This window comes from Rosa chinensis, chromosome 1 (genome assembly GCF_002994745.2).
Source record: "Rosa chinensis cultivar Old Blush chromosome 1, RchiOBHm-V2, whole genome shotgun sequence".
In the NCBI taxonomy this organism is placed as follows: Eukaryota; Viridiplantae; Streptophyta; class Magnoliopsida; order Rosales; family Rosaceae; genus Rosa; species Rosa chinensis.
In genome coordinates, this window is record NC_037088.1 from 3,644,305 (window position 1) to 3,754,751 (window position 110,447).

At 38.0% G+C, this 110,447-nt stretch overlaps 2 protein-coding genes, 1 long non-coding RNA gene and 1 pseudogene across 5 annotated transcripts; 1 reads left to right on the plus strand and 3 right to left on the minus strand.

Moving 5' to 3' along the window:
• Nucleotides 1–23,736: 23,736 nt before the first annotated feature.
• LOC112198606 lies at nucleotides 23,737–24,849 on the minus strand. The gene has a single exon (XM_024339755.1). It carries the CDS (start codon nucleotides 24,847–24,849, stop codon nucleotides 23,737–23,739), a length of 1,113 nt encoding a protein of 370 aa, XP_024195523.1.
• Nucleotides 24,850–40,531: 15,682 nt separating this feature from the next.
• On the plus strand, nucleotides 40,532–61,043 carry LOC112192726. 3 transcript variants are annotated; one of them, XM_024332587.2, is made up of 6 exons: nucleotides 40,532–40,584; nucleotides 44,603–44,722; nucleotides 44,825–45,301; nucleotides 45,504–45,650; nucleotides 58,913–59,349; nucleotides 59,607–61,043. In XM_024332587.2, exons 1-6 carry the CDS (start codon nucleotides 40,569–40,571, stop codon nucleotides 60,204–60,206), a joined length of 1,797 nt encoding a protein of 598 aa, XP_024188355.1. In that variant the 5' UTR covers nucleotides 40,532–40,568; the 3' UTR covers nucleotides 60,207–61,043. The 3 variants fall into 3 exon arrangements, with proteins under 3 accessions (XP_024188355.1, XP_024188390.1, XP_024188385.1); XM_024332622.2 differs by lacking the exon at nucleotides 40,532–40,584 and adding an exon at nucleotides 40,883–40,986; XM_024332617.2 differs by lacking the exon at nucleotides 40,532–40,584 and adding an exon at nucleotides 42,802–43,121.
• A 3,091-nt stretch (nucleotides 61,044–64,134) lies between these two features.
• On the minus strand, nucleotides 64,135–67,248 carry LOC121051696. Its single transcript, XR_005806511.1, has 4 exons — nucleotides 67,057–67,248; nucleotides 66,664–66,731; nucleotides 65,475–65,504; nucleotides 64,135–64,354 (listed from the first exon to the last, which is right to left on the minus strand). It is a non-coding gene; the product is annotated as an uncharacterized LOC121051696 (long non-coding RNA).
• A 9,648-nt stretch (nucleotides 67,249–76,896) lies between these two features.
• LOC112198616 lies at nucleotides 76,897–78,461 on the minus strand (annotated as a pseudogene).
• Between the last annotated feature and the right edge of the window lie 31,986 nt (nucleotides 78,462–110,447).

The following is a 110,447-nucleotide window of genomic DNA, read 5'->3' on the forward strand; positions in this document are numbered from 1 at the left end:
GGTTGAGCTGAAGAATATTGGCCTGGCACGGCCCAATCATGACGTATTGTGGGCCGGCCCGTTACAAACACAAAATTTCATTTGTTTTTATAAATATTAAAAAATTCCAAAGATGAGATTTGAATATTAGATCTCTTTATTTAAAATCTTATTACAATTCCACAAATGTTATTTTATTAATGTTGTCAAAGTAGTGAAATAAAACATCATATCCTTATTTCAACATAAATTTTTTTTCTTCTAAATATTGAATATATGTTTATTAATAAAGACTAATCTCACCGTAATACAACTATAGAATGAAGGAAAAAAAATATGATCGATACTAAATCTTCATTTTGTTAATAAAGATTAATTTCACAATGATATACTAAAATGTAATATAATTTTCTTTCTTTCTTTCTTATAGTGGAATATAAAAAATTATTAGAAAACTAATCTTAAAAAGCTAAGATGAAGAAAAATGTTGTAGAATTTTATTTATTTTAATTATCTAAATAATTAAATAAAATTTAATTTTTATTTACTCAAATTAAAATTTTAAAATTGTGCCTTATAATGGGATGCCACAAGCACGGCACGACATGATATGGGCTCGGACCATGGGCCGGACCGAGCTTAAAATTTAAGTAAATGGGCCGGCACGAGCCTGATACAATAATAAATGGGATCCTAATAAATGAGCCAGCTGGAGCACAGCACGAAATACGAATAACCTCACTTAAAATAGGCCGTGTCAGCCCATTTGTCACCTCTATTTGTAACCTTCTTTAAGCCCAAGCTCAAGAAAAAGAAAGAAAAAAAAAAAGAATGAAACGGAATATTAGTTGACTTTTTTCTTTCTTTCTTTTTTTCTAAAAGAGAATCAAAGGATTTCACTCCTACTATTCTGATGAACCGTCCATGTATTTCATATAAATGAATAATTAAAAGGTCATCAATTTGATTGATTTTTTACAGAGCTAATTTTTGTATCACGTTATACAATATGAATGATTGGATTAGAAAATGATAAAGTTATTATGCGTTAATTGCAACTCATTCACCCAATGGAGTAAACCTAAGAATTCTCCGACTCAAAAACAATGATGGTAGAAGATGACGAAAATAGTGTTGACTTGACAAAGAAAGATGGGTCCCCAATAGAATGATGAGCTAAATAGCAGACAAACTTTTATTCTATTCAATCTGATGTCGTGCTGGTATTTTATTTTTTTCTTCGAGAAAACAACAAAAACACTTATCCGATTGAAAAAAACAACAAAAACAGTTAACCTATCGAAAAAAAAAAAAAAAAAAAAAAAAAAAAACACCTATTCTAAAAAATAAAAAAATAATAAAAAACAAACAAACAAACTTTTATTCTATTAAATCCGAGGTGATGCCGTATTTTATTTTTTTCTTTGAGACAACAACGAAAACACTTATCCTATCGAAAAAACACAACAAAAACAGCTATTCACATAAAAAAAAAAAAAGCAGTAACAAAAAGTTGTAAAAATACCTTTCTTCCCCGTAAATTGATCCTAGTTAATGTCGGTACGAAAACTCTAATCAAAAGAATCTGGATCCAGCCATGAACGCTCCAAGTTTTGCTACTCCCACTATTAGTGAAGTGTTTGTGCCCGATCCACCTACAAGCACTTCTGGATCAGCTCCGATGAAGTTCTGGACACCACCGGATTCTCCCGAGAGACCTGTGCGGGAGGAGACCGTGCGATCGGAAAGGTAAGACGTAGATTAATTTTATCTTGTGTATATTGATTGAAACTGGTGATGAAACAGCACCCATTTGGGTTCCCACCACAACTGCCCCTTCCTACCCATTGGGTTTGTTTTCGCCAACCCAGCCTCTGCAAATCAATATTAGGTATTGATCAACTTTCTCGGTTATGGAGATTAATAGATTCGTTGCACTCTTGCAGGTTTGGTCTCATAAGGAAGTGGCTTAACTGCTTTGCCTTTGTGGGTATGTATTCTACAGTATTATTTTGCTCGGATATTGGTCTCATGCATGCATAAAATAATAGCCTATATGCAGACTTATCCATTTCACCTTTTCACTTATTTTTCGGTTTCAATCACAAATATGTGCCCTAAAATTCACTAGATAGCTTCAATATGCCCACTTCTGTTGACAATGCAAATCAAACGATTCAAGAACTGTTGGATTGGTGGCCTTCTAGATCACCTTCACGTTTTACTATTCTTTTTTTTTTTTTTTTTTTTTCAGACGAAAGGAGGAACACTATTAGAATTCAGAATTGATTACATCCATAGCTAAGGTTTCAACAACCCCATCAGGGGCAGCAACATCCCACATTACATCTAACTGCATGAGTAGCAATTGAATGAGCTACTTGATTATTCCTACGAGGGATATAAGAAAACATGACCAAATCAAATTCAGATGACAAGACTTTGATATCAAACAGAACAGCCTCAATAGAGGCATCAGGTTCTAGTTTGCCTTGTAAGTATTCAATTACAAGCTTTGCATCTGTTTCCAGTAGTACCCTCTTCTATCCTCCCATGATACACCCTTCTAATTCTTCACGAACGGCCAATGCCTCCACCATAAATTCACTCCTTAAGCACCCACTACAGCCACCACGAAGGAAGCGGCTTCATGATCCCGCACCACCCAACCTACCCCACCCTGTCTAGTTTCACTCCTCCAAGCACCATCCGAATTGCATTTAACCCATCCCATGTCAGGTCTCCTCCATCCCACGCATTAATTTAACCCATCCCATGTCAGGTCTCCGCCATCCCACTTCAGAGCACGAGTCATCACTCACCTCCCGTACCTGGGGGCTGCAAGTTACTTTGTTTAGCATCTAAATATTCTAGTCTCTGTTTTCAGAGCACTTCCAGTGCAACTTGGGGTTCAATAATCTTCCCTCCAAATTGCACATGGTTTCGGCACTTCCACAAACGCCACACTGCCATAGCCGCCCAGGCTACTGCATCACCTCCATCACTTCGCTTGCCCAACAACTTACACAAACATTGCCAGCATGAAATAAAATCCTCCCCTCCAATCACTCTAACATCCAACTGCAGTGGATTCCCAAACCAAAAACATCTCGCATAATCGCACCTAAAAAATAAGTGAACAAGAGTTTCCTCCTCTGTATCACAGTGATTACACCCATCTCTCACTTTCATGCCACGCCTAGCTAAATTATGTTTTACTGCAACGAAATTCAGACAACACTTCCAGAAAAAATGTCTGATCTTATTTGGCACATTTACTTCCCACACTTGCCGCCAGCAATTATTCCCTACCCCATATGTACTAGGCTCAGCATCTCCCTTCCTACCCAACAAACCACTCCTGTCCAGCTCTTGTGCAACTTCATAGCCTGATTTCACCGAATACATCCCGTGATTCGTGAAATGCCAAATTAACCAGTCTTGGCACCCAAACTTACTCACAGGGATTGAAAGAATAGTATTAGCTACTTCCGCGTCAAACAAACTCAAAATTAAATCAAATCTGATACTCTTTCCAATGGAATTGTAGTCGGGCCAATACTTGAAACCAATATTGTTTTAAAATGCTGAGGCGTAGGCCGAGGCGTTTTCCTGTAAGCCTCAGTAAGGCGTTCGCCTTGAGCCGTAAGGTGTAAACCTTACGTATGAATGACCTATATTGATATAATTATTACTCTTATATGACTAGGGATGGCAATGGGGCGGGTTGGGGATGGGGATCACAATACCATCCTCATCCCCGAGATAATTCCCCGAGATTTTTGTCATCCCTATATATGACCTATAAATGACCAAGAATTAAAATATAACAATTTGGGCTACATATCAGTTAAATATACCAATGTTTGACAATTTAGGCAACATACCAACATATCAATATACATAAAAGTAGCCATCAATTGAAATCAGCACAACAATCAGCAGCCTATATATATATATATAATTATATATATAAGTAGCTACTAGCTATCAACCGAAACCAGCACAACAATCACCAGCCCATACCTTTTCAGAAGTATAACAATCTGAAAACAAGTCTATGCATTCAGTCAATGATACAATCATACAAAGCAAGTCTATGCATTCAGTGAATGATGTTGGCAAGGAGTCAATTGAAATTTGGGCAGCGAATTTGAAGAACACCAAACAACATATATATATGCATTCAGTTAATGATACAAAGCAATTCCGAATGAGTTGTAAATCACCTTAATACAACAGTTCAACCCCAGTCTTTTCAACTGCCTGATTCAAATATGCATCACGTTTGGCCTTATGATGATCACTAATCTTCAGATGAATGGGTTCTAAGATTTAGTATTTCCTGCAACAAATTGTGATGGCACATGTTAACCACTCTAGGCTATCAGTCTATCACTATCCTATCCTTAATTGTAACAATCAACAATCTTATATTCATAAAGCAAAGCCTAAACATTCAGAGTGTGAAAATCAATTGGAATCATACCTTCAAATCTTCAAACATTCCTGCGAATCGAACTACAAATCTCCAACAATCGAACTACAAGTCTGCAACTCGAACTCCAAGTGCGAAAGTACTCTCCGTTAAAGCCAAATCATTCAGAAAACTAATGGGTTCGAAGAGATTTGTATGATCTTGCTGCCTTCTGGAAGTTCGGGTACTGAAATGGAGAGCCCAGCTCTTTTCTGCTGCAAGTCGCAACCTAGGAGGGCTTTAAACCTCAAACAACCTAAAACGAAGTCGTTTCAAAAAACAAAACAAACAAAAAAAATTTCCTGCGTGTGTGCCTTGGACGTCTTGGTCACCTCCTCAGAAGCCTCGTCGCCTTATCAACGAAACTCACTCAATTTAAGGGCTGATTTCGTCTTTTTAAGCCTCAGGCGAGCCTTAAGGCGCATTTTTTTAATTCATTGCTTGAAACGAGAAGGGTTGAGGAAACCACGGGTCACCATTGATCTGAATACTTCTTCCATTACCCACTCTCCATCGTAATCCAGCCTTTAGATATTGTAGGTTATGATATGGGTATAATCCTGAGTTTCTTTGCATTATCTCTATTAATAAAGTGAAGAGGACTTTACTGTTCATCTTGGGGAAACTTTCAAACTTCCAATTTTGCCCATGGTTTGGTTGAGGGGGAAGATAGCAAGGAGGGTTAGAAACGTAAATGCAGAAAGCATGGTGAGGTAGTAGATCATGGAGAGAGAAAGAGAGGAGACGGACATGAGGCTTCTGCCGACACTGAGAGAGAAGAGTATAGGGGAGAAAGGAAAGAGGAAGAAACAGGAGCCTAAGTTTCATTAACCGATAATTAAGAGATTGTCTGATAACTTAAGGAGAGTAGTGAATTCCACTATCTCTGAGGATTTCTCCGACATAGAGAAAACAAGGAGGCGGAAAACAAAAACAAAGAGAGAAGAGAACGTACTACAGAAGAGGAAAGAAAGGAAAGATGAGTCTAGAGGAGACGAAGATATCAAGGCTAGGTTTTTTTTTCTTCCTTTTGATTTCTATTTCTTTTCATTCCTGCATGGTTCTTTGTTCTAGAATTTCGGAGTTGGATTTGAGTGGGCTCTGGAATTGATTTTGGTCCTGCGTGGTTCTTTGTTCTAGAGTTTCAGAGTTGGATTTGAGTGGGCTCTGGAATTAATTTTGGTGTAGGATTATAGAGATATGAAGAAGTAGGGAATTGGTTTTGGTTTTGATTTTGATCGAGATTAAGATTTTATTGATTTGGATAGGTCATTGAAAGGGTTTTCATGATTTTGTTTTTACAGGCAGTGGAAGAGGAGAGTTTTGCAGTAGAATCTCAACCAAAATAGGTTAGATTTCTAATCCCTAATGTTGTTTCTGTGATCTGTTTATGTGATGTGATGTGATGTGTGAGGTACAAGTTTATTTGTGATTGGTCTTTCAAAGACCTTGAGAATTTAAGATGATCGATGTAGTACTATTTTGGCTTTGAAGAATCCAGTCTTTTTATGAACAAAAGAAATTGTTGCTAAGATGATTGTTGTTTTCATATAGTACTTTATTTGTTTTGTGGCTTCATTAGATGAGAAAAAGTTTTGGCCAAGGAAAGGGATTTGAGCCATTTTCAGATTTTCTGGAATTTCGACCCAGTCACTTACTTTTGCAAAAATGTACTGATCTACTGGGATTTTGAGGTCGGTTCCTTCTAAACAGTTTTAGTAGACATCTTAAAGAGTCATATAGAACTAGAATCACCCAAAATGGAATTTTCTGAAATTAGTTATGAATTTTCAAATGGTATACGATGGTGTGTAAAAATGGATAATTTGAGCAGAAAAGCATAAAACATTGAGCTACGCATCCAATGCTACACACAGACAGTCATTAGAGTTTGCTGACATGGTTCTTTAAGTTATTGAATTTGAGCAAATAAGCATTACTAATTAAAGAGGATGGTGATTATGTGACTGTAGTTACTGTTTTGGAACATAATATGTAAAATTTGATGGGGTTTAGTTAAGGCAGTGTTTTCCATTTTGAATGCTTGATATTGTCAATTGTGTGTTTTGCAGGAAGTTCATAATAGGAAGTTGCGATACAAAGCTCCTAGAACTGCTGGATTGTAGAAATTGTTGAACATCGATGCTCTTTCAAATAAAGTTCATGTATGACGTTATTGATTTTAAAAAAATTGTATTAGTACAAGCATATTGTGCTTCATTACATATATATATATATATATATATATATATATGGAACAACTGCAAGTTCATTCAACCATTTGTCAAAAATCAGAATGAAGAGGTGTGCGAGCACCGCGCGTGTGCAGGAAGGCTAGTAGGTATAATGCATTCACATATGCATAAGTGAATGTGTGTGTGTAATTAAATTTTACCATAGACAAAACTTTTAATGCTTGTCTGACTATGCCTATATAAAGCATTTGTTTGTAACCAATATTTAATAATCAACTCATTGTAGAGTTTATCAATAAAGCAGTGGCTGTGTCTTCCAATTTCTATGCTTTTAATGCTTGTCTGACTATGCCTATATAAAGCATTTGTTCGTAGCCAATATTTGAATCCCAATTAACTCATTGTAGAGTTCATCAATAAAGCATTGGCTTTGTCTTCCTATTTCTATCATCGTTTGCTTTGGTATCTTGCTTATTTGAATGTGAGCCAGAGTATTGAGTGATATTGTTTGTAAACTTATCACCGTTGTCTTTGCGATTATTTTGTAAGATTAATACCAACAATATCAATCATGCACAACTCACTGTAATTAATTGCCTGGCTCCTTTCCGCAACCAAAGCTGCTGCTGCAGAGAATAGCCACCAAAAACCTGTAAAAAAGTATGTAGCTCACTTCACAACCTAGTCATTGATGAGAATCTTTGTTCTCTTTGATTTATCAAGTTTTACTCCATTGACCTCTTGATTTATCAAACTTACCAATTCAGATAGCATGCTAGATATAGACAACTTTCATTTCATTTAGCATTTGCTAATCTCTTTTGCAGTAGAGTTGTAACTCAAACAAACACAATAGATGCACCTTCTTGCTCTACGTACTTTCTTCACCCCTGCTGTTTCTTAAAATAGACAAAAGTTAAACTGCCTACATAAATGGTTTCTTTCTTTAAAGAAAGAAAAAAAGCAGGGAGAGATTAACCTTTCTATTACGTATCTTGAAGTATTTGATCACTCAGTCTTAAGACTAGCACCCCACCGCAGTTAATGCATATTTGTAATTGCTCTATCTTCTGGATTGATGTTCAGTAGCTATTAGGTATTGATCAACTTGCTCTGTTAGGGTGGTTAATAGATTCGTTGCCTTCTTGTTTGGTAGACTCATAAGGAAGTGCATGTTTTAACTGCTTTACCTTTGGGGTATGTATTCTACATTATTTGCTTCTGATATTGGTCTAATGCATAAAAAAATAATCTATAAGCAAACTTATCCATTTCACATTTTCACTTATTTTTCAGTTTCAATCACAAATATGTACCCTGAAGTTCACTAGGTAGCTTCAATATGCGGACTTCGGTTGAAAATGCAAATCAAATAATTCAAGAACTGTTGGATTGGTGACCTTCTAGATCACCATCACGTTTTAGTATTTAGATATTGTAGGCTATGATTTAGGTTTAATCCTGAGTTTCTTTCCATTGTAGGTTTAATGCATTCACATATGCATAAGTCAATGTGTGTGTAAATTTTACCATAGACAAAGCTTTTAATGCTTGTCTGACCATGCATTGCTTGCTGCCTATATAAAGCATTTGTTTGTAACCAATATTTGAAGAGTAATGCTAGATGAATCACCTTTCAGGGAACCACCAAGAGCCCACCTTAGGTGGAAGCTTATGTGGGGTATCCATATCATTAAAGCATAATTTCTTATTTTTATATTTCTGTGTTTTATAATTACAAAAATTCCTTTTTTTTTCTTTCTTTTTTACTTTCTTGATTTTATCTTTTAAACCCTTTTTTTTTTCTTTGTGATATTATTTGGGCAATGTCTTCCCTATTAGACGTTGTTTTCTTTTCTCCTCCTCTCACCTCTAGCTTCTTCAATTGATCAACGCCTTTTTAATTTGATCTTGGTTTCCTCGCAAGTATCATCAACAAACGCTCTGCCTAAATGTGGTTAGTTCTTTTTTTTCTCCTTCTCAGGAAGAAGAAGAAGGAAAAAAAACTAACTACAATGCAGAGCGTTTGTTGAAAATACTTGCGAGGAAACCGAGATCAAATTGAGAAAGCGTTGATCAATTGAAGAAGATGTGAGAGGGTTGAGGAGGGGTGAGAGGAGGAGAAAAGAAAACACAGTTTGATAGAGAAGACGTTGCCCAGATAATATCACAAAGGAAAAAAAAAGGTTTAAAAGATAAAATCAAGAAAGTAAAAAAGAAAAAAGAAAAAAAGAAATTTTGTAATTAAGAAAACATAGAAATATAAAAATACGAAATTATGTTTTAATGATATGGATACGCCATAGAAGCTGTCACCTAAGGTGGACTCTAGGTGGTTCCCCAAAAGGTGGTTCACCTAGCATTTTTCATATTTGAATCCCAATTAACTCATTGTAGGGTTCATCTATAAAGTAGTGGCTTTCTCTTCCAATTTCTATCGTCGTTTGCTTTGTTATCTTGCTTATTTTAGTGTGATATTGTTTGTAACCTTATCACCCATTGTAAACATAAAATAATAGCCTATAAGCACACTTGTTCATTTCACCTTTTCACTTATATTTCGGTTTCAATCACAAATTTGTACCCGAAAGTTCACTAGGTAGCTTCAATATGCTGACATCTGTTGAACATGCAAATCAAATAATTCAAGAAGTGTAGGATTGGTGGCCTTCTAGATCACCATTACCTTTTACTATTTAGATATTGTAAGCTATGATTTAGGCATGATCCTGAGTGTCTTTTCGACCTTAAAATCCAAGCCGAAAAGCCCAGAACTGGACTGTTTGGGTGGGTTTCATGTGTTAATGCCTTCGGGCTGGGCCGGGTTATGCATTTTTAGTCAGTGGGTCAGGCCGGTTTCGGTCCATTGATCGATCATAATGACTGATAGACCGATGGGGACCAAGATCCCTCCTATACACCTTTTTATTGATGAAATTTCATTTTCAGTTCCTATTTTATTTCTATCAATTTTCTGAGCTGAGTTTCATTTGTGTATATCAATCTTGTTGCAGAATATGCTGAGAAACGTGTCACTGATGCATTGGTAGCAGAACAGGCTTCAAAGCCTTCAAAGGCTAAAAAGTCTTCAAATCATGGGGATGCTGCAACTAGTTCAAAGGCAGGTTAGGCGATGGATAGAGGTTGTTTTTCAATGTGCTGGATTGCTAACAGTAGCTTGTTTTGTGGTTGTTGCACAGTTTCTTGTTTTTTGGTAGCTCAAGCATACTTCATGTTCTTTCTGGTTGTTGTACAGTTTCTTGGTATCAATAGAACTGCCTAATCTTATGTTAGTTTAGTACTTTAGTTTGGTCATTGTTCTATTTTGGTGTTAATACCTATCGTGTCCAATTTCTGAGCTTTGTTCAAGTCTCCAAACATGAAATTGTATTGAATTACTAAGCGTTATCCAATTTCTATCTGTCCTATTGGTTTGGTTGTTGGAAATAAGAGTGAAAATGTAAAATTTTGGGAAAATAGTTACCTCGTGTTTGAGAATTTGAGTTAGGAAAAGAAGAGAAATAGGGTAAAGAAATGTAGAAAGAATAGAAGAGAAGAGAAGAGAATTTATGTTCTATAATTTGTCTTTTTTTCTCTAGTGTAGTGTCTAGTCTTGAAGTTGGAAATTTAACGTTTTCACCATATTCAGTTATTCACTCTAATGCTAAAGAGGGAAAGATGTAATTGGTTTTATGCTTTTGAGTGAGAAAAAGTTAGAGGAAAGGTAAAAAGTGTTCATCTTCTCAGTCCTCATTGGTTTTACTTTTGGTATTAAAACTGCACTTTTGGTGTTACTAATATTGAATATGTTGCTAAAATCTGTATACTTAGATGGCACCAGATAGATTTGGTATGAGAACATGTTTTCTACAAGCTGCTAAAAGAATATGTGATTTGCACTTAATATTGGATTTAACTAGTTAAAATATGCACAAAGGGACACTACTACACAAAGTGAATCACACGACATGTAACAGACGACATACGACATTTTGGTGTCGTCTGAGTTAGTCAGACGACATACTAGTTATACTTGTCGTTTCTTCTCAAACTCAGCCAACACATTGTAATCAATTGGAGTTTGGTGAAATTGATAACTGTAAGACAACAGTTATTAGGACATGTGTTGTCTGAGAAATCAGAAAAAACAAAAAAGTTTAATTTATATTTATTTTTGTAGCCAAAAGCCCAAAACACAAATCAGTCAAATCCTTATCTGCTAGCTCAATTCCTTCCTTGGTCGTATCGAAGCCAAAAACTTTCCTCCGTTTCTTGAAAGAAATTAGGTCATTCTCCCTCCTTTTTGCTCTCACCATCTCACCATCTCAGCAGCCTATCGAAACCAGAAACCGATACACTCTCTCGCTCTCGCCTCACTCTCTCTCTCTCCGCCTCTCACTCTCACTCTCTCTCCGCTCGAAGTCGCTACCTGGTCGAGCTCGAAGTCGCCGAAGCTTAGTCGCTACCCAGGTGGTTTACTCTCTCCGCTGCCTGAGCTCGAAGTCGCCGAAGCTTACGGCCGCATCAACTCTGGTCGAGCTAGAGAATTGATTAGTCTAGATTAGTCTACATGTACTATATCCCTCTTTAATTTGGCCTTTGTTTGATTAGGGTTTGGAAATTTTCAATCTGGGTTTGTTGGGTATGATTGGGTTTGGGTTTTATTTGAGTTTGAGATTTTGAGATGTTGATGTCATTGCTTGTTCTAGTTATTGATAGAGTATTCACAATCTGCATAAATAGTTGGAAGAGCATTCACAATCTGCTCTTCTTATGCTTTTTTTTCTATCGATTTGATATCAACTTTTACTTTAAATTTGAAGGCATACATGTTTCTTCGGTTAGGTTGTTTATTCAGATTCAGGTGCCTTAAAATGCTTGGTTTCGGGTTGTTCGCATCCAATTCCACATTGTGTCAAAATTTGTAAAATAGTTACCCATTACCTGCTCTGGATAATAGTTTACATTGTCATTTCCTGCTTTGGATAATATGAAATTGTGTGGGAATTGAAATTGTATCTGATATACAATTGTGGACAATAGCATAGTGGAAACTAATTGTATCTGATATGGACATATGGTATGTAAATGCATACTAATTGGTTACTGCATACTAACTGCCTTGGTTACTGAATACAAATTGTCTTGGCAACCAATACATGAGTATGAAATTGCATCTGTTTTGGTATGCCCTGTTATGAGTTAACGACTTATCCTCAGCTTTGGTTACTGGTTAGTCAAGGATATTCAATTGAATTATTCTGGGTTTGTAGCACATTGTTCAAATCTTTCAACCTTCAAATTAATTATAAACTTTGTAGGAAACTTATGGCAAACATCTTTTTGTCATAAAAAGCTTTTCCAGGACATTCATTTTTCTACCTTAAAGATAGCAACCAAAACAAATGTATTAGCCTGACGCAGCACAAGTGTTTCGTTGTGTGCCTTTTCATAAGCTTTTACTTGCAGCTACAGTTAACACAGAAACTGAAGAAAAACAAATGCTACCAGAAGGAAAAAGATGTTTCATTTGATTTTGTTGACATGGTGCTTTTAACTTATTGAATTTCAGTAGATAAGCATTACTAGGTAAAAAGGGCAATGATCATAAAATCATGCTCACTGTTTTGGAACACAATATGTAAAATTGGATGACATTTCTTTAAAACAATGTATTTTCATTTTGAATGCTTTATTTTAAGTATTTCCATTTTGAATGCTTTATATAATCAATTCTACGCTTTGCAGGAAGTTCATAATAAAATATACTGATACAAAGCTCCTACAACTGGTGGATTATAAAAATCTGCCCAACTTCTTGCTGTTTTACTATTTATGTGAGGTAATTTTCTCTCTCTCTCTCCAATTACGTATGAACTATCAAAATCACATCAAGTTTTGCTATTATGTACAAATCATGAATAGATAAATCAAAAGCTAAAGCTATAAAAAAAAAATTGAATCAGTTTTCGTAGCTTATGATAACTTAGCAGGTCTGACCATATCTTATGATAAGTCAGCAGGTCTTTAGCTACTTCAGATTTGTTTGTTACTCTTTTGTTAATTTATCTTGGTTTTGTCAATTCATAGATTGTAAACCAATATGATAGATGGTATTGGAAATAATAAATTTAGTACTGCTCATGAGCTCTTTTTGTTCTCTCTTTAACAAACTACTCATGATCTAAAAACAGAAACCAAAGATTGTGTGTAAATAACAAAATACTACTAAACTATTTATCTCTACTGGCTTACTTGCATCTTCCTGCATAACATTACAATAAACAGAGATTCATTTTTAAAATGTTCAAACAATTCTTTCTACTGTTAAAGAAGTGCCCATCAACTCTTGGTTTTCATTCTGATAATTTCAGTGTTTTGTATCTGCTTGCATTTTCAACAAACAGAGAACTTCACTTAAGAATACTGGTCTGGTTTCTGAGCTCTCGATTACCGCCTTTTGCCTACTTGTTAAGTATCACCATTAACCTCACTAATTCTCATTAGCTGAATGACCTATTGACAAGTAGTCCAAACTTTAATTATTTCATTTCAATGGTCTGATTTTCAATATAAATTTGGAATTTTGATTTGTCACGTTTGCTTTTGGTCTTGGTTTCCAACCTTGAAATAAATTACACTGTAGAAAGTTTATAATTTCATTTAGCACAAGCTCATGTCCATGGTTAATTTGAAGGTAACTGTTCTTGCTAGCATCTAATAGATTAAATATGAAAACTGAAAAATTATTAATGCACCTAACATTGTATACCTCTACAATTTGGAATATAAGTTAGATATTCTCTGCTAAAAATATAATTCCTTTTGTTGGATTATTGTATGGAATTGATCAAAGGTCTTTTGCTGTTATTACCCGAGTTGATTGAATGAGTTGCGAGGAAAAGATTGGTAGAATAAGATTAGTGTTTCTCTCTTATTTCGATGAGGACGTCAACTTAGATATTCTCTGCTAAAAAGATAATTCCTTTTGTTTTTCTTTATTTTGGGTTATGGTTCCAGGTCCTAAGAATGAGGGATTGTTCTGTATACAGCTTGAAATTAATTATCAAATTTTCTTACCCAAATTTGATCTTTTTGTGTGATAATATTGCATTCTTCGAAATGTTTTTTAAATTGAATTAACCTTTGTTACGAAAATCAGCGATCACATTTGATTGTTTTATTGTTTTGAGAAATTGTTAACGGGTTCAATAAGGTAAAATTTATAATAAGCCTTAATTTCATTGATTTTCTAAGTTATCTTCAAAATGAAAGAATTAACTCATTTTTCTTTTAAATATTGTTTACTGTATTCAGCGTCATCGCTGATTAGGAACTTACAGTGCATATAAGAGTTCATATTTTGGTTGCAAAAAGTTTATTGTTTTCAAGACCAAATCATAAGTCAAATTGTATAAAAATAAGTTTGAAAGTGGATAATCTGTTTACTGACACTTTTTAATGTAAGTACACAGTATCTCATACACAGAATAATTCATATTCCAGTTGATTGTTTTTTTTTCTTTTCGATTTTTGGTGAGTGGTTTCTTATATATGTTTTCTTATGTTTTAGGTTCCAGGATCAGTGACACTTGAAAGAAGTTAGAGAGAAGTTCGTTATATTCGATTTTTGGTGAGTGGTTTTTTATATATGTTTTCTTATGTTTTAGGTTCCAGGATCAGTGACACTTGAAAGAAGTTAGAGAGAAGTTCGTTATAGGCTTTCTTAAATTGTATTCATTTGTCTGCAATATTTTATTTGTTATTTTGGAATCTTTGTTGCTACAAGTTTTCTGTAGGCAGTTATTCATTTAACCATTGATGGTAATTATCTACTGTTTTATTGAACGTGTTGAATTACCAGGTAATTGGAACAATTAGTTGATATATGTAAGATTGCAAAATCCTAAAAACATAAGGGAAATGATCTCCTTGGATGGATTTTCAAGCATTCAAATCTTTCAAAGGAGCAAATCAAATCCTTGACTGGATATTGAGGTTGCTCTTCTCTGGTCCCGAAACTTCATCAGTATCCATAGCTTTAGTCATATACTTCTTGCCTGACTGTCTTAATGCAATTGAACAATAACATATAACGATTCTTCCGCAGCAAAGCGCGGACACATTTTCTAGTTATGAGCTATTTGTGAAGCAATCTCTCAATATGGAGATGGCTATTGTTATGGCAAGGGTATGAAAGATGTTATCTCATATAATTTTTCCCCTCTTGTTATTCTTACTATTCTTACTTTCTGATACGAGCTCGTGTTGATTTTTTTCTTTTTGTCTTCTTGGAATTTTCTCTTGCATACAAAAACAATAGGATGCTGGAATGGACTGGATTATTCATCTTGATACTGATGAGTTACTACACCCAGCTGGTGCCAAGGAGTATTCTTTAAGGCAGTTGCTGCTTGATGTGCCTGGGAATGTGGATATGGTTATTTTTTCGAACTATGTAAGTGAATTTGTAGTGGTACTTTTAAACATTGTGGTAGGCAGGTGGTTAAACTTAATTGCACATGCTAGTTTTGTACTTTTACATGTCTCTTGTTTCAACCCTGATGCTTGTTATTCGGTAAATGTAATTAACGTTGATATTTTGTTGAGTAGGAGAGTAGTGTTGAACGAGATGATATTAAGGAACCTTTTACCGAGGTAAATTTCTCTATTGTCCATTATTCTTGCTTTTTACGTGGTTCAGTAGATTCGTTTTAATTTTGTTCTAGTCTTATAGATAGCAGTAAATTATTATACTTGTCATGTCATGCTGCCTGTCTGATTGGAGACATCTTTTATTATGTGTACTGTTATTGTTAATCAGCGATGAGCTTGTATCATCGTCTTAGTTGTAGGTTTAAGTTGAAATGCTGAAAGACAGAATTCTATTGTTGCTTAATCGAAATCTGCAACAATAAATTTTATAGACACATGATTATCTTTTCTATACCCTACTAAATGGATTAAACCAGCCATTCAATCCAAGTTTTTACTGAAGAACAGAACATGTCCATTACTAACTACAAACTAATTTATTTCAGTGGGAGAGAAGAGGCAAAGCAACATATACCCAGGAAGATATTGATGTGGTCAGAAATGAGTGGGCAAAGTTTATGGTGAAGACATATATGTAAGCATTGCGCTTGGTACTTATGGAGTTATATCTTCTTTTTTAGTTCAGTTGAAACTTTGTTCTATGGATTTGGTTGGACATGAGTTGATGCTTGTACTTTGAATTGATAATGTAAGATTTGCGAGAATGATGTATGAGAATGATGAAGTAAATGACAACTTTGAATTTCATATCTGCCTATTTCCAGATCAATTGTGCAAACTCAAGTCCAACAACATATATATGAATGTAACTGTTGTAGTGCAAACTATCACACAACACAAAAGAAAGATCCAAATAAAGCTTATTGTCTGAGGAGAATTCAGACAACACCTTTATATACCAACTTGTTATCTTAAAGGAACACCGACAACAAGCAGGAAAGAATATTGTGGTCTGAGGTTCATTCAAGACAACAAATTCATCAACATTAATGTTATCTTAAATTACATTTAGACAACATCAGTATCATCAAACTTGTTATATAACTGTTAATTCAGACAACAAGAAAAAAAAAATGTGTTGTCTGAAATTCTTCCGGTACAACACATGCTTAATTAATATTGTTATATTAATTGAATTTTAGACAACATTGGAATCTAGATAATTGTTATCTTAGAGATATTCAGACAACATACGGTTATTGAAGATGTAGTCTGAGGTTCACCCGAGACAACACCATATCGAGCAAACTGATATTTGTAATACATTTCACACAACATTTGGTAATCAAAAATGCTTGTGTGATGTTTACTTCACACATCAGGTCTCATACAATATTGTCGTTGAAAATATATAGCAGACAACAAAGTCTTGGAAAGATTGTTGTGCTTGGTGAATTTCACTCAACACCCCGACAATAAGCTGTTGTCTGAGTTCATACCCGACAACAGACTACGGTCATGAATCAAAAATTGGTAAATTTAGACAACACATATTTAGGTACACATGTTGTGTGAATGACCAGAGAGACAATTAAAAAAGAATGTTGTCTGATGGGGGAGATCAGACAACACGCCAGTTTACAACATCTCCATTTTCATTCAGACAACAGGCTTTTGACTGTTGTCTGATTCACTTTGTGTAGTAGTGGGAATGGTTTGTATGGAATGAATTCATGACTGATCTGGAAATGTTGTTGTCATTAGCATGTTATGCATTCTGTCTTGTATGGTTAAGCTGTTAATTCCTGCTCGCCTGGTAGAAGTTTTACACTAACATCTGTATTATGTTCGTTCACATCTAGGAGCTTCTGAAAATGTTGTTGGCAGAGGACATCAATGATTAAATGGAGAAGCAGGTTGGAGGGCTGCTGGACTGCTCTAATGAACTGGTCATTTTTTTAGTTAAAGTTTGCATTTGACTTTTTGAGTGTTTGGTTGCAATGGCTGTGTGTTTGAACCATTTTGGGTTGTAAAGAACTAAACGAACCATTATTTTTTCTTCTGTACAGCTTCTCCACTTCTACACTTCTTCAGTTCACTTCTTTTTAGGTTGCAATTAATGGCTCTATGTTTGGTTGCTTATGATTTGTGATGTAGCAGGACTTTTATTGTTATGGCTTCACTTGAGAGCAAACCTGTATTGTTATGAACTTATGATCTTCAGATATTCAGTTCTCAATTTTTAGCTTTGTTAGATTCAAGTGTTTTTGTTTTGGTGTGGTGCTTGGCGTCCTTACTGGCTCTCTCAGATAAGAGGGACAAATAAAGGAGCAGATCTCCCAATTTTTATAATAAGCAATTTTCATAACTTAGCCATATGGGCCTGAGAGCTCGGAAAACCAGCCCGGATCCCATACTTCAAAACAAAATATTTGGGTGTAGCTTGGAAATCACAGTCCTGGTTCGGGCCCTTCAAATTTTACAAGTGGCCCGGCCGTGCCCAGTCTCTTTCTTTGATTAGACATTTAGGGGTGTATTGTATTTGGATTTGTGCAGATTTTTTTTTAAATGACATATTTTTTGAAAAATGCACAAATTCTTTTAAAAGTTGATAGATTATTATTGATTTCTTAAAACCATTGATTTTAGCTATAGACTCTTTATTGATTCATGAAAATCTATATATTTATTATGAATGACTTCTACAGATTTCCTAGCATGTACAAAAAAAAAAAAAAAAAACAATGCAACTTAAAGGCAAAACAAGTTAATAACTTGTTGTCTTTTTAATAGTCAAGTATCTTCTAGTAGAAATTGACTTAAATGAATGATTATTACTATGTGTAGTTAGTTTGCTCTCGTTCCTAATCTCCCAACTAACATAAAAATACAATATAGATTACTTGATGTTTATGGTTTGATCAATTTTGTTAGATTATTCTCATCAATTTTGTTTTCGCCGATTAACATATATTATAACAATATTGGTCAATGTCTTGATCTATAATCAATCAATTGAAATTCAATTGTTCAAGCTTTCTTTTAACCGTAATATAAATTCAAATCGATGAGAATAATTAATAAGACACAATCCAGTATTTCATAGCAACACTATTTAAGATTTTAGGGGTAGACTACAATATTTGGGTTTTAGGGTTTCATAAATCATTTTTATTGCTATCAGGATTCCAAGTATCACAATTGAAAAATAAAAAACAAAAAATCACATTTAACAACTACAATGGACATGTTGGGTATTAAAAAACGTTGATATCATAAAAAATTGGAGAAAAATACAAAAAAAAAACCAAGAAGGAGAGATGATGGAATATCAATCTCTTTGCGCGCAGAGAGAAGAACTTTGATAGACTTAAACAAATCTTTGGGCTAGAAAATTATTAAAGGTTGGTGTGTATAGTTAACACTACAAAGTCCATAATTATCTATGATTTTCTAATTTCATAAGTATGAATGATATTTTGAATACCTCTGTACTTTCATTTATTTTTAGGAAAAATCATCTGCACCATACCTGATGTTTCGGCCATTCAAAACTTTCGTATCTCACATTTGAAAAATGTTTTCGTCTTTTCATGTCTCAATCCATTATTTTTTTTGTCTAAGCATTTTTTTCTCTCTCCTTACTATTCCTCTCTCTCTCTCTCTCTCACTCTACCTCTCTCTCCCTCCCTCCCTCCCCCCCCCCTCCCTCTAATAAAGCTGGTTGCTGCTACTTAATGGAGTTAATCTTCGTTGTAATAAAATTTGTAGGTGGACACCTTGAGACTGCTTCGTCTTGTGAATTTTGGAGGATTTTGCTTGATTATTCTTTTGTCTCACTTCCTAGCACAAAGGGTCAACTTGGGTTAAAATTCTTGGATGGGTTTGTGTAGCTTTCTCTGTCAATGTCTTTGCAGCATCTTTAAGCATCATGGTGATTAATTAACCTAATCATATATGAATTGAGGATCCCCTAGCCTTGATTCTTGTATAGAATTGAAGACTAATGACGCTTCCATATAATAGACCCTCTGCCTCCCCCCTCCCCCAATTCAAACCCAGAAACGTGCTCCTCCCTTCTTTGTTGCTTTACACCAAGCCGCTCTGGTTTTTCTTATTATTGATTTCAAATTCCGAGAAGTCGAATCTCATTTTTGCTTTCTATATGAGTCCGACACTTTCACTCTCACTTACATCATCATCACGCCAGTAGCAAAATCTGTTAAGAACTAAAACACTAAGAACAAGTACTCAACGATTTTATGGGAATGACATACCTCTTATTGAACAGGCTTATAAATAGCCTTTTACAATCTTAACAGAATGAGAAAACCTAGCTCACGTTTACAACTAAACAACGTGATAAATGCAACTCAAACAAAGTCAAAGCATTAACCACATACCCTAAAGACTAGGGCTTATTCAAACTGAATGCAAAACCCTAACTGAAGATTTTAACATAAACCTAAACTTTCTCTTCATTCCCTCCCTTTATAGTTCCCAACTACAACTAGTTTAAGGCCCAGTTTGGGATTGCTTCGCTTTTAAAAAAAATCAGCTTTTGTTCAAAATTTTAGATTTTATTGTGTTTGGTAATTATTAAAAACAGCTTTAATTTAAAGTTATAGGTCACTGACAGCAGATTTTAGAAGCAGCCCAGAGGTTGCTTTTAGAAGCTGTTGTAGATCAAAACACGCTCTACAGTTATTTTATGTACTGACATCACTTTTAAAAATATTATTTACCAAACACGAAACTGTTTTAATTCACAGTTGATTATTCTCACAACACAGCAGCAGCAATTTTTTTATATTTTTAAAGTCACAGTAATCCCAAACTAGCCCTACTAGCCCTAACTCAAGAAATCGACAAACTCCCAACTGACTCTGAAACTTCTTAAACGCATAAAATGCGAGGGCCTTTGTCATCACATCTGCTAGCTGATCTTGTGTTCCACAGTAAACTAACTCAACTACTCCTTCTCGTGTGAGATCACAAAGAAAATGGAAGCGCACATCAATGTGCTTGCTTCGACCACGCAACACAGGGTTTCTTGATAGTTTGATTATGGAACCATTATCACAAAGCATGATAGTGCACTTACTTTGCTCTAGACTCAGCTTCTCAAGTATCCTCTTCATCCAAACAGCTTGACTAGCACAGGCAACCGCAGCCACGAACTCTGCTTTTGTGGTCAAGAGTGTGACTATAGCTTGTTTCCTTGAAGACCAGGCAACAGCTCCAGATCCCATCACAAAGACATAGCCTAATGTGCTCTTGCGGTCATCTAAATCTCCAACATAGTTGTTATCTGCATAACCAACTAGGCCTTCACACCCTCCCTTCTTGTAAAAAATCTCAAGCTCAGTGGTTCCTTTCAAGTACCTCAATATCCTCTTGGCTGCCAGCAAGTGAAACTTAGTTGGTTTAGCCATGTACCTGCTGATCAAACTAATTGCATACATTAGGTCTGGCCTTGTAGCCGTTAAGTACATGAGACATCCCACCATTTGTTTGAATAAGGTCTCATCAACTCGAACCCCATTCTTATCTTTACAAAGTTTACAACCTGAAACAATGGGATTATGAACCGAGTTGTTTTTCTCCATTCTAAACCTCCTCAACACCTCCAATAAATACTTCCTTTGACACATGTAAATCCCATCTGAACCCTGCAACACTTCTATGCCAAGAAAGAATCTTATTCTCCCCAAATCAGTCATGTCAAACTCCCTCAACATGGAATTTTTAAACTCAGCAAACATTAATTTTTCATTGCAGGTAAATATTAAATCATCTACATATAAACTGACAATGAGAATTTTACCTCCCTTATTTGTTTTAATGAACAAAGTACGTTCACTATAACACTTCTTGAACCCTTGACTCATGAAATGTGCTTCAATGCGACTAAACTAAGCTCGTGGAGTTTGTTTCAGACCATAGAGGGCTTTCTTCAAGCTTTATACTTTCTGAGGATAGTTCTTCACATCATAACATCTAGGCTACTCCACGTACACTTCTTCAGTGAGTTCCCCATGCAAGAAGGCAGATTTGACATCTAGTTGATAGAGAATCCATCCTTTTTGAGCTGCTAAAGCCACAATCATTCTCACTGTATCCATTTTTGCAACCGGTGCAAATACTTCTGTGTAGTCTATCCCTTGTGGTTGCACATATCCCTTTGCCACCAATCGAGCTTTGAACTTGTCAACTTCCCTATTTTCTTTGAGTTTGGTCTTATAGACCCACTTCACTCCTATCTTGTTCGCACCTATAGGCAAGTCAGTGAGTTCCCAAGTGTTGTTCCTCTCTATGGCTTTTATCTCCATGTCCATAGCCATTCTCCATTTGTTGTGCTTCACTGCCTCCTCAAAATGTATCGGATCTAAAGAAGAGAATAAAGCCAAGTTCACATTTATATCTTCTTCCTTAGAGAGCCCCTCCCCAGTTACATAATCTCTCATCCACACTGGAAGTCCTCTGACTCTTCCTTCTTCTGAACTTGGTGATTCTCCTCCATTCTCACCATTTTGAGAACTATCAGCTAGTCCCTTAATAGCTTCTTCTTCTTCCCCACTCACTGCTCCATCATTTTCTTCGTTCACTGCCTCATTGTCTTCTTCATCGTTCCATTCCAAATCAGCCATCACATATTCTTCATAACTCCTATATATCCCATCTCCAAGACTTGTCTTCTTAGAACACTACATCCCTGCTAATTACCACCATCTTTGCAATTGGATCGTAGAGCCTATATGCCTTGGACTCTTCACCTACTCCTAATAACACATAAGTGAACTCTTTGCATCTAATTTTGTTCTTCTCACATCAGAAACATGCACATGTGCCACGCAACCGAAAACCCTAAAGTGCTCCACTGAGGGGTTGCTTCCACTCAAAGCTTTCTTGGGTGTTTGATTCTTTACAACCAATGTAGGACTCCGATTTAGGACATATGTCGTCCAATTTACTGCCTCTGGCCAAAAGGTTTTTGGGATCTCCTTTTCAGCTAGTACTATACATCGAACCATGTTCATAACTGTTTGATTTTTCCGTTCAGCTACTCCATTCTGCTGTGGAGTGTACGCTGCAGTCAATTGCTGTTTGATACCATGCTCGGTGTAGAACTTACTGAATTCAAAGGATGTGAACTCTCCTCCTCGATCTGTTCTCAAACATTTAATATACCTTCCTACTTCTTTCTCAACACAATTTTTAAAACGTTTGAACATACTCAATGCTTCTGATTTCTCTACTAAAAAATAAGTCCATGCTTTTCTCGTAAAGTCATCAATAAAGCATATAAGATACCTCTTTTTACCATTAGATATTGAGATATTGGTCCGCAAAGGTCTGCATGAACAAGCTAAAGCTCCTCTGTGGCCCTCCAATTACTCTTCTTTGGGATTGGATCCCTATGTTGCTTCCCAATCAAACAATTTCTACACACTGTTGATGGAGGCTTGAACTGAGGCATACCAAGCACCATCTTTTTGAATTGGAGAGTCCTCAATCCTTTATAGCTCAAATGTCCATAGCAACAATGCCATAATTGTACCAAGTCCTGTGTAGATGTGTAGAGACAAGATGGCTTTTGACGCAGCGTGTTTGCTAGTAGAACAAACATTCAATTTGTTGTCATCTCAGTCTGGATTATGAGGCCTTTCTATGGATGATAGATCTTGAGCTTTCCATGTTGAATGAGGATTACCAACCCTCTTTCTTGTAGTTGCCCAATACTCAGAAGATTATTCCTCAACTCTGGTACGTAATAGACTTCACTGATAACATGAGTAAAGCCACTTACTTTCAATCTCACGTTGCCTCTTCCCAACACCTCCATTCTTGTGTTGTTTCCCAACTTCACTTTGTGCCTGAATTCTCTTGTCACCATACATGTGGTTACTACACCCAGAATACCATACGTGTGGTTGTGGAGGTGGTCATGAGGTTGTCAAAATTTTTTTTATTTTGCTTTATTTTTAGGGTTTTTGTCCATTTATCTAATTCTAGGGATTTTTTTCCCATTTATCCCATTAAGTTTTTTTAATTCCCCCTTACCTATGAAGACTTTAATAAGGTCTTCTCTAATACCTAATTATGTTTTTTTTTTTAGACTATTTTACCGTCACCCCTTTGTTACATAGAGAGAGAGAGAGAGAGAGAGAGAGAGAGAGAGAGAATGGAAGAAAGAGAAGCTATAGGAGACTTCGCCGGATTCCGGTCACTGACCGCCACCCACCAGACTTCTCTAAAAACCTCGTCGGAGGTCCCCAAAAATGTCATTGGAGATCTCATTGGTCGTCGGAGTCCTACTTGTTATTTGTAAAGGAACGAAGTCTGAACTCATTCAAGCCTCCATTGTGAAATCAACATTTTGGCACAGATAAAGATATTGAGACTGCTACTAAAAATGAGATCCATAAATGATCGCCAATTTGCAGACTTTCTACTTCATGTTGGTGATGGGAGTGAAGAAGTCATCAATGAAGAAATGATAAGATTACCAAAATGCATGGTGGTTTCATGGGAAAGCGACCAATCTAGCAATCAAATTATTGATGAAGTTTTTTCCAATTTGGGGGATCATGTAAACGATGCAACATACATGGTGGACAAAGCATTAATCACCGAGCTAGTGCATGCACCACTAGTAGAACCACCGGCAGAGGACTGACCAACAGTCTTAGTGGGGGTAGATGTGGCTCCCTGAGTCAAAAGAGGGCAGTCCCTCCTGAAGTGATCCTGCTGACCACACTCGAAACACCCCATTGACTGATACTGCCCAAACTGAGCTGACTGGCTAGCAGAAGCCCCACTTGAACCACCATGATAACTCTTGGACCTCTCAAACTGTCCAGACTGTCGTCCACTAAACTGACTGAGAGAGAATCTCCTATCACGTCCCCTGAATCTAGTACGGGACCTCGAACTGGAACCACTACTCTTTCCACTGCCTACTGAGGATCTAGAACCGGATGTAGAAGCAGTCCTCTTAGATGGACCCTGGCTAGGGCCAACAGGGTCCCTAGGGTGAAAGCCAACAGGTGAGTCCGACTCGATGTCCATGGCATAAGATACTGCCTCTCCAAAACTCCGGTACGATGTGCCTAGCATTTTATCCTTAAACTTTCCTCCAAGTCTGAGGACAAATCTACGAATCTTACTTTGCTTAGTACGAACCAAATCTGGCACATGGTAAGCCAAGAATAGAAACTCCTGCTTAAACTCCAACACTGACTGATCATCCCTCTTTGCCAAACTCAAGAACTGGTCCTGCATCCTATTAAGGTGGGCATCACTAAAGTACTGTCCATAGAAATGAGCCTTGAACATAGCCCACGTCATCTGACCGACATTTGTAGTGTCACTAACAATATCATTCCACCAATGCCAGGCGGAATCCTCAAGAAACTGAACCGCCAAACTCACTTTCATATCCTCTGGAAGCTCCATCTGGGAGAAAACTCTCTCCATCCTATCAAGCCATCGCTGAGCATCCATAGGTGTGGTGGCGGAAGCAAAAGTCTGGGCCCCGTGCTTCCTAGCACTCTCTATAGAATAGTCGGTGCGTGAACAGGGGAGTGCTGCAGCAAACTGCCGAAAGAACTGCCCGAATGTATCAACAAATCTCCTAGGCACAGGATCATCATCCTCAACCGGAGGAGATTCCCCACGTGTTCGACGATTACGAGTCATAGTACCTGAAGAAGGAATATCAAGAAGTTCAAGGATCAGTATAATAACATATCTACCTTACATTTATAATAACACACTAGTACCGAAGAGCACACGATGGGGATCCGCCGCGGTCGGGCAATCACTCAAAAGGTACTAGGCGTCATTAGGCATATAAAGTAGCAAGAAAGCAAGGAAGTCTACAGAACCTAGCAACTTAATGCTTTGATACCAACTGACAGGGCTGGCCCCAAATTTCACGAAATCCTAAGTGGCCATGCGGGACCCACTTTTAAAGAAGATTTTACCTAAAAATTCGGTAGAACCTCCCCTAAATGTAGTCAACCCAAACCTGTAAGAATCAAAAACACTTCTAATAACCCAACCGTAAACTCCTGGAGCCACCCTTCTCCCATATTCCACACCACCTCACAATCAAAAAATAACAATAATACTTCAAATACTCAAAGTCCAACAAAACTCCATAATTAAATACAACAATTCATCAAAGTTAGGTCATGATCCCCAAACATAATTTACTACAAGTCTGGGTCACAATTCCCATAGTAATTAGAGCAATCTAAAAACAGAAATTGATATAAAGTTCAGTAGGTTAAACAAGTAACCTACGATATGAGATCACGGAAGCAGATGCGGTCACTATGGCTCACTCCTAATGCGCCGAGCAGCAACGCTGTGAACTGGGCATTTGAAACCGAAGGGCCTAGGGGGAAAGCATTTGAAAACGTTAGCGTGAGTGGATAAAAAATTAATAATTATAACATAACGAAAAAGGAAAGAGTTTTATACTTTCCCACAGTTTAACTTTGGAAAATAAATTTCCGATGCATGCAAGATTTAGAAACTTTATTCCTTAACTTCGAAAAGAACGTAAGAAAGAAAAATAATCCAGCCCTGCTCGTTAAAATAAACAATTAATATGGGGAAGGCGAACATCACCATACTGTAAAGGAGCCTCCCAGGCCCTATCCTCAACTTCGACCCACAAACACAAAGTAAGTGAGGAGGAGCCTCGACTGCAACTCACATGAGGAGGAGAACAAGAAAATAAAGTAACCCGAGTATGGTGGAAGATAAAAATCGAAAACCAGTAAATCCATAAAGCTTCCCCAAAAATCTCACAAAATAAAAATATGAGTAGATTCCCAATTGTACTTGGAAAATCTCGTAATAATTCCGAATAAAGCAACGACGTGTCCCACATGTCAAATTAATTTCAAACGGTAACAATTCGTAAGATTAAATTATAAATCATAATTATTCTTCCCTCGAAATCCCATTTCGAAAAAGTAATTATAGGAAATTCAAGTCAACAAAAGAAATTAACTTAATTTCCGGAAATTACCTCGGAAAATGATTTGCCAAAATTCAAATAATAACCACGTTATTCAAAGCGAGCATAGAAAATTTAAACTCAAAAATCATGCTAGAAGCATTAAGCAATGAATAATGGGATAATCCAAAATTAAAATAATATGCTCGATAAATTTCATGCTAATTAGCAAAGCATTAATTTGATAAAGTAAATGCATGCATCATTTCTTAAAATAAAAGTCCACTCACAGTATTTGGCTAATCCTGTTGTCGATCGGTATTCTCCTCGTATGGAGACTCCTCTCGTCCTGTACGAATAGCACTCGTAAAAAAATAATTACATGATGGGAATTTAAATTTACAATAATTGGAAATCGAAATTCTAAACGTCTCCTTCAAACCCAATTCCTTCAATCCACATCAGATTCTATCCAACTACAATAATAATGTCGATTCGCCGATTTACAATTTCTAGGCAAATTCGAGAGAAATTCAACAATCGAATTCTCGAAATTCGGTAACCGAAATTCTAAATTTTTGAAAATTCATAATCGATTCAAAACTTCTCCAATCTTCACCAAAATCACATTTACAGCTTCTACAACTCATGTACAATTTAATTAGCTAAAAACATAAATGAAAACTTCGCCATACGCACCACCACGCGCCACCCACAGTGGCGGAGCGTGGTGCGTCGCCGGTAACTCCACCACAAGCCACCAAATTTAACCAACAAACACATCTCAACAATTCAAACATCTTTCTCAAATGCACCTAAGCCTAATTATACCTGGAATTGCCGGAATCGGAGCAAAATCCGAAGAACACCGAAATGAACAGTAAAGTCTTCAATTTGTTGATTCTTCTTCCACACCTCAAATTGGAGCATGAAACTTGAGGGGACTCATCTATGAGAAGTGGGCTTTCTAGAATGGCTGGTTTTGTAGCAGGAGGTGGCCGGAATTGATAGAAATCGACTCTTGAAGCCGATTGCTATAGTAAAGTTTGGGAGCTTGATTTGAAAAATTCAGGCCAAATTGGCGTGAGCCACCACCGTAGACATGTCAAGGAGGAGGAGGAGCCTTTTTCAACACTCAGAGTTCGTCATTGGGTAGCTGGAAGGAGGAGATTGGCCGGAAAACGAAGGGAGGCAGAAGGGAGGGGAAGAGGAGAGAGAAAGTTGCTGAGAGGGGGCGGGGTAGGTTTCCGGAAATGGAAACCTACCACAGTTACTTTCTATATATACTCATTTACCATAAATAGTAACTTTCATATTTTAGCCCATAACTTTTGCATACGAACTCCGATTTAAGCGTACCACATGTCCACAGACTCGGTTTAACGTCCCTACAACTTTCGTGAAGAAAATTTCTTCAAATTGTTATCCCATAAAAAGTCAACTTCTAGCACCCCCCCCCCCCCCCCCAAATGATAAATACTGAAATCGAGGACTGTAAAATGTATAATTATTCACTTATACACGGTAAAAGGGTAAATCAGATACGGGGTGTATCAATACATGTATATAGGCATGTATAAAACTTTATTTTTAAAAAGTATGTTTTCATTTTGTGGTAGTTAACCAATTCCAATAATAAGTAGACTTAAAGATGGGATGAGCTATCCTCCTATTGGATTCCAGTCATTAAAATTGTATATATCTGTATATACCAGTGCATATTTTTGTACAAACTTTTATGTTTTTTACTAGATTGCTAAAGGCATATATAGTATTTTATAGAGTTAATTACTGTTTACTCCATATACTTATAGGGTTTCATCGTTTTAGTTCCTGACCTTCGAATTTCACCTAAAAAGTCCCTGAACTCTCAATTTCCTTCCAATTCGTCCCTTGCGTCAATCCTCCGTCCAAATTGTCTGTTAAGATGCTGATGTGGCAACTTGAGTTGACACCCGGAGCCACGTGGATCCACGTGGGTTGTAAAATGACGAAAATAGCCCTGCCTCTATTATGGTGCGTTCGATCTGATATACTCAAAATCATGTTCCTAAACTCCCAAAAAAACCCTAAAAATTGAATTTGTGAGAACGGAGCAATCTCTTCCTTGTTCCTAAACTCCCAAAAAACCCAGAATCCGGCAACATTGCAAATTGAAAACCCTAAATCATAATCAGATTACCTATCATCTGTTACTAGGAGCGAGGAAGGCAACCTGAGTCGAAGAAGAGATCGACGTTTTATGGTGGCGCCATGGTCGCGAACGAAGCTGATTTGTGGGTTCCTCGAGCTGTAGACGGGGAGAACGAGAAGGAAGAAATCCCTATCTATGGTAAGCTTTGAAGGGGTCCTATTCATCTCCGATATGAATGGATTGAAGATCGCGAAATCTAGGGTTTTGAAATACAAAATTGGGGGTTTTAAAATTGGTTAGGCCTTCTGTTTCTGGGTTATTGCTATGGGATTGCTGGTAGCTAAAAATGGTTTTTCTTAGAGTGGTGATGGTTTCGATTGCTAGGGTTTGATTAAAATTTGGGGTTTTTCTTAGAGTGGTGATAGTTTTGATGGTATGCTTTATGAGTTTCTGGGTTTCGAGAAAGATGGCTTGTTGTATTGAGTGGTAATACAGATTGTGCCTAGTTTAGTTAATTGAGATTTGCATTCGGTGGTTGTTGAATTTGCTACGTTGGCTTTTAATACTGTCGAAATTGTGGTTGGATGTATAGGTTTGGCTTTTAATATTGTTGTTTCTGTGTGGTTTTTGATTGTGGTCCCAGTTTTTAGTAAAGTAAAGAATTGTGCTTGTCTTTGTCTCCCATGTGTGAAGAATATTGGCCCTGTGAGGTTTTTTATTTGGTTCCTTTTTGTTTTCAGCTATTCATGGAGGCAGTTTGGTTAAGTATTTTTTGCATTGACTAAGTGTTTTTGGTTGACCATTTTCATTGACTAACTGTTTTTAATTGACCAATCATTTTCATATTTTACGGTTAAAGTTTATCATGGAGGGTGCTTCAGCAGGGCACATACGTTGCTAGAAAGGTGGATTACTTTGATAACGTAGACAAGGACAAGATGTCCCTTGTAGAGGTAGAGAACATGGCTAAGCAACTTAATCCGGGATATGAACACCAAAGAATCAATTACTGGTATAGGTGTGGGGATGAAACTGATGAGTTGATGAAATTGGAAACAGATGCAGACGTGATGATTATGTGTACAGCTGTACCCCATTGGTGGTTGGTCATACTTTATTTAGACCACATGGAGCTTAAAGGAGTGTTGAGGACTGCTTCATATTTGAAGATTTCTTTTTCAATCAAAAAGGTAGCTGTGGGGTGGTCATAGAAGAACTACTGGATGAACCAAGAAAGAAGCCAGGTGTGGTGATTAAAGAGATACCAAATGAACCAAGACCAGGAAGAAGCAAAGGAATTGAGATCAGAGAGGTTGACCAAGACCATGTACCTACTCAAGCAAGCACAGCTTGTGGTCTTAATCCAAAGGACAAGGCAAAACATAAGCGCTTAGAGTATACTTCAAGTGGCAAGCAAGGCTCAAGTGGAGGGAAAGTCATAAATGGTGGAGGGCAGTCTAGTGGTGTAGAGAATGAAAATTCCATCTTTCATGATGTAAATATCGATTATTTAGATGCTATTCAGACCTTTGGTGGCTTGGAAGGGGTTTCTGATGATGGGGGCAGTGAGGAAGGGGACAATGAGGAAGTCAGTTCTGGTGAAGATGGCAGTGAGGATGAGGACTATGACCCCCAGGCCAATGATGAGGAGTATGAACAGTATGGTGATGAGGGGGATGAGGATTGGATGGAGGGAGTTGTGCTTGAAGAAGCTACACAAAAAAACACCTAAGGCTGGAGTAGGGCTTTCTAGTAGTCAAAGGGAAAGTGAGCAAGAAAATGTGGCTGAGTTTTTTGATAATGAGGCCATGTTTGGTTTTCAAGATTCTGATGATGAGAATTTGGGTTTTACCATAAATTCTGATGGGGAGCTTGAAGATGAAGGATTGGAATTCAATCCCAAATCTGACATGAACAAACCAGAATTTAAACTAAATTAGAAGTTTTCCACAGTTCAAGTATTGAGAGATGCATTGAGGGAGCATGCCATTCAAGGTGGATAGGAGTACATCTTCATCAAGAATGATAAGACAAGGTTGCGGGTTGTATGCAAGGAGGACAATTGTCCCTTCTTTATGTTTGCTTCCAAAATGCAGCATGAGAGCACTCTCATGATCAAGGTATATGATGGTACACACAAGTGCACAAGAAAATTTAACAATAGCATGGTGAAGCTTAGATATTTGATAGCAAATTTTAAGGATAAGATTGTGGTCAGTAAGAGCGTGAAGCCAGGTATGAAAGTTCAAAGTCTAAATGTGTTGTCCATTTGTGTTGCTTACTTATGTTTGTAGTTGTGTTATATTAAAGTGTGAACTGTTTGTTTTTTTCAGAATCTCTTGCAAAGACAATGTCATCAACCATTCGAGCAAGTGTTTCCAAGTCAATGGCATATAAAGCTAAAAGGGCAGCTCTGTTGGAATATGAGGGAAGCATCCGAGAGCAATATGCAAGGCTTTGTAATTATGGCAGGGAGCTTCAGAGGGTTGATCCAGCAACCTCTATTGATATTAAGTGCAGTTTTCCTAAGGGTAGCAAGAGACCAGTTTTTAAACGGATGTATATTTGCTTGAGAGCTCTTAAAATGGCTTCAAGGCTGGATGCAGATCTGTCATTGGACTAGATGGGGCACACCTGAAGGGACCTTTTGGAGGGCAACTGTTAATAGCTGTAGCAGTTGATGCAAATAACACATCATGAGTGGTGGCATATGCGATGGTGGAGCTGGAAACCAAGGATGCATGGATCTGGTTTCTAGAGTTATTGGTGAAGGATCTGGACATTGAACATGAAGGAAGGGGTTGGGTGTTTATAAGTGATAAACAGAAAGGTTTAATACCTACATTTGAAGAGGTAGTCACAAGGGCTCACATTAGATTTTGTGTGAGGCATATGTGGACAAACTTCACCAAGCTCTTTCCGGGAAAGGTCATGAAGGATCAAATGTGGGCTTGTGCCAAGGCAACCACTTGCCTTATTTTCAAAAAGAAATGAATGAGATGAAGAGCCTAGATAATAATGCCTACAAGTGGATGATAGGTACTTTTTTTGGGCTTTTACTTGCAATGTTCCATTTTTTCCATTTTATTTGCAATATGATGTTTTTCATCACAACCTAATTAATTATGTTTGCAGCACCCGAGAGACCAGCTATACATTGGTGTCGGGCTTTCTTCAACACGGATGTGGACTGTGACATCATGATTAACAACATCTGTGAGAGTTTCAATGCGTGGATATTAGATGCTAGGGGTAAGCCCCCTGTGACTATGTTGGAAGAATTAAGGGTGAAGCTAATGATACGGATTGCAGTGAAGAAGGAAAAAATGGAAGGGTACCATCAGAATATCTGCCCCAAGCCAAGGGATATTATAGAGAGCAACAAGGAAAAGGCTGATGTGGACTGTATTGCAACATTCAATGGTGGAGACATTGCTGAGGTTGACAATATTGAGGGATCAAAGAATGTAGTGAACCTTGCAATGAGGACATGCACTTGCAGGAGGTGGGACTTGACTAGAATCCCCTGCAAGCATGTTATTTCTGCCATATACATGAAGAGGGAAGACCCGGATGATTATGTAGCAGCATGCTATCTCAAGAATACCTATATGAGTATCTATAACAACCTGGTCCAGCATGTTAAGAGCATGAATTTATGGTTTAGAGATGAGGATCCACCTATCTTACCCCCCTTCCAATATACAAGACAACCTGGAAGACCAAAAACAAAAAGATTCAAGCATGCTTCAGAAAAGGTGACAGATGCTGGTGTTAAACTAGGAAGGGTACAAAGATCACTGAGGTATCGCAATTGTCGCCAAGTTGGTCACAACATCAAAAGTTGTCAAAGACATTTACCCCAAAAAGAAAAGAAGACTGCAACATTGAATAGGAAGAGGAAGAATTCCAATGAGGAGGGACAAACTTCTGAAAATTAAGTAAAATGGGAGTATGAAGTACTTATATGACTCAAGTAATTGTCATTTGAAGTGTGGTTGTCAATTAACATGGTTATCACTTGTTCCTTATTTGTTGTAGTCCAAGAAAGCCAAGAAACAGTCCATGACCAATAATGAATTGAGGCAGAAAGCCAAAGAAAGGGCAGAGTACCAAAGGGTAACCTAATTGATTATCTTCTCTATATCTCCATGTATGTAATTTTCAACCTTTTTAAAACTCTGCTCATGTACTTCTATTGGGTTTTGTGTATGTTTCTAGAAAAAAAAATGGCTGCCTTGAAGGCATCAAGGTTGGAAGCAAATAGGTCAGCTCCAAAACCATCAAGGCCTCAACAAGCTACAACATCTGCTGAGAAAACTTCGAGGCCTATTCAAGCTGCATCTGCCCCGAAAACTTCAAGGCGCCAACAAGCTGCATCTGCCCCAACAGCTACAAGGTCCTCTCAAAGAATCAAGCAATACTCAGGTAAAGGAGATGAAAAATAGTTGTCGAAAGGGAACAGACATTAGCAAGCACATGATTAATTTTTAGGCATCCTTTTTTTGGGCAACCTTGTGTTGTGACACTTGGTTGCTAGCTCTAATCTTTTGATAAGATGATTAGAGCTATCTTCAATTCCAGCATAATTCGTACTTGAACAATTATAGAGGATGTAATGCTAAGATTTTTCTTATTTTGGGTAAATTAGATCTCTGTTTTGTGGCTTGCTATTGCTGAAAATACCATGTGTTTTGGGTTTATTATGAATGTAGGTGAATGGTTGTCTTGAACCTTCATAGTTGATGAACCCTAATTGCTCAATTTATGCTTCCAGCTTACTCTGATTGTTTGGGTTATTATGCCACAGAAAATTAGCAGCAATCATTTTTTGGTTTATGATCTATGTGATTAATTTGGGGATTTGGAGCAACAAAATTGACCAAGTTAGGAATGAAAAAATGGAAAAATTGAAGCACAGGGTAAGTTGGACATTTTCCCTTTCAAATTTAATGCACCCAGTTGACTTGGCATGGAAATGACTGCCACATCAGTGAGATAACGGAGTGTTGGACGGAGGGTTGACAGCAGGGACGAATTGGGAGGAAATTGAGAGTTCAGAGATTTTTTAGGTGAAATTCAAATGTCAGGGACTGAAACGATGAAACCCTATAAGTATAGGGAGTAAGCAGTATTTAATCCTATTTTATAATATTTGCATGTGGTAAAAGTTGGGTAATATGCAGCACAAAAATTATTTTGCACTCATGAATGACATTTCAAAATGCATGGCAAGAGAGGAAGAACAATATCCATATGCAAAATATATTTTTCCAAAAAAAAATACGGAACGCACGCACATCGCTCGTGCAGGAAGGTCAGTAAAAATATAAAACGAATTTTTCCTTTACCAGTTAACAGTGTCAAAAAAAATAACACGTGGCACCATTTTAATGGAAGACAAGAGAGGAGACAGGGATTTAAGGACAAAGAATTTGAAGGCATTTCAGAATTCAACATTTCTACTTGTACTAATTTGTTGCTCAGACAGCGCCCCAAGTAAATTAGGTTAATTAAGAGGTGATCTCTCTCTCTCTCTCTCTCAGTTCATACAGTCATAATTTCTGTATGTCTAGGAATAGATGTCCTATGATCGAGTTCCAAAAGGAGAAGGTAGCAGAGTATATCAGCAGTAATAAAATATCAATGAAATTCTTGACGAAGTTTTATTTCTCTCAGGTTCTGAACAACATCTAAACTGAGTTTAGATATTGGCGGTGAAACCACGAACCTTCTTCCACCCACCCAAGTGAGCACTCCCACCTGGGTCAGTAACAGGTGCGATGTTTCCTTCATCTCTTACTAATATGAAGATCTATGGCAACCAAAGATAGAACCTGCATAAAATCATATAAAGAATTTAGCTACTGGACACATTTCATTTCAACAACATAAGCACACAAATACACAGTTGCACACCATTGCCACATCTTCATGAAAGTTGGGAGTCTTCTTCTTCCTTTTCTCTCTCTCTCAACCCAACCAGAAAACCACAAACATCACTTAAACATTCAAATTTCAACTGTAACTATGTAAAAACAACAGTACCAGTATTTTCTTACCATGTATCGAAGAAGCAAATGTCGGCGAATGGTTCGGAGTGGAGAAGGAGGGCCGGAGGCCGAGTGTTTGGCTGTGAGGTTTGGAGATGGCGGCGATCTTCAGCTAGACTATGGCTGTCAGTGGCTTGACCCCTTCTTGCTCGTACATGAATATAGTCCTCGAGCGGCTCCGGTGGCTTTGAACCAGTCTTGCCTAGTTTCTCATTGGAAATATCACTAGCTTCAGCTGGAGAAGGTGACATCGACGCTGAAGGAGGCGGAGGCGGAAGAGGCATCGATGCTGGAGACCGAGACCACATCGATGATGGAGGCGGAGATGACATAGAAGATGGAGAAGACAGAGGCTGGAGGAGGCGGAGACTGGAGAAGACTGAGCATAGAGTTTTGAGAAGAAGAGAGCGGCGGCCTCAGTTCGACAAACTATCGAAGAGAGTCAAGAGATGAAGACGTGGAGTTGTTGCCCTAGAGTCCTAGACACGCCTAGGTTTTAAGCCTTGGACTTGGATTGACTTGGGAAGAAATGGGCCATTGGGCCTCAGACATTAATAGGTTATTTGTGTAACGTCCCGTATCTTAAATTAATCGTTTACTAGTCATTTGGACGGTAAACGACAATTACTTCAACTTTTACTCTGTTTTGATACTTTTAGTGGTCTTAAAAGTTGACTTTTTGTTCGGGTCAAAATTTGAGAAAATTTCCTTCATGAAAGTTGTAGAAGACGTTAAACCGAGCGCGTGCATATGTGGTACATAACAATCGGAATTCGTATGTGAAAGATATGGCTTAAAATGTGAAACATACTGTTCATGGTAATTATATATATATATGGAAATTACTGTTGGTAGATTTCCATTTTCGGAAATCCACCCCAACTCGGTAACTCTCTCTTCTTCTTCCCCGAGCTCTCTCTTCCCTTCGGCCTCCCTTTGATTTCCGGCCAATCTCCTCCTTCCGGCCACCCAAACGACGAACCCAAGGCATAGGACGACGCTCCTCCTCCCCCTTGACACGCCTACGGTGGTGATTCACAATGATTTGGCCGGAATTTCGCAAATCGGGCTTCCAAACTTTACTGTAGCAGTCGTCTTCGATCGTTGATTTCTTCAAATTCTGGCCATCTCCGGCTGCAAAACCAGGCATAGTAGAAGCGCCTCGAGCCATTTGTCATTTCCCATCAAGCTTCTAGCTTCAATTAGTGGTGTAGAGAGCGAATCGAAGAAATTTCAAATCCTAGGGTTCTTGAATTTTCTGGAAATTTTTCACCGGCCAAATTAGAGCTCTTCCATGTAAAATTGGAACTTGTTGTAGTTGAGAAAGAGGTTGGATTTGTTGAGTAGGTGGTGCTGCCAAATTTTGGTGGTCATCGGAGGTGGTTGCCGGTGGCGCGTGAACCCCACGCGCCACCACTGTAGGTTGCGCATGGAGGCACATAGGGCTGCCTTTTAAATTCAATTTTTAGCCTATTAAATCCTATAAATGTTGTAGAGCTTATATATGAAGTTTGGTGAAGATTGGAGAAGTTTTCAATCGATTATAAATTTCTGAAATTTAGAATTACCGTCGGATTTCTTTCGAACTTGCTTTAGAAATTGTAAATCGATGAATATAAATTATTGGTGAAGTTTGGATGGATATCAAGGAGAATTGAAAGAGTTAAGATTTAAGGAGACATTTAGGAATTCGATTTTAATTATCGTAAAATAAATTTCCACCCTATACTTATTCGTTTACGGATTATTAATTGTACAGGGTGATGTATTGAATTACTACATAGTGAAGGAGCCCTAATGCTTGGTCGCCTAAATAGTACTGTGAGTGGACATTTGTTTTTAAATAATGATGCATGCATTTATTTCTTAAAGTAATACTCTAGTTATTTATCATATTACTTTTCGAGCATGTAATTGTTTTCGGATTTTGATTTTGATTTATCTCGAGGAATTACATTCATTGATGTGTTTCATGAAGTGATTATGAATTATTCCGGTTGTAATTTTCAGATATTAATTTTGTTATGCCCGGATTCGAAATTATGATTTATGTTGTTTTTCAACAAAGTATTTTTCATGATATTTTCTAAAATGGAATATTAGTTCATTATTAAATTTCCTTGCTTATTCATCATTGACCCGAGAATATTTTTGGCGTGTGGGACACGCAGTTGATTTATTGATATTTCATATTTATTTATCGACTTTCGGTTTTGGCATTGGGAATGTCTTGATGATGATTTTGGAATTGGTTTTGTTTCAGTTTACGGAGATCATGTTTATTATTATTTCTCGCCTTTCTGCTATTGATTTGAGATACTTTTGGCGTGTGGGACACATCGATGATATTTTCGGCTTACTATGAGAATTTGGGGGAAGCTTTATGGATTTATGTGGTTTTCGGATTTTCTTTTTGCCATACTTCGGGTGATTATTTATCATGCTAGCATTGATATGTCCGCCTTTGTGGCGAGGTGATGGAATCACCGAAGCCCGTCCGCCTTTGTGATGCTGGTTACTGTCATTGTGACAGTAATGCTGAAACCCAGTATCCTAATCGCTACACTTAGTGGCGTGTGGGTATATAACGGGAGTTTATGGGAGTACTTTAGCCTGGGAGGCTATCACCCGAGCCTGGGAGGTTCATTCGTATGGCTATCTTCTTCCTCTATTTTTATATTATTTCTGGGCTAGCGGGGTCTAGTCCGATGATATGATACTCAGCGGGTTTGAATTACAGTTTCCAGTCTCCAGTTTCCTGATTTTAAGAAATAAAATTTTACAAACGTTGCATGCATCGAGATTTTATAAATTTAAATAAGTGGGAAAGTATCAAAGCTTTTTTAATTTAAACTATCCTGATTATTTATTTTGTCCACTCACACTAACGTGTTTTTAATTACTTTCCCCTGGGCCCTTCGGTTTCAAATGCCCAGTTTGCAGGCTAGGTTAGTTCAAGTCGGGCGTACATGGAGTCGAGGCATAGCCAACAGCATTGCTTTCGCGTACTCATTCTATTTTTGTTTTCTTTGTTACCTAGTGGATTAGTATTGCTCTGATAACCTGTGGGATTAATATTGTTTTTGGGATTAGACTGATATTTGTGAAATTGGAGTTGTGATTTGGGGAGCAGGGTGGCTCCAGGAGAATAAGGATGGATTGCTTAGAAGTGTAAATGTTTTTTTACAGGTTTTGGGTAGTCCATTTTTAGGGGAAGTTCCGCCAAATTTTTGGTATAATTTATTCTAAGGTGGGCCCCGCAGGGCCACTTTGGATTTCAGGATGAAATTCGGAGCGGGTCCTGTCAATTTGGGTAAATTGGGTTTATACCAATTTTCTAATATAACACATATACAGATTTTAAATTGGATTAATTTCAGTTTACCCACCTGAGGTTTGGGGGTGAAATGATTTCACCCCCTCTACTTTCAATTTTGAATTTTTACCCCCTAAACTTTTCAATTTCAATCAGCAGTGTCCAATTTTTACTGTTCCGTCCAAATTAGACGTTAAGTTTGACTTTTGAGGGTTAAAATGGTCATTTCAACATTAAAAAAAAATTCTGCTTTTTAGTTTTTTTTTTTTGTTCTGTTTCTTCTTTTTTTTTTTTTTTTTTGTCTCCAACCTATACACCACAAGTTATAATAAAAATACTCTAGGTAGTTGAAAGTCACTCGCTGGTCTACGATATTTGTGACATATCTCCGATAAAGTGAAGAATTTAGGATATATCCCAAATAAAGTGAAGAAATATTTGTAAAAAATAATTTTACACTTTATCTGTAAATAAATATCTGTATATCCCCAATAAAGTGAAGAAATATCTGTGTAAAATCATTTTTGGTCTACGATATTTGTGATATATATCCAAAAATTGAAGAATTTTAGGATATATCCCCAATAAAGTGAAGAAATATCTGTGTAAAATCATTTTTTGTCTGCGATATTTGTGATATATATCCAATATTTATCTGTAAATAAATATCTGTAAAAAATGATTTTACACAGATATTTCTTCACTTTATTGGGGATATACAGATATTTATTTACAGATAAAGTGTAAAATTATTTTTTACAGATATTTCTTCACTTTATTGGGGATATATTCTAAAATTCTTCACTTTATCGGAGATATATTACAAATATCGTAGACCAGTTAGCGGCTTTCAACCACCTAGAATATTTTTTTGTTTTTATAAACCTATTATAATTTGTGGTGTATAGGTTGAAGATAAAAAAAAACTAAAAAACTAAAAAACAGAAGAAAAAAAATTATTTTTTAATTTTTTATGTTGAAATGACCATTTTAGCCCTCAAAAGTCAAACTTAACGTCCAATTTGGACGGAACAGTAAAAATTGGACAAGACTGATTGAAATTGAAAAGTTTAGGGGGTAAAAATTCAAAATTGAAAGTAGAGGGGGTGAAATGATGACACCCCCAAACCTCAGGGGGGTAAACTGAAATTAATCATTTTAAATTTTATTTCTATGTAATAGAAAATAATCAAAATATTATTTAAATTTTAGGGCCGGGCTGGGCTTGGCCCTTACGGGCTCAATAGGGCAGGGTTGTAGGGTAGGGTCGGGTTTCATTTGCATGACCCTTACCCTACCCTATTTGAGAAAGGGTAGGACCGGCCCGCCCTAATGCAGGGGCCGGATCAGGCTTCCGCCCTACGGGCCGGAGGGTTATTTGATGAGGCTTAGCCTCAGCTATATAGATCTGTTGACACGTCCTCAGGGTGACCCCCCACCTGCGTAGGTAAAAGAATTTTCGGTGAAACCATAGGAAATGTGAAATTGCAGAGGGAGGGTTGTGTTACAATTGCCGACTATTTTTTGGATGTATTAACAGATTTTATATTTTGTTTTGTTTTGTTGTTTTTAGCACCTGAATTTCCTCTCCTCTGTCATTTGAACTTTACTTAACAATCATATGTTCCAGAGTTCATGATTCCTTCAAATAGATTATTCAATACATGATTTGGCATATTTCAAGAGGTGTACTATTTTAAGCTGTGTCCTTCACACTTCAATTCTTAGATATTTTTGAAATTTGTCATTCAGTATCGTTTACTAAGTTTGAGCTCGATGTTTGTGTTTCAGGCACTGCTTTCTATTTAGTTTTCAGGATAATTCCTACTCTTTTTAAGATGCTCTCATCCCGTCTGCTAAACTTTTCAATTGCGTTTTTTAACCAGCTGCGGCCTTACCCCGAAAATAGGACGCATAGATCACTTGTTTTTTTTTTTTCTTTCTGGTCAGCGTGTTTTAGGTACAGCATGTATGAATGTGATGCGTGTATGTGAAACCTTTTTATAGTGCTTATGACCAAGCTGTTAAGAGGTCTTCTGTCTAGAAGTACACTGTACAGCATATATAAACCTACTCTTTAGATATGAGTTTTATCAAGAGAATGCGCTGCCTCTAATTGCATCTGCTCACTTTCTGCCTTTCTGGGTAGATGCTTTAATCTTATTTAATTTTGCTCTAAATAAAGTAGATGAAAGGCCGCCCACTCCGTTTGTACTTGTCTTCATACGATCTCTGCAGCTATGAAGGAGTCAAATAATGTCACGATTCGCAAAAAGCTGCTATCCAACCCGTGCGCAGATAAATTACCCAGCGGTCTATAGAAATCAAAATTGACCTTAAGCAGTCGAGAAAAACAGACACCAGAACATTTTGGAGAAACGATTATTTGACTGCGCATACTCGAAAATCCTCCAATATACGGATCAAGCCATGTTATATTAATGTCCTTCTCCGGCGTGACCCATATGCACGTCAGTGCCTCTGGTGGCCGGGTGCAGGAATGACTGCAGTTTATAGAAAATCAAGGTGCTTGCTGTGAAGATGCATGCCTTTTATTTTGGTAGCTGGGTCAGCTGCATGGGAAGATTCATGCCGGTTGTTTTGAATTATAAGTACCTTGATCTCTGACTTTTCGTTTTATCGTGGATTACGCAAGAGTTCTTTGCTTATTTTTATTGGTTTGTCAATTTACCTGATGAATGATTAAAGAAAATTATACTCCACTATATGAATAAGAATATTACAGATATTCAAGTTGGAATTGGACGGGGAGAAGAATACGGGAGCCTTCCTCAATTATTTTTCAGAAAACGCGTGGCCCCCTAGTTACGTGAGATGAAATGACGTGATTAGCTTATAATACTCAAGTCACACTCGATGGGCCTTTATTTAAGGGATCGCTCTCCGCTTTAACTAACTCACTCTACTTCTCCGCATTCCGCAATGGCGCAAAAAATAGGTACGCGTTGTTCAAGTTCTTTTCGTGAGCAGATCTGCTATCCCAACATATCCAGCAGTTCAGCACTTGGTGCCGATTCTGTCTCGTCCTTAATACGTGTCCTCATACTTGTTTTTTATTGAAACGTGTGTCCCCATACTTAACAGTTATTACCCAGGTAAACTTCAATTAAATAAATAAATAAAATAATTATGTTTTATAATTGCTTTTTCCCTGCAGAACCTAACCCACCCAGTTATACTATCCATGAAAATCGATCAAATTTTAATTACACATATACCTTGTTTTGAAGGATGTATCTTGCATTCAATATATGTATAGAAAGAAACCTTCCATTTGAAAGTATATCAAAATAGGATGGCTTATTCTTCTGGAGTTCTGAGTGAAGCCAATGAAACCATGGTAAGGACGGAACATAATGGCACTGGGTATGTTGGGACACCCCAGATCACCTCTCATTTTTTCCATAGCTGCAGTTATCTAATATTTAATGTTTTTTTTAGCATTAAAATTAGATAACTGCCGTTATCTAATTTTCAGCAATTATCAAAGATCATTGAAGTTCTGAGTTATATATTGTCTATCACGCCAAAATAAAGTGTGCGCTAAAGTAGCTTTTAGGAGCCTTTTGAGATGTTTCTAGATGTCATTTATTTGGCTAAACAATGAAAGTAACTCTATTATATCGATATTCTTTCAATTTAATCACTTGTTAGGTATTAAGTTTTGACTCAAGAAGTTAGAGTAATTTAGAGTTTCTATAGCCACTTAACTTATATTTTATCACTTTTTAATGTGAAATCACTTAATCCTCAACACGACCTTTTAATGTGCAACGAATGCCAACATCGAAACCTTTGATCAATATGTACTTCGTCCAGTTGAGGCAACGTATCTTTCTAAAACCATGTCATTTGTTCAGTACAAGTGGTGGACTTTCTTTTAAGGCCTAGTCAATTCTTGCCTAGGATATGATTGAAAATATTACCTGCCCTAATAGGCTAATACCATATTAAACAATGACAAATGTAATTGCACTGATATATTGTCCCAACTTAATTACTTATTAAGTGTTGGGTTTTAACTAGCTCGATTACATAAAAGCTTATTCTTAATGAAAACGTATTACGCACGCCTACAGTATTTTGGTTTCGTTAGTTGATTGGTGGCTCTTTGTCCAACGGGCCACCTACTTTGACAGTGGCAACCTACCTTGTCATTGAGTGGTGGGTGTGGTAGGACGATTTTATGGTTCCTTGTGTCCTCTTAATTTTTTTTCCGTGGTATCAGCTATTATGCAAGAATTTGTATTTTTAAATGGCAACTTAAGTATTTGTAATAGGCTTCCGATGATTGACATGGCCAGATTGTGGCCATCGGGCACAGATTAGATGGCGCTAGCTAGTTTCGGGTCTAAGGTGAAGGTTGAGGCAATAGGATTTGGGTCTCAAGTACCTTTCATGCTGAAATGGGTTTGGCTAGTATTTGACAGTGATTCCATGAATCCATTCGATATAATCTTTTGATAATGAAATGAAGTTACCTAAGAAAAGGGAGTTATAAGCCACACCTCTACGTTATATTTTCTTTTAGTACTTTTTTTAATATGTAGGTTGAAATAGGGTACATCGAAAGCTAGTATCTACTTCTATATAATATAATCTTTGGAGGTCCATCTTTGGGAGGTACTCTCAGAATTGATCCTTTGCGATTATTCCTATGTCATATTTTGTAATACACGCCCGGTCGTTGTTTATATTGACAAAAAGCTATATTATTCTTATCGCTCATGTCAGTCAAAAGCTATATTATTCTTATTATTCTTATCGCTCATGTCAGTCAAAAACTATATTATTCTTATCGCTCATGTCATGACTGGCATAAAATTATCAGGATAAGCAGCCGAGGCAGATGTGCCTTGACATGTATGCCGTTGGCATATTTTACGATTTAGCCATTGTCGTGCTGTAATCATTTTGATGTTTCCATTATTCTTTTGAAGGTTGTGTATCTGTCGGTCATGCTGTTTTCAAAAAAAAAAAAAGACTTTTAATTGATTACACGACATTTCGAAATATATATAATGTACGTGTATGAAAAGCTGGGTTACCAGCTTTCTTTGTGCTAATCTATTTGAAATCTTTCATCAAACGGAACCTTAATTACTATAGTTTAGATATTTTTATTTTATTTTGGGGTCGTTGTCTCTCACCAAGTCCTCATTTGTAGGCTCTTAGCTTTACTACGAAAGACCTGGCTGATGTATCATATATGGCCTAATTAATCAGTTTAATACATGGTTAGTTGCGTTATGTTTGGCGGTACTATTTGGTCGATGCAAATATCTAGTGTAGATTCTTTCATCCTTAATATTTTAATGCAGGGCAGGCCGTGAAGGCTGCCGCCTGAGCCGGCCGTGAACGGGTGGCCTCGGATGATTTAATTATATACCGTATATATATTGTGTGCGCCATAGACATAAAAGTTACGTCTTCCGCTCGCAGTAGAGCTGTTCGTCTCTTTTCAAACCAACTGAGGTTAGAGCTTTGTATTTGTATCTCGTTTTTTTTTCTTTTCTTTTTCCTTTTAGGAACTGATATTTTTGTTCCTTTTCCATAAAAAAAAAAAACAATTAAGTAATTGTCTTTTCCTTTTTCATATAAATAGCTCATTCATTTCCTTCTCCATATAAAAATTTTGACCAAAAATCATAAAGTTTGCTCTCCAAAACTGAATTTTTTTACCAATTTAACCCTATATATCAAAAAACTCAAAAATATAATTAATCAATAGGCATAATAAATTACACATTAGAAAACAAAAGAATAAAACTACAAGAAATGGTAGCAAATATGGTAGTTGTATGAAAATCTTCCCCACTACATTTATATTCTCTCTACACATAGTGGGTGGGTCCTGATATCATTTTGGGACATACTTTAGATGCTTAATAAAAAGGTTTAGGCTCTGTTAATGTTTAAGATTGAGCGGTAGCTTAATCTTGGTTAACTCAGGTCCGATGGGCGGACCACCACTCGCAATGTTCTCAGAGCATCCGCTACCTGTCAAGTAAAATATAGAGGGCGTTAGAGGGAGACTGCGTTGGGTAGTCTTCTCTTCTCCAATGCCAAAGTCAGTCAATGTATTTAAGTTGACAAAGTAACAGTAAGTAAGTAGCAAATGCATAATTAATGAGGATAGAGGAGAAAACCTTTATACTTGGGGAAGAAGTTGGTCTCTTCCATGTTTTTCGATGTGGGACTGATGTGCTTTACTTCCCAGCTTCTGATGCTATACTAACGCGGCGTGTGGTGGTTCGTCGACTGTGATCTGGGGGGGGGGGGGGGGGGGGAGGGGTTGAGCCGGGGCTCGGATGGTAGCCTGTTTGGCTGTGTTTCCCACTGCACTAGTGGGAGTTGGTACCGCTGGCGGTAGTATGAGCGTGGCTCATTATGGCTAATTATGCTTGGTAAATGCTCATGCAAGTACAAACTCAATGTCTCTCCCTTATATTCAGCAGTTTCATTAATTAAGGCTTGAGTGCACCTGCTCCAACCCTTTATTCAAATAAAAATTCATATATTTTTTCTTTATTATTAACCCCTACATAGGATATTGTATTATTTTTTGGCAATATATATATATATATATATATATTAACTCTATACAGGATTTGGTACTACTTTTGGCACGATATATATATATATATCATATCCAAAGCGAAGCTTCGCTTTGAAATTAAAATGCGCATTTAAAGTTTAGAGTCACTTTTTGCTCCCATATCCACATCTCGACCGTTCAGTTTTTAGATACTAATGTATAGATCATCTCTGCAAACTTTCAGCCAAATTGATCATCTTTAAAGTATTTAACTTGCTTAAACTAATAGACGAACTAAATCTGTCTAACTTGAACCGTACTGAATTAATTTATTCTTAAAATTGAATGGCTTGTTTCGTGTTTTTATTCTTTCCATTGGCATTTGTATTGCATATTTACGTATCGAAAGAAATGGCAGGAAACGATGTAGTCTCAGCAAAAGATATGTTCCAACCCTGCAACGTGGAGGAAGAAACACATGATGAGACAATAATCTCAATCTCTATCCCTGAAATAGACGACGAACATGAGGACTGGGGTAAAGATTTTTTCTTTAATGTAGGAACGTAGAACATTTGGTCTATCGATCTATACTGTTTGATTCAATGTTCAAATATCTTTGTCGATGTTTCATATACAGTGGACGAAAGACGAAGGTATATCAAAAGATCTGTGCCTCTATACAATTCGTGTCTGAAAGGTGACTGGAAAGAGGCTAAGAGAATTATAGGCGAAGATCCCAATATTATACGTGCCAGTATCACACACGGGTGCCAGAAACCTCTTCATGTTGCGGCAGGAGCAGGACATGTTCTTTTTGTGGAGCAGTTGATGAAATATATAACCGAAGAAGATTTACTCTCTAAAGATGCAAAGGGCAATACAGCCTTTTGCTTTGCTGTTGCAGTTGGGTCTGTACCCATCGCTAAGCTTATGATCAGAAAGAACCCACAACTGCCTCAAATTCGCGGTGGGGAAGGAATGACAACGCTTTATATGGCCACTTTGTTTGGACACGAAGAGATGGCGTGGTTTCTGTATCCTAAGCTTATAGAAGATATTGATGTACGGGACCGACTCGGGATATTTTTCAGTTGCATCCACAATGATTTATATGGTAATTAATCTTTTCTTTTTGTTTGGTTACTTTATGAGAACAAATGATTTATATGGTACTTAGGTATATCAAGGTCTGTTTTGTTAACAAAAAAAAAAAGGAGTAGAACTTGTTTTTTCTTTCCTGTTGGATCCTATGCGAAGTTTAAAGAGTGATGAAATTGGTTTCCTGTTGTTGCATGTTATCGTTCTTTGCTGTACAGAAATAGCCTTGAAAATGCTTCATGACTACCGAGAGCTTGCTGTGGCTCGTGATATGAATGGTGAAACAGCGGTACATTTGTTGGCACGCAAGCCTTCAATATTTTCCAACAAAAGACCTGGAATATGGAAATGCTTCGTTCAGTCTCGTAAGTTTCTTTGCTTAGTCAAGCTTCATTTATTTAGTCTTTCTCATAGATGCATATAAAGTACGAAAATCAAATTCCAGAATACACTTTTTTTCTTAGTTACCATATGGTAATCTAATTGATGACATTAGAGTGTGGCTTGAAGGCAGGCCTAGAGTTTCTGTCTCTCATACCCCTAGAAGTACTGCTAATGCAGTGGCACATAGGCTTGTAAGTGAAGCCCATGAATCCGCTGATCAGGTAGAATGGTATGATGTTGTTCCTTATTTGCTAAGAGATGTGACTTGATACATATTTTACGCAAGCGCACGTATCATTGTCAAGTAAGAGAAGTATTTGAACCTTAATTATCGTACCTCGGGGATTGAGCATCAAACCTAACCGGCTTTAGGACTATTAAAAGCACACAATAAAAATATTAAATAAATAAAAACTATAAATAATCAAGGCTCCCAGTCTTAGCAATGTGAACTAAGCCTAATCAAAGTCACTAACTTGTAGCCTCAAGGTGGATATGCACAAATGAGTCAAAAATTATAGGAAAGTTTGAATTGGGAATTAACTAAATTGACCGCAAACAAAAATGAAAATTAAACTAACTAATAAACCAGAAAATTAAATTGGGTTTTCAAATGATGGGAACATGGGAGTGTCGGGTATTCACACTAATTATCTTGCAAATATCGATGCCAATTTCACAAATGCATGCATTTCCTATATGTATTAAGTCCCATATCTAGTACCGGTCAAGTCTACTAAACTAATTATCTTTTCGGTGTATTGATTATGCCTGTTAGGGGCACAATCAACTCTCTAACTTAGGCATTACGCCAGTTAAGGCCGCAATATCTAAAATTAGAGGCCTAGAGAGCAAGATAATGGAGACTCAAGCAAGCTTAGCTACAATTAAGCTAACTAATAGTTATCACACTTAAATCCTAGATGCCATAGACTAATAAGTTGTCAATTTATCAATCTAATCATCACAATCCCACAACATAATTTCAAAGGGCGACAAAGCCTAGAAAAGTGTTTCTAAGGACCAATGAATTCAGATTCAAAGCATTTACAAAGAAAATTTCATTTATTAAAAGTAAAGCATCAATATTTATACAAGATGAGTTAGACCTTCACAACCCTAACTCCCAATTTGAACTTCTCACAACCCATCATCAAATACATAAGAAATAAAGAGAAATGATAGAGGAGAGAGGGAACACAAGCTATGCTTACAATTTGCTATAGGCAAATATGAACCAACTTGAAATGCCAAAATCCTTTTGTGGTGATGAAACCTTGATGATATGAAGTGAAATCCCCTTAATTACTCCTTCAAATTTTGAGAGAAAATGATAGGAGATCTGAAAATGGAGGAGAGAGAGTGGGGAGGTGGGTAGGTTTAGGTGTGTTGCGGCTGTCACCGAGAGAGTGCCGAGAATGGAATTTCCCTATATATCCATATGGGGTCTATTTTGTGGTCTTCGTGTAAGGAAAGAGTGAGAGGATGAGACTGCCATGTGTTAGCACCACAATGGATACAAGAGACAAAGCATAAATATTCAATGTGCTAGCGCATAAGATAGAGAAATAATGGTGATGGTATAATTATCTAATGGGCTCAAGTTAATTAAACAATTGAATGTTTAATTGCTGCCTGCATGTGATGATGCTTCTGAAGACTAACTTTAATGCTTAATTAATCATTTGATTAATTAATGACATCAAAGATTAATTAATAGAAATTCTTCTTTACTTCATTTCTTGATTATCCGTTCTGATTTTGGGCCATTTCCTTCCGAACTCCACAATTCTACTTATAACCTAGAAATAAATAAAATTATATTAATTACATAATATTTAGTTTGAAGATTAGCTTAACTATAGTGTTTAGAATATAATTACGTGCATAAAAATGTAAATAATCACACCCCCACACTTGAACTTTGCTTGTCCCCAAGCAAACTAAATGTAAAATAATATCCGAAAATCTATTAACTCAAACACATATGCTTAACTTAAAGAAAATGAGGTATTAACCTTTCCAACCAAAACTCTCGGAGAACTAATTATGTATATGACCATGAGATTGAGAAAGCACAACATAGGATGTATGAATTTCTAAGGCAATTAAGATGCACAGGTGAGAAATGCTTAAGTATTTGCATATGTTGACCATGTGTCAAATCAATCCACCATAATCAAATAGACATGTAGAAGATCCGACATAAACCACTAAATTCACATAGATTCAATAAATATTACCGCTCAAGTGTTTAGGGGTTATATATGTTTCACTCAAAAACAATTTCACGCCGCCATATGCTTGCTATTCGATATCATCTCCGCTAGATAGCTCACAACATTTAAGATTAAGAGGTCTTTTATTTAGTTGTAATGGAGCTAAGGGCGAGTGGCTAATAGAAATAAACGATAGGAAAAGACAAAATCCACGTGAGCCCGTGAAGCGACTCTCTCTTGTAGAGATATATGACTTTTACTTCCGAATGCTAGGTCACTCACTCTAAAATCTAATGTACAACCCACTAACTAAACTATGTAATAAACAATACTATTTTTTTTTTCTCTTTGTCTTTTTGTTTGGTAGAACTTTCTTTTCTATACAAATCACTCATCCCCACACTTTCAACATTTCTTTTCTTTTGAAGCACTCAAACATAAAATCATTATCTCGAATCGCTTCACAAACTACCATGGAAGGGTAGGATAAAAGTGTATAGGCTAGGTAGGAATTTGTGGTGCTAATGAACGAAAAGCCTAAATATACAAATAGGCTCAAAGCAGCAATCTAGTGATAAATGTATTTGGACACATGCTTCTTTGGTGATGGTGGTATAACCTCAATCCTTTTCATTCTGTTGTGAGCTAACAAGTAGCCTCGAGAGGTCTCAAACAAGTTCTAGATACGCAATGTCATGAAATTGTACACACGTTAAAGAATAAGTGAATGAACGATACATACACTATAGATATAGGCACAAAAGCTCACAAATAAGAGCATGCAAGTCAATCAAATCATCTATATGCTTCTTTAATTATGATGAACCAACCTAACCATAGGCTATGTGCACACATATATTCAAGCATAGATCACATATACACTTATCGCAAAACAAATTCAAAGTCCTAGATCATGCTTAATCTATCCACAATCACAACAAGCTAAGTTCATGGTTCTGATAACGCTGAAAGCAAGCGCGCAATTTAACCCTGAAAATGTCATCGTTAGTATATGGTAAATAGGGATCGTTCTAACCGGGGATTGAGGGTACACTTGTAATTGCAAAAACAAATAAATAATTAATAAGAGTAAAAAGTATTATTTACAAAAATAAAACAAAGAATAAAAATATATACAAGTAAATACAAATAAGGGGGTTTTAGAATTATAAATTATAAATTATAAATTAAAATAAATAAAATAAAAAAAGGTAAAAACATATATACAAGGGTGGAACGCAAGAAACAAAGAACAAAACCACATTCATATGAAAGAAATCCAATCACAATTCCTATAGTTGATTTTCTATGTCATGAGAAAGAAGTTGACCATGTGAAACGTTAGAAAGCAAACGATTTCCCATATTTTACTTTCCTTGAATAATTAATCTAAGTGAAAGCACCTAAATCAATCCTATTGAACATGCAATCATAGTTTAGAAAGCTAGCTAATTAAGAACACATTCAATGCATTAAGAACAAAGAAAGGATGTCAACCAAAGTGCACAACCTAGTTATGAATAAGTTCACCTATTTGCAATCCTCCTTAATTAATTTCGACTTTTGTTCAAAGCCTTCACTACTTAAATTAGCTCCAATTACATGCATATATCCTAAGTTTGCCACCAAAGAACATAAACATGAAAAAAATTTCTATAATCCAAAATCAATCAAGCAATCTCACATAAGCAACATTTAAATCAATATATAAAAATCACAACTTTATTTCAAAACATAAAAATAGGCTGTAAACTTTGCCCTCAACGTCATGTTAACTAGAATTCATAACTCTACGAATCAAACAAAGGAAAACAAAAGAAAGTATGAAATACACCATGAAAGATGGATGACATGGCCTTGAGACGAAGAATTCGAAGATCCTTGAAAGCAAGCAATCTTCTAGGGATGACACAAGGGTGGATGACGGATAGGATCTTGATGTATTGCATGACTTCTTCTCTTCCTTGGTTGAGACGCAGAGTTTCTGAAGACTAGAGAATGGAGAGAATTTTCTAAATGAAGAGGTCTGTTGTGTTGTGATGTTGTTGGTCAAGGATTGCTGCTATTTATAGTGGAATTCTCCTCTCTTGTGATGCAATCATGGCCAATCATCTAGAGGTGATTTCTCCTCCAAATTTCCTTGATCTTCTCTTGACAGAGTCTTGAATTTTCTGATCTCTTTTCCCCTTAATGACTCATGGTATATTGCTTGAATAGTGACCAGATACATCCCTTATTCCTCTCCTTTGAATTGCACTAGTTTCTTGCAAGATTTGTGCTCACAATAAACTCCTAAAATCAAGAAAAATCAGAAATTAATTAGAATTATAATCAATAGGAAATAAGATAATTAGGATAAATATTGAAATAAAACTCCCTTTTTATCTCCACGAAATAAGAAGAATTTATGTGAATGAAAACTCCTTGATTTCCTCCTTATTTTCACATTATCTCCATCATTTCCCATGCAAAAATCAGATTTAATCTCCCATAATATCTTCAAGCCATGTGGTCTCCTAATGCCTTCAGGTTTCCTAGCCTCATCAGGATTCATGCATTGACTGAGATTCCTAGTCGGACCAGGAAAACTCCATTTCTTCATTTATGCATCCCTTTTGCCTTTAAGCTTATTTCTTCTCCATTTATTCAATGTACCTAGAAAATAGAAACTAAATTAAAAATTGATTTATTTAAGGAAATAACTAAGTAAAATATGAGGAGTTAACTATTAAAAAGTCGCATAAAAATGCTCATATCAGGTTCGTCATTAGGGTTGAAAAAAGGCATTAACCACTATAATCTAATTACAAAAAGCTTTTATTTTTTTATTTTTTTAGTGAAGAAAATAAGGCACTCGAGCCCTCACTAGTCACCCGAACACTTAAAACTAACATTGTCCTCAATGTTGTCAAGTGAGCTCAAAAGCTAAATCCACGTTGGATTTAGGCATGAGAGTGAAGTCTGGGCAAAGACACAAGATTTAACTATGAAAATGAAAATCTAAATGAGGAGAAAAGTTACGGAGAACCCCCTTTGTTGACCCTACATTGCTGACGACCCTTGGAGAAGACCAATAGACACCAACCTCAAGGCATAAACCTTGACTTCCTTAATGTATGCTCCAAGCTAGCTCTAGGTGCTCATTAAAGATTCCATTGAGAAATAGTGTCCAAAGAGCAATGCGTCGAAAATAGCCTACCAAATAGTGAAGACAAAAGTCCTCCATTAAGATCATAGGCTTTGCCATCTCTAACACACCTCATGACTACACATAGATTACCTTCCAAAGATGAAATGAAGTGCAAAGAAGTCCAACCAACCCAAGTGAGCAAAACTAGTGAGTGCAAAAAACTTCCAGCAATGACCTCTCTGCATTCAATTATCCATATCTCAGACTTTGAGAGTAATAAGCATGTACAACTCCTTGTATTGGAAAGTAGACTCAGAGAGCTTTCTATCCATATAAAGTAGGCCACCTATCTCCAAAGGAGATAAAAACTAAAGTTGGTCAAATTTGACTGTCTATCATGAAGTTTGCTGCTGATCCTCAGTCACAAAAACTGCAATATCTGGGGCTGCAGAGTTGAAAACAGGGTGACACCAACTGGATATAAAAGTAGACTCATATAAAAACTATGGTAAGATTTCATTGAAAAATCATTTATGAGTCAAAAACGGTTGGCCTCCAAACTCACTGATATCTTCTGTAGTTTCTGTTGTGCCCTGTTTCTGACCCCTGTCACTTGGAACAATAATTCTGAAGCTAGGAAGGTGCAAAGTAAAAAAATGTTGTACCAGAATATAGAAGACATGTGAAGATACATCTATGAAAAATTTTGGCTCCAAATATCTTGATATGTAGAAGGTGTAGCTTCCCAAATTCACTATACAAAAGCTGCCTCTGTTCTAACCTCTATTCAATGACCATTAAATAACTAGAGTTCTAGTGACTCAAAGAGGCTGAAATTTTGGCAGCTGATAATAGAGATATAGGAGAATATAGGAAATGTTAGCCCAAAATAGCACGTAGATTGGAAGATATAGTCACCCAAAGTCAACTAAATTTTTTGGACAGAAACTGCTCACTACTACATTCAATGTTTCTTCACACCTCCCATCCTCCTAAAAGGATGGCTAAATAGCCTTATTGATGCAAAGTGAACAAGTTAATTTCAAAACCACCTAGGAAAAACCCCAAGCCGGTCTTCTTCACTTTTCTTCCTCAAGGTGGCTCAAAGGATGTCTTCTTACCACTCACAACATGATTTGTGCTAGCCTCACTATCATTTCTAAAACATCTAGTAATTGAAGAAGCGAGCTTGTAGCTTGGAGGTGGAGGCCAATCATACCTCTTTGGCGTTTCCTTCTTCTTTACAACTCCACAAGTCTCTCTTAACTTCTTGATGGACTCTTTTTGTGTCTCACTCAACTGCACAAATCTCGCCTAGTGATGAGTAGACCAAACCACTCCTATCCCTAGAGCTATCATGAATATGTGTATCTTCCTCCTTATTCCTCCCCTCTTTTTTGATCGAAATAGATGGCTCAAACTCAAGAGAAGTATGTCTAATGTCGTCACTAACCTTCCTAGAGGTGTCAACAGCCTTAGATGGGTCCCTAACCTTCATGGCCTCATCATCTAATCTAAGATCCAAGACATCCTCATCACTAGAAGTGTTCTTTCTTAACATGGCCATTTCCTTGACACTATCAATCAAACCATATTTGCTTCCATCATTTTCAAAGGACAAGAAACCATAACTTTTACCACGAATAGCTCCTCCGGAAGGTACATTTTCTTCCTCTCCGACTACCTTATCCACCCCGTTGTTTCTTCCTTTGGTATTCAAAGTCGCATCACCCACTCCATATTTACCAGAAGGTACATTTTCTGCCGGTCCGATCCCATTCTCCTTGTGGTAAAAAGAATCATGATGCGTATGCAATTGATCATCAACAGAATGGCCAAGGGGTACATTTTCTTCCCTCTTGGCCCCATATGAATGCAAATCAACATAGTCATCAAATAAAGGATTTGAATGAAAAGTAGAATATGAAGGCATGTAAACATGGTTATCATATACCTTTCCCGAATGTAGAGTGGTGACGGCATTGCATTCGTGGAGTTTTCCTCTTGGGTTTGGCTCCGCTTGTGAAGGTAGGGCTCCTTGTTGAAGTGTGCTAAGCTCTTTTGCCATTTGATCCATTTGCACTTCCAATAGTCCCATTTGTTTTGCATGGTGGCTTGACCTTGGGATAATATAGTAATACATTGAGACATAGTAGCAAGAATATCCTTATTTATACTTTTCTTCTCCTCCAGTTGTGATGCAATGGAAACACATTGAAACTTGTTAGGATCATAGCCACCACCTTGAGTGAACCCGGGGGGAGCATTTTGAGCATGAAATCCTTAAGTTGAGGTGAATTGGCATTGAGAATTAGGCCCATATGCTTGCTGTCCATGTTGACGATATTGTGAAGAATGAGTGTTTCTTTGGTGTATATTGCCATAATGAGCAAAATTTGATGAGTCTTGACCTTGGCCATCTCTAAACCTTTGCTTTCCACCTTGAAACCCACTAGACAAACCTCCTTGGTCTCTCTAAGAAAAATTTGGGTGATTCCTCCAACCCGGATTGTATGTAGGTGAGTAAGGATCATTTCCAGGGTGGCCACCATAAGAATTCATGGCCTTTACTTGCTCCTGAACAAAATCTAGATAGTTACGTGCAAGATGACACTCACTAGTAGCATATGTAGGTGACTCACATAGAAGACATAAAGATAAAGATAACGAGGCGGCCATGACATGATGTGTAGATGAACCATGCTCTTGAGCTTGAAGAAGTAGATCAAGCTTCCTCTTACGGTTATATAATCGGCACTAGAGCTCTCTTGGGCAACCCTTGTCTCAGGAGTGTTGTTGGTGTCATAATATGGATCTTTCCTCAATCTTTCCCTCCTAGAGTCATGATCATCCCATTGCCTCGATTATCAACCCAAGTGCTCAAGTATATCCCATGCCTCGGTCTCACCATGGCCATGAAGTGAACCTTGTGAAGCAACATCAACCCTCCTCCTTTCATGTGATAACAAATCACCATAGAAACCTTCAATTATCATTGACATAGTCAAGCCATGATGAGGACATGCATTGCACATATCTTGTACCTATCAGATGGCTCCCAAAAGGTCTCATGATCGCGTTGAGTAAAGAGTAAGAGCTCATGTCTCATGCTAGTGGTCTTGTGTGGTGGGTTGTAAGTGTCACGCCCCTGATTTTACACACAAGAAAATCGATATATATAACCCCATAATTATATATGCGTGAACGTCCAGTCATCAATACAAAATACCTGGAATCTTTTTCCCTTTAACTTACACAGATATTGATGCCCTGAACCCTCAAAGTTAATATACACTCGCTCCATAGAGTTATATATTACACAAGCTTACGAATTAAATTGTCAACAACAAGATAAAACGTAAATACAGCTCAGAGTTAACTATACAACTGAAGTCTTTATCGACGGTAAAGTTACAAAAAAAACGCTTCCTACCGTAAAGCTGCAAAGGCGCTACCTCAGCTTCAGCCCCGATTATCCTAACCTGCAGGATTAACCGCTACACCGTTTGAATAGTGTACCGGGTTGCCACACAACAAACCCGGTAAGCTTTTGCAAGCCCGTATGAGTAACTCAAACCACACACAACTCACGCCAAAAATAAGGAAAACAACTCACGCTTTGATTCCTTAAAACACGAAATAAAGGAGAATAACTCACACTTTAATTTCCTTTCAAATCGAAATAAAAGAAAGCAACTCACACCTTGTTTCCTTTTAAAACGAAACATAGAAAACAACCCACACTTGAATTCTATCAATAAAACATAGAAAGCAACTCACTCCTTGATTTCTATCAGTAAAACATAGAAAACAACTCACACCTTGTTTCCTATCAAATGTACCATAATCGTACCATAGAAAGCAACTCACACCTTGATTTCTATCAAAACGTTAATAAGGAAAACAACTCATACCTTGTCCCCTTAAAAACCATTAATAAGGAAGCAACTCACACCTTGTTCCCTAAAAATACGTAATGTCATGAGTTGTAAATAACCAATTCCCGTTACCCCATGAATTACCTATATGGCAGACAGATTAGAGCTCTAACTGAAAACGTAACCACTCGTCCGGCCAAAGACGTGGTCACCTGATATTCTGCCCAAGGTCTCAGACCTTCGATCCTCGGGCCGCAATGTCCCTTGGAGCAAAACATTAAAGGAGTCGCATTGGACCCAAAATGTTACACAAATCACAACGCTTTTGAAAACAATCGAAATCAACATTTCCATAATTATTGTTTTCCGAAAAAGCCATAACACAAAACAATAAAAAGCATCAATTCATGCCTATTGTTTTCATACCCAAATCTCAACACTTTTCTCAAATCTCAACGCTTTTCAAAACAAATCGAAATCAATCATTTCCACAAATCATTTGTTTTCCAAAAGCCACACCCCAAAACAATAAAAAGCATCATTTCATGCATATTGTTTTCATAAATCCACAAACCACCAAAACATATATATTTCACGTAAACATATATCTACTAATACATGAATACGTATGTATATATATACATCCCATAATATATATATACACACATGTAATCATCTACTCTAAAGTGCCACTAATACCATCTATAGTTTGCAGTTAACTAAATAACTCTCAAAATAATAAGGGTATTCCCGTTCGTGAAATGAACTTCGTGAGATTACTCACCTCGAAACTCCCGCTGCGTCTTCTATACAGAACCGAACTAACACTATCACCAACAACTCGTCCAATTCACCTTTAGAAGTACCTAATCACCAATGATCAAAATCAGTAACGATTCACATTTGATTTAAGTACGAAACCCTTGTTTTGAACTAAAATCCCCAAAGTGGCACCAATCGAGGCAAAACCACATCCGAGACCTTCCAAAGTCTCTGGAATACGTCCACGATCGATGTGACCAAACCACAAGTCGATCGGACGCTCAAATCCTCACGGATAGAATAAATCGATCGGTATGAAACTGCAAAAATCATAACAATTCCATACGAACTCCAAAATTTGCATATTATATATCGAAACGCTCGTATCAACGAGTAGAACATATATAATAACAGAAACAGTTCCTTAAGTGGCCGGAACGCCGCCACAGACGGAGGCGCACCGCCGCCGGCCAAAACTCAATATTTCACAAAACTCCCAACATCAAAGTTCTTCATCTAAGCATGCTTGTGGATACTCATAACTAGCTCGAAGTCAGAAAACAAGCATAAAGGCTCGAAAACTACCTCACAAGCCGTGAACAGTAATCCCAACTGAGTTGAACCGATTTCCACGTCAACCGATCAAAATAAACACCATGGATCGATCAGCGAGCTTGTTCTGAACTCAACTAAGGAAGCCTGAAGCCATGAAGTCGCCGGAGTTGTGTTTTCCGGCCGGGTCCGAAAACACAAGGCTGCACCACCTTGCAGCGCCGCCGTGGAGATGAATAGGCGATAGAGGGCACCACAGGGACGACCAGACGGAGGAGGCGAACCTGCTGACCAAGTTTCACGGCCGGAGACCACCGCAGTCGGCCGGAAAAGCCGGGTCGGGTCGGCCGGGTTCGGGTCGGGTCAGTCGAAAATCTTCGACTCTGAGGGCGCGGACGAGAGAGAAGAGAGAGAGAGAGTGTGGTTTCCGGAAAAGGAAAGTGGAAAATGAAAATATTTTCTGATTTTTCCTATTTATACTAAAATGGAAACTTCTTCCAATAGCCATAACTTCCTCATACGAACTCTGATTCTCGCGTTCCACATGTTCACGAACTCATATCGACGCGCTCTACAACTTTCGTGAAGGAAGTTTTCGGAGAATCCCAACGAATAAAAAGTCAACCTTTGGCAACCCCCCTAAAACCATATTCTTCAATTAATTATTCGCCCGAAACACTTCCGCTCTATCCACGAGCCACGAAACCGTCCAATAGTTATAAAACTAATTCCGGAAAATCCTCGGAAAATAAATACGAATTTCTGGGGCATCACAGTAAGCATCCAAGAAAGTGCCCGTTAACTCATCCCATGATCATATACTCCTCAATTGTAGCTTCAAAAACCATCCCTTTGCATCATCTCTAAGTGAGAAAGGAAATAACCTCATCTTGAACTCACCCTCCGGAAGTCCACCCTTTGACATAGTGCTTATAATTGCCTCAAAGTCTTGCATGCGGTTGATAGCCTTCTCGGAAGGTCCCACAAAAAATAGGCAAGATGCTCAATTGTTGAGGCTTTATCTCAAAGTCTACCTCTCTACCAGGAAGCACTAAGCATGATACTGTGTTGACCATGAAATTTCGCAGAAACGATAGAAGATAAGATATTAACCCCCTAAGATATATCGGTCCCTCCAAAAAGGGAGATATTAAGGGATATATCAGAAATATCACAGATATTCCTATTCTTTGGTAGGTTTAGCCGTTTAGGTGTGTGTGGCTGTCGCCAAAAGAGAGCTGAGTATGGATATATATGGGCTCTGTTTTGTGGTCTTTGTGCAAAAAAGGAGTGAGGATGAGGCTGCCACATGTTAGCACCACAATGGATACAAGAGACAAAGCAGAAATATTCAGTGTGCTAGCGCGTGAGATAGAGAAATAATGGTGATGGTGTAATTATCTAATGGGCTAAGGTTAATTAAACAATTGAATTTTTAATTGCTGCCTACAAGTGATGATGCTTCTGATGACTAACTTTAATGCTCAATTAATTTATCATCCAATAATTAATTAATGACATAAAAGATTAATTAACAGAAATATTTTTTTTTGTTTTAAACTAAACGACGACAACCTTTTATTAGAAGAACTAGTTGTTACAAGAAGTACCAAAGAGCCCATCAAGAATCGGAGGGACACTCCCACTCCATGAAACTTGTAGCCCTGAAACTAAGGCATTTTTAGCAAGATTATGAGCAATCCTATTTGATTCTCTATAAACATGTGTAAAAAAAGAACCTGCCAAGAAGGTCAAAGATGAAGAGATGTCGTCGACGACTCTACCTAGCTCTGAGGTATCCTACCCTTCAGCTTGTACTGCTTGCACCAAACGAAAACAATCTGATTCGAACATTATAGGTGTTAAGTGATAGTCCTCTGCTAGTTTACATGCAAGACGGCCAGTGAAGGCTTCTACCATAATTGGAGACGTGATATGATCAAATCTGTAGCATGCTCCAGCCACGACCAAACCTGTTTCATAGCGTACTACCACTCCAACACCACCTCTATGTCTGTTTTCATCATAAGCCCCATCCAAGTTAGCCTTAAGCCAACCAACTAGTGGAGGGCACCAAGGTTTAACCCGGTGGCTAGCTTTGATAGTTTGTTTAGCTCGCATAGCTTTGAACGAATGAAACAAGGATACAGCTTGGAAGTACACTTGAGTAACAGAATGAATCTTACCTGACCAGAGACTTTGGTTGCATTCCTTCCATATACCCCAAATCAAGATTAGCAGTAGTCGAACTCCAGACTCTTTGATTTCTTTTTTTCTTCATTTCTTGATTATTCGCTCCAATTTTGGGCCATTTCCTTCCGAACTCCACAACTCCGCTTACAACCTACAAATAAATTAAATTAGATTAATGACATAATGATTAGTTTGGAGATTAGCTTAATTCTAGTGTTGAGAATGTAATTACGCGCATAAAAATGCAAGTAATCAAGATGTTCTAAGCTATGATTGTAACCATATTACAAAAGATCAATAATAAACCAGTCTCTCTTTGATTAAAAAAAAAAAGTGGTAAAACATTACATAAAATAAAGTATGTAACCCATCATATTCTTAATCATGAAAATAAGAATTCTGTAATATCTATTGTGAGGATGCATATTCTTAAAAGAGTTTAGCTCACTATATTGTTGTTTTCAATTTTTCCAATATGGCTCTAACTCAAGCTCCAATGTAATGTTTAGTTGTTGGAGGAACAAATAGCAGAAAATACTTGGGAACTCCTGGCATTCAATTACTTAAGTTTCTTTGGGAAATCGTTGTCTGGCAACATGATTGGATGGTTCTGGACGTTATAAGAAGGCCATCACATGCTTTATTTATCGCAACAAAAATGGGAAATTTTGAGTTTGTGGCCGAGCTTCTGCGCTCATATCCTGACTTGATATGGGAAACAGATGAAAAACACCGGAGTGTATTTCACATTGCAGTTATGTTCCATGACACAAGTTTCTTCAATCTGCTAAATCAGTTGGGTGTATACAAGGATTTTATAGTCTCCTTCAAGGACGATGAGAACAATAACATACTACATTTAGCGGCAAAAATGGCTCCACCAAATCATTTGGGTACCGTGCCAGGACCTGCCTTTCAAATGCAACGGGAGTTACTGTGGTTCCAGGTACTTAATGATTCCCTTTTTCTCCTCCTTTGTACTTATTTTCTCTCTGCGGTGAACTGTCTAGTGCTTCTGTATTATTGGTTTGGTTTTTTTTGTTAATATATATATATATCGTTAGTTGTGTTTTGGTTCGTAAATGTCATTTCCCATTATCAAAATTAAAACAAATTAAAAATTTCAATTATGCTCACTAGAAAAAGAACAAAAGGAGTCCAACTAATCCATGCAATAATGCCTCATACTAATAATGTGCGCAGGGGCTGGAAAAGATTCTCCAACCTTCCTATCTAGAGATGAAAAATGCAGAAGGTAAAACACCTAAAGATTTATTTACCGAAGAGCATAAAGGTTTAATGGTAAAGGGAGAATCGTGGATGAAAAGTTTGGCCAGCTCATGCACGCTTGCTTCAACACTTATCGCCATTTCTGTTTTTACTTCACTCACCAGTGTCATTGATGACAGAATCACTTATAATGGAGGAGGAACACAAACGACACCGCCAGTTTGTGTCTTATCAAATATTTTTGCATTATTTTTCTCTTTGCTTGGAATAATAATATTCGTGTCCATCCTGTCATCACGCTTCGCAAAGGATGATTTCCTCATATCACTGCCCTTGAAGCTCATAGTTGGACTCGGATCACTCTACATCTCTACTATAGCCATGATGGTTTCTTTTGGCACCGCCTTATACACAACATATCACCATAGACTAAACTGGCTTCCTGTTCTTGTTTTCATACTAGCATCTCTGCTACTTAGTTGTCTTTATCATCTACACAGTCCTCTCGTTTCCTATGTATTACACACAATGTACCATTCTTGGGTGAGATTACCAACTACACATAACTTGTAACTTTTTAAAGTTAAATTTGTTAAACCAACATGTTACTCTCTCTTGAGAGGTGGGGGCTGTGGCGTCCAGGTGGGGGCTGTGGCGTCCAGGTGACGACCTGATATTGGTTCGCAAGGATGGGGGTTTCCTTTCCTCAAAGGGCAAGGAGATGGAGGGCGGCGGGTTTCTCTGTCGTCGATCTCTCAAAAACTTTCAAGGTGAAGATGATGGCGGCGTATGGTATCGATCTGACCGTATCAGGATCAGAACTCGGGTTCTACATCTTGGGTGGACGTCCGGCATCGACGTTGTTGAATGGGTGGCTGCTGGTTTTCGGGCTGCCAGGATAGAAGGCTGGAGGAGCGAGTTTGATGGGCTTGGCCATCGTCTGATGCAGCTGAGGATTGTAGCTGGTTGTAGGGATGTGATGGCTCTTAACCCGGCGGCGATTGGGGCTGGCTCAGTTAATGTTGGCGGTGGCGAGATGCTTGTCAGCGGTGGTGTAGATGGTGTGGAGATGTTGACTACTGGCCTGTGGCCTAGGATTTTCTCTAGGTTCATGGGTTGGGGGGTCAATGTATTTGGGCTTGGACTATTGTCTTCCTTTTTCTAGTTTATTTTATAGCAATTCTTCTAGTTTTGTGGGAGGAATCCATAGTTTCTCTTTGAAATTTATCACCAAAAATATCTGGGATGTGTTGGCCTCTTGATTTTCTAGGACATTGTAGGGTAGATTTTGGCTGAACTTCATGATCTTTAAAATTGTTGAATTACCTAGGTAATGACTCTTTTGACAACCCTATAGTAGTGGGTTGTTATGTGTAATTTAGCTGATCAATTCAATGAGTTGACATTTCTCTCAAAAAAAGAAAAAAAAAATTGTAGTATTTTCTTTTCTCTTTTCTTTTTGCAGTGGAAGCACAATTTATAAGTTTGTAATTACGCGAAAACTTGAGCAAACTAGTCACAAATCCAGTGCGATGCTGTGTGTTTGTTTCTTCCTGAATTTTATGCGTAATAAAGTGGCAATTCTAAAGGAGAGACTCTAACAAAGACCTTTAAAATAAGGACTAGTTCAAGACTTTTCTAATCCATAGTTTAGGAGACTCACTTTTTGATTTCATTTTGGCAAATCAACCATTATATGTTTAGGTATGCATGAGTAGATCATTTCTGAAAATTTTCTTTCAAATTGCTAATCGTTAATGTACTTAACTAGATCAAATCAAAGGATGAACTAAATTTGTCAAACCTAAACTGTTCATTTTATAAAGGATTAATTTCAGTTTACCCCCCTGAGGTTTGGGGGTGAAATCATTTCACCCCCTAAACTTTCAATTTTGAATTTTTACCCCCTAAACTTTTCAATTTCAATCAGCCGTGTCCAATTTTTACTGTTCCGTCCAAATTGGAAGTTAAGTTTGACTTTTGAGGGTTAAAATGGTCATTTCAACATAAAAAAATAAAAAAAATAAAAAAATAAAAAAAAATTCTGTTTTTTATTATTATTTTTTTTCTGCTTTTTAGTTTTTTTTTTTTTATTTTTTTTTTTTTATAATTTTGTCTCCAACCTATATACCACAAGTTATAATAGGTTTATAAAAACAAAAAAAATACTCTAGGTAGTTGAAAGCCGCTCGCTGGTCTACGATATTTGTGACATATCTCCGATAAAGTGAAGAATTTAGGATATATCCCAAATAAAGTGAAGAAATATTTATAAAAATTTTTTTTACACTTTATCTGTAAATAAATATCTGTATATTCCCAATAAAGTGAAGAAATATCTGTGTAAAATCATTTTTGGTCTGCGATATTTGTGATATATATCCAATATTTATCTGTAAATAAATATCTGTAAAAAATGATTTTACACAGATATTTCTTCACTTTATTGGGGATATACAGATATTTACAGATAAAGTGTAAAATCATTTTTTACAGATATTTCTTCACTTTATTAGGGATATATCCTAAAATTCTTCAATTTATTGGACATATATCACAAATATCGTAGACCAAAAATGATTTTACACAGATATTTCTTCACTTTATTGGGAATATACAGATATTTATTTACAGATAAAGTGTAAAATTATTTTTTACAAATATTTCTTCACTTTATTTGGGATATATCCTAAATTCTTCACTTTATTGGAGATATGTCACAAATATCGTAGACCAGCGAGCGGCTTTCAACTACCTAGAGTATTTTTTTTGTTTTTATAAACCTATTATAACTTGTGGTATATAGGTTGGAGACAAAATTATTTAAAAAAAAAAAAAAAAACAGAATTTTTTTTATATTTTATTTTTTTAATATTTTTTTATGTTGAAATGACCATTTTAACCCTCAAAAGTCAAACTTAACGTCCAATTTGGACGGAACAGTAAAAATTGGACACGGCTGATTGAAATTGAAAAGTTTAGGGGGTAAAAATTCAAAATTGAAAGTTTAGGGGGTGAAATCATTTCACCCCCAAACCTCAGGGGGGTAAAGTGAAATTAATCCTTTTATAAATAATAAATTAGGATTATGAATGCCTTAATAGTTTTCAGTTTGGTAGAAAATTTGCAAAAATGATTTACTCATGAATTTCTAAACATCTAACGGTTGATTTGACGAAATGTGATCGAAAAATGGGTCACACAACTGTTGATTAGAAAGTCCTCAACTAGTCCTCATTTTAAAAATCCTCATTAAAGCCTGTCTTGCAATTATAATTCAAAAAATGTTGGCTTACTTTCATGCTGGATATGTAATATAACTAAATCTATTATTATTTTACAAAATGCAGAAGTTGGTGTTCTAACCATAATTGTGTATTTACATATTACAAATTGACGAAGATTAAACATTTGGTACTTGTTGAAGGAGATTCATAGCCCAAACAGGTTTTCTTATCCTAATTGTAATAGGGGTAGATTATTCTAGACATCCTAGTCTTCATGAAAATATGATTCTTCGTACTAAGATATTGTGCTTGTTATTCTCTATAAATAGAGGCTCCTATTATCAATAGATTACACATCTACTTTGTCATAAATCTCTTTTTCCTACAACTCTTGGAGCACCAAAAACCTAAAACCCTTCTTTCCTCACCAGCACCCCCGTGAGCATTTCTTCTTGCGTCCTACACACCCTTACACCACCTCCCACACTTTGCTCCTGCTAGCTTGAAGCTTCAAGAACTCCTAACGCAAGATCGAGAACACACCAAGTATGATTTACTCAAAGTTGCTGCTTTCTTTAAATTCTTGTTTTCTGTATTAGGATAGTCTTATACCTCTTCTTCTACCTCTCACCTTTCTTGTAACATGATATTCTAAGCCAAACTGTGGGGATTCGTGCTATTCCGAACATTGGTTCATTAAGGATTTGAACAAGTTTAATTTGTTTCTAACCATTATTGCAAAATGCATTGTTTCAGTCTAATCCAAAACCCTTAGAAATTAATTTTTTGGTGGCTGTTTGTGCTTAGAAATTTATTTTATTTTTATGGAAGCATTTAAGGCTCTGAAATAATAGCTCGACTTCACTCCATTCACTACAAGAAAAATGGCCTTTTACAAGGATTTTTTTCCTTGTAAAAAACTGGAAATTCCTTGCATTAGCCCAAATGCAAGGAATATTCCTTGCATTTGAGTCCTTGCAAAAGAGCAAATACAAGAACCTAAAAATTCCTTGCATTTGAGTTCACAAATGCAAGGAATTTAACACCTGAGGTTAACTATGGTTAACTGATATATAAGGATAATTCCTTGCATATCATTCCTTGCATTTGGTATTAGAAAACATTTATAAAAAAAATTAAAACTGAATAAAAGAAATTACCACAAATGTCATTTTGAATTTTGTTTATTCCTTGAATTAAATACAATTAGTTCAAGTGTACATACAGACCAAAAAAAAGTGTACATAAAAAACTAATGCTACCCTTTCAAAAAAAAAAAATGATGCTACTAAGCTATAACAAGCTAGATTAGCAAAATCAAGATACATGTACACAAGTAGAGACACCAGAGCAAAAATTAGCAAAAATGCAAATCACTGAAGCTTGGGGTGAGTGTATTTTGGTGTGGGGAGAGTCATCCATACTCATCTACTCCCGAGATCACCTCAAAAGCTTTCTGTTTGAGCCTTCAAGTGGCCATGTCCTTGCTTCATTCTGAGAATATTGGAAGAAAACCAGTCATTAGAGTTTAGCGCTTATGTAACTTAGAATTGCAAACTGTTTAATACAGATCAAGCCATAAAGAAAACTCCAACTTGATGATCATATAATCTAATTAAGAAAGATGCTTAGTCATGTGAAAAGAGTCAATTTCATATAAACTAACAAATCATCAAACACTGAAATCCAATCATGTAAATAAAATTAAGTGGCTTCTTGAAGGAACACCTATTTAGGTACTTTACAGATATATTTAAGCCAAAATATTAAGTACAATTACAATGTTTCATTTAGGCGCAGCCAGAGTACCTTAGCATACAACTTAAGGAACCAACCCATACATACCAACCTCAGTTAATTACAATAAAACAACTAATTTCATAACAATCAATGTAAAAGTGCAGCAATAACAACCACAAATTGATGTAAAGTAAAGAACCAAGTTAATCTATATTTTATCCAATAATATTTCCTAACTTTCAATTTAGGCTTGTGTGTGTACATAAAAATTAAGTTTGATTTCTCACCTAACTACATCAGACAATATAGTCCAGCATGCACATATTTAGTGTCACAAAGAAATTGAATCCTTAAAAAAAAAAAAATGATACATTTCCAATACGAGGCAAAGCAGAATGGCAAGAATGAGATGTTTAAAGGTCAATCTCAAATTGGGATTTGCAACCCAATATTTCTACCACATATGTTTGGTATCTGTCATGAACAAAAACTAACTCAAACCCAATAAAATAAAGTCAATCTTCAATCATTGCTCCAAATATCAAAATCCAGCAAGTTACTTTGTAGACATTTTGCTGAAAGTGTACTGATAGTCCTCTAATTGACATGAATTAATTAATCCAACACTTTACACACAATGTATTTGCTTGACTAGTGCGTGCTCATTCTTTGAAAGCAATGGCTTGGCAGCCATGAATTCAATTAAAAGTTAGTAGCAAAATGCTTATGTAAATTCCATGAATTCAATTTTACTTATTTTCTATTGAATGCTTTAGTTAACCGTGCAAATTCTATATACCATTCTAAACTTGACATATGACTTAAATATAAACAACTTGGACAATGAATCTACTAATATAGGATGCCTACTTACTATGTCTTAGGACATTCTCCAAGAATGGAACTGCATAATAAACATAAATAGATCAGGTTATCATCCTACCACTCAAATATTTGTGCAACTACAAATATGGGCAACCAACCGTATAGGAAATGAAAGCAGTAGTAAGTACAGGGAATAGAAGCAGGACAAGATGCTTTGAAATATCATTGGGAAACTTCTCTTAAACAAGCCACTTAAGTTGGAATAAATCAATTATACACAATTACTATAAAATTCAAAAGGCAGGTATTATTCTTGGTATTTCCAACTCCATGAACATAGTTACTTGTTTGTTATCATCTCCACCATACTGAATCAGGATCGTCAAATTTTTACTCCCATACAAGCAAGATCCACCAAACGCAAATAGCATGATATATATATATGATGAACCTGATATGACAATCATAATTAGATTCAACCTCATGAACATCAAAAACAGAAAGCAACAAAATAGACAGCACTTAAGAATAAGAAAATAATACATGATGAATTATGATATATAGCAGTACTGTGGCTTTGCCAAGCGATCAAATGAAACTCAGTTCAAATATGTAAAAAGTTTGCAACTTCTTTGCTTTGCTATTTTTCAATTTCACAACCCATATTGAAGGGACATAAGGTTCAAATGCCTACCCAAAAAAGCATCCGATTGTGCATACTCGGAAACATTTAAATCCAAAAGAAACTAGCTAGGCTAAGTATTATTTCCTTAGAGAGCAAAATTTCATGAAGTGGTTGAAGTGTAAACAAATTAAACAAGTAAAAGAACCATTATTGAAGAACAAACCAGACCCACTTCATGTCTATAGGAAATCAAACTAAAATAAATAACTATGCATATATCCATAGACATTGAAACTGTGGAGGGACGAACAGCAAATTGATTACAATTTGGATAGAAGAAATGGGAAAAACAAAGTATACCAAACACCAAGTATGGATTGAAGTTTTTGTTTTAGGAAAACCCACAATGATTTGAACTTTCAGACAATGTAAAAAACTAAGACCATAAGCATGTACCAGTAACAAAGGTGAAAGTCCTTAAAAACTTAGTTTTCCGGCAAGTGCTTAGTCCAACAAACATGTAAAATCAAAGAAAATTTCAAACCCAAGTAAAGTAATGTAAAGAATTGAACTTTGAAACCAGAATTGATCAATTGGAAGAGAAATTGCATACCCAAAAACCAAAGAAATGGGAGCGAAAAAGTAAAGCCCTCTTGTGTATTGTGTTCCTCTTCATAGTCTCTACAAAACAAAAAGAATTTCAGTGTATCAAAAGAAATATTAATTTAATGGCCACCAAGTCAGAATGGGCTTTGGACCTATTACCATTGCACAAAGACTTTGAATTTGTTAAAGTAGTCAAAGAAGAACTCAAAAATGACCAAAGATATGATGTGGGTTTTACTCAGTCAGTAGATTTTTCGAGATAAAGCTATACAGAAAATGAAAGAGTTTTACCATCAGCTATTCAGAGATTAAACCCAGAAGTGAAATTGAAAGGTCAATCTCAGAAATTAAACCCATAAAAAACTCTTGGAAGAAAATTTAAATCCATGAGAAGAGAGACCTTAAAAGTTTTCAGCAACAAGAGACCAAATGAAGGTGGCAATGATGACGGCGACGCTTGAAATCGAGAAACTAGCTTCAATTTGGGAATGGGTATTCATTTGTAGTACCAGATCCGCACAAAGACGGTAGACATGTGTGGTTGAGGTATTCAGGGATATGGGGATCTTCTTCAACATGGAGTAAGAGAGAGATTTTTGTTAGTTTTCTCCAATAGCCAAGTGATAGACCCGATGTGTCAATAGTGAAGGGTTGGGCAAGGAATTAACTTGGAAGTCTTTGCATTTAGATTTCCAATGCAATGATTATGAAGGTATATACAATGACCTTACCACTTTTTGGATTTCAAAATATTAAATACAAGGACTTGTTACATTCTTTGTACATGCCAAGAGCCAAAAGTAAGGACATGTAGTATTCTTTGGATAATGCCATCAAATGCAAGGAATTTTGGCTCCTTGTATTACAACCCATTGCATATGACAAAATTTGTTGTAGTGATTGGACATTACTCAAGTATATGGTTGAAAATAACCCAAGAAATTTATAGATTACGCTTGAAGAGCACTTTGGGAGTATCCACGACTCCGAACTCCCCGAACATCACGAAAAGTGGAACAATTTCCACTTCACTGACTTTAGGTCCATGCTTGATTACAATTTGGAATCCTTTTACATCAAATCAATAATGCATTTTTGTAATCAGATTATTACTGAAGGGAAATTGATTGAGAAAACTCTCTCTACTTTCATGTCTCTGCTATGATGATAACCAAGCAATATTGATTGATATCCAAGCTGGATGGATCACGACATTTCATCATCAGTCGATTTCAGCGATGTCCGTTGCTAAAAAGAACAACAAAATTCTTATGAAGAATTATAATTCCTGACCCAATAGAACTAAGGGTATTCCGGAGTAGAATTTTAATGAAGCCCCTAAGGGAGGTTGTTGTGAGTGAAACCGCAAACCTAAAGGGGAATTGAGTTGGACGATATTGTCTACACGATCGCTCAACATTGGAAGGAAGCCACTGGAATAACCAGCGGAACCACAACAGTGGAAGCGGCCATGTAGAGGTGGGAAACGGGCAGGCCCGGCCCATTTTAAGCGGGCCTAGTCGTGCTTGATGCCGTGCTTGGGCCGGCCCATTTATTATCTTGCCGGGCTCGTGCCGGCCCATTTACTTAAACATTAAGCCTGGCTCGGCCCATGGCCAGTGTCATGCCCCTGATTTTTAACGCAAATAAAAATCGATATATAACCCCATAATTATACATGTGTGAACGTTCGGCCATCAATACAAAATACCTGGAAAACTTTTTCCCTTATACAACATACATTTTGATGTCCTGAACCCACTATATCAATATTGACCCACCCACAGAGTCATATATTACATAAGCTTACGAATTAAATTGCCAACAACAAGATAAAACGTAAAAGCTCCTCAGAGTTTACTACAAAGTGGAAGTCATAACAATGGCAAACCCAATCAAATTTGCTTCCTACCAGTTCTGCTGCCAACAGGATACCTCAGCTTCATCCACGATTTCCCTGACTTGCAAGATTAACCCCTACACCGTTTGAATAGTGCACCGGGTTGTCACACAACAAACCCGGTAAGTTTTTGCAAGCCCGTATGAGTAACTCAAAACAACTCACACCAAATCACGGGATAAAAGCCCGCACAACTCAGGCCAAACACGAGGAAAACCTTTCGACTCGGGGATAAGGAAAACATACCATGCTTCCCAAAACAATACTCTTTTCCAAAAAGGAAAATACAAAAGTCACACCGTGACAAAATCATATAAATCGTTAACCTAACAATTCAAATATTATTAATCGATCCATCCTGGATAAAACACATGAGCACATCAATCATACCTATCGTTAACCTAATAATAGCATATGATTCACAAGTCCTCCCAGGACATTTAAAAGAAAGAATATCCGAAACTCTCTTTTAAAAACACGTATTCATGAGCATCAGATAGCTCCCCACTACCCCCCATGATGTACCAACAACAAATCAGTCCAACCTAGACACACAACACATCAACACAGATTCACCACGAAGCCACTAATACATGAATACATATGTATATATATATACCCCACAATATATATATATATATACACACACACACACACACACAGTCATCCACTCAGAAATGCCACTAATACCATCTAAAGTCACAGTTAATCCCATACTCCAAGACAATATGGTAACTAGGCTCATAACACAGATAAATCATTGGTCACCATCTGCAACCTATCACCATCTGTGACTCTTGGTTTTCAGACCCTGTCTGGTCTTAGAACCAACCGTTGGTCACCATCTGCCACCCATGCTTTTCAGACCCCATCTAGTCTCAAGTCAATGTTAAGTAAGTCACCCCTGACCTAAAAAAGTTACGACCATCTAGTTCCGGCTTACCTAATCCCTGCTCACCATCTGTGACCCTTGGTACAAGGACTAATACATTTAAAATGAGTCACGCTTGACTCCAAAATGTAACATCAAACTCAATAACTTTCAAACAATAGAAAACATCTTTTTCCACAATATTGTTTCTATAAAAAGTTTCATTCAACAATAATATGAACCCATCATGCATATTATTCATCACACATCATCCACAAGAATATATATATTTCACGTAAATATATATATACGTAGTCATTCGCTCAGGAATGCCTACTAATACCAACTATAGTTTGCAGTTAAATAATTAACGCCAAAACGATAAAGGTAATTCCGTTCATTAATGAACCTTATGAGATTACTCACCTCGAAACTCCTGTTGCGTCTTCAATACAAAACAAATCAGCCAGCCCACAAAACGACCGTCCAAGAATACTTTTCAAGTACCTAATCACAATCGGTTTCCACTTAGTAACAATTCACAAACGATTTAAGTCTGAAACCCTTGTTTTGAACTAAAATCCCCAAAGTGACGCCAATCAAGGCGAAACCACATCCGAGACCACCCAATGTCTCCAGAATACATCTACGATCGATATGCCAAAACCACAAGTCGATCGGACGCTCGAATTCTCACGGATCGAAACATCGAATGGTCTGAAACCGCAAAAACCCTAACATGCTCATACGATCTCCAAAAATTACAAACAATATATCGAAATGCTCGTATCGACGAGTAGATCGAACTCAGGAAAAGAAACTATCCCTGAGGTGGCCGGAAACTGCCGGAAAACACCACCACAATGGCGACACCGCCGCCGGACCAAAGTCGGAATTTGACAAAACTCCCAACACCAAAGTTCTTCATCTCAACTCCAATTTAAACTTTCATAACTAACACAAAGTCAAAATCATAGCCGTTTGGCTGGAATTTACCTCGCAACATCTGAAATTCGATGAACCCTAGAATTTCAAAGCTTCTATTCGTCCTCCACAAGTGAAATCGTCCCAAGCCGCTTTGGGAGAAGCATCAACGTTCTATGGGCTTCAAAAGCCCTCAAGAACCACAGGCAAAGGTGGCCGGAATCGGAAGTTCCGATCTGGGTTCGAAGCATCGCCGCCGCCAAACTTCTTGGCCTTGCACCGCCCTCCACAGCTCGTTTCATGCTCCAATTCTTCCACAGACCTCAAGAGGGGTTTGAGGCAAAGAGAACCCACTTTGAATCGCGTCCTATGGTGGCCGGAGGAGAGAGAACGAAGCCGGCGAAGTGGAGAGGCCACTCGTGCTAGGGGAGAGAGAAAATTGAGCTGGGTTTTCGTTTTTGGAAATCTGGCCTTATTTGCAATTTCCGGAAAGTTTCGTCCTTTTATACCAAAATAGAAAGTTTTTCCGAAGCCCATAACTTCTTCATACGAACTCTGATTTCCGCGTTCCACATGTCCACGAACTCGTATCGACGCGCTCTACAACTTTTGTGAAGGAAGTTTTTGGAGAATCCCAATGAATAAAAAGTCAACTCTTGTGCCCCCCCTAAAATGGCGCTTCCCGAATAATTATTCTCCCGAAACACTTCCGCTCCATCCACGAGCCACGAAACCATCCAATAATTACTAATTTAAATTCCGGAAAATCCTCGGAAAGTAAATACGAATTTCCGGGGCATCACAGCCCGAGCCCATGTCGTGCCGGGCCGTGCTCGTGCCTACCCACTATAAAGCACGATTTTAAAATCTTAATTTGAACAAATAAAAATTAATTTTATTTAACTATTTAGAAAATTAAAATAAATTAAGTTCTACAATGTTTTTCTTAATCTTAGCTTTTTAAGATTAGATTTCTAATAATTTTTTATATTCCACTGTAAGAAAGAAAGAAAAAAAACCTCAAAATATATTGTTTTTAGTATATTATTGTGAGATTAATCTTTATTAATATAATGAAGATTTAGTATCTATTATTCTTTCCTTCATTCTATAGTTGTATTATTATATGATTAGTCTTTATTAATAAACATATATGTAATATTTAGAAAAAATACTTATGTCAAAACAAGGATATAATGTTTTGTTTCATTATTTTAGCAATATAAAAGAAAACATTTGTGGAATTGTTATGAGATTTTAAATAAAAAGGTCTTATATTCAAATCTCATCATTGTAGTTTTTTATATTTTTAAAAACAAAATGAAATTTTGTATTTGTAACGGGCCGGCCCACAATATGTCGTGCTCGGGCCGTGTCGGGGCCATTACGGGCTCTGGCCGGGCCAGGCCAATGGGCCAATATTCTTAGGCCCAGCCCGACCCGTTATTCTAACGTGCTCGGGTGGTGCCGGGCCACTAAAGGGCTTGGGCCATGCCGGGCCGCTTTTAAGTGTGTTGGGCCCGTGCCGTGCTCGTGCTTAGTAGCCCGTTTTCCACCTCTACGGCCATGGATAGTGAGGAGCCGCCACCAATGATAGCGCCGCTGGCCTAGGGCTCATGGAACGTGTGCGAATTCTGCAACTCAATCAATGAGGGACAACCAAATATTGAGTAATAATGAGATGTGTTTCCAATTTGAAGCATTCGATCATTGGAAAAATATATATAGAGCACCAAATGTGGTAGCTAACGCATACAAGATCGTGAAAAACGCAAGAGAATCCCATCATGTCGAATATGCATGGTGAAAATGTTGAGCTTGAGGTTGCAAACTTCAACTCTGCCAAAATCGATGACATGGAAGTCGCTGATTTTGATTAGAACCTTTTTATATCCAAGGATGATTGTAATGATATTTGCCATATTTATAAAATATTGGTCTTACCTTACCTTCAAATAGGCTCATCCAATTAAATGTCACTACTACAAAAATTTATTCACACAACACTCTTTAGACAAGAGAATAACGGTCGACTGTTGTCTAATAATATGAAGTTTTATTGTGTTAATGCTAACAAATTGAAAATTTTTGGAAACTTTTTCTTTAGAACTTTATCACACAACACTATTACACTTTCTCTGTTGTATGAATGTAAAATTTAGCGATAGATTTCCCTCCATCATTGCACTCAAAATTTAGCAAAATATGTGGTAAAAGGTACAACATTTTAATTGTTTATGTTTTATGACTAAAAATTGGGCGTCAAATTTTGACTCGCTTCTAGGCTGTAAAATTATGCGTGTTTCCACTGGGTGTACCCAGTGCAAGATGCAAAAATTGGTACAACAAATTGTAGTAATCTTTTGTCTGAACGAGAAATATAGGCAGAAAAGTTTCCATTTTGGCTCAAATCTATTTGATCCTTCCCACCAAATCTAGGCAAGGCGGCAAAATTTGGGAAAAAAAAAGTGGGAAGTTTAACTTTCGAAGAAAAAATAAGGCGAGCCAAGCAAACTATTGCTCCTGTTTTTGTAAGTCATCCTCATAGGGTTATTAGGACACCTCGAAAAAAAAAGTATCCTTATATCGTGTCTTTGTAGCCCATAATTGTAGTAGTGAAGTATGGTAATTTCGGTTTCTACAAACCCAAATCACCATAGAAATCCACAAAACTCTTAGAAACTTGAAGAACAAAGGCTTGAGGTGACGAAACTAAGGTGTGATTGATCAAAGATGTATAGACTATTCGGTTTTAGAACAAAATCCAAGAAGCTATACACTTTTCTTTACACAAAAACTGAGAACTATGAACTACATGATAAAGAACTATGGAAAATGGAGAGAGAAAGGAGATGAAATGGAGGAATGAACCCAAACAATCTAGTTCTTTCCGTAAGAATAAGCTAGACCACCATCCTATTAGCTACACATGCTTCTTAGTTACAAAAGATTATCAAGCTTAAGTTTCCGATTTCATTAATTTCTACCACATGCTTCTAAGTAACAAATCCATAAACACATATAAGAAAGCATTAAAGTATAGTAACTAAAGGATTTAAAACATGCATATTCATCAAAAATATGGCATCAAATTGTTTCATACATGAGTTTAGCTAGGGCTAAGGCCTAGCCCAAAATTTATTCCTCTCACAACCCATAGTTACATACATCAAACCCATAAACATAATAATATCAAGGAAAAGAGAGGAAGAGTGGAGAAAGTGGTTGGTTACCAAACTAGCTCCCCTTGATGCAAAACTAGTGAGAGATGTTTCAGAGTATGGAAATTTCGGTTCTTTCAAACCAAAATTGTCATACAAATCCATAAAACTCTTAGAAACTTAAAGAACAAAGGCTTGAGATGACGAAAATAAGGTGCGATTGATCAAAGATGTATAGACTCTTCAGTTTTAGAACAAAACCCAAGAAGCTATATACTTTTCTATACACAAAAGCTAAGAACTATGAACTACATGATAAAGACTATGGAAAATGGAGAGGAAATTGAGAGAGAAAGGAGATGAAATGGATGAAGGAAAACATTAAAAACATCCAAAGTGAGGGGAGGGTCTATATATAGGCCAAAAGTGATGAATGGAGGGTAGAGATAAAAAAAATGAATGGTTGGATGTGGTGGACAAATGTGTGAGCACAAAATGTAGATCTAGTCTTTAAGTCCACATGAAAATGACTTAAAAGCCCATAGATATTTTGGTGGAGAAGATAAAGTAACGGTAGGAGGCTCATTGTGCAAGGAAACAGAGCAATAAATGAGTGACAAAAGTGTAAGACGTAAGATGCAAGAGGGGGACCACTTGTCATATTTAAAATTTTGAATTATATTTCAAATTTTGAATTTCAAAACAACCTACTCCACATCTTCCAACCTAAAGTCTCTAACCCTAGTTAACAGCTCGTCCTTACCCTTCACATATGTTCTTGGCTGGTCAACTTGGTCGAAATCCGTTGTTGCCCAGCATTGACCCCCTTTTCGTCATTTTGCGCACTTTCTTCTCTTTTTTTCCTTCAATTCAATCTCAACAAAGACTTTGAAATTGGCCTTCGGTTTCTTCATAACAAAATTTCATCCACTTATCTAGATCATCCTAATAAATTTTCAGGGCCTAGTAAGCCTTGGTTTGACCGGAAATGCTATTCGAATCCGTACAGGTCCGGTTTCACAGTTTTTGTCTTCTAGTGCAGAAATTTGTACTGATCTTTTGAAGGCTTTACACTCTTAACCAGGTCTTTCACTCTTCATAAGAAATGATCCTCAGGATATCTAGAATTTTTCTGTAAAATTTCAGCTTATTTGGAGTTCATTTGGTCAGTCTGCCGCTTCTTCTTCCTTGCCCAGCTTGGTTTCTACTAGTCGGAGTAGGAAAATGTGCTAAGATTGACTTTTTAGGGCATTTCCAAGCTTTTCCATCATTTTCTAGCAGGATAAAGAAAGCACAATATATATATATATATATATATATATATATAAATAAACGCAAAGATTAAGAAAAAGTACAAGATTAGGAGAATAATTAATCGGTAATTATGGACCTAACACGCGGCGCGTTAGCGGTGATCACGGGCTGAGCAGGAGCTCAAGCAGTAGCCAGTCTGATGGTGGTTCCATAGGTAACACCCTTGGCAGTGTTGAGGCTTCTGGCGGCTATATGACCATGGCTCATTATAGCTAATTATGCTTAGGCAAATACTTATGTAAGTAAAAAGAGTTTTATGTTCATCTGTGCCTATTGATTTTTCATTGATCAATTTTGAATTATTTATGATGCATGTGCTTCATGGTTGTTTAAAAAGGTAGAACTGTTTTGGTAATAATTTTTTGTTAGCCCCATTTTTTTTTTTTTTTTGAATGCGAAAAGACTATGATTGAAGGTAGAAGCCTTTAGGGCATCCAGAGTTTACAACGTCAAAACGAAGTGCGCAAGAGGCACTTCTCGGTAAAGACACTACTACAAAAATTGAATTAGACGATGTCTAAAAACTGTCGTCAGATAGGGAGGCTGACTATCGTATATCTCGGTGACGTTTGATGAAGGTCGATTTAGAGAACTGTTGTCTGAAGGGCTCGACATATCTCGACAGCATTAACTGTTGTGTGAACTTTACTCAGATGACGGGCAACTTTAGCAATCGTTGTGTGATTGCGATTAAGAGGTCCCTTTATTTTATGCTCCTTGTGTGAATTTTATTTAGGCGATAGTTTTTATTTTGTAGCCGTCATGACTATTGTATACATTTGACAATTCTTTTGACAGAAAGTGTGGTGTGAAGACTAACAATTAAACGTATTTGTGCTTTGAGACAACACGTTGTGCTATAACATGTTAGACAATAGTTTTTATTTATTCTTGTTGTCTAATTGTTACAAAAGTTCTAAACAATCAAATTAACTCAAATCGCACCATATACAAAATGTATTCAGTAAATTGATATCAATGAAAGAGTCAACAAATTCATTTCCTCCAAGGATATGAAATACTACAAGTTGAAACCATAAAACCAAAAGCTACTTGTAGATGAGCATAACACATTAGTCGTTTGAACTCTCTGGTGGCACCTCCCCAAACTGCAGCACCCTGTCTATGTACAATGGCCAAATAAGTCCCCACTGGCAACCATTGCACAAAGCTTTCAACCCAGTACTCTTAAGTAAATACAACAATTCACTATTAAAATGTTGATATAAGATAGATGGGTCACATAATCGGGGGAGACAGAGAAAGAGAATAATGGGTCATCTCTGGTATACATGTAATCGTCTGGTGCAATTCAATGAAAAATAAGTCAAAATTTATAATGAACCAGGAACAGCTCAAAAAGAATGTATAGGTTACAAAACCAACAACAAACGTCAAGGATAACAAACCTGGAGGGTGGTATCTAAAGAACAGGAAAAGTGTATTATCCACTGCAAGAACAGCATCATTAACCTGCACAACAGAAGCACACTCTTAAATATAAGTTCATAACTTATACATGCAGTGAAGTACATACACTCAAATATCAGGTTTTCATACGAGTACTAAAATATTTAGCGAAAAAAATGCCTATGGGGAGTCTCAAAGTACATAAAAATGTCACTGAAAGACAATCTACAAGAATCTAAACAACTCCAAATTTTTTCTTTCATTCTGCCTTCTACCATTTACTAGACTCATTGGACTGAATTATGAATTCCATTTACAGTCATAACAATATGTGAAGACTGTTTCTGAAATTCACGTATCACCTTTGCTTGCTTTGTAGGAGCTTTTGCTGCAACATGATGAACTTGTTACTCAATAAGCTTAATTTCACTCACTAGGACAATGGGAAGTAATATGGAAAAGTAACATTTTCTTGGACTTTATTTACAAGGGAAAAGAAATTGTTTAACAAAAAGATTAAAAAAAAAAAAAAAGATAACTGATGGCTTGGATCAACATGAGTGATGAATGATGACAGGGCTTCTTTCAAACTAATGCTTCTTATTGGAGCCAGTTTTAACATCTTGCAACATACTGTTACATAAAAGTTATAACAACAAACTAAATCAGTATAACCTTATTCATAACTGCCATTGCCTTACTGGCACCTTTCATGCCAGCAGCAACAGATGACTAGGTGTGCATTGCCTATAAGTGGATATAAATTTTACTACGAGCACAACAGACCAGGGGAAAAAATTGAATCCGGATGAATCTCATATAAAGATATAGAGTTGACAGTCGACCTGTGTATGAGTTGCTATTACTCTCATTTGAACCCTATTTTCTTGCAAGTTAGATATATGTTGCCTAAGCCTAATTAGTTGCTTGGCCAGTATTTTAGTTGCTGCCTGCATAATTCAACGAAAAAGGCTTAACCATATACAAATTATCTATGTATGACAAAATGCAATTTGCGGTCATTGAGTATTCTTGGACTGATGATAATAATCGAATACAACATAGAACATACCTCATTTCCTATTTTAGCAGTTCTCTTTATCTCAGCAACTTCCTGACAGGACAGTAAAATATATTCAATCTAAAGACAATTAAACTAAAAAACTGTTAACCAAGTAAGAGTGCCTACTGGAAGCTTCTGACATACTTCTAATTGCAATGCTCCAATTTCCTTCTTTATCCTTGTATCAAAATGGGGAAGTAAAAGTAAATATGAGGATCAAATTGATGCTAGCACATGCCCATTTGTTCTAATAGAGCACTATCATAAAGCCAATTAAACAATCTACAATGCAATATCCAATATGTATTGTTTGTCATTTTAACCCTCCAATTCATATAGTCTAATTATTTTGTTAGAAAAGTCTTCTGCAACGAGATAGTCTACAAGTATAATTTACTATAATCTAAATCTAGAAGCATATTTGCTCCAACAAGATAAAGAAGTTATATATTTAAATAAAATTTATAATGCAAGTTGTATATACAAGATGAGAAATTAATGGAAAACTAGATTCCTCTCTCTGGCCAACTCTACGTAAAACAAAGGGTAGCAAAATCACAAATTTACAAGCCATTCAAATATAACATGATCTTTAATTGTTCTTTCCATCATGATGGAATAGTAGCTAGCCTCACATAGAAAGACAACTTTATGCATATAAGAAATAATGTAAGGCTTAAGAAACTCCAATTACCTGTGATGAAAGAAGTGCTTGGCTTCTTTTGGTAGCTTGCATTTGGACGTAGTACTCCTTGAACTCAACCGGGCAGATTCTACCAAGATCCACCATGTCCTCTTCATCACGCTGCAAAAGAAAATAGTTTTCTTATAGGCTTGTATCACTTAAATAACTGGTTTCAACAACCATACACACATATGGATCTGTTTTAATTGTGCACAGAATCCCCGAAATTAACCCCATTTCCGCAGAATCCAATCACAACCTCCCTGAAATCAATCAATCTCCACAAAATCCAAAACGCAAATTCAAGACTAATTGAAGAAAACCAAACACTAAAGATCGGATTTTGAAACTGAACAGATTAGGGGAAATCAAAAATTGAGAGAAAGATGAAGCAGATACCTGGTTGGAGACCTCGACGTGCACCTCTGTTTTGAGGAATTGAGCCAAGCTCTCATCCTCGTCCTCTGATATCATCATGCTGGTGGCCAGAGATTGAAAAACTTGTAAAGCTCTTCAAAGCTGAGGCCACTAGCATGCTCCAAAACCTTTCATGTCTTGTCGGTGTATTTCAGATCCACCACCACTCTGTGCTTGAATCTAGAAATTCCTCTTCTTCTAGTTACTCATCGATTCTCCAATTTAATTCCTCCGATTCGAAAAATCTCACAAAACCTAGGTGTCAATCTTGGCCTGAAATCCAAGGCCTTCTCCCCCCCGCTTGTCGTATTCAATGACCCAGTGGAGGAATCACCTTACAGGGCAAACTCTCGAAGTAGATCGAGGTGGGCGAGATCTTCTTCCCGTCGGAGGTGTAGTAACCATGGGTCAAGTGACCGCCGGAGGGGAGCCCATGATGCGGTCGTGGGGATGGAACATGGCGGTGTAGTAGCGGTTGCCGAGCATGCCTTCAGATCGACGGAGAGGAAGACGGCCTCTTGGATTATGGTCATTGATGGCCTTCAGGGGCTGTTACCAGAGATGGTGAGGGAGCATAGCCTCTGCCATGACGATGTCAAGCGAAGAGTGAAGCCCGACAATTGGTTAGAGAGACTGGTTTTGGTTTGAAAGTGAAGCCTGAGCGAAGAGTGAAGTTTTGGTTTTGGGGAGACGCTGTCGAGAGTGATGAGCTTTGGGTTTTGGCTCTGGGTCTGTGTCGAGAAAGAGTGAGGCGCTGTTGAGAAAGTGAGGAATGAGTTTTGGTTTCTTGTTTTTTTTTTTACTCAAGTGTTGGGATTTCCAGCCTGGTTATATCAATTTGGACAAGCTCTACCAATTTAGACAAGGACTCACACACCAGAATTTTATAAAAATGTGGTCTGAATGCAGCTCTATAAAATTGTAATTTATCTTCTATCAATTTGATTTCCCTCATTGGAGAGTTGGAGAAAAATGGTGGGAAATCTCCTTCCTTTCTACCAAACATATTAATCAGACCAAAGTTTTATTGTTTCTCATCGTATGATTAATACATGTTGGGAGAAAATTTTGGGTTTGAGATGGGGTTTGGCACCACAAACGTGGTGGGAAACTTGCCGCTCAATTTTTTAAGGTCATACAACAGTTTTATCCTTAAATATCTTCTAAACTAGTTCATAGCTCCCTATCAAATGAGGGATTTTATAAAAACGACAGAAAACTATGATGCGTCGTCTGAGAGGTGTCGTTTGATTCAATTTTTGTAGTAGTGAGAAGTGGTCCATTAAAGACCATCTGAGGAGTTATGACCTAAGTTTGCTAGAGCATCAGCAACAAAATTTGCCTCACGTAGTACATGAACAAAAGTAATGGAAGTAAAACTAGAAGCTAATTGCCAAATATCCTGAATTATCTTGCTGATTCTCTAAAGGGGGTTGCTTATGCCTTTCACAACATCAATAACTAATTTTGAGTCTCCTTCAGCCTGTATTTATGTGAATCCCAGCTGTCTGGCTAGCACAAGGCTATTTCTCAAAGCCATTGCTTCAATTAAAGGTACACTGGGAGTTCCAAATCCTTTAGCTGCTGCAACAAGAGTTCTCCCAGTACAATCTCTAATAACGAAGCCACCTTCCATAGAACTCTGCACTTTAGAACCATCAAAGTTAATCTTGACAAAATTAGGAGGGGAGGATGCCATCTTATTGTGGATGGATAGTTTTGGCCAGTCCTCAACCAATCAACTATAGAAACTATACTCATGTTACTTAGCGTAGCAGCCGAGGCTACCACTACTTCATTAGGAAAATGGACTTTTCCCCTGAAAATAGTTTCATTCCTTGCCTTCCAAATTTGCCAGCAAGTGACCCCATTGGGGTGAACTATTGTTGGCATATATACCCCCAGATACAAGTACCGGAAGCACAAGGCTCATCTAGCTATCAAAGGATAGTGACAAAACAAGACATCCAATGATTCGGCTGGATTAAACATCCCTCTACACAGCTGAAACAACTATTATATTGTTTTGCTGATCAATAAAAAAGTTGGCATGTTTCTTCCAAGAAAAAAAACCAACTGTCTATGGTCTGTGAGGTATAAGAGTTTATATCTATATATATATATATATATATATATATATATATATATACCGTCCTTGCATTCTCTAATTAAATACTTGGTAATAGCAACCCGGCACCAATTAATCAATCATTATCGATTAAGCCAATTACACATTACATTATTTAATTCATTTAGTTTTGTGTTTATAGCACATGTTTAATTTATGTTAATTGATGGTTTGAAAACTTCATTGTCGTTGATTTCTAGATCTGAATATTTAGTCCTTTTCTTATTTTTATTTTCTGGACTCACCTTAATGGCTAAATATACCCGAATAAAGAAAAACAACTAACTAACAGTAGCCCATGAGTTGTTCTACTTGTAGAATTCTAAGGGCACAAGAGTTTTTACACACACACACCCCCCACATGTACACACACATGATCCTTGCATTCTTTAAGAGTTTTATATACACATCCCCAATTACTTGATGCACACCCCTATAGAAGGCGGAAAAAAACCCTAGAGAGAGAGTGGCGGAGAGCTTCTTATTATGTGACTGTCTCCTTCTGCAATTTTGCGCTCGTCCGGTGGCGCACGATGTCGAGTTGGCCTCTTTGCTCTACCGACTTCTTTGTGCTGCTGTCGGACAGGTAATCTAAAGGCGCGCTCCAAAGCGGCAGTTTTTTGGATGGCGTGCTCGTAGTTCTGGCAGATTTTATCTCAGCGGATGTTTGGGGCTGCATCTCTGCTTTCATGGCGGTGCGGTGTGGCATCTATGTTCTGTGGGTTGGCTACTGTGAATCTGGGGTCGGTGACGGCGATGGAGGCTCTAGGTGAATTGCATCAGTCTGGTGCCTTGGGTAATCTTAGGGAGTGGCGTCTCGGGTTGCTCAGTTTTCAGGCATTTTGGAATTTCACGGTGGTCTAAATTGGTGTGACGGGGCTTCTGGTACCAGCGGTGACGGCGGCGCAGGAAGGGATGCACGTGCAGTAGATGATGTCATGGGCCGGTTTAGCTGGTTTTCTAGGGCTTGGGTGATGGTATATCCTTGGGCTGTTCCTTTTTTGGCCTAGTTGTTTTAGGCTTGCATTATGTTAGTAGCTTTGTTTACTTCCAATAATTCCCTAAGTCTTTTTAGGGACCAATGCACTTTTTGTGCTTCTAGCAGATCTTCTGAAGTAGTACCGAAGGAAGATTCATGCTATTTTGAATGTATTTAATGTCAAATGAGTGCCCTAGTTTCTACGTACCACTATGGGTACTAGCACGTACAACTTCTTGCCTACCCTTAATTGGTAGCGGGAGGGTATGTAATGGTCATTTTGGCTTGTGATCAATAAAGTGGCTTTGCCTTGATTCAAAAAAAAAAAATGCACACCCCTATATTTTTTTGTCATCAAACCTCCATCTATTCCCCTCCTCATTAATAAAAAAATAAAAATAAAAACAAAGAAGAGTCCACAAAAATAAAATAAGAATTAAAGGCTTTATATATCAAAATATTAATTTTATATTTTCTTATAGGTTAAATTTTCTCCTCGTCTTCATAATACAATCAACGTCTCTTCAAGAATCAAGATTATATGTATAAAACCAAATTGGTTGAAATATATTGAAAGAACTAAAGAAGTTATAAAACCATCACATATATTTTGAATACATGACTTCATTTCTGTTGTTTTTTAGGTCTGAATATTCAGTATTTTTTTATTTTACATTCCTGAGCTTTATACCCTAAATCACTTATGACCGTACACTTTAATTTCATCACGCTCCTATAGTTACTAATTTCAATCAATCTGGTCCAATGCTTAGCTTTTTTGCCAACTATTATGTATTATATTTTGAAATTTTCGTCATTTATGCTATAATTTTACATTCCACGTTAGTGAATAGTTATCATACAAGGGATCTCAATAGAGCCACATTTTCAATTTACAAAATAATTGATGTAAAAATTAATAATTGGACAAGATTTATTAAATTGGAGAGCACTAGAGTACATGTGATAAAATTAAAAGTGCAGAGGCACAACTGATTTAAGGTGTAAAAATTAAGGAGGCAAAATGAAATTAGCTCTTTAATATTTATGGGTTAATCTGACTGGCTAAATATATTCTAACAAAGAATAGCAAGCAACCAACTGTGGCCCATAAGTTGTTCTACTTGTAGAATTCTAAGGGTTTAATATATACATACAATTAATCCCTGCATTCTCTAATTAGATACTTGTTAATAGCAACCCGGCACCAAGAAATTAATCATTAAGAAGAAATATTAAAAATTATAGATGTATAAACTACCTCAGAAAATAAAATAACAAGAACAATATTAGATGCAACTAAGCATTGGAAATAAAACATAACAAGGAGTCTTGGGTATGCAATTAAGCATTTGATGCAGCACCGGACATAATCCTGGCTATGTAAAATGGTATCAATAGTATGGTCAACTATACTTCCACGCAAGGATAGACGTCGAAGAGAAGGTTACCTTTTATCAAGATAACCAGCGGTAGTGTGACCGATCTTGCCTACTCCACACATAATAATACGTCAAATAGAGAGCAGTCTTCTACCTAAGTAGCCAAAAAACTCATTCCAAAATGCCAAGAAATTTTGGGCTAAAAAATGTTCTAGGTCCCAGATCCGTACCCTAACAGCATTGGGCTCATACACCTGTTGCAAAGCCCCAAGAAGGAAGGCCCACCCAAAAAAGACCAACAAAATTCTCCTCTGGGCACCCAAACATTCCCTGACTTCGACCTTGACCTTTACTACACAGTCCTTGGCCTGAGAAAGATCATCCCGGCCACACCAACACGACTCCCCCGGCTGCCACCATTGTCACTGCCACAACGCATAGCCCGTTTAGACCCGAAGCACTGGTTTGCTCACCCCTTGCTATCGAATCATCCCCTTGATCTGATCAAAGGAATCCGGATAGCAGCTGCTCCCACGCACTGGAAAACTAGGCTGAACTCTAACGCCTCTCGAACCCTTCCCTCAGCCACACCACCACCAGACTAGAGCCACACACCGGTGATTTGAGTCGTGCCAGTCTTGGCAGAAGACACCCAACACTGGGTGTAGATTGGATTTGGGAAAACCATTCCTTCTTCTCATTGAAACAAACCATGATCAGAATGGATCTGAATAGGAGAGCTTGCCACAGGCCAAGATGCGAACCCCAACTAGATATAGGGCACGATGGGAGCCGTGCGTGAAAAAAACTAACACCGAAGCAACATCGGAATAGTACTCTATTGATGATGGAGGAGATATAGAGAGACCGGAGGCGGTGCTCTCCCAACCCTACTGAAGCACGCCCCTAGGTATTTTCATTCAGCTTAGCCTTAATTTTGGTATATATTTAATTCATGTTAGTTGATCGTCTGAAAACTTAGTTTTCATTGATTTCCAAGACTAAATAGTTTTTTGTTACGGACTAACCTGACTTGAATGTATTTGCTTTAATCGAACCAAGAAATGCAAGCCAGCCACTAACTGTGGCCCGCGAGTGTTTTTTTTACTAGTACTTCTAAATGTGAAAGACTTTATATATATATATATATATATATATATATATATAACCCTTTTAGCGAGATATTTATTTTTTTGGCCACTTTAAGGGATTGCTTATCAGACCAACTTTTCGATCACATATTGAGATCTCAACCGTATAGTTTTTAAGTCCACATGTGTAAATCAGTTCTACAAATTTTCAGCCAAATTGATAATCATTAAGGCATTTAATTATAAGCATGAACAGTTCAGGTTTGACAGATTTGATTCGTCCATTGATTTAATCTAGTTCGGTACTTTAACAGTCATCAATTTAGCTAAAAATTTGTAGAAGCAATTTACGAATTTAGACCTAAGAACTGAACGGTTGAGATCCAAATACTTAATCAAAAAGTTGATTTAATAAGCAATCCCTTAAAATAACCAAAATAGCCTTACTAGAAGAGCATATATATATAATCCTTGTATTCTTTAGAGTTTCTGGCAGTGAAACCACTCACCCACTTTATTCAAACCGTGGTGTCCATATCATGTACTGCTAATTTTTGGTGAGTTGGAAATGGGAAAGGCTCAGGACATTTCGTTTGAAATTATGTGAGTTAGCTCCAATATTATCTAGGTTGGACTATTACTTTGTTTTTTTTTTCTTTTTTCTAGGGGCAGATTATGATTATGGAAGTTTCATAAAACTACGGGCGTACAAATAATAAAGAAGAATGTCCACTACTCTTATTTTTACCTCTTTTTTTGAATTTTCTTTTCTTTATTTGATATAGGACCAGAATAATCCTGGTTTAGCCAGAAAACCATAAAAGTAAAGAAGAGGTGTAGAATGAAGAAGAGTGATTGGAAAATAGGCAACTCACGCGTAATGAGGTTACTAGCCACTGGAATATTCAAAAAGATTTGGTTTTGGACTTTTCCGGTTTCTCATGTGAAAAGTCAGGTCTTGATTGTGAATCAAATTGGATCAACTTTTGGTCAGAATGTCTGTTTGAGATGCATGATATCTTTCTGGAATGGAAATGATGATATCTACAAGACTCACTATAGTGAGCCCTATCAGATTTAGGCCAAAACATATCGTTTTAATTATGCGATTCGGGATTTAATATTTTTAAGCTAGTTTTACATTCTTTTTAGGATTCTTTTTGTCTTAGGTTCTTAGTTGCCTTTTTAATTTGGATTCTTTAGGATTCCTTGTTGGATTATGATTATGAATATGATTAGGTTTGGATGCCCACATAAGCACCATCATGCTTTGTATTACGAACAAGCTTTATCATATCAAATTTAATAAAATCTAGAGACTTGTCTCTATTTCTATAGTGGACTCCAAAACTATGTATTTTAGAGTATAGTCCATAAGAATTCAATTGAAATTTTAAAAAGCAAAGAGAGAAAGAGAGATTTTCTCTTCGAAGCCTTCTACCAAAACTCTAGCATGTCTTCCAGCGTACTTAAACGGTGCTCGTTCGGTGGTGGCATGGCCTGACATCTATGTCTACCTTGGTCGCATGACGTTGAGTTTGCTGCCAGATGGGCCTCAAAGGCTTGCTAATAGTTGTTTTCAGTTTATCTCTTTGCTTGGAGTTTGACGGCATCGATGCCGGATCTTGGTCTGTTGGGCACTGTGGCATGTGGGATCCACGACGACATAGTGGGTCGAGGGGTAACGCACAGGTGATGGCTATGATGGTGGCATAGGCAACGGAGTTGTTTGGTACCTTGGTGCAGTGGAGATCGATCTGGGAGGGTCAGGTCTTCTCCTGTTAGGGTATCGCTGAGGGCTTTGGTTGATGACGTCTAGTGAAGATGGTGGTGGTATTCCTCGTAGCGGTGGCGGGGTTGCTGTATTAGACTGTTGGCAGCTTGGCAAGTGCGACAGTGGTTGGATTGGGCTGCTTGCTGTTAGGTACAACCTAGGACAAATTGTGGGCTATTGGACTATGGCCTCTATTTTTAGTTTTAGTTTTTGTTTTAGCTAAATAATTCCCTATTTTTTTAGGGCCCTATGCTTGTTAGGTTAGGTTACTTAATGAGCCCTAACGATTGTAATTTTCTTGTCTATTCACTACGTTTTGTTCCATAGTTTAGAGGCTCGCTTTTAACTGAGCGATAAGTTCAAATATAGTTGGTTTATCCTATATATCACTATGGTTTCACCACGAAGCCTTGTTCTGTCCATTGTGAGGCAGTGGGTGTATATGTAATGGCCTTCTTGGCATTAGTTTTATCAATGGAATTACCATTAATTCAAAAAAAAATTAGGGTTTATCGCTTGTAAACCCAAGTTACTTTTGACTGCGTCATCATTGTATGCAAATTCAACATACAAAAACTTCTACTTTCTCCTTTAGAATCATCGATTTCTTCGCCAGAAAGAAAAGATTCAAACAAAACTTTTCAATTTCCTTGATCCTGAAGTTCTTTGGTTTTCTAGAGTTCTATTACAATGAGTTTTTCTTGGCCTCTAGAGTTCCTATTGCGATAGATGGTTTGATGATTTCTGGGTTTTTTCAGGTTTTATCTCATGGTTCTCTATTGAAAAATTACTGTTCTGCTGCTGCTACTTCTCCATTCTTATATTGGTGGTTGATAACTGTTTGAGTTTATTTTATTTATTTATTTATTTAATTATTTTTGTAGTGCTTCCACGTTTCTTGTTTTACAATCCCACACTACATTGCACAAATTGCACTAAACATAGCTCAGTCTTGTTTACTTAAACTAACTCAAGCTTGTTAAAGACAATTATTTTTATAAGATAGTCTACACTAACAATTATGATCAAATAGTAACGAGAAATTTTAAATACACATCTCTAATCACTTAATACACATCCATATTATTTTATATTTCAAATTAGATTTTGTAGGTAGGTTGAATGACCAAAACAAACATCTATGCATTAGAAAGAAAGAAAAAAATTGTCATATTTTCCTTATATAGAATAATTTATGTATAAATAGTTAGATAAACACAACAAATTTCTATACATGGCCTCCTAATTTAATACAAGAATAAAGTTAGAAACTACCTAATTTATTTTTTTCTTAAATAAATTGTAATTAAATGAGATTAGAAGCCATAATATCTAGAATTGCAAAATCAAGGGTATTAAATGTTTTTAAAATGGATCGTTTTACTCCCTTTTTTGGTTAATTTCATTTTTTTTTTTTCTAAGAGATACGATTAATCCATTTATTTTCTAATATAAAACATCACGGGTGAAAAAACTTTGTAATTGTTAATTTGTTTGGCCTCTCTAATGACAACTTTGTAGTTCCACCATTAGAGAGAAACTAGTGATACGGTTTTGGTTAAATGTTCAACTCATAATTTTATACTTGATCAACATGGTGTTTGGTGGATGAGAACTCAAATAATATAAAACCTATTTATATGCATCTATTTAAAGGGAACAATAATAAATCTTTATGGATTTCTGAATAAGTAACACAAGTAATCAATATGGTCATTTAAAAACATCAATATACTAGAATATACTAATCATATTAAATAGTAGCCTTAATATAGTCAAATAATAGGATATTTCATGATTTTTGAGATTAAGGATATTTTAGGTACTTTGGGTTGTGTATTTAGTAGAATATTAGAATGAGAAATTAAATGGGTGGTGTATTAAGTATGGAGTGTGTATTAAGTAATTAGGGGTGTGTATTTAAAACTTCTCAATAGTAACCTCGATCTCCTTATGTGTAATTTTTTTTTGGATTAAATTATGTTTAGTCCATGTACTATGACCTTTTTTTCGTTTCAATCCCTAACATTCTCAATTAATCTGAAAACTCCCTAACGTTAAAATTTCCGTCTGATTGGTCCCTCCCGTGTCAAATTAGGAGTTGGCATTAGGTGAAATGTCCAATATACCCCTCTGTTATTTTTTTTTCCTTTTTAATTTCTTTCTCTCTTTTTTTCTTTTTCCTTTTTAATTTCTTTTTTTCCTTTTTTAAAAAAAATTTCTTTTTTTCTTTTTTTCTTGTTCCTTTTTAATTTTTTTTCCTTTTTTTTTGTTTTTTTCCTTTTTAATTTCTTTTTGCATTTTCTTCTTTTTTTCTTGTTCCTTTTTATTTTATTTTTCTTTTTCTTTTTTTTCGTTTTGCCTACTCTCTCCTTCCTCAACCCACCAATCTCATTCCAATCAAAGTCCACAACCCATCTGTTTCTCTCCCCAAATTGAAACCAAACCCAGCAAAGACCTACTTTGGCGGTGCAGAGATGGACATCGAGCCAAAGCAAGAGGCTAGGAGCTGATCGATCACTTCTTCACCTTCTCTGAAGCCATCTCCCTCTGTTGGGATTCGCCCTCACCTCCATCGTCGCCGACGCCATCTCCCAAACACAAGCAGATCCTAATCAGCTCGGAAATTTGCCGCTAAACCACTCCACTCTTGTTTTCACAACCTACTTCTCTCTCTTCCACTCAAATCTCACTTTCTCTCTCCACATCAAGCCTCAATTTGGAAACTTTTCACTGAAAACTCTCATTTTTTCAGACCCTGAGGTTTGTTTAGACCTTTTTTATTGTTATTTTTTATTGATATTTTTTCTTCATAAATGAGCTTGTTTAGATAGATAAGGTCGTCTAAACTACCTCTAAGAGATTGAAATCTTCATCTCCATATACGGTTGCCTGTAATCTGCAGAATAGAATCTGAGCTCAGTGTGGAACCGAACATAGACGCTTTGACTCTCAAGTCAGTAATCAAGCTCAAGTAGTAGGCATAAGCTAGGTTAAAACTCGTTACCAGAGATGGTTGATAGGTTAAAACCCGACTCGACCTGATTTCAAAATTCTGCGAAAACTCCATTGTCTAGCTACAGATTTGGATCCACGAGTGCCGTTCAAATGATCCTTCCTTCCTCTTTCAATTTGCTATGGTGGGGTGCGAATCAAAGCCTACAAAACGCAGCAAGGCGAAGAAAACGGAGACGTCGAGGTTTCGGGTACCTGGCTGAAACTCCATTTTTTCAGCCATCTCTTACAACGATACTAGTTGGGTTTTGAAGCCCATTCACCGTAGAGCAAAATCTTCAAATGGCTTTGGACGATTCAAAGAGAGGAGGGAGTATTGAGCTTTGGAAGTTTTTAGAGATAAATCGGCCCCAAATCCTTTTAAGGTAAATTCCGGCTTCTACACTTAAATTTGGACTTTGTGTTAGTGAGATAGTTGTTGGGGATGATGAGAGGAACATGCTGATGTAAATTTCATGACCCAAGTTGAGGTTGGAGTTGGTAATGCGTGGGACCCACGCTTAGCCACTTGTGGCAGCTCGTCTAGTCGTTTCTGGTGTTCTAGGTTGGTATTTTGAGTAGAGCTCATCATTACGAACATGTGGATACCAACCAACCAGCCCTTGAAGTAAGTCCTCCATAAACCAGAATCCTCGAGCAGATTGGTAAAGTGGTCAATCGAGCTAGGCGAGTTCGATAGCTATTACTCGCCAGGAACCACCATCAAAGGACGGGCTACTGCATATTTCACCACAGAATTCATACTCCTGGCAGAGCCTCCAAACGAGACGGATCCAGAACCTAGCTCCACCCTGATATTGACACTCCATGTTGATGGCTTTTCTAACAACAAACTCAGCAGAGCAGGTGTGGTCCTCACAGAACCTGAGGGGAACATTTACTATTACGCCCTGCAATTCAAGTTCAAGTCTTCTAACAACACAGCCGAGTATGAGGCACTGTAGTTGGAATTCAATTAGAAAAAGAACTCAGAGTCAAGAATTTTCAAATCTTTAGTGACTCTTAACTCGTCATCAATCAGGTTGGTGGCGATTTCCAGGCCAAAGAACCTCACTTATCCCATTACCAATCTCCCACCACAACTCTATTCAAATAATGTCTTGCCTCCCACACAATCGCCCTAATACCAAGAGCACAGAATACAAAGGTAGATGCAATCGCAAGGTTGGCAACCTCGCCACCCTACGCAGACATCGGGAGCCTACAAATGAAAGTCCTGGAAATACCGACTATTAATAGGTCATTCTCGAAGATATTCACCACTGAGGGCCAAAGGACACCCTCCTGGATGGACCCATTCATTGACTATCTCTCTAAAGGCATCGAGCCAGCAGACAAAGCTATCGCTACCAGACTAAGCAGAAGGGTAACATTGTACACCATCTGAGAGGGCAAACTATACATGAAAGGCATATCCTTTCCTCTCCTGAAATATATCTCCCTTGAGGACGGACAGTGAATACTGCTATCGCTACACAGCGAAATCTGTGGCAACCATACGGGAGCCAGGAACTTGGCACTCAAAGCACTTCGTTCAGGATACTACTAGCCCACTATCAAACATGATGCAAAAAGGATCGCTAGTGCCTGCCTGAAGTGCCACCAATTCCCCAATTTGTCAATCGCACCATCGGTACCACTCTTAGTCATCATCGCTCCCTTGGCATACTACCAAAGGGGACTGGACTTCATCAGCAAGTTCCCCACAGCCCCAGGACAATTGAAATTTGCTGTCGTCGTTGTGGACTACAACAACAAGTGGGTGAAAGTAAAGGCTCTTGCCACCATCACAGTTGCCAAGGTCATTAATTTTCTATGGAGGCTATGCCAACCCTAACAGGATTGAAGGCCATATGGGAGGGACCTTACGAGATTGTTGAAGCCACTGGGCCAACCACCTTGTACCTAAGAGGAGGCGATGCCAATATACTGCCGCACCCATAGAACGCCCAGTACCTTCGCTACTACCCCAAGTAGGGAGGAACGGCCAAACCCAATCTCCTAGAACGCCCTCTCATAGTGGGTTACCTTGGCGGTAGTTATTGCTGTCAGCGGTTCCGCTTCTATCCACTTGCTGTTGTAATCGATGGCAACAATGATGTACTTGAACTGCTCTTTGGCAGTTGGTAACTTGCCAAGGACGTATAGGCCCCAAGTAGAGTGAATCCATGACCGATGATTATCGAGAGAGGCTTCCCCAGGGTATGGCGGAGGTCAGCGTACTGTTGACACTTGTGATAGGACCTGGAAACTTCTCTGGCATCGTCCCCGAGCGTGGGCTAGAAGTACCCTTGTGGCATGGTGCGATTGGCCAGAGATCTAGCACCTGAGTGGTTTCCACATTCGTCGGCGTGTATTATTGCCAAAACGACCTTTTCCTCCTCTGGGGTTAGACACCGGAGGTTGGGATGGGTGAATCCTTGGCTGTAAAGCTTGCCATTTTGGATGTTATAGCGGGTTGCTCTCCTCTTGAGTTGCCGTGCTTCGACTTTGCAGGTTGGCAACGTTCCATTATTCTTGTATTCAATTATTTCATCCATCCAACTGGGGGTTCACCTCAATGTTGAAAATTTATGCTAGGATTTTGGTGATGCTTGGCTTGTCAAGTCATTCCACCCTTGTGTCCGCCGGACTTTGGTGTGGTTGAGTGGTTGCCAACCTTGCCAGAGAGTCTGCCTTGGCGTTCTTCTCTCTGGGGATCTGTGTGATGGTGTGGAATTTTAATTTTCTGATGAGCGTTTTGACGTATCTCAAGTACGCCGCTAACTGTTTGTCTTTGGCGTGGAAGGTGTCATTGACCTGGTTGACGACTAGCTGGGAGTCGTTGAATATTTTAACGATGTCAGCACCTGAGTCGATAGCGAGGACCAAGCCTGCAATGAGCGCTTCATACTCCGCCATGTTGTTTGAGGCTGTGAAATTGAATTTCAATGCGTATTCCGTGTTCAATCCCCCTGGGCCTGTCAAGATAATGACGACACCACATGCCTTGGAGAAGGCGGAGCCGTCCATGTGGAGGTTCCAGTCTGACTGCTGTTTGGATGCTTGTTCCTCAGCTGTTGTCATGGCCGTGTCGCCCTCTTCTATTCTTGGGAAGGGTTCATCTTAACGTTCCATGAGCTCAGCAATGAAGTCAGCTACCACCTAGCCTTTTATAGAGGTTCATGGCTTGTATTCAATGTCGAACTCACTGAGATTGATGGCCCATTTGCTTAGGCTCTTGGAGTTCTCAAGGTTTTGCATTACCTGCCTTAGCGGTTGATTTGTCAAAACATGAATTGTGTTGGCTTGGAAGTACTGGCAGAGACGTCTAGAGGAGACGATAAATGCGAGAGCGAGTTGCTCCAATGGGGTATCTAGTTTCAGTGCCGTTCATGCCTCTGCTGGCATAAAATACCGGGTGCTCGTCTTGTCTTTCTGCTAAGTAGATGTAGAGTATCTCACCTTGGACAGGAATGGAGAGAAGTGGGACTGCCGCTAAGTACTCCTTCAAACTTTGGAGTGTCGCCTCACAATATGGGGTCCAGTTAATTTCTTTCTTGTGGGTCCTCTTCATAGCCTTGAAGAATGGGAGACATATGTCGGTGAGCTTAGAGATGAACTGAGGGAGGGTGGTTAGCTTGCCCTGGAAGCTCTCAACGTGCACTTTCCACACCAGAGACTTCATGTTGATGATGGCTTGAACCTTGTCAGGGTTAGCCTCAATGCCTCTCTCGCTAACTATGTGTCCCAGAAACTTGCTAGCGGTGACGCCAAAAAAACACTTCTCAGGGTTGAGGCGCATATCGTAGGCCAAGAGAATGGTGAATATGATGCGGAGGTTTGCCACGTGCCCATCTGCTTTGATGCTTTTGACCAGCATATTGTCCACGTAAACCTCTATTATTTTGCCAAGGTGTTTCGCGAACATAGCGTTCATCAACTGCTGGTATGTCGCCCCGGCTTTCTTTAATCAGAAAGGCATGACATTGTAGCAATAGAGGCCTTTGTCGGTTGTGAATGCCGTACATTCTTGGTCACCAGGGTGCTTCTTGATTTGATTGTATCCGGAGAAAGCATCCATCATGCTGACGAGCTCATGTCCTGCTGTAGCATCGACCAGTTGGTCAATGCAAGGTAGCGGGAAACTGTCCTTTGGGCATGCCTTATTGAGACCCTTGAAGTCCACACACATCAGCCATTTCCAGCTAGGCTTTTTTACCATGACCAAGTTGGAAATCCATTTGGGATAATTGACTTGGCGGATAAACCCGATGCCTTGTAGCTTGGCGACTTTTTCCTCTATTGAACGATATCTCTCTTCGTCGAAGGCCCTTCGCTTCTGTTTAACAGGATAGAAAGACGGTTTGATGCTTAGCTTGTGTGTGATGATGTCAGGGGAGATGTCTAGTATGTCAGCATAGGACTATGTAAAGACGGCGGCGTTGTCTCTTAGAAACTATGTGAGTTCTGCCGCTATCTAGGGGCGATCTGAGAGCCGATGTGGATCGTCAGCTCAGGGTGCTCATCTGAGATACTGACGACCTGTAGGGAGGTTTCCAGGTTGACAGGTTCCTTTTTCATATACTTCTCCTCGTCATCTCAAGGATCCTCCATTGCATCCATCAGCGGTACATGATTTCCCACCATTAGGATCTTATGGCGGCGTGTGGACCATGCCATTGTTGTTGAGTAGCACTCTCGTGCTAGCTGTTAGCTTGCCTTCACACAGCCTGTGCCTTTGGGTGTAGGGAACTTCATGAGAAGCATATATTTGGCAATAATGCACTTTAGCTTATTGAGCGCTAGCCTGCGGATGATGGCATTATAAGAACTGAAGCAATTGACCACAATAAATTCTGTATGTACCTCCGCTATGCATGGACTAAAGCCGATGGCCAGGCGCATGTAATCAGAACCCAGCTGTTATGTGACGTCGCCGGAGAAGCTGAGCAAGGGTTCGTGATCTTGGAGTAATTTTCTGTTCCGCTGGAGTTGGTTGTAGTAGCCATTGAAGATGACATTCACAGCTGATCTGCTGTCAACGAGGACCCTTCCCACGGACCATTTATCTAGCATGGCGTCGATCAAGAATGGATTTTCGTGGGGGAGATGTACTATGCACTCTTCTTCTTCAGATAAGGTAATGGGTTCCCATCCTGATTTTGGAAGTTTAGCGGATCTCTCATAGCGGATGTTGCAAACTTCCTTGGGGTGGTTAGCACGTGCATAACGCTTTCTTGCTCTATAGGACATGTTGGTGATAGGAGCACCGCCGTCGATTGTATTGATACGGAGCATGAGCTAGATATTGACGACCACCGGAGGTGGCTGCCGTACCTTGAACTGTTCCAACTTGCCATCACGATACAAAGTCTCTATTGCCATTTTAAGAGCGTTGCAGTTGTTGGTGTTGTGATCTCTATCTTCGTGGTACTTGCACCACTTCCCAGTGTTCCTTCGTTTCCCACTCTTGGGTACATTCTTGGAGGTGGTGGTGGGATCTGGTCCTTGCATTGATCTTATATCTCTTCATACAAGGCAATGTGGACTGTGAACACTGCATACCCCAGGGAGGACTCCGTTTGTTTGTTACAGTTATCCCCGTAGGACGAGTGGTTGCCCTTATGGTAATGCTAGTCTTTTTGCCGCTTGCTTTGGTAGTTGCCTTATTGTCATTCTCTCTTTTTATCAGTTGGAAGCGTAGCAGGGGTTTTGTTAGCGGTCTCCTGTTGGCTGGAAGAAGGCTGAGTGAACTTTGTTGGCATTGGCAGTGGTGGTGGGTCTCTCCATATGTGATGAATTCTGCCTGCGCGTGGAGGATGGCCTCACTCATGACGTGGTCATACGTGGCGTTTAGATGATTGTAGTTGAGATGATCGAGAAATGGTCCTTTTAGGAGTCCTTGCTTAAAGGCTGCCAATGCCATTGTTTTATCAAGGTCGCGGCACCGAGATGCCGCTGCTCTCCACCTAGTGACAAATGCCTTCAAATTTTCCTCTACGCCTTGCTTGACGCTGAACAACTGACTTGTGTTATGATGTCCGGCAGCATACAGGATGAACGGCAATAGTAAAGCATTTGATAGTGCATGGAATGAGTAGATGGATCCCGGTGAGTACTCAAAGAACCAGCTCATTGCCTCGCTATCTAACGTTTCGCTGAACTAGTGGCAGAGGGTGGCGTCATCGAATCCTTTGTTGTTAGTAACTTTCTTGAAGGTGTCCATATGGATGAAAGGATCAGTCATGCCGCTGTACTGTGGCTTCTTTGGTGTCTTTACATGCGCTGGCCTGACGGCCTGCAGGATCCTAGAGGTGAATAACCCCGGTCTAGATGCAAAGAGTAGATTTTGAGTTGGCGCTGGGGCTCCTGCCTCTACCCAGATTAGCCTCTACTCTAGTTGTTACATCAGCTCCAAGATTAGGACGGTTGCGTCACCAGCAAATTCTGCCTGGAGATTCCGTTGAGATAATTCCCGCCTAGCGGCAGGCGGATTGCCCTAGGTTCGTGCTCTGGTTGAGGAGCGGTTGGTGCGCGGTTGTGATTCCGCTTCTAACTCTATCATCAATCTTGGTAGGGGTGGAGGACCCATTCCCAACAGCTCAGACGGGTTCAACGGTAGCTGCGTCTATACAATTGGTGCCGGTACCAGTCTTCCAGCATTAGGTCGACTACATCTGGTACTCTACGACTGCTCACTCTACACTGGGTTAGCGTTTGCCTCCAGTGCCTTCTTTAGTTTGTTGAACCTTGACATTAGCGAGGCCACTTGCTTCTGGGCCTAGACCTTATCCCTACGCTCTTGCTTGTGCTCTCTATTTGCCTTATAGAGGTCAACTAGTGCCAGCTCATACATAGTGGTGAGGTCCTAGACTGGTGGGTGGCGGCTGCCCTTAGATGAGCCTCCATTGTTGTTTCAGTATGTGAGATCTGGGGAATGGCCTGTGGCTCCATGCTAGGATTGATCGAAATGTTGAATATTGTGCGGTTAACATTAGTCGCTGGGCTTGTTGGTTGGGGATTGGCGGATTGGTCTTCTTGCTCTTTGGATGTTCCTCCGCTACCGTTAGTCATGGTGATTGTTATGGTGGGATGGCCTTTTGCTCAAGGATTCCCACAGATGGCGCCAATGTTAATGTCTAAGATTCAGCGGTAGCTAAACCTCAGTTAACGTTGGTTTGAAGGGCGAACCGCTACTTGTGATATTCTTATTGTTCTCGCTATCTAACAAATGAAATACAAAGGGCGTTAGAGGGAGAGAGCGGTTGGCAGTCTTCTCTTCTCTTATGCTTAAGTTACTCAATGTATTTATGTTGACAGAATAATAGTAGGTAAGTAGTAAATGCGTAATTACTGAGGAGAGAGGAGTGGACCTTTTATAGGTGGGGAAGATGCTGACCTCTTCCTTGTTTTCAATGTGGGACTGATATGCTTCAGTCCCCAGCTTCTGATGCTTCAGCGAGGCGATCTTGGCGAGGTGCGTCAGCTGTGATCTGAGGGTGAGCCAAGGCTCAGGTGATAGCCTGCTTGGCTGTGTTTCCGTAGGTCCCATCGTTGGTAGTTATTGGTACCACTGGCGGTAGTATGAGCGTGGCTCATTAGAGCTAATTATGCTTGGCAAATGCTCATATAAGTACAACTACAACACCAGATTTTGCCACGTGTCAGACATATCTGAGCGTAACAATGGTCGTGCGTCATCGCGTCGGTTCCCTCCCCACTACTCCATTATTACCTATTACGGAATCCAGTACGCAAACTTCTTGCACAAGAAATAGAATAACAGCAGGACACGTGTCACCATGACATAGCAAATAAGCCAAAAGACGAATAAGACCCTACACCAAGTACCCGCAGCAAAAAAAAAAAAAAAAATAGAGAGCACTCTCTACCTCAGTCAACACTCCTCTTAGCTAGAGACTTGGGGAACTGGGGGTAATGGTTGTACGGAAGCCACGTGACAAGGAGACTCGCCTTATATTTCCGATATTTCTACCAAAACAAACTCCCCACCCAAGAGAACTCTTGACTGGGGACTTGGGGGACTTGTTGATATATATACCTCCTAAGCACAAATATCGGAAGCACAAGGCTAACCTAGCCAACAAAGAGTAACAAAGATACTCTTAGAGGGGATAGCAATACCCCTTTAGGGTGGTATCAGGAACCTGAACATCCTACATTGGAAGCAAGGGAGCTACATTCCCCTAAATCCTCTACAAATGGGTCATCTTCAACACCCTAAAGTGGTAACTGTTTACTATCGCATTCCATTATCTTTATCCTATAACAATACTGACTTAGACATCGGAGCGTCGAAAGCCGATACACCCGGTCTTCCCTCTGACCTTTGTTTGTATTACAGAAAAACGGGACCAAGAGAGATAGTGACAAGACATCCCGTGATTCTGGTAGACTAGACCATCCATCTATTCAACAGAAATAGGGTACAATAGATATTTTGCCGCGGAAGGATTGCCACCTCAGCGACTTAACAGAGTTTTTGGACGGAGAGTAACATAATGGACTTATTGGTACAAAATTGAGAGTACAAGGATTAAACATGTGAAATTAGAAGGACAAGGACTGACATATGATTTGATTTTCAAAATGTGGTTATTAATTGATTTTCGATGAATTTTCTGAAATGTGGTTATTAATTGATTTATGACTTTTCATTGATCTCACTTAATTATTATTGATTTGAGGAAGTGTATTAAGTTTACTAATCGCATTCGGTTACTTTTCATCTCTTGAGCTTGAAATTAGTTATGAGACTTTCTGAGTAAATTTAGGAATCATACTTGTGCTTTTCTTTGCAAGATTTTGTGGAAGCCTTACTGATTTTGGTTTTTGTATATTTTTCTTCATCATATTTGGGTTGTTATATTTTATTGCTAGCTAGCTTAGTGCTCCTCCTCACAATACTTCGTGGATTGCAATTGAGTCTTTAAGAGCTCATCCTCACATACTTTATGTTTATGGGTTGCAGTCGAGCCTAGAGCCTAAGAGGCTCTGACTCGAGCCTAGGAGGCTCTCTTTACTATATGGTGATATTTTCTTCCCCATGCTCTACTATTTACTTGACTAGCGAGGCTAGTCCGATTCTTCCTAATCAGTGGGCTGGTCCTATTTTATGTGCCGTCATTTTCTTTGAATTGTGGGTTCTTCCTTCTCCTTATTTTACTTTTCTATTTGAACAGCAAGGCTAGTCCAGACTTATGAGTACTCGAAATTCTCGATCTTCTTTCACTACTTGACTAGCGGGGCTAGTCGGGTTTCACAAATTTATTATTCTTCTAAATATTTTCTTAAGGACTTGCAAGAATCATTGACTTTACGAATGTAAAAGTGGGAAAGTATTAAGTTATCATTTTTCATTTTATTTTTTATTATTTATTTTCGTCCACTCACGCTAATGTTTTTCAACTACTTTTCACTGGGCCATTCGGTTTCAAATGATCTGCAAATTGGCTGGTTCAACATAGTATGAGTTGAGACATAACATCAGTTACGGTTGTATTTTGACTATAAGTTACATATTTAACCTACATGTAATTTGATTTCTTTTTCCCTCTTAAGATTGCTTTGATAACCTGTGGGATAAACGTTTTAATGTTTGGGAGTTATATATGTGTATTTGGGAATTTGTTTATTATCGATTTCGGATTTTCAGTTGATTATTATTGTGTTGATGTGATTTGGGGAATAGGTTGGCTCCAAAAGAATAAATGGTGGTTTTTGTTTAGAAATGTAAATTGTTTTTTCTACAGGTTTTGGGTAGTCCATCTTCAGGGATGATTCTACTGAATTTTTGGTTGGGTTATTCCTAAGATGGGCCCCACAGAACCACCTCAAATTTTAAGATGAAATTCGGAACGGATCCTGTCAGAATCACAAAATCAAAACAATCAAACAAGTCATTTGTCGTCATTTACTATGTTTCTACTTTGCTTATACAATGCGCTTACCATTTTATCAAAGTACAAAGATTAACTACCATATAGCTGCTGCATGTATATTAAAGACTTGGCTCACTTACATTATAAAAATTAAATTTCCATGCATCTATAGTCATAAAGATATATACCATGTATCCATGCCTTCCCCTTATGCAATTATAGTGGCATCCAAGCATGCCTCTTATTCTTCCAGCAAGAGTAAGCCAAAAAATTTTGCACTTTCAAACGCCTGCAGTTGAATGTTTAAATGGTTTCGCTTAGCTTAACTACCAATTTGACATTCATAATACATATACAACATAATTAAATATCACACATCATTAGCTACTACGTGGCTTTTACATTTTGCTTAATCAATACATATATTCAAAAAAAAAAAAAATCTATTTTACCAAAGTACATATGCAAGCTACTAGTGTTAATTTTACAAACTCATATATTAATCATCTATTTGTTTCAAGTATACCCAACTATCCTCTCCAGTATTTTATTACTTGCAAATATTACCTCAGTGACATATTGATACACTTCATTGAAACACCTCAGTAGCCAAAACATTAGAGCTCCATGCTTGGACAACTCCAACATAATTTGGTACTCGTATCAATTCCAACTCCAACCTACTCAAATCGGCATAAGATAAGTAATTATATCTTCTTCTTCTTCTTCTTTTCTTCTTTTTTATGCTCTTGAGCTTGGAGCTATTGCCATGCCTTTATATGCTTTTACTGCTTTTAAGCATGCCTACAATGTATCATACTTGATATTCATTGACATGGCTCTATGATTTTCTACAAGCATGCCTACAACATATAGTAGATCTTACAAAACACTCACTATGCCTATATACTAGTGCCATGCTTTAGACACCTCTACCATCCTTAAGCATGTCTACAAAAATGTGAAATGTTACTAGTACCTTCACTACAAGTACATGCTACATATGCCATGTTGTTAGCCAAATAGTCACCCTCAAGTATAAGGGGTACAAGTAATAGTATACGGATTTAAGAAAGGTTGTCGAACCCATGAGGATTGGATTTCTTTCACTAGCTAGGATGTTAACCTAAGGAGAGCTAGAATATGCAAATGTACAATCACAAGCCTAAATTCACAAGGAAATCTAGGCTCATGGTGAGTATGTGCATTATGGTGGTAGTGAAATTGTTTGCTGGATAGAGTGGTGAACCAAATTAAATTAAAAGCTCAAATGTAAACTAAACTAGTAATATAAAGGATGAAGTTAGGGGTTGGATTGTCTACCACTAACCTCCCTTGCAAGTATTGAAGTTCAAAAACAAGTGATGCTATTCTTATTTCCCACTTACCCTCTTTGCATCCAGACAAGACTACAAAGGCTTAAACTCCTTTAATGTTATCAATTCCAACCGGATAAGTCTAGAATTAACTACCTAAGAACAAATCCTATTATCGGTTAAGTCTCAATTCATTGTTCCTGGATGCATAAAGCTTTGAGTTTAGATAATCATGCAAGCAAACAAATCCTAGATCTAGGTGATTTTAACTCACAACCTTCATATGCACATAGAGGATGCTATCATGGTATTAATGCTCAAGGTTATCTACTCCCTAAACATTTTTTCATGAGATGACAAACACAATACATTCAAAGTAGTTAAGTTTGAATGAATGCATTCACTTCTTGAATTAGCATATGAAGATGAAAATCACAAATAACATCAAATGTCAATTAAAACATCAATTCATACAAGTTTGGCTAGGGCTTTCAACCCTAGCCCCAAGGAAGTAACTACTCACTCATATTCAAACAAATTAACACCAAATCTAAAATACATCAAGGAAAATTAAGGAGTTTAAGGAAAGAGTGAACTAGTTGAAGCTTGACAAATTGATGACTAGCTCCTCCATGGTTTTCCTCCTTCAATGCCCTTAGATCCTCCTTGATGATGGAATGAATGGATTATGAACTTGTTGATGTTGATGATGAATGGAATGGTGATAAAGATATGATGCTTCTTTAGTTAATTTTGAGTAGTAGTGATGGAGTTTATGGTGGTGGTGATAGAGTTTATGTTGGTGGAAGATGGTAGTTGTGGGGGTGGTGATGGAGGAGATGGAGTAGTAAGGGGAGTATGGATATTATGGGTTTGGATTTTGGGAGGTGGATATAGAGATTTTATGAAGGAGATGAAGAGAGAAAGAAGATGTAATAGGGTAGAATGGGTGGTGGTTTATATAGAGAAGAAAAAGAGGGAAGTAATGATGAATAAAAAAAAAGCATGAAGGTGGAGTATGAGAGTAATGATGAATAAAAACAAAGCATGAAGGTGGAGTATGAGTAATGATGAATAAAAACAAAGCATGAAGGTGGAGTATAGAAGTAATGATGATCTATTTACGAGATTGGAGTAGAAAAATATATCCAAGGAAAAAGAGAAAAACATCTAGCTTTCTTTATGTGGGTGGGAAACATGAACGTGATGAATGTTGAGCTGGTTTTAGGTCACTTTCTGCCCCTTAATTCCTTCAATTAATTCTCCACTAAGACTTCAGAATGGGCCTCTGACTTCTTCATATAAAATGTTCCTCCATGAGTCTAGATCATCCTGGTAAAATTTTAGAGTTAAATTCACTGTGGTTTGGCCGTAAATGCTTCTGAAATATGTACAGGTCAGATTTTCCAGTTTTCATCTTTCAGAAAATTGGACTGACTGTTTAAGGCTTTACACTCAAAACTAGCTCTGTAACTCTTCATAAAAAATGATTCTTGGGATGTCTAGGATGAAACTGGAAAGTTTCAACTCATTCGGAGTTCGTTTGGTCAGGCGGCTACTCCTCCTTTCTTGTCTAGCTCACTTTCTCTTCTCCATTATTTCCTAACATGATAAGGAAAATAAATATATATAAATAAACACAAAGATTAAGTAAAGTACAAGATTAGAAAAATAATGAAATTGGATTAGTCAACATCAAATTGGACTTTAGAACAAGTAATTTTCATGTTTTAGGGCACAAATATGTATATGAATTATGATCTAACACATGTCTAAATTGCAATTCAATAAAACACACAGATAAACCTAGTGAAATATGTCATGCCTAGAAGCTTGTGACGCTTATGACCTTAACTAAACTTGCTCGGATTACGGCTTGCTTGGGCCAAGCCCTGTATGCTTGCACAACCCCTACCTGCTCAACTACACACAACTTTCTCGAATACAATCCAACCCGCTCTAACATATCAAACATGTCGTGCATGCTATGCCTAAACGACGGTAGTCTCCACGAGACTCTACAGTCAAACTACTCCTTCAAGAAAGAGTAAGGGACTGGTTAATGCAGCACATGGTAGCCACTGATCCGACAGTTAGCCCCCGAGACTTGGGTCCAAAAGATTAGGCTTCACCACCTAACACCCAATACCCATGCACATACTCCCTTCATCAAACAATTTACTGACCATACGGAGATCTATAGCTAAGGAATGGGGGACTTCTCTTGAGCATATATTGGGGGCCCACCCAAAAGGGAAAAAGCATTCGCTCAAACGCATAACCTAAGTTGTCGACACACTTGCACTAATTATGCTCAATATAAAGCACAAAATCATGCTTTGGTATCAACTCCCCAAGAAAACCCTCATTAATTGGGGACTTCAGGAAATCGTGCATACGGCCCAGCATAATTAGCAACAGTTACATTCATGCCTTATGGTATCGTTGAGCTACTCGTTCATGCCTCATGGTATGCTTAAGCTCATGCTCTTACCTTCCTGACACCCTTTAGCTTAATGCTCTTGCCTTCTCTGAACCCCCTAGCTTAACGCTCTTACCTCCTCGACACCCCCGAGCTTAACACTCTTGCATTCCTAGACACCCTTGAGCTTGACGCTCTTACCTTTCCGGAATCCCTGAGCTTGACGTTCACACCTCACCGGAACTCTAAGTGTTATGCTCATGCCTTCCCAGCATTCTCGAGCTTTACACTTATGTTTTCTTGACTTAACTCGCATTTGTGGAACATTGGTTCCTTCTACCATTGTTGATTCCAACATTCTTTTTATGTTCCATCAATACGATAAAACATCAAAACTAACATAGTGCTCTTGCCTTCCCAGCAACTCTGACTATCCTCCTAAAGGCTATGTCCGCCTCTCTGGTGGCGGAATTTCATCACCTTCTCTTCTTCTTTTCTAATATCTTCTTGTCTTTTCTCTTAGATCTATCCTCATTCAAGCTTTTCAAAAGCCTCTAAATCAAGCTTTGCATACCTCATTGGAGTTCTTCATCTCCATTACTAGATTGACGACTTTGGGTGTTTTCCTGATGTAAAATCTCGCTACCACAATCTGAAGCATTTCAATGCTTTTGACAAAATGGAGGTGTATAGAGCATTCTCTCTGGAGCAATCACTGACATCTTCGTCTGGTTCCTTGTTGGCTTCAGGAAGCTCTATAGTCTTTTGCTTTACAGTGGCAGTTTCCTTTGTTGATCGATGTTCGGATTTTGGATTCGGTTATGCTTGGAATGGATGATTTCGAGGCTTCTAGGGTTAGGTATTTCAAATTTGGTCAGCTTTGGCCATCGAAAAAGCATTTCTAGCTGACATGGCAGCAAGTGTGGCAACTGCTGTCTTCCCCAGCTTGCCTTAGATGTAGGGTTTGTTATGATTTGGGTCTTGTTTTGGGCTTCTTTTTCTGTTTTGTATTGTTTTGGGCTTGTATTAATTTCTGCCTTTTTTAGTGTTTAATGGCATTTTCATTATTGTCCAAAAAAGAATACGGAGCACAAAAATACAAAACTCCATGACACAAATAAAATTAAGGGTTTTTATTATAGGTAGGGTCTATACTTTCTTGAACTGAACAAAATAATACATGAACTTTAAAAATAGGGTCCTTGACCCAAAATACTAAAATCAGCTAAAATTGGCCCACTTACCCTAACAACAAATTTTTATTCCCACTAACCCAATTTAAAGTAAAATGACAATGTTGGCCTTAGCCTAATTAATAAATTACAGTTTTTATGACACTCTCATCTCTCTCTCTCTCTCTCTCTCTCTCTCTCTCTCTCTCTCTCTCTCTCTCTCTCTCTCTCTCTCTCTCTCTCTCTCTCTCTCTCTCTCTCTCTCTCTCCTGCCCATACCCTCTCTGATCTCTTTCCGGCGAGGAACATTTCGCAGTTGAGCACGTCACCCTCACCGTTCCGGTCACCAACAACTGGTGATCGTGGAAGCTCTGGGTAGGCAATTGCTGGATCTATGAGCAGAAACCGATGAAGTTTCTAGCGTCAGAGTCACAGGAAAAGGCTCCGGCGACCGTACATAATGGAAGATCATGGAGAGATCTATAACAAGACTGTGAGCACTTTGGTTTATTCAAATATCAAATAACTGTCTTTGTTTCTTCCGATTCTGGTGGGAGCCACGACGCGCATCAATGGAGATTGCAGAGAAAAAGAGAAAGATAGGTTTGGTTGATGAAGCTTCTCGGAAACTGAGATTGGCGTCTGGACTGCAGTTGCCCCACCGGAGGATTAGAGGGTCCGAGTTCGACTGCAAATCAGTTTCTATTTTTTTTTTTTTTTTGGTAAAATATAAAGAAAGAAAAAGAAAAGGGCCAATAGACGTCTAATGGGGGGGGGGGTAATAGACATTTTTAATTGATGTAATCTCTCATTTTTTTCCTTTAATCAAAGTTTTATTTGTGTAATTTTAGGAAGATTAATTCTCATTTCGGTAATCGAAACTTCTATTGGGGGGCCAATAGAGGTTTTCAGAAAAATCCAGTGGGCAGCGACCGTGACCGGATTCCGACGACAGGTGATCGGCTCCGGCAAAGTCTTTTATGGTTTCTCTCTCTTCCATTTTCTCTCTCTCTCTCTCTCTAAGTAACAAAGGGGTGAGGGTAAAATGGTATTAAAAAATAATAACAAAATAAAATAATAATAAAAAAAACTTTAATGGGGTATTAGAGAAAGCTTCCTTAGAGTGTTTTGGATATGAGAGTTAAAAAAACTTAATGGGGTAAGTGGGAAAAAAATCCCTAGAAATAGGGTAAATTGACAAAAACCCTTAAAAATAATCAATTAGGTATCTGAACTTTGAAAACAACATCAATTAGATACTTTTGTTAAAATTAAGGACATATTAGACATTTCACCAATTTTCTAAATTCAAATGATTTTTATGCCCTCGAAAATAATTTCTGGTTATTATTATTTTTTTTTAAAATATTGTGAAGATGGAGCAATTTTTGGTAACGAATGGCAAATTGGGTGTCCATAGCAAGCAATGATCATAAAGGGAAATAAATATTGGATCTTGTCGTGAGATTATTTTCAAGCGCTAGAGGTTAAGTACCAATTCCATATATATGTTAATGCCCAACCTAAAGAAGATTTTATGTTTTATTGTTTCTATTGTTACTATTTAAAGGACAAAATACTGTTTACTCCCTATACTTATAGGGAGTCGACGTTTCAGTCCTTGACGTTTCAATTTCACCTAAAAAGTCCCTAAACTCTCCAATTTCACCCAATTAGTCCTTGCCGTCAATTATCCGTCAAAATCTCTGTTAAATCAGTGACGTGGCATTTTTTAGACTGTGAAATGTCTATTACACCCTCACTCTTTTTTTCTTATATATTTATTTTCTCCTATCTTTCTTTTTTCTTTTTCCTCCTCTTCTCATTCTGAATCGGTGAGCAGAATGCTCTGTTTTTTTTTTAAACCTTTTTTTCCAGCTCTCCCTCCCTCTTTCCTTTAATCATTGTGAACAACCACCCACCACCACCATCACTTCTGCCCCACCATCATGGATCTCCAGCAGCGGCGATGAACATGTAAGAGGCCTGACGGCGACCGACGATCGTAGGATAGCCCAATCTTACTGTAGACTGTGCCCAAATTAGAGAGAACGGCGGTCTTCTGAAGATGGATGTTCTGCTGCGAGGCCTTCTGCTTGTTCTTGAAGGTGTTGTGCCAGAAGAAGGTGACGGTGTTGATGTGGTCCTTGTCTGGCTAGACTGGGAAGCGCGTCTCGACGAGGCAGAGGGCTTTGTACTAATTTTGGAGGAGGTCGCGGCGGGCCGGGAGGGACGATCTGGTTGGCGCTTCAAGTCGTTGAGGAGCTGCTTGAGGGTTTAGATGTTTCAAGGTTCTGGGCTTCGCGCTTGGAGTAATTGAAGGTGAGGTCGTCTTCCATTTTTCCCAGCTCCCTGTCCTAGCCCAGATCGATCTTGTCCGACCCGAAGCCACTTCTGTCCAACTCGAAAGTCATTAACCCATACGAGCTCATGGCGGCCTCGACGCCGAAACCCTCCACCTCTGATTCAATCTCCGCTTCACCTTCTCAGATTATCACAGTTCGTTTTCTCAATCCTTTACGTCCTTGTTATTACCGCTTAGGAGTTAATACTCTTGTGTGTTGGTTGTTGGAGAGGAAAGATCCCACATTGGAAAAGTGACAAATGAAATATAACTTATAAGAGGGTGGATCTCACCCAATTGTACCGAGGCCTTTTGTGATTAAAACCCAACACCCAACGGGTGGTCAAGTTGGGACAGTATCGGTACAATGGTGGGCCACGGGCCACGCTTGTCGCTGTTTAACATGGTATCAGAGCGGGTCCTTCTCCAATTGCATCTCCACGTAGGCACATATCATGAACCCAAATTGGGGTTCCCTGTATTGCCATTGAAATTACCAAGTGTCCAATGTGGGCCTTGGATTGTATCGACCAAGTCTCCGATATGAGACTTGTGTCCCAATTTCTAATGTGGAAATTGGATTAACGATATGAGACTTGTGTCCCAATTTCTAATGTGGAAATTGGATTAATTAATTTCACGTGCAGACCTAGAGTTAGGTTGCATGTGAGGGGGCGTGTTGGAGAGGAAAGATCCCACATTGGAAAAGTGACAAATGAAATATAACTTATAAGTGGGTGGATCTCACCCAATTGTACCGAGGCCTTTTGTGATTAAAACCCAACACCTAACGGGTGGTCAAGTTGGGACAGTATCAGTACAATGGTGGGCCACGGGCCACGCTTGTCGCTGTTTAACATTGGTTTCGATTTTGGTAGATCTGGAATTGAAATTCTTGGATCTGTGCATGTGTTAGTTTTTGATTTCAATGCTAGTTGGATTTTATTGTGTGCTTGTCTCTGCTGTGTTGATTAGTGGATCTGGTATGGTTGAGGAGTAGGATGTAAACCCTAAATTAGCTTCGTGTTGTAATTTGTTTCAAGAAAGTTTTTGTCTTAGTGTATTCCAGCTTAATTTGTTATTCTTTTTCATTTGGCTGATGTCAGTTTGTTTGAATTTTGATGTAGATATATTGTTGGATGCGTCTTCAAGAGTAGGTTAGATACAGTGGTAGGTGTTCTTCTTGTTTCGATTCAGATGGCTGTATCGAAATTGAGAATGCCCGCGATCCAATGGGCAATGCTGGTTTTGGTTCTGTTTATGTTTGCCTGTGATGGGTTTTTATCTTCCTGGAAGCTACATGCACACGTATTCCCAAGGGGAACCAATCTTTACCAAAGTTAATTCCTTGACTTCTATTGAGACTGAGCTTCCCTTCAGCTACTATAGTCTACCGTAATGCAAACCGCAAGATGGTGTCAAGAAAATGGCCGAGAATCTTGGAGAACTTCTTATAGGAGATGAGATTGAGAGCTCTGTTTATCGATTCAGAATGAGAAGAGGAGGAAAAAGAAAAAAGAAAGATAGGAAAAAATAAATATATAAAAAAAAAAGAGTGAGGGTATAATAGACATTTCACAGTCTAAAAAATGCCACGTCACTGATTTAATAGAGATTTTGACGGATAATTGACGGCAAGGACCAATTGGGTGAAATTGGAGAGTTTAGGGACTTTTTAGGTGAAATTGAAACGTCAGGGACTGAAACGTCGACTCCCTATAAGTATAGGGAGTAAACAGTATTTTGTCCCTATTTAAATGTGGCTATATGGCAGAAATAAGTCCTTACTGCTTTTTGGTAGGGAGAAATGGGTGTTGTCCCGGAATACATACTCTGTGTGCCTTGTCTGACCTAGCGAGGTGGCGAACTGTTTGGTTGATCAAATAGATGCAACCTCCTAGTGGCAGGATGAAATTGAGTGTCGCCGGATTTATTTCCGTGTGACAACATGGTGGGAAAGATGTATTATTTGTAACGATACTTCTTCGTTATAGAGTTATCTTTCTGGTATGTCACTGCTATGTCAAAACAAATGGAGTAGTCTGTAACGCCCCAAACCGCACCTCACCAGCTTGGGCACGTCACAGTGCCGCGGGGCTCTAAAATATAAACCGAAAGCTCTATTCACATTCTAGAGGACCGCTAGGCATTTTGTTAGAAAACTTTTTGCAAAACACAGCGGAAGCTACCGATATTTTTGAGGTGAAAAACTTGAGTTGCTGAAATCTATTTCACTCATCCAGTACTTGGATAAGGATCACACGAGGTATGAATTTCAATGAAAGAGAATTCAACTAAATTTGACACGATGCTAAATAACCACAAGTTTCGAAACACGGAGTTTGAGAAATGGAAATCAGAATAAAGCCCAGAAGGTGGTTTACCAAACTTGTTCTGCACACCCAGCTCCGTCCGCCATTGTCCCGTCACCAGTGCACAGTTCCTGCATCCATACTGTTGTAGGGGGTGAGCTTTCGTCCTCGCTGCTCAACAGGAACTCTACCTCAACTAGACTCAAAACCAATAAACAAATATTTGGGCTGCCCAGTATGAAAACATATTTAAACCAAATATTTAAAAGAACGACAAACTTTAATGATTTTCAACTTGAAAAACCGATGCATGATGCTTAAATAAATACGGAGCCAAATCCAAGTATTACCTGATGGCCGGTCCCATAGACCCACTACACGACCTTACTTCAAATTAATTTATCACCAGGTAAGCGTAGCGAGAGCGTCCACTACCTAGCTACACACACGTACCGGGCCCGTCATTACGATCGGAATACCCGGACGACCGGCGTAACTAACCCTCCGGAGGTTAAGGGGATCGAACCCAAGGAAGTCAGAGCCACCCTTCGCTCTCAAGCCATCACATTTCTCACATGGTTTGGTTAGTATGCATTGCATTTGAACATAACCAAACCATACCGACTAACATGCATCATGTAATAACAGTATATAAGAAAATCACCAACCGAGGAGAGTCCTGAATCCCTACCTGGATTCCGATGCGTTTTCTCACGTACTCTGAGAGTTGCGAACCTTCTGTTCCTCGGGTAACTGGAGTCCTAGATTCCGACATTTCGATAGTTAATAACTTTTGAACAGCTAAACGAAATCTCAACGATTAATATATCGTCCAACCCCAACTTTTCCTGGTTTAACCAGGAGTTGACCAAGGGTTGACCACATTTGACCATTTGACCATGTTTGACCAATCGAGGTAGATTCGATAATTACCAAAATTATCGAACATTGACTTGAAGTTACGTTATCGACCAAACATATATTGAGTGCACCTGATTACTAAGGCCACCCAATACACGAGCAAACCAATAACGACATCACTAACGAAAAATCTCTAATTTACTTAACCGTTTTGCCGCATAGTAATTCCATAGAATTTACTATGGACACCCAAGCTTTATAGCTTCACCATATTTTTGATTTTAATTTCCACAACCAATTCACAATTTCTTTACAATAGCCACAACTTCAAACATGCAACACAATACCCATTCAACCTTGCAACTACAATCAAGTCAAGGCATATTCCAGCTTGCTAACTACAACACTTAACAAGCTAAACACACATTCTGGACAAACCCGAGCTCCACCACAACTCCACAGTTCATTGCACACACACAACCAATTGACTACAAAGTTCCAATACACGCAACAGATGCAACCAATCTCAGTCCACAATTGCAATATCAACACAGAAACAACAACTCATTCACAAGCTCCAAACACCCAGAGTAAGACAACATGACAGATTCACAGAGAGATATCAACATCACCGTACCAAGCCAATTTCAATTCCCTAACTTCCGATTACTACTCTAAGAGCAAAACTTGAATCAATATCGGAAATACACCAACCCAAATTCACAACTAGAATTCGACAGAAGAACGATTCTGTTTCAGAATTCCAAATTTACCTTTGAGAATTATAGAATCGTTAACAGAGACCAACTTGGGCAAGCCTAAACGTGAAGCTGCCGAGCGCAGTAAACGTCGGGTCGAGTCCACTGAATTTCTCCCTTCAGTTTGAAGTACAGCAAGGACCAAAGCATCACCGAACGCCAATTCAAGGAACCAAGCTTCCCCAGACCTCACCTATTTTTCCAAGACGCCAGAAACGAAACTAGAAGCCTGGAATCGCCGCCATGGATGGCGGTTCTGTCGATACCCGAACTGACCCAAAACACAAATTCATCAAAACTTAATCGAATTCGAGAACCAGTTAGACCAGAACGTAGAGCGTGAAGAGAGGGTTTGTTTTCCTACCTCACACCGCCTCGAAGATCGCCGGAAATTACAGAAACATCGCCGGAAAGTTCAAACCTTTCAAGCTTCGAATCCTCTCCACAGTCCGTGCATGGACAATCTGAGGCCACAGGCGTGACGACGACGATGGGAGGAAGAGAATAGTGGTCTTGCGTCGTTGATCGGTGGCCGGAGGTGAGAGTTCCGGTCGGGTTTCCCTTCCCGGTCGTCTCTCTCTCTCTCTCTCTCTCTCTCGGGTCAGAAG

What these genes read in the sequence shown, in the direction of transcription:
- LOC112192726 (XM_024332587.2), top strand. An exon ending in CATCCACAATGATTTATATG is followed by an intron (nt 45,302 to 45,503) that starts GTAATTAATCTT and finishes TTTGCTGTACAG; the next exon opens with AAATAGCCTTGAAAATGCTT. An exon ending in GAAATGCTTCGTTCAGTCTC is followed by an intron (nt 45,651 to 58,912) that starts GTAAGTTTCTTT and finishes TGTAATGTTTAG; the next exon opens with TTGTTGGAGGAACAAATAGC.
- LOC112198606 (XM_024339755.1), bottom strand. Translation starts at nt 24,849, where the DNA reads ATGACTCGTAATCGTCGAACACGTGGGGAATCTCCTCCGGTTGAGGAT.